General features: G+C 31.4%; 3 protein-coding genes across 12 annotated transcripts; all 3 read right to left on the reverse strand.

The window, feature by feature from the left end:
* Positions 1 to 9146: 9146 nt before the first annotated feature.
* Positions 9147 to 11468, reverse strand: LOC143045300 (uncharacterized). The gene is made up of 4 exons (XM_076217727.1): positions 11272 to 11468; positions 10774 to 10857; positions 10119 to 10382; positions 9147 to 9925 (listed from the first exon to the last, which is right to left on the reverse strand). The coding sequence occupies exons 1-4, from the start codon at positions 11429 to 11431 to the stop codon at positions 9552 to 9554; spliced, it is 882 nt and encodes a 293-aa protein (XP_076073842.1). The 5' UTR covers positions 11432 to 11468; the 3' UTR covers positions 9147 to 9551.
* A 13296-nt stretch (positions 11469 to 24764) lies between these two features.
* LOC143045303 (uncharacterized) lies at positions 24765 to 44575 on the reverse strand. 8 transcript variants are annotated; one of them, XM_076217729.1, is made up of 8 exons: positions 44507 to 44575; positions 35027 to 35178; positions 34135 to 34553; positions 31266 to 31434; positions 30777 to 30970; positions 29836 to 29860; positions 29432 to 29482; positions 24765 to 28954 (listed from the first exon to the last, which is right to left on the reverse strand). In XM_076217729.1, exon 8 carries the CDS (start codon positions 28614 to 28616, stop codon positions 25554 to 25556), a length of 3063 nt encoding a protein of 1020 aa, XP_076073844.1. In that variant the 5' UTR covers positions 28617 to 28954; positions 29432 to 29482; positions 29836 to 29860; positions 30777 to 30970; positions 31266 to 31434; positions 34135 to 34553; positions 35027 to 35178; positions 44507 to 44575; the 3' UTR covers positions 24765 to 25553. The 8 variants fall into 8 exon arrangements, with proteins under 8 accessions (XP_076073844.1, XP_076073845.1, XP_076073843.1 ...); XM_076217730.1 differs by having other exon boundaries at positions 35024 to 35178; XM_076217735.1 differs by having other exon boundaries at positions 26876 to 28954.
* Positions 44576 to 52955: 8380 nt separating this feature from the next.
* Positions 52956 to 116005, reverse strand: LOC143045304 (uncharacterized). Of its 3 annotated transcripts, none has more exons than XR_012968930.1 (8): positions 115929 to 116005; positions 67763 to 67905; positions 62156 to 62574; positions 61047 to 61215; positions 60475 to 60683; positions 57239 to 57266; positions 56468 to 56518; positions 52956 to 55550 (listed from the first exon to the last, which is right to left on the reverse strand). XR_012968930.1 is itself a non-coding variant. In XM_076217737.1 (5 exons), the coding sequence occupies exons 2-5, from the start codon at positions 67851 to 67853 to the stop codon at positions 60448 to 60450; spliced, it is 915 nt and encodes a 304-aa protein (XP_076073852.1). In that variant the 5' UTR covers positions 67854 to 67905; positions 115920 to 116002; the 3' UTR covers positions 60191 to 60447. The 3 variants fall into 3 exon arrangements, 1 of the variants encoding a protein (XP_076073852.1); XR_012968929.1 differs by having other exon boundaries at positions 115920 to 116002; XM_076217737.1 differs by lacking the exons at positions 52956 to 55550; positions 56468 to 56518; positions 57239 to 57266 and having other exon boundaries at positions 60191 to 60683; positions 115920 to 116002.
* Positions 116006 to 120621: the final 4616 nt, after the last annotated feature.

Consider the following 120621-nt stretch of genomic DNA (forward strand, 5'->3'; position numbering starts at 1 on the left):
GCCCCTTAATGTTTAATACAACAATGGCACTAAGGTTCATCCCTGTATTGTTAATTACCAATAAAACAAGGAGATTTCATTGGCAAACTTTTTATAAATCTGCATATTATTACGTGTTAGTTACAATTTTAATAGCTGACTACTAGCATGTATACATTGAAAAAGAAAACGTAGCTTTGACCGTCTTTTGTTTAGCTTTTTAGTTTTTTTTTAGAAAAGAAGTAATTCAAACAAATTATACATAAATTCATTGCAAAAGGATTAGAACAGCACATTTCAAGAGTGTTCAAATTGGAAAAATGAATGTTACTAAGGAAATGACAATCTTCAATCAATCACATGCATGGCGACAATTTGTTTATCAAGGGAACGAGTTCAATTTAACCACTATAAAGAACCCTTAGTTTATATAAACTTTAAAATCAGTAATTGTGATAATGTAACGCTAAACGGGTCTTTGTTCTGTGTATTTTGAACAGTCATTATTTTGGATATATGTATCTGGGATCTAATCCTTCTTGCCCGTTTACATAAGGAAAAAGCTATTAAATATTTCACCATAAAATGAAATTCAAAACAGTTTGGCTGTGGCCATTGATTGACACATTAAATTCATCCATTGACTGGGACAATGTAGGTGAACGGTTGTATATAACGACCATTGCTCACTGTGTACTTTTTAAAAGACACTTAAACTATGGGGTCACCAAAGGTTCTCAACACCTTAATAAAGTAATTCGAAAAAATTAATCAGAAATAACACGATGTTTTGACGTATATCAATTATATAAATCAAAACATAAAGGTTATTTCTGACTAATTTTTCGAATTATTTTATAATTAAAAGCGTTAAGAGACCTTGGTGAGTGACCCACAGTTTAAATGTCTATCATAGGTACGTCGTGAACAGTGGTCGTTACAGACAACGTTCACGTAAATTGTCCCAGTCAATGGATGAAATTAATGTGTCAATCAATGGCCACAGCCACACTGTTTTGAATTTCATTCTATATATATATATATATAAGCTCACTACCGTCTATATACTACTAACGAAGTCTGTTTAATGTTCACATGTTTAATCATATAAAAGTACATGTATATATGATATATTTAAAAGGTTCACAATTATAAATTCCAATACAAAACGTTACTTAGTTCCAACTCTATAAAACAACATGTTACTTCATTATAATCTATATCGCAACTTAATTGTTACTTCAAGCTACTACACCAATATAAGTGACCAATGCAAAAAGTTTCTTACAAAATCGTGCTATGAACCGTTGTCCTTAAATTAGAGTAAACCTTGCTTTGATAAACGTCCAAATGTTATTGCATTTCTACTGTGCAACTCATGTACCGTATAAACTGTCACATTTAATAATCAAGATGAAAGATCTAGATCATTCAACAGATTAAGTATACTTGACCATCAAATCTTTGATGAAGTTGACCACGCCACATCTATGTTAAATTTGTGAAGTGTATAATATTCACTCGCATATATATGTATATAATATGTATAGTTTCCATTTCTCGTTTCAGCATTTTTCAAACATTGGCTATACCTTTCATGTAACTATTTATGTGTTGCTTATGAATTTAATTGTAACACTTCTTAGTGACTGGATAGGTTAAACCAATGCCTTCCTAGAAAACTATGACACCAATGAACAACACCAGACTTTTTGCTGTTTTCCTGCTAATAATGTATGCATGCCTTCACTAGAAAAGGCATCAATTCTTTGGCTTTCCTGGTTGAAGGATTTGTTTTTACAACTCCAGTGTATACACAATTGTTATCATAGTATGTAGTTGGTTGACCGCTATGGAATAACCGTTTCACAGATGATATCGGATATGTTTTTTACGTCGTAACTACAATCCCCTTCTCTTTTTATGAATGTGACTTACCGAATAAAGCTAGTTACCGGGTTTGTAAAAACATGAGCAACCCGACGGTGCCACTGTTGGACATGTGGAGCAGTATCTGCTTACCCTTCTGGAGCACCTGAGATCATCTCCAGTTTTTGGTTAGGGTTCGTGTTGCTCGGACTTTCTTTGTTTTCTATGCTGTTTCTTGTGTACTTTAATTTGTATATTTCATGCCATGGTGTTGTCAGTTTATTTTCGATTTATGAGTTTGACTGTTCCTCTGGTATCTTTCGCCCCTCTTGAAGTCTATAACTTAGAGAATGATATAAAATGATAGTTTTGCAATTTAAAATATGAATACAATATAAGGCTGGTTAGAATGCGAACCATTCAGCTTGCTAAATATCTAATAAGTGCCACCAAATATGCAGACATTTAAGACTGGAGGCAAACCATACACAATTACACAAGCTTACTGAACACCAGCTTGGTATGACACTACTAGAATGTATGTAAGACTGCAATTAAATAAAACATAGATTGGTATACAAGCAATTAAAGCTTGTATGTATCCATGTAAGAAAAATAAGTTTTCACCGTACACCAGTGTTGTATGCAAGAATACCGGTACCGTGAACTGAAAATGTAAAATGTGCAAACTTTTATGTTCCAATGTTCATAGGATTATATGTTGGTATGCCGACAATCAAACCTATGAATTCCATTGTTTTACAATAGTTTATTGAAAAGCGGGTGGGTATACAGGAATAAACCCCTGAGTGTTGCAGTAAAGAATTAAGAGCTTTCTTTCAAATTCAAATGAAGTTGAAGGCTATACATAAGTAATTCCTTACATCCATGTAATTCGACCTTTGATGGAGATGCATTTCTTTCACAATCATACACATCTCCTTATTTTTAAGGGAGGTATGCAAACATTAGTAAATTAGAAATGTTACTACTCAGTGAATGCTTAGCATTCAGGCATACAGACTTGCCAATACAAACATGAATCCAGAATAAAATTTTAGAATCCATGCAGGCATACAAGTACCTAGCAGTAAAAAGCCAAAATAAATAACAATTTCGGTCTACATATCCCAGATTCGTATACAGGCATACATACCTTAACTATGCCAAAATAATTATATTGAAGGTTCTTAATACACCAGGTTTGTATGCAGGAATACAGATCTGACAAATACTTATATACGCAGAAAGTGAGAGTTTAACATACACCAGGTCGGTATGCTAGCATACCTGACAAATACTATAGTATATGCATCGAGTCAGAGTTTAACATACACCAGATCGGTATGCTGGCATACAGACCTGACAAATACTAGGATGTACATAGAGTGAGAGTTTAGCATTAACCAGGTCGGTATGCTAGCATACAGACCTGACAAATACTTGTATATGCATAGAGTGAGAGTTTAGCATTAACCAGGTCGGTATGCTAGCATACAGACCTGACAAATACTAGTATATGCATAGAGTGAGAGTTTAGCATTAACCAGGTCGGTATGCTAGCATACAGACCTGACAAATACTTGTATATGCATAGAGTGAGAGTTTAGCATTAACCAGGTCGGTATGCTAGCATACAGACTTGACAAATACTAGTATATGCATAGAGTGAGGTTTTAGCATACACCAGGTTGGTATGCAGGCATACAGACCTGACAAATACAAGTAAGAGAAAAAAGACTTAATTTAGCATACTTTTCATTGAAACATCTGAAATAAAGATGGGTATATGCTATGTTATGCATATATTTAAAAAATGACATAAAAGTATAACAAAAATGCAGAATGAGTATCTTTTTAAGGTTTATTTACTTGAACTATTTCCTTGGTGTTAAAATAGTTCATTCTAGCATCCTATGAAAAAGGTTTATGATAAAATAATGACATTTTGGATTCGCATTTACAAAGAAAGATCACAAATCTTGCCAAAAGATGACAAACAAATATTATTAATGCTATACAGTGACTTTTTAACGCGAAATATACCAATCATCCCAAATGGTGTAGCCTTTTCACACAAAAATGAGTTAAGTGGCATATGAGAATTTCTAATTTTAGATGAGAACGTGTTGTGTAGAAAGCTAAGACGCCTATTTCTTTCTTTTCGGGCTGGGACTCCAAACAGACAACATGCATGTAACGACATTGTAGATTTTCTTATTAAATAAAGAAAGTTGCCGGTCCGGTACATGCATAGATCTGTTAGAAAGCAATGTTTTAATTTTGATTAGATTCGGGAGAGCTTAATTTGAGGGTTGAGTATACACCAAGACGAGCATTATACTTTCAACTTATTTCATTTTGTAGATTGTGTACCTCCAATTTTTTAACTGAAAAAAAAAATGTTTTCATTGGGATCTCTCGAGCTGAAACCTACACTGTTCAGTTTAGCAGGGACATGACTCTGTTTTGATTTTTTGTCATTTTAGCACATGGCATCGTTAAAGACACTGACGGTATTGCTTGTCAAAGAAATGTCTACTAAGTTAGAGAATGCTGCATACGAATAGGGACTGCTCTATTCATTCACAGAAATTTTGCAATCTTTTACCCAAGAAAACACTCTTTTCTATTTAAAATAGATATTCTACGTTATAAGGTGTCGACGGTAAGTTTGTAATGGCATTTGTTTAACGTTAAAATGTTTAATAAGTTTTAAGACTTAAACAAGAGGTTGCCACATATGTAATATGATGGACACACCAACCTTTAAAGACAGGACCCTTCTGTGTTGCCCTATCCTTGAAAATCTTAAATATCTTCTCAATACCTTTTGCTCTCCGCTAAAATAACTGTTTAAATTTTGAAAACAGTTCTGCTTTAAAATTCATCAATTCTTCTTGTTATTCAAATAGATTAAAGGTTAATCTTTATCATATCCAGAGACACATATATCCCAGTCTTATCCGATTTCATCAATATACGATGGGGGAAAAAGATCTTGTCAAATATCTTTTTCAAATAAATAGATTCGTGTTTAACAAAACTATAAGCTGTGTGGGAAACGTCTATGCAGATATAAAATGATTGATATATTCAGTGTTGGTCTTTAACGCTACTTTTATCCTTTTTTTTTTTATCTATTTCATGGCGCCAAGCTTATTTTGTATGTAGAAAGCTAAAACGCCTATTTCTTTCTTTTCGGGCTAGGACTCCAAACAGACAACATGCATGTAACGACACTGTAGATTTTCTTATTAAATAAAGAAAGTTGCCGGTCCGGTACATGAATAGATCTGTTAGAAAGCAATGTTTCAATATTGATTAGATTCGGGAGAGCCTAATTTGAGGGTTTAGTATGTATACACCAAGACAAGCATCAGATTTTCAACTTTTGTTTCATTTTGTAGATAGTGTACCTCCAATTTTTTTACTGAAAAAAAATGTCTTCTCTGGGATTTCTCGAGCTGAAACCTACACTATTCAATTTAGCAGGGGCATTATTCTGTTTTTAAATTGTTGTCATTTTTTGCGCATGGCATCGTTAAAGACACTGACAGTATTGCTTGTCAAAGACATGTCTACTAAGTTAGAGAATGCTGCATACGAATAGGGACTGCTCTATTCATTCTCAGACATTTTGCAATCTTTTGCCCTAGAAAATTCCCCTTTCTATTTAAAATAGATATTCTACATTACAAGGTGTCGACGGTAAGTTTGTAATGGAACTTAAATAACTTTAAAAAGTTTAATATGTTTTAAGACTTAAACAAAAGGTTGCCACATATGTGATATGATGGACACACCAAACTTTAATGACAGTCCCCTTCTATGTTGCCCTATCCTTGCAAATCTTAAATATCTTCTCAAAAACCTTTTGCTTTCCGCTAAAATAGCTGTTTAAATTTTGGAAACAGTTCTGCTTTAAAATTCATCTCTTCTTCTTGTTATTCAACAAGATTAAAGGTAAAGCTTTATCATGTCCAGCGGATCATATATGACAGTATAATATCCGAATTCATCAGTATACGATGCGGGATAATTGCTATTGTCTTATTAAATTTCAAATAAATAGATTCGTGTTGAATAAAACTATTATCTGTGTTTGAAACGTCTAAGACATACAATGATTGATGTATTAATTGTTGGTCTTTAATTACACTTTTACCATTAGGTGCGATTTCATGGCGTCCATTTTTTTTTTGTGAGTAGAAAGCCGGAACGCTCGAAGAGAACCACTGACCTTCGGCAAGGAAACTGTCAATGCTATATATATAGTCAATTAAGATGGGAGTCGATCCAAGCTACCACGTGTAGGATTCGAACTCTGAAATAAGCAATACAGCAGTATTATTTTTTTTACTAATGAAAGAAATTTATTTCTCACTTTATCCAGTTTTCGTTTGATATATTGTTTTGTTTTCTAATATTCGTTTAAAAACGAATTGAAGAAAAAAAGGTAGCTGAGTGCATAGTTTCTTTAAACATATTCTTTTATGGTTGGGATGCTGTCTTGACATGCCTCTGAATATGAAGTTAATTGTTGGCAAGTTGTTTTATAGCCTCTTTTCATCCCGTATAAAATCCAAAATGAATGGAGTTTAGCGATTGAGAAAATTTATCTATATTTTCCAAATATTTTAATTTAAACATAAAAGTAGGTAATATTTAACCAATTACCTAAAGAGATTGAAAAACTTTGCATGGCATAGATTTTTAAAAATATATCGTTTTAACATTTTATATCAACAGTTATAATCAAATGGTGATTATTTTATTACATGATCCATAAAGCCTCGGTCACACCTTACGGGATAGCTTGAACTGACGGCTAACGGATAACCTTTTTTTCAATCCGTTCATGTCCGTTAGACGTCCGTTCTTATCCGTTAGACGTCCGTCCATATCCGTTGCATGTCCGTTAAGCGTACGTTTTATCCGTCGACGTCCGTTCTGAGCATGTTCAAAACTTTGAACGGACGTCCAACGGATAAAATGTCCGTTGGACGTCCGTTAGGCGTCCGTTTTGTACGGTACTCGTCCGTTTCGTTTCCGTTTTGTATCCGTTACGTGTCCGTTATACATCCGTTGGAGGTCTGGAAGATAAATTCACCAACGGACTTCTACCGGAGGTTTAAGGGATAAAATGGATGTTGAACGAATGAGAAACGGACTTCTACCGGACATATAACGGATAAAACGGATGATGAACGGATCTGAAACGAATAAATGAAAATTTCGCGTCAAAAATGCCAATTATTAGTATGTCAGATTTCTTAAGGTTCTGTCCGGTACGTTTCCGTTTCTCGTACGTTGCATATCCGATGTGTGTCCGTTACGCATTCGTTACACGTCCGTTTTATCCGGTCAGTACATCAACGGACTCCCAACGGATAACAATTTTGTCAACGGACAACTTTTATTTTCATCCGTTAGGCGTCCGTTCGTGCTATCAGGTAAGGTGTGGCCGAGGCTTAATTCCATGGAGGTTTATTTTATATTTTGTGTGTGTTTAATTTACCTTTATATTCTATTTTAAGCAACAACATCAAATGAATGCTTGATATCGGCTGGAATTACACAACACATGTTAGTCATAGAATCCCTCCTGAAAATTAGTCTTTGCATTTTTCATTAGATGTAGTTTACAAAAAAATGACCATGATTTGCTACATGGTTGAGGATACCAGTAATTTACTGCATAGTTATATTTAAAGATGTAATGGAATATGAAGTTCTGGCATCCTGATCCAATCTTATTTTTCGGCGATAGGTACTGTCAGTATATTCAATCAGTGAACCAGGACCCAAAGCTAACTGAGGCCTAGTGACGAATACTCCTTAATACAGGAATTTTGGACCAGCCGAGGTATAAAGCAACAATTATACTTTCCAAACCTATATTTTATTTCGATTAAAGAAATATTCCTTTAATAACACATTTAAATGAAAATATCCAATTGCAAGTATTCTATAAATGTTTAACTATTAATATACCTACCTCAGATTATATATAGTTATGTATATAGGTACATGTACAGTGTTTGTTATAGATACACACTGTCTTTATAATTTTATTCTAAGAAAGTTCTATTTAATTATCTTTCTTCTTCGAACGTAACAAACGTTGGAAAATTTCAGTCACAACCATTCTATTTTTAATTATAGGCTATTTATGTATATGGGTATACATAGGTATATTTAACGTTTTAAATAGTCCTTTATAAATAAACATACATAATATAGCTGTACATTATATCTACAAGAACACAATATTTTCAAACAAATTTTTATTTTTCAGCTTTATTATCACATGCTGGAACATGCCGACTTTCCTTTTATTTATATTTTTTCAACAGATATAACGAAAGGGTTTCCCTAGAGGAGACAGTAAATTTCTATCATAGAATACAAAACTTTATCATGACAACTGACACAGTTGCTTTTGTTACGATCGAATCCTTAGAAATCATGTTTCCGTTTTCAATCTTCAGTGGAATATGTAAGACTATCATTATAGATGATGGGTATTGAAAAAAAGGCGGAGCTGTTTACTTTTTTCTTCTCCAAAAGAATGAAATGACTTAGGATGATTGAAGTGAGTGCATATTGGGCGAGCAACCTAATAATACATAAAAGGTTAATGTGACAAAGAATTGGAATCCAGCATCCAAAATTGTGCAAACATACATCACTGACAAACAACACAATAAATAATAAAGCAAGCAACAAAGTTACCAACATCTAATATTTTGTTTATTTTGAGCATTTATTTGTATCACACGTAAAATTAATGTTACAATCAAAACAATTTATTTGAGTATTAATCTAGTACATTTCATACACTTTTAAGTTTCATGAACAATCACACTTTTGCCCTGTCATAAAGAAACAATGTGTTCTTATCCAGTTTTATATGAATAACACACTAACACAGTATCATATGAATAACCTACATTTACACAGTACCATAATAATAACCTGTACACGCATATAACACTTACACAGAATTATATAAAAATCACATACTCTCACAGTATCATTTAGATATCACATACTTACATATTATTATATACATAACACATACTCTCGCAGTATCATTTAGATAACACACACTCTCACAGTATCATTTAAATAACAAATTATCATATAATTAACATATACTTACACATTATTATATAAATAACACATATTTACACATTATCATAAAAATAACACATACTTACACATTATCATATAAATAACACATACTTACACATTATTATTATATAAATAACACATACTTACACAATATCACATAAATAACACATACTTACACATTATCACATAAATAACACTGTATGTACGTTCACAGTATAATGAATATAAATAAATAAATAAATGTATGTATTATTAATTTGTAAAATAAATAAATCTATGTAGATATACAATGAATATAGTTTTTCTTGATCACAGGTAATGCAATGATGAGATGACAACGAACATACACACAACCAGAAAAAAATACAAAATATGTATTTGCCATATACCAGTAAAATGCCACTTAGGGTCCCTATTATTTATGTTGCTTTGAAAAGAAACTTCAGGGAAAATAGATTGTTAAAAGATTGAAAAAAAATATATTTATGCCAATTACACATGCAGTTTGACATTTAATCTCATATTTCTACCTAATAGTATACTAGTTATATATTTACAGAGTGTTAGCAGACTTTATCTGTTTGTTCTTTAGCTATTGTCAATTCTGCTTTATTAATGTCAAATCCTAACGACCCTGTACAAGCGTTAACATTATCTGTAACATTAGCAGAATGTTTTGTTACATCTTGAATACCTTTGGTAAAGTGTTCGCTACTGTCTAAAATATTATAGTCCAATTGTTCACATTTTGTTTCGTTCTGAGCCTGGCTCACTGGTCCAATTGTGTGCGGACCTTGTATTGATTCTTCCAATGAAAGACTTGAAGGTAAAATATTATGGTCACCAAAGTTGTGTGAAGGAGACTTGTCGGCATCATCTGGATGTGCTAATATTGTGGAATCTGTGTAAGACGGTGATGACGGTTCATGCATATTCTCTGAAATATAACAAATAAGGGTACTTACTTATATATACATGTAAGAAAATGTGTCATATACAATAAGAAAGCGGGAGTATCTTAGAAATCAAGACATTTAAACACCTTGAAAATACTATAATGAACAGTCTTTTAATTGTTTGGTTTATAGAATTATATGTATAAATCAAATGTACAAAATATTTATAGTTACCTTGAGGTGGTGCTGTTGCTTGTTCGGTTGGATTTGGAATTTCCGGGGTAGATGGAGTTTCCTGATTTCCAGGTTCATTTTGGTTTAGTATCCCATAAGTGGCTTTAACGGGTTCTATACATATCTTAGTTTTCACAACCTCTAATGGCGTATAACTTTTGTTTCGCTTTCCTCTTTTTCTGTATAGTTTCCATACTTTCTTTACATACAAACACAGAACAAGTATCAAAGCAAGGATTGCTATGAAATAAGCACCTTCAACAGCTGTGAAAAAAAAAAATATTTCAAAAATAGTTGTCACACTAAATACTATAATAGATGATGCACTGGTCAGCTGACAAGGATCAAGGGTTTAAATTTTAAAGCGGGCTAAATACGCACATGAACTTCTATTTAATACGCAATGAATCATACGAATAAAAGATAATCTATAAATAAAAATATATTTTTAGATAAGTGAGAACGGAAAATTTTGAGCTTTAAATAAATTTAATCAATTAAGGTGTGACCGTATTAGATACGTGACACACACAAATAGGCAGTGTATATTAAAATACCAATTTAACAACTATCCACCTAAACTCAAAAATGTCATGCAGTTTTTTCCCAATAGAGTCTTACTAATAAAGCCATGTATAGGCCTACATATACTTACATGTTCCAGTATATGCGCTGTAGTTGTTCATTTGTAGATCACGTTGAACGTCACCGGGACTAGCTGAAGTCGTCGAGAATAATCCTAAAATAATAAACACTTATGAATAGTAAAGACAGTAACCTTCCAATTTATTTTGTAAATCTTAAATCGGAATGGACTTGGCGAAATATGTAAACATCACACCAGAAACGTGGAATGAACATATAGTAGCATTTAAACACATTTTAACTCTTCTTAAATACCCCCCCCCCCTTCCCCGCCAAAAAACCTCAAAAACAACAAAAAAAAAAACACCACCGTATAAATCACATACATGCAGTCATCGAGAATAAAACTCTGGGTTAAATAATAAATTGTTTTAAGAAGAACGCCATGCGTTAACCATTGTTAACGGACATACATTTTAAAATTTGGATAGGAATTTTAAGAGTAAAAAAAGTAATGATAGAAAAGATAACTTCTATTAAACTTTAATCTAGAAATTAAAAATCTTACTATTGCATTCTGCTATACACTGTGTTGGTATGGAATCAGAATTACAAATATCCGGTGAACAATAACCACATCTTTTGTCCTCTGTATCACAGTACTGAATTGGATATGTACAAATGTCAAATCCACAATTAAATTTAAAACCGTCTTCAGGAAGCTTCATGACTATCTTTACAGTTTACAACCTATTAATGAATTCGTCATATCGAGCGAAAATCTGAATTATATACCTCCACGTGTTTTTGCTATTTTTAGATAAGGGAATTCCCAAATACAATCCGATTTAAAAGTCATATGGATGAATGACTAGGGTCGATTTTAAGACCACCAGAGCTTTTATAATTAAATATGACAAATATCTTGTATTACGCAGTAATTAGACAATAAAAAGTGCATCCAAGAAAAATATTTTACTCACTTGCAAAACAATAGACATGTAAAGCAGGGATAAAACTTAAGGTTGCAGTCTTGTAATTGACTGCTCCATAGGATTACATGTTAAACAGCTGATCTTTGAAATTAAAAAAATAAAAAATACTACATAAAAAAAAAAATTTCATGTTCATATCATGTATGTACTAATCTGAAATTGTGATTTAATCGAAAAACTAGAGGCTCTAAAGAGCCTGTGTCGCTCACCTTGGTCTATGTGAATATTAAACAAAGGACACTGATGGATTCAAGACAAAATTGTGGTTTGGTGATGGTGATGTGTTTGTAGATCTTACTTTACTGAACATTCTTGCTGCTTACAATTATCTCTATCTATAATGAACTTGGCCCAGTAGTTACAGTGGAAAATGTTAGTAAAATTTTACAAATTTTGTGAAAATTGTTAAAAAATGACTATATAAAGGGCAACAACTCCTTAGGGGGTCAATTGACCATTTTTGTCATGTTGACTTCTTTTCAGGTCTTACTTTGCTGTACATTATTGCTGTTTACAGTTTATCTCTATCTATAATAATATTCAAGATAATAACCAAAAACAGCAAAATGTCCTTAAAATTACCAATTCAGGGGCAGCAACCCAACAACGGGTTGTCCAATTGATCTGTTAATTTCAGGGCAGCTAGATTTTGACCTGATTAACAATTTTACACCTGTCAGATTTGCTCTAAATGCTTTGGTTTTTGAGTTATAACCCAAAAAGTGCATTTTACCCCTATGTTCTATTTTAGCCGTGGCGACCATCTTGGTTAATAGACCGAGTCACCGGACACATTTTTTTAACAAGATACCCCAAAGATGATTGTGGCAAAGTTTGGATTAATTTGGCCCAGTAGTTTCAGAGAAGAAGATTTTTGTAAAAGAATACTAAGATTTACGAAACATGGTTAAAAATTGACTATAAAGGGCAATAACTCCTAAAGTGGTCAACTGACCATTTCGGTCATGTTGACTTATTTGTAAATCTTACTTTGCTGAACATTATTGCTGTTTACAGTTTATCTCTATCTATAATAATGTTCAAGATAATAACCAAAAACAGCAAAATTTCCTTACAATTACCAATTCAGGGGCAGCAACCCAACAACAGGTTGTCCGATTCATCTGAAAATTTCAGGGCAGAAAGATCTTGACCTGATTAACAATTTTAACCCATGTCAGATTTGCTCTTTATGCTTTGGTTTTTGAGTTATAAGCCAAAAACTGCATTTTACCCCTATGTTCTATTTTTAGACGTGGCGGCCATCTTGGTTAGTTGGCCGGGTCACCGGATACATTTTTTAACTAGATACCTCAATGATGATTGTGGCCAAGTTTAGTTTAATTTGGCCAAGTAGTTTCAGAGGAGAAGATTTCTGTAAAAGTTAACGACGCAGGACGACGACGGACGCAGGACGACGACGGACGCCGGACGCCGGACGCAAAGTGATGGGAAAAGCTCAGTTGGCCCTTTGGGCCAGGTGAGCTAAAAAGGGGGTCTTGCCACGAAGAATAAAAAGTTGCGTAACCCTGAATTCAAAACATTTTTTTTCTACTTTCTGTTTGCTGTTTTTACTAGGCCGCACCACTTCCAGTAAACATGATATCCTTCCACCTTCCTGGATTGATATCCCCCAAAAGATGCATGATTTTTTTTAAGTCTATATATATGTTTCAATTCAGCATAAAGCTATATTCAAACAGAAAAAATTGAGTGCAGAAAAAAAATCAGAAAAAAATGCACTATTTTGTTTCCCTTCATGTTTTGACATGCCCTGGAAACTGGAGTTGTTATACAAGACTGGTACCTTAATAGTTAACAATCTTATTGTCTTTTCCTCTTGAGAATTAGATCCATCCTAATCTATAACTTGCGACCAAAACAAAACTATGTTTAGCTTTAACATATAAAGATTTTAGTATACTTTGTCTACATCCACTTTTTTATAATATGAATTATAAACTGTTATTATTTATTATTTGGCTCTTTTCAGCGGTGTATTATGATGTCTTTAGCATAGAGTGAACATTATTATATTCCGGAAGATGAGACACGGAAACACTGAAACGGCGAAATAAAATAACTCGCGATGACGAGGGTAAAAGTTTGAAGAGGATAAGTAAAGTTTATTTTTAACCCCTTTAAAGGTTTTTTAAGTTATGTTTAGATATTATAAATACATGTTTAATTATCATGGTAGTGGACTAGCGGTTCCACGTGTTATTATTTTTTAAAGAGGATGACATTGAGGTATAAATCGTAGAATCGTCTAAATTTAAATCATGCATAAATTAGTCAAATTAGTTTTGGGTTAAAACCGATCTATAAATATTATAGATCTGCGGTCATTACAAGTGAAAAAAGTGCATTTTCATACCTACGATTTCCCTTCTTCGAATCATTTCAGTTGTTGATTTAGTACTGAAAATTTGACTGAATTATCTCTTAATAAATACGGTTTTATATGTTTAATTGGTGTTTAAGAAAGAGGTCAGGTGCTCTTATTCATTCATAAAATTATCGTTCATTCTTAAATTTATCGTAAAATCAAAATCACTACACACTGGTCACACAGGTTTTAAATACCTAGAGTCAAATGGTAACCTGTAATTTAAAAAGAAGCTAACCGACACCCCTTACTATAGTTTGTGATAACATTTTGTGGGGGAAATCGATGTTTGCTATATAACTGTTCATTTTAACGCACTTGATGACGATACCACTTTAATCAATATGAATGACATTTTTTGCAGTGTTTTAAGAAATAGTTTTACTTTAAAATCACGTATAATGGGTGAACTATCAAATGTTTTACCATGACGAATTTTCTGTATATAGTCAATAATTGTGTGAACTTTTGAAGACCAAACTTTTTATAGCCTTAAATACGCTAATGAAAGAGCTATTTGTTCTTATCATTATCAAATAACCCAAACTTTAGCCTGGTAAACTTGTTGTCTCCTTGTGAAATATAAAACATATTTAAAATGATTTCCTGTTAAAGTCTTTTATTGATATAAAGTTGAAACCTTCTTGCTTCCGATCACTAGACATCACTCCAATCCTGTCAGGTTTAATTCTTATATATGTGGATTAAAAATAAAAGTTCCCAAACATTAAAATGGCAGCAATTGCTTTTACAGCCTGTAAGGCTTTGATTTTTTTTTACAGAATAGTGTCCACCATGCACTTGCATTGCACTATAGTATTAGTAGAATAGAATGATATGATATATTGAAATAGATGAAAAATATATATGCATGCAACTTTAATATTAATATAATAAATAAAAACAAACCAGTGTATTCTCTGGGACTATTATTATATTAGTATAATAGTCCAAGGTATACTGATTTGTATCACTACAATATAATAGTTATTACGGTGAGGTTGAATTTCCTGTCATTTATTCATCATTCAAGCACGAACTTGTATCAGTAAAAAATATCTCTGTAAATTAACCTCAGTTTCAGGTATAGAGAAGTGATCTGTTTCTGTGACATGTGCTTATGATCATCAACAAGAACCTACGGTCATCCGATGTTCAGTACTTTAGTACTTTGATCGTATATGGAATACAGGACATATCGGCACACTACAAACTCGGGACATGTTAAACTCGGCAAAGTACAAACTCGGCCTATACAGACTCGGCACATTACCTATACATACTCGGAACATTTTAAATGAAGATATTTATGGAAATGGTTCATAAAAAGAAATTTTATATAATAATTACGATGAGAAAAAATAACAATATTTTTTTAACCATAGGTGAGAAATGGAACATATATTATAGGACAGAAAGTCATATGACAAAAAGTCACAAGTCAGTTCCGTGACATGAATAAGAAAACACTTAATGTAAAAAAATAATGTGTTTTACTTTTATAAATAAAGCAAATTTTTAGATAAATTTTACTTAATAGGATTTAAAATGTAAATTTTAAATCAGTTATCGGTAGTGCTTGCTCATACCACTGTCCGTCGTTATACTACTTCGTCAAGTAATAGTATTTGGTTTCTAGTTGGATTATCGATCTTTGCAAGGGATTGGTTTACCCACAATCCTCCTTTTGACGTCGACATTTAGGAAAAGCAGACGCATTTTTAGCCATAGATTTATCTTCTAAAACCCGACCACCCTCCTTTAAATTAGTAGAATGCAATTCCTAAGGAAGATACTGCTGTTTGGTTTTGTTTGTTTATTTCAGAATTGTATTGTCTACATCGATTAAACCATCACTCAATGTGGAAAGATGTGCAAAAGTTTTAATGACGAGACAGTCAGTCAAGAAAAAAGACGAATCCTGGACGAGGAGCACCTGAGATCACCCCTAGTTTTTGTAGGGGTTTCTGTTGCTTATTTTTTAGTTTTCAATGTTATGTCATGTGTACTATTGTTTCTATGTTTGTTTTTAATTTCTAGCCATGGCAGTTTATTTTCGATTTACGAGTTTGACTGTGAATGTGTTAAGGATGGAAAAAAGGTGGCCATTTCTACATGTCTCTCGTCTGATATAGTTGTTAGTTTCATATTTGTGATAAAGAAAGACTGTCTTCCAAGAACTGGTGGAGCCGGCCTTCCAAATCCTTAAAACGGCGTCGCTGATGCCTGAGAACCTGTTCCTCAGATACCAATCTTAGAGTGAGATCCACGATCTCAGCTTCTCTCATTAACTCTGGTATAAGGACATAAAAGCTTATTTTCGACTTTTCAGAATGTATGCGTGTGTGCCAACCTATAAACGAAAGTATCAAATATTAAAGCGGATTTACAAAGCAGTTCGTTAAACAATTTAAAAATATTAAAAGACTATGATAATATTGTTAGTTTCTTACCAGATATATATGAACTCTACGCAATAAATTTAAAAAGAGGCGGTATTTGACATTTTATTTGGTATGCATTTGTCACATGGAGTTCAGCAGCATTAACTCAAGCTGCTTTACTAACGGGATATCATAAAAATGTTATCAGGCTATCATTAAATACCGATGTTTTTAATTATCATGTCATTATTATACTGCAATATATAATCAACACCTGTTTCCTGATACTTCTCTAATTAAAAAGATAAAGGTAGCCATCCTATTTTGTTTTTATTGCAGTTAATTGGAGATAATCATAAAATCGTCATAATACCATCAATAAAATACATAATTTTAAAAATAGAGGAAACAATGATAAAATCATTGACAATGTTACATATTTATAGTTTATTAGATACGATGAAAAACGGCATGCAATTTTTAATGTTTGTTAACATTTTAATAGAAAAAGAAAAAGAAAAAAACTGAATTTCACCGTAAAAATATTAAATACAAACACAAATATTAATTTATTCATTATGCACATTTATATTCCTAGGGGTTGGAGGCATATATAAACTATACAATACAAATATATATGCAGAAATGATAACAAATTAAACATTATATATAAAGTAGTATATAACAGTATTATTCATGCAGTTTTTTTTGTCTCCTCTCCTTTAATAGTGCAAGTGACTTTTTAATGAACGGTACAGTAAGCTCCATAATATAAAATGAAGATAGAAGTGATTGTAATCTATCTTTTTCTAACAATTTCAAGCTCAATTTTACATAATGATTTTCTATTTTCAAAACTATTTTTAAAAGACATTTTTTTCTATTTCATAAATTGTCTTCTCTTGATTATAGTTTAAATCCTGTATTTATTTTTGTCTTAAGTATTTGTAGGGCTATATTTTCTATAAATTTGAGTAAACCATAAATATACCGTTTGTGCTAAGCCATTTATAAGTTTGTCATATATCTTATTAAGTATTAATTACAAATCAAATGAAAATAAGTCTTTATTGGCACAATAATAAATCTGATACAGTACCGAGTTTGTAATATGCCGAGTTTGCACTATGCCGAGTTGTCATGTCCCGAGTTTGTAATGTGCCGAGATGTCTTGCTTCGCTTATATGTCATTGGCATTAAAATGTTTTGATCTGAGCGTTCCTGATGAAGGTTAATCCAGAAAAGTGCTTTGGACGCACAATCGAAATAAAAATTAATTTCTCTTGTTAGTGTAAGTTAACATAACATTTTAAACAATTTATATTTTTTGCTCGTGTATTGTTGTGGATAGCGTATAAGCAACACTTTAATCATATATTTTGGTACCTGATCTACCAGCTAACTTTTATAATAGCTTTTAGACTTTGTGATATTTTGTCATCGATCACCGCTGGAGACACATTTATTGACAAAATAAGCATTATGTGCAGCAAAGCTGCTTTCCAAATATTAGCCGAATATTGTTTCTATGTTGATCCACAGGTCTTTTATTGTGTGTTTTTGTTTTACGACATATGGGTTCCAAGTAGGCAAATCAGGGGGGACACATGTTGTACTTGTAACATGTCTGGACTAAATGTCATTCGTTGTTGTTTGTCTGTGTACACTTTGGCTTTATTTTTCGGGAGAAGTTTGGTTTAGAATTTGCTGTTGTTTAGAGTTTATGGCGACTTCTTTTATCACTTTTTAAGCCTTACTCATATGCTTTTGTGGGATATTGCTTCTTGGTTTGAAAATAATACCAGGAGCAAGCTTTCAAATTATCTAATTTGGAAACACTATAGAACCGAGAAAATAACTGATGCAAAGTTTGGATATAAACTTAAAATGATACAAAAAAAACCAAATAATTTCGAACTCTAAGGACAATTATGGACTGTTTATGAAGAGCATGCAAAATAATATTACGTTATAATAGGAAAAGGCTCTATATGGGATTGAGCGCACTATATATTCTTTTGCGCGCCGAAAATTGAATCAAAATTTGTATGGCTCTTTACCTGTTTTTAGTTGTTAGCTTTCAACTGTTTTGATATGAGCGTTCCTGAAGAAAGGTTAATCCAGAAAAGCGCTACAAAAGCATACTCGAAATATGAATCAAATCTCTTGTTACTGTTAGTTTAAATGACATCGTAAACAATTCTTAGTTAAATATATGCTAACTGGCGCTAATGTAATACTTAAAATTAATGTTCAAGAATCTATTGATACTATGATTTTCTTTTTCAAAAGGAAAATAGTTGTTTGCTCATGAATTGTTGTGGATAGCGTAAAAACGACACGTGTATCATGATCTTTAACTTTTATGATAGCTTTCAGATATAAAAATATTTTGGCATCGATCACAACTGAAGAGATATTAATAGTCGAAATGCGCATTATGTGCAGCAAAACTGGTTTCCAAATATTAACCGAATATTGTTTCTATGTTGAACTTTGATCTACAGGTCTTTTTTTGCGTGTTTTACTTTTACGACATACAGTGGATATCACTTCTTACCTCTCATCAAATCTTTCAGAATCTTTCCGGAGAACTGTTCTAGGACAGTATGTATAGAACTGCCATCCTGACACCTTTTAGACAGTTCTAGCTAGAACAGTTATAACCTAGAACTGGTTTTGTCAGTTCTACCTTGATCTGATTTAGACAGTTCTACCTAAAACTGATCCTGACAGTTCTACCCTAGAACAGTTTTAGACAGTTCTACCTAGAACTGACCAAATCATTTGTCAGTTCCCAAACTAGAACAGTTCTACGATTATAACTTATTTTGTCAGTTTTACGACTAGAATTGATTAAGTCAGTTCTATCCATACAGTTTGAAGAACTCTTTGTCTCAAATATAAATAAGTCAAAAGAATATAATATATATGCTCTTCACAATCCTGACATGTTTGGTCAGTTCTACGGCTAGAACAGTTTTAGACAGTTCTGCTGACCGTTCTACGGTTAGAATTGATTTGGTCAGTTCTGCTGACAGTTCTACGACTAAATCGAATTTGGACAGTTCTAAACAGAACCGCTTTAGACAGTTTTATCCTAAAACTGATCCTGACACGTCAAACTTGTTTAACAAAATTTGTGCTCATACCAAGTCTGGACCATGTGTCATTCGTTGTTGTTTGACTTTGTACACTATGTCTGTTTATTTTAGAGAAATTGGGTTTCGAATTTGCTGTTGTATAGAATTTTTGCGAATTTTTGTTATCCCTTTTTAAACCTCACTCATATGCTTATTTGGGATGTTGCTCCTAAGTTAGGATATAATGTCAGGTGCAAGTTTGAAATCGTCTTAGTTTCGAATAGTGTAGAACCGAGGTGATCACTGATACAAACTTTGAATATTCACTTAAAATGATATTGATAAAACGATATTATCTAAACCTAACGACAATTCTGGACTGTCTATGAAGAGAATGTCAAGAAATATTTATTTCTAATATTGTGGTTACAGTAGGAAAAGGCACTATATATGAGATTTAGCGCACAATATTTTTTTTGTGCGCAAAGAATTATAACTTTTGCTCACACAATATTTATATTGAGCACACAATATATTTTTGAATAATTATTTGTGCACACTAATTTTATTTTGCATGTGTCCCTACAAGGCTCCATAATTGTTAGTCAGAATAATATGTATGTTATGTATGTATTTTATAACATATTTTGAGTGAAAGTATGAAACTTGTATTGTATATTGACATCTATTCCGTGGGACAAGTAACACATGAATAATCTATCCACTTCTTAAATAAATATAGACTGATCATACTTATACGTGTATACATTTGTTATGGAAATTACCTTAACTTGTATCTATTTTTAAATATTGAATTATATTTTGGATTTGTGTGAATAGGTGCACTGATAAAGAATAACAATTATCATTATTATAAGGGTTTGTATTCTTTAAATCGCCAGAGGGGCACTGAAATATGGTCCTGTGAAATTAGGAGTAAATTTCTGTTTTTAAATATGCATATAAATTGATAAATACGACTTTTAATTTATGGAAGAAATAACAATTTGACCAATACGAAAACAATAACGCTTGAATTAAAGTCGGCAATTAATTTGAAACAGAAAATATAATGAATTTTACGTTAGATTACCCGAAGTAATGGTCAAATAGAGATAGAACAATTCTAGTTATGTTGAACCGTTTTATGCATGACTGATTCCTTTTTAAATAGATATCATAGCCATTCTATCTAAAAGAGGGACTAAAGATACCAAAAGGGACAGTCAAACTCATAAATCTAAAACAAACTGACAACGCCATGGCTAAAAATGAAAAAGACAAACAGAAAAAAAATATTACACATGACACAACATAGAAAACTAAAGAATAAACAACACGAACCCCAGCTTATAATAGATCTTCAATATTAATAAACATTCTGAGAAACTTTACAACTCACCATAGACTAATCCTAGTTCAATATTTTTTTCATCTTCCAACCAATTACTTGTATCAAAAAACTAATATATGTTACAAATTATACTCAAAGATTATCATAGACTGATTTAGTATTCGCAAAAAAAAAAAGATTTGAATATGTAACTCATTCAATGAGAATTTCTTTGAATATGAAAGCAAACACAATAAATTTTAAATGAGCTAGTTGAAACTTCACGTCTTTCTTTCTTCCAGGTCTAGAAAAACTGAAGTAATGGTCAAACAGAAATAGAACAATTCTAGTGATGTTGAACCGTTTTATACAAGACTGATTCCTTATACAATAGATATCATAGCCATTTTATCTATGATTATATAGAATCTTCAAGATCAATAAACATTCCGAAAAATATTACAACTCACCCTCGACTAATCCCAGTTCAATGTTTTTTTCTTCAATTTTCCAACCAATACCTTGTATTAAAAAACTAATATTAGATACAAAATATACTCTCAAATTATCACAGGCTGATTTAGTATTTGCAAAAAAAGGATTTGAATATGTAAATCATTCAATGAGAATTTCTTTGAATATGAAAACAAACACAATAAATTTTAAACGAGCTAGTTGAAAACTTCACGTCTGTCTTTATTCTAGGTCCAGAAAAACTCGTATGTTAGAAAACTTACAGATACACAGTTTGTTGAATGAGTGTTATCAGTTTGAAAATTTCATATCGTCTTTTCTAGAAATGTTTATTTTTATCGTTCAAAGATAGTGATTAATTGATATTGACTTTCATAAATTTGAAAATAACCAGTTACTAAAAATAGAATATCAAACATATTCAATATAGTACATAAGTCTTTGCATATTAGATGTATTGTGTATTTGATATTGATAAAGATTCAATAACGCATCGTTTAAGTATCCTTAATATGCCGTATTTTACTGCAAAACCTTCAGAGATTATGTTTTCTCAAGTTTCTATAGCAAATACTTTTAAAAATGGAGAATCGATTGGTGACGTTTTAGATGATATTATGGAAGACCGACTTTCAGTGTCTAGTTTACCTAAAATTTCGGTAAAAGATATTGACGGCAAATTAGTTTCAGCCGACAATAGAAGACTATGGATTCTTAAACAGTTAGAAAAGTTGGGACATTTAACTACAGTGGAAGTCAAAAGAACAAAGAACATTTATAATAAAAAAAATGCGAGAACGCAAAATGTGAAAATTCGCGGTGGCTCTCCCGGAGGAAAATGGTTCTGTGTTTCAGATTCATTAACAGAATTAACAAAAGTAATGAAAATGTGTTTGATATAATTGTCATAAACATTAAAAGAGTACAATACTCATAATACTGTTCAAGCGATGCCATGTGGAAGGCGACAAGATAAAACTGATTATGGATAGCATTTTCGCTGGAAATACAAACAAGAGGCATGGGAAGTCTTTAAGCAACGAGATTTAAGGAGCATACACGTCTAACAATTCATTTATGCAAAGCAAACTGATATATGTTGATAAAGTTCAGTGTTACGGAACATATGTATTAAAACGAAGTAAGTCAACTTTAAGCGATTGTATCCTGGGAGAACACACGTTGTAGTTTTCGTTATCGTTAATTTGAAGAGAATGCTATTAATGTTTTAAAACGCTTCCGAAATGAATGTCTGAAAATGCGAAAAGCAGAGTTAATCAGCTTAAAATGTGAGCATGCGACGAATTCCTTCAAGGAAACCTGATGTGGAAATGCATTGTGGATCTGCAGTTAAGAGACAGGATCAACATTAGATTATTAGATTCACCAGTAAAAATTGTATATGTATAAATATGTTAGTTTTCAGAGAAATACGAAAATGAACAGTTTGTGAGATAACCAAAAAATGACTGAATATTAGGACTAATAATTATTTTCATGAAAGCTTTATATGATTGAATGAAAAACAGTGATCTTTCAATGTTTAAAAAAGGGACAGAAAGATAGAAAGATGTAAAAATATAAAATTCATAAGAACAGAAAAGTACAGATGATACATGTAAATAACACAAAATGGATTTGAAGAATAGAATTTTTTTTATCATGCAGCATTATATAAATTAAAATATTCAAAGAATTAAGATTTATTCAAGAGTTTTTTTCATGACCTCAAACACATTCAGGTTTACAAGTGGACCATATAATCATACAAACAGAAGATAATACAAAACGAGAAAGGACAAACAAAACACAAATACATAGTGTGATACAAACATTTAATTTGGTATTATTTCTTTACAAAAATTGATAATTCATTTTGCAGTTCTACTTTAATACTTTGATAAATAATATAACAATGGGATATATAATGAAGAAAAAAAAACATCAGCATTTTTACAGGCAAACAATGAAAACTCGTCACCTATTCCCTCGTTACATAAAGTACATATTCTATTTTCTCGCGGAATCCCTTCTCATCTCCAATTCTCAATAGGTTACTTCAAATTCGAACATCAATGTGCAGAAATTAAAATATATCTTTCCTTAGGAAATAATCGTAATAAGTATGGTTGAAGATATAGATATACAGTGGGAATCACAAAAGTATATACATTTAAAGTCTCATTACGAGGGGAACATTATCTTCGACAATAAACAAAATGTGTGTAAAAATAACACGACGAGTTGTCAAAGTTCATTCTAAATAAATCTGTTCATTTTGCTCTAATAAAAGAAGCTACGAAGAAACAACAGTACAAGAAAATTATATATCTGTATGTGTATAGGTGCATGTAAAGAAATGCAATGATCCATTCAATAATGTTAGAAAATGACTGGTGATGAATCACATTACAGGTAATGTTTCATGCATACAAATATTTTACAACTTCCTAATAAATTATCAATGTCCCTTGATTACCGGAGAAACCTTAAATTCGACAATGAACAAACTATAAAATATAGTAAAAAAAGTTGTCAAGTACTTTTAAGGATGTTCGCTACTCTGTTTAACAATAACAAGCTTTTTAAAAGACTATTATAAATTAAAAGTATATAAATAAAGAAAATGAAAAAGCAGAAAAAAGTGTGCTTGTTTTTTAGATATAAGCCGTTGAAAATTTGGCGGGAAATAATTCTCTCTAGATTTTTCTACACATAACATGGTACCTTCTTTGTTTAAAAGACTATGAAAAAATAACAAGGATTTCATAAGAGTTTGAAATATGGCTTTTTAAATAATATGTAATAAAAATATGAAAAAAAAGTAGGGGTTAGTGGGCAATTTTAATGTTAATACATGGATAAAACCAGAGGATTCCGAAAATCTGGCTGAAATTCAAAAAAGTAAAGGAGCAAACATCCTTAAACAGATTTTATTAAATAAAGGCAACAGTAGTATACCGCTGTTCAAAACTCATAAATCCATAGACAAAGAACAAAATCGGGATAACAAACTAAAACCGAGGGAAACGCATTAAATATAAGAGGAGAACAACGACATAACACTAAAATGTAACACACATAGACAAAATCCCACGAGAATAACAAATATAACATATATATATAACATCAAAACCAAATACATGAATTTGGGATAGACAAGTACCGTGACACGTCTTATCGCAATGTGAATTTACACTCAAAAATAAGAGAAAACAAACGACACAACGTTATAATGTAATACACACAGAAACGAACTATAATATAACAATGACCATATTCCTGACTTGGTACAGGGCATTTTTAACGGAAGAAGTGGTGGGTTGAACCTGGTTTGGTGGCATGCCAAACCTCGCACTTTTATGGCCATGTGAAATATAACATCAAAATGACAACACAGGACTACAATATAAATAAATTGGAGAACACAATTGACAAAGAATCACACGAACAACAGCCAATAAAAGGCAACAAGTTCAAAATTTTAATACGCCAGAAGTGTATTTTGTCCACACAAGATCTATGTGTGACGCACAGATACAAAAGTTACAAAAGAAAGAAGCTGCCAAGGATTACAACACATACACATTCAGTAGAAGAATATAACGACAAAAGGAAATTACGACAAAATGAACTTAATGAGATTTAATGTATTAAACTATTAGACTAACTTAATATTATCTAACTACTGATTAAACCTTACCGTAATGGCTCTTACCTACAAACTGTATACGTGCATAAATATTATTATTGACCTATAATGGTTTACTTTTATAAATTGTTATTTGGATGGAGAGTTGTCTCATTAGCACTCACACCACATCTATCTTCCTATATCAATAAACAATTTGAAACTTTCATTCCAGTTTGCAAGTGTAGTTTTATGTCTTCTTTCTTCCTCCCTAGAAATTGAAATATTCACGGCAGTTCTAAAACAAAACCAGTAATATGTGTGATATAGCATACATCTTTTGTTTGTAAATAGAACCTTTACAGCAATAGTCGTAGAGACCAATATATAAGTGGATATTTCAAAAAAGAATCGGAAAAAAATTTGCTCTGGCTCAATGAATGTTGACGTCACACGATAATACATGTATGTAAATGATAGTAGGATTTTAATAGATTCCTGTGTAGGTAGTTGATCCCCGTAAACAGAATTAGATAACATAAGCTTATGTGTATGACGTGTCTAATCAGGCCAATCAAACATGTCTACTCCCTTATCCTGCAATAATTCAATTATTTTGTCATGTTCGTTAATAGTTGCTATATCGAAAGGTGTGTGTTCATCACAGTTTGCTTTATTTAAATCGGCACCCTTTTCCAATAATATTTTTACAGTTTCATAATGACCTGCCTTGCAAGCTGCACATAGAGGTGTCCATCCAGATATATTCACTACGTTAACTAAAAAATTATCTTCGAGGAGTATCCAAACAATCTGATGATAACCACCTTTACATGCCACAAAAAGAGGCGTCTCAGCATCTATATTAACCTTTTTGACACTAGCATGTTTCTCAATTAATTTTTGAACTATTTCATCATGTCCACAGTCACATGCGACATGGAGAGGTGTGTTTTTCATAAAATTATAACAGTTAACATCTACATTCTCTTCTAGTAATAGCGAGACTATTTCAAGATCTCCACTGTAGCATGCGTTGTGAAGGGGATAATTTCCTTGGGCATCCGGTATATTTAAAACTGTTCCTCTCTTTAATAAAAACTGAAAAATAGAACTGTATCCACCTAAGCAGGCGAAGTGCATAGGAGTCTCTCCTTTTGAGTTAGCTATATTGATGACAGCTCCATTGTTAACTAACAGAATAACGGTGTCTTTATGTCCTTCACTGCATGCAGCAACCAAAGGGGTCCATCCAAAGGTATTATACTGATTTACATTTGCTCCGTTCCCTAACAACAGTTCAACGACTTCATTATAGCCGGCCGAGGCCGCAGCATACAACGCGTTCCAACCATAAACTGTCGTTTCATCTATATTCATCTCTTTGTTCATAAGGATTTTAGCAATTTCATAGAACCCCTTTTCACATGCTATATAAAAAGGTGTTTCATTATAGTTATTTGATTTGTTTATATCAGCATTATTCTTTACCAAAATCTTGACTATTTTTTCATATCGTCCAACGCTTGCAATATGCAAAGGAGTATTGCAATAACAATTACTTTTATTTAAGTCAGCCCCATTTTCTACTAAAAAATCCGATATTTCATCGTGTCCTTCGCGACAAGCAACAAACAATGCAGTTTCGCCAGAATCCGAAGCTACGTTTATAAAGGCCCCCTTTTCTATCAAAATTTTCACAGCTTGCAAATTACCTGCAATGGATGCCTCGTATAAAGATGTAAAGCCACAACCATAAGTACTATTAATATTTGCGCCATTGCATACTAATAAATTGACTAATTTCTCATTATGACACTTAACTGCAGCATGAAGAGGTGTCTGACCATCGCCCTTTAAAGAGTTTACTTCGGACTGTTTTGCTATCAGTAATTTTGCTATTTTGTAATCGCCTCTTAAACAAGCAGCATGCAAAGGAACATAATTATTTTCCGAATAATTAGCTTTGGCACCGTTTTCTAAAAGGATCTGCACAATATTCCTGTATCCCCGCAAACAAGACATATACAACGGTGATCCGTTAATTTTATTTGTTGCATTTATTGAAGCATTCTTGTTTATCAGTAGCTGGACGATAGACTCATATCCACCACAACACGCAACATTCAAAGACGTGTTTCCAGATTTTGTCGCATAGTTAATCGCTGCACCATGTTCTATCAGAAGCCGAACAATATTTTCATGTCCTCTCTGACATGCCGCTAATAATGGCGACTCTTCATTTTCAAGTGTTTTATTTACTAATGACCCCTCCCTGACAAGTATTTTTACTATCGACTCAAATCCACCACAACATGCAGCTACAAGGGGAGTATTTCCATACTTAGTGTCATAATTGACATCTGCGCCTTGCTCAATAAGTATGTTTACTAAACATGTGTGCCCAGCAGTGCATGCAGCAAATAAAGGTGTCACTCCAAGTTTTGTGGCTTTATTTATTTTTGCTCTTGCATTGATTAATAATCTGGTTACATTTTCATATCCTTCAAAACAAGCGACATATAAAGGTGTATCTCCGTATTTATCTGCTTTATTCAAGTTGGCGCCTTTTTTTGTCAACAAGGCAACCGTAGAACAATTTCCAGATCCACATGCAGCGGTCATTGGTGACAAACGTGTATCTTTTCCATTTATGTCAGCGCCCATTGTAAGAAAGTACAGAACAATCTCATCATAACCAAACGAACAGACTGTTATAAATGCATTGTTACCCTTTTCATCTCTTTTAATTATAATTTTCTTTATGGAATTTTTACTTATTCGTTTAAGGATTCTCAGAAACAATTCCCTGTAATTTTGGTACTTCATTTGAACGTTGTTTAAAGCGATATTCAGGCTGTCATGCTGAATATCTTTTTGGAATCTTTGAATATATTCCTCTTTATGTTTGCAACCGATAACAACGGTATATCTATTGTGACATGCTTGTGAAGATTGTAGTTGTGTACGCTCTATTAAAACATCAATATTTGCGTACTTTATTAACAATGAAATCATATCTTCACTTTTACCAAAATAGTAACAAAGAAAATCGAACATTTTGTCATGTATAATTTTATACATTTTACCTATTTTGATGACATAAGTGCCTACACAGAAATCTAATTTATCCTTGATTACGGATAGTGCTGTGCTGCGTTCAATTTTCAGACTTTTACATACATTCTCAAGTTTATTCTTTTCGTCTTCATTTGCTTCATTGAACAAAGCGTCATTGATAATACCATTAGAAATTACAAACATGAAAAGTAAACAGTACTTATAGGGATCGACCAACTTTAATTCATCCCACTCAGAACGGAAAATGTTATAGGGTTCATTTACGAATTCATGGCGGGTAATGTTTTCGTATTTTGAAAATAAAAAGCACAGCAAGGGCGAAAAAGCAAAACTTCCAAGAACGTCTTGTAGATTATTACAATCTTCGCTGTTCATATATTTCCCAGCGATGGCTAATTTTTCGCTTGGAGAGTGTTTGTATTTAGAGGACAGATCAAAGCTATAAGAAATAAATGGCTTTAAAGATCTTTGCACTTTTTCCTCATTAAATATTTCTAAGCGACACGATGCTAGTATTTTAATTTTACCCTTTTCTACCATCATCTTTAATTTATTTCTATTATTAATCCAGTTTTCAATATCAACGTCGCTTACTGCGTACTTCCCACAGATGTCATCAATGACAAAAATAGAACACTAATTTTTTTTGTAATGGTTTATAACTTCCTGCGGACTATGACAAGGAATTATATTCCGTCCTCCGATGTGACAAATTTGTAAGGCGATGTGGTGAATGATTGCAGATTTGCCCATGCCAGACGCTCCAATAACAACGACGAAATGTTCAGTTTCTAAATATTTCATAATGTCGTTTACGATATCAGTTACAAAGAACGTGCTATCATGTTCTTGCCACAAACTAACATCAAACTGGTGTGCATCTGGAGTAAAAGAAATATAGTACGAGCTTTAGTAGTGTTGTCATTTTAGTGATATATTTTTTTAACAGTTTCGATGACTGACTGTATAAGTGTTTTATCTATGAATAACATTTTACTTGACCGATGAGCAATACAGAAAAATATTTCGATTGATCAATTATCATAAGATAAACAACTTGAAGTTAAAATTTTATTTGTATGCAGTTTCATTAGATATTCTATGCAAGTTTAAGATAGTGTTAAAGATATAAGAAAATAAAAGAAAAGAAAAAATATTTGAAACCTAGAAAATGAAAACAAAGGATGTATAAATAACCGCGCACTAAGAGGTTCCTCGAAAAACACCTTTGAAGTTTATTAGCGTGTCCAGTTCAGCTAGATATATATAGATGAAAATATATGTGAAATAATCAAACAAGGATGTAGTTATGGTTTCTATGTTTTGATGAAATCAACACACACAGTATGGAAACTTACCATGACAAGAACATGGTGCATAAGCAGTTAATTTCTTGAGATCAGTTTCATCTGGAATGAATATAAAAATTCACTAATCAGGGTTAATTTTATTAACTTGATAATTTATGATTGTCGATATTTAATTTCACATAAAAGCAACCAACGTATACAGTTAGGTGGAGTAAATATTCAAGCAACCTTCGCAATGACAATGCCCGCCATTGTTTTCATTTACACATTTGACACTATTAGATATTTTCAGCGTGTTGACTTACTCTAAGATAAAAGTTAAAGGATCCCACACAGTAGTGTTTTTTTCTGATCTGTTATATTCTCGATATTTTGATGCGGAAACTGCCAAGAACCGAAACTGCTTTTAATTGACTTTTTATGTTCTGTAGACGAAAACTATCCATACATACCTGTACTGCAGCAATTAGAATCTATCTAAAAATAACAAGCCCAAAATTAAACAATATATCAGTAATAAGTTAAATGCAATGGAAAAAAAATATAGAAAAATTCTCATAGAAAATTGAAAAGTAAAAAGAAAACAATGGTTAACATGCCTACTAGCGTTAAATAATTTTTCTTTTCACATTAAATTATTAGAATACACTAGTATTAACTTATCAGGTTATTGAATCGTGCCATTAAAATCTTTCTACTGAGGAAAACAAACTACTGATTAAAAAATCGTGTGTCCTGTGTGCACCATATTGCACAAGAGAAAACGCAAACTACCAACAGGAATGGTTGCAAACAACAGAGAACCAACAAACTACAAAACAACAACAATTATAACTGAAAATGCATTTAGTTTGTTTTATATAATCCTGGCACGATTCCATTTAGGTCTCTAATCCAACATTTCATAGATTGGTTATATATATGCTCTTTTAATGCTTGTTTTATGAACTTTTTTGTTTGTATTTGGCATTAATGAAATTACTAAGTAAAATATATATATATATATATATATATCAGTCTAAAGATTTGCACAACGGTACTGATATAAGATGTTATAATACGAAAATGTTGTTATTAAATCGTGTTAACTGATATAAGATGTTATAATACGAAAATGTTGTTATTAAATCGTGTTAAACACGATTTAATAACAACATTTTCGTATTATAACATCTTATATCAGTACCGTTGTGCAAATCTTTAGACTGATATAATTTATTCCTTATCTGCATAGTATCGCCTATTTTAGACGATCCGGTACATAGTATATTTGTTGGTTGGTCTTTTTTATAGACTTTTATATATATATATAAAGCAAATTTACAGATCTAACATTGTTGGGTTGATGTTTAGACGAGTTGTATATATATATATATAACCGAAGTATACATACAGAGTTATTTTCCATTAAATATTTCCCGTTATTAGTCATTAGTTCGTCAATCTTTTTCTCTATCTTGATAAGTTCTTTCTGTAACTGAAGACATTTTAAAGTTGTTTCTTTGGACTCCTGATGTGTAGCGTTAGCGTTTTGAATCATGCCAACTAATTCCGCCCCAAGCACAGATATATTTATGAAACTCGTACCTAAAACAGAAGAAGGTTGTTTTATTCAACACAAATCAAAACGCTGATGTTGATGAGATATAATAATAAAGTATTTCATGGTTATGAAAAGTGCAAACATTGAGAAAATTATAAATTTGATCATTGTTGTCATATGAACAACTTCTCGTCAATTTATCTTGTCAATTTAAAAAAAAAAGCAAAACAAATAGATTTAAAACATTTGCAAGATCGTTTTCATGCTCAAATTAACAACAATTCAGCCGTTAATAGACATACACATACAAGTAATGATTGTTTGTATCAATACACTTACCATTTGTTTTCCAATCGTGTAAATCACCTAACACTCTGTTTTCTTCTGTTGCGTTTACATGCAAATTTTTTATGAACTTTTCTAACAGTTGGAATGAATCATTGAACCTTAAAGGAGTCCATTGCAAAACATTACAATGAGCCCAACAGTTCCTGATTTCTGTACGAATCTGAAATTTTTCGATAGGTCAATTTCACTTAATTAGTGAAAATAATCATCAAAGATATATAAAAATTTTAATAGTCATTAGAAAAAACATGTTTACACGGTTTTCGTATTTGAAAATACTATTAATGAGTTTCATGATTATTGAATTCGTTTAAAGGCGAAACCTGGTCTAGATATAACTTCATGTCTCTTATTGGTCCTGGACATGCAAGAAATATTTTTCACATGACGTTAAAAAAGAGGGATGAAAGATACCAGAGGGACAGTCAAACTCATAAATCGAAAATAAACTGACAACGCCATGGCTAAAAATGAAAAAGACAAACAGGCAAATAATAGTACACATGACACAACATAGAAATCTAAAGAATAAATAATACGAACCCCACCAAAAACTAGGGGTGATTTCAGGTGTTCCAGGAGGGTAAGCAGATCCTGCTCCATATGTGGAACCCGTCGTGTTGCTTATGTGATAACAAATCCGGTCTAACTCGGTAGATCACATTCAGATCTCTTATGTTGATATTTTTTTGTTTTAAATTAAACTCCTTCGATTAGAAAAATTCGGTATCAACGGGATGGTGAACGAGAATCTGCACCAAGACAGTAACCACTTTACCATATAAAATGAAGTGGAAGCTGATAGTGAACATTCGGCAGTGTGTTTCCCTTACTTCAAATATATGGTTTGCTCTGTGTTTAGATTTGCAAAGTATTATCTCTTATTTGTTTTGTATTTTCACTTCTAGATGTTTTAATCTATCTACATGGGCAGTATATGTCAAATTCATGTTCACCGATTTGACTCAAATTCTCATATCTGATAAATACTAATCTAAAGCGTATATCCAAATTGTTATGAACCGTAAATTAACAATAAGCGATGAATGGGCCCGATAATTTATATATCAGCTTTTCGTACATTTGTTTTAGTCTAGACGTCATCGACTAGTAATTTATTATCGAGATGAACACCGAAGACTGTAAACGGTCACACTACCAAATATAAACATAAACCTAACTATAAATAGATAACAACCTCGTGCAACCGGTCTTTACCAGGTCTGTTTGATTTCATGTTATAGTTAATCATCGTTTTTATTTGTAGAAGAATGATGTTTTGTGACATTTTCATTTTTAAGTGGCTGAACATGACTCATACATGCGTAATCAATCTCTATCTAATAGGTTAAATTGAAGGTTCTTTAAAGCTTAAGCCTCGGTCACACCTTACCGGATAGCTCGAACGGACGACTAACGGATAACTTTTTTTCAATCCGTTCATGTTCGTTAGACGTCCGTTCTTATCCGTTAGACGTCCGTCCATATCCGTTGCATGTCCGTTAAGCGTACGTTTTATCCGTCGACGTCCGTTCTGTCCGGTGGAAAATTTTGAGCATGTTCAAAACTTTGAACGGACGTCCAACGGATAAAATGTCCGTTGAACGTCTGTTAGGTGTCCGTTTCGTACGGTACTCATCCGTTTCGTTTCCGTTTTGTATCCGTTACGTGTCCGTTATACATCCGTTGGAGGTCTGGAAGATAAATTCACCAACGGACTTCTACCGAACGTTTAACGGATAAAACGGATGTTGAACGGATAAGAAACGGACTTCTACCGGACGTATAATGGATAAAACGGATGATGAACGGATCTGAAACGGATAAATGCCAATTGAAAATTTCGCATCAGAAATGCCAATTATTGGTTTATCAGATTTCTTAAGGTTCATGAATTCTTATTATTCATAATCGATCTTAGAGTATAGGCACGTATTCACAATCAAGCAGTTCTTATTCAGGCCAGACACTGCCCTTTGGCTGAATTTTGAAGAACTAACTAAAACCAGTTACACAGAAACATTTTGAATATTTATGCGATTTACATGTATTATTATTGTCGCCTTTGCTTTTTTCCGTATATCTTGTTCATCCGTTTTATCCGGTACGCTTCCGTTATGTGTCCGTTTTATGCGTTACTCGTCCGTTAGATGTACGTTCGACATCCGTTCTGTCCGGTACGTGTCCGTTTCTCGTACGTTGCATATCCAGTGTATGTCCGTTATGCATCCGTTACACGTCCATTTTATTCGGTCAGTACATCAACGGACTCCCAACGGATAACAATTTTATCAACGGACAACTTTTATTTTCATCCGTTAGGCGTCCGTTCGTGCTATCCGGTAAGGTGTGACCGAGGCTTTATTTTGACAAAAGTGTACTAAACTGGCTTTTAAAAGCTAATATTTTACGATTTCTCTTTTATTTAAGAATTGAATGCTTCTTTTTGTAACTTCATTTGGGTGTAAAAGCGTTGACCGAAGTGCATTTTGTATGAAGCGCGGAATTCATTCTAAAAATGTGCGCACGGTCAACGCTTTTACAACCTTATGAAGTTACAAAAAGAAGCATTCAATACTTATAATTACATTATTTAGCTATGATCATGAAAACACGAATTTTATAATTGTTTTATTTAGTTAACCTGTGCACTTTATTGTGGGACCACGTGTTATCATGAATGAAAAGTTTTATTGAGTAATGCAATTGCTTAAGGAATAACACTTGATGTGCAGTTAGCCAATCAGAATAAAGTATTATGGTGAAACATACATCTAATGTAATTATTAATAATTGAAGCAAAAACTTTATATTTTTTTTTTATATAATTTGTAGCTAATGCCCCATTACCAAACATTACCTCATTGGCATCCTTTTGAACAGCTAAATGAAACTGATCAATATTTATAACTATCGCTAGTAATGCTGAAGCATCGCATGTTTCATCAAATGCTACGTATTGAGCCATGTGAGTCTGTAGGAAAAGCTTGGATAGGTCAACAGGATTTTTAACATCATAGTCGTATTTCCACGTATGTCGACCATAGAGTTTTTTGTTATCATTGATTGGTTCGTAGTTGAGCATCGTATTTGTTGGTGGGTATTTTTTCAAATAATTTTGAAACTGTTGATTATCAATATGGTATTGTTTAACCAATGATTTATACATCTGGTCAACAATAGGAGTGATATACTTTCTCAATGCTGGACTCAAGACACTGTTCAAACAAATCCCTATAACTACCCATCTTTTGACATCGTCATCGAAGTCTAGTATACCTAAAACATATCAGTTAATTTTATGGAAGAGAATACACGATAAAAACAGGTTCAACCTCTAATCTCCTCATGATCAGATGAAATAAAAAGAAAATTGTGAAAGGTTTAAAACTAAAAAAAAAAAAGATAAACTCTATCTATTTATTGCTCCTATTGAAATCAATTTATTGTTTTGCCCGTATCTTCATTTCGAATTTTTTAAATATTTCATTGTTTCAAACAGCTATGTATTTTTCGTATGTTTATGTTCTTTGTACAGCAGTACCCTCAATTTCATAATTCTAAAGGCTCATTTTGTTTTAATAGATACCATTTTTTCTTTTATTTTCATAGCTATGTGTTATTATGTACTAGAATTATTAATTTTGCAATAAAAAATAAAAACAAGATGTATCTTATTCTAATCATGAAAATATATATAGTTTCCGACTCAAAGTTATGTTTTAGATGTATTAATATTTCATATATACAACTTTTGCTGCTGGAGGCTGATGCCTGGAGCTGTCCTTGTATGCATTGTGGCAATATTGGCTTCAGTGATGACATGAGGTTTTTTACTGCCATTTTTCTATGTCAGCTTTTACTCTTGTATGCTATCTTTGTTGATTTCATATCCTTATCCAGACTATACAATAGAAATGAATAGAACTGTAGAATGACTAAAAGGTTGAATTGCTCGCAAGGTGTGTTTGATTGTTTGTCAAAGCGTTGTAATTATGGTTGAAATATTTCTGCCCGTTACCTTAATTGCACAATGCATAGTTTCATATTATGTCTTGTAAAGATCATAACCTTGAAGAAGGCACCGTGTAATAAATATTCCTTCAAGCTGTACCATTTAAGAATTGATTATGGGGAAACAGTTCAAGTTAAAAAAACGGGATAAGAAATAGTTTGTGCAATTTGAATCAGATTTGAAATCATAAACTTCTTCTTAAATTAGAAAAAAAACATGGCAACCAATATTTCAAGGTTCATAGTAACAACGTGGCTTCCAAAAACAATGGATAAAATAAAATTTGATTAGTTTCATATGTTACCTTTTCTTACCTCAAACTTGGGGTTCCTTTAAACTGAATTTTACTAAGCGTATTGCTGTGTTCGATTATTCCACATTAACTGTCCCTAGTAAATAAGCTCTGCCTTTTGTTTGTCTAGTTTGTGTTTTTAATATTGGTTTATTTACATGGTTGAGACTTAAGTGAAACGTACATTTTTACTGAACTATTATACATATTAGTATAAAAGAGACTATCTGATGTCAGCCACCTGTTTCGGAATTTTCCCGCTGAGTTAAAGACCCTTTGATGGCATTAGGCTATTTTCTGCTCTTTGGTTGGGTCTTTGTCTCTTTCACGAATTCCCCGTTTCCAAAGATGATGTTATCACAATATGAAAATCAAGCGCAATCCCTCCCGTTCACAATGAGTGCATCTGTCACGAAGTAGAAGTCTCCTCATAATTAAGGTTCCAAATAGAATAAATGTTCTGAAATATTATTTCCACTGGAATTAATATAACAGTATATATATATATCGGAATAAATGGTAAAAAAATTGAGAATGCAAATTGGGGATGTGTCAAAGAGAAAACAACCCAACCAAAGAGCAGACAACCGCTGAAGGTTACCAATGGGTCTTAAATGCAGCGAGAAAGTCCTGTACCCGGAGGCGTGCTTCAGCTAGCCCCTAAACAAAAAATGTACCAGTTCAGTGATGATGGATGTCATACTAAACTCCAAAATATATAACAGAAACTAAAAATAAAAAATCATACAAGACTAACAAAGGCAAAAATGCGGCGGGGTTAAACATGTTTTTTGATATCTCAAACCACCCCTTATACCTCTAGCCAATGTAGAAAACAAAAATCACACAACAGAACACACAGTAAAATTCAGTTTAAAAGAAAAAAAAAAATTGATGTCATAATAGGTTAAAAAGAAACTAAACAATACGACAATGATACATAAAACAGGACTTCAAGCAGTTACTGCATGCCAGCTCCAGATCTCAATTAAACTGATTGAAAGATGATGTCTTCATGATATGAATACAAAGTACAATCCCCCGCCAGGGTTATATGCATGAAATAGTTTCCTGGATATACACATAGAACATATATAAATGTAGGATTTAGTAAGATTTTCCTTCGGGAAGAAATGAACACACTCATGAAAGTGAGGAGCTTGTTCCTAAAAAAAAACCCATACATAAGTTCATACATTACTAACCATTAATTGCTATTCCATTCCAGGAAATATACAGTTAATTTATTCAAGACTTCACATTTACATATTGTGCCATTAATTGTGCATATAAATGAATAAAGACTTCTCTAATGATAAATTCATTGAAATCATGAATGTTTAACCCAAATTTCGTTTTACGTCCTGTACCATGTCAGGAAAATGGCCATTGTATATTATAGCTCGTTTCTGTGTGTGTTACATTTAAATGTTGAATTTCCTTTGTGTCGTAGTTCTCCTCTTATATTTGAAGTGTTTCCCTCAGTTTTAGTTTGCAACTTGGATTTCGATTTATGAATTTCGAACAGCGGTACACCACTGTGCCTTTAGGTGGCACGGTAGTATTTGCATTCCAGAATTTAGGTTGCTCTTTTGTGTACCCTACTTAGGTAAATGTATCTAAACAGTGTGATTGGACAAAACATACAGTATCAACTGAACATACTTTCCCAAACTGAGGGGTGAATCAGGTGTAGAAAAATATGAAATAATTTTACATACAGATGAAAATGAATTTTTGAGAATTTTTTTAAATTTTGTATTCACTGCACTCTAAAAGACCTAAAATTACTGGTGGCCTTAGGTTTTTAAAAATAGCAAAAACAGTAGACGGTCATGATACATATTCAAATTCATTTCTGAATAGTAAAATGAAAGTACTTCAGTTAACTGTGAATGTAGAATTTTTTGCAGTGTTAGAAAGTGGTGAAAATTCTAAAAAGGCTATCATTATCCCTTATGGGCCAGAAATTAAAGTGATATAAGGCATGCTGTAAAATGTGGAATGGACTTTAATATCAGTGTTCATGATTTGGTGCTTAAACTGTTTCTTTCAGTCAGATTAACCATGAACAGAGTTGGCAATCCAATAATTCCTCCTGAATCACCATGTTTGACTTCTGTGTTGATTTGAAACATCATATATTTAGGTTTTGTTCACTCCTTAAGTAAAAATGGTAAGATGAAAAAAGTGAAAATCTGCCAGATGGGGTAAGGATGTAATATTTCATTTTTTTGGGTAAGAAATGAGTGCAGACTAGTATTCTTTATTGTAATATGTTCCAAAGTAAGAAGTCTATGCATCATAGGTGTCATGACTGGTTTCAAGTTTGTTATGTCTTGTTTAAGGTGGCACGGTAGTATTTGCATTCCAGAATTTAGGTTGCTCTTTTGTGTACCCTACTTAGGTAAATGTATCTAAACAGTGTGATTGGACACAAAATACAGTATCAACTGAACATACTTTCCCAAACTGAGGGATGAATCAGGTGTAGAAAAATATGAAATAATTTTACATACAGATGAAAATGAATTTTTGAGAATTTTTAAAAATTTTGTATTCACTGCACCCTAAAAGACCTAAAAGTACTGGTGGCCTTAGGTTTTTAAAAATAGCAAAAAAAGTAAACGTTCATGATACATATTCAAATTCATTTCTGAATAGTAAAATGAAAGTACTTCAGTTAACTGTGAATGTAGAATTTTTTGCAATGTTAGAAAGTGGTGAAAATTCTAAAAAGGCTATCATTATCCCGTATGGGCCAGGAAATACTACCGTGCCACATTTATTCATCATCTTGTTCTAATACATTATACAATAACGGATAAGAATTTCCATGAGAAATCATCAAATTTAAAAATTCAGTTGTCATAGGTTTAATTGCTCATTGTTTCTGTGTTTCTCTGACAGTATATATTTTGTCACTTTTAGCTATAGAATTCGTTTAATTATTTTCTTTTCTTAACGTTTATAAATAACTACTTCACTTTGTAAGGGTTATAAAAGACATTTGTGTATATTCAGAACACGGAAATGTTGATCTTTATAGTAAAGGGAATTTCCACAGCACATAAACCCACAATTGTTATTTAAAGTTTGATTACGTATATTGTATATCTATCGGTAAAAAATTTCAGTCGTCCTTAAATCTCACCTCATAAATTTCACAACCTTGATGAGTTTTTACTTTGAACAGTTTACATGCAGTTTTCAAAATGTAGAAAGACAAAAGCTAATGTTCTTTATGTAAAGTCGGAAATGCAGTTATTTTTATAGCAAAATATATTGTTTTTAATTTTTTTATTCAAAATATCCAATTTTATTAACATATTGACAGGACACAAAATGCAGGATCTTAACTAAAATGTCAAATTTATCTAAAAGGTCTTAAACGTATAATATTCATCATCGAACACAATCCTTTGTTTTTACAACATTTACTGCTTTCGGAGGTTAAGCATTACTCAACTAGAAAACCACACAAATCAGATCGTAATTCTTCTTTTTATTTATGCTTATATCTACAAACGCGACCTTTTTTAAACTCTTTTATTTTGGCCCATCGACGAAAACAAAACAACACGTTGACAAGATTTCTGTGTGTGTTACACTTTAACGTTGTGTTTCCGTTGTGTCGTTTGTTTTCTCTTATTTTGAGTGTGAATTCACATTACTATAAGACGTGTTACGGTACTTATCTATCCCAAATTCATGTATTTGGTTTTGATGTTATATTTGTTATTCTCATAGGATTTTGTCTAATGCTTAGTCCGTTTCTGTGTGTGTTACATTTTAATGTTGTGTCGTTGTTCTCCTCTTATATTTAATGCGTTTCCCTCAGTTTTAGTTTGTTTTTTGTCCATGAATTTATGAGTTTTGAACAGCGGTATACTACTGTTGCCTTTATTTATACCTGCAAAATGAGATAATAAGGAATTCTAATTGAAGTGATGGAAGCTAAAAAACCTGTCCATCCCGTTATAACAATTGCACTGATTGAATCATGATGTATGAATTCAATGATTTCTATGTAAACATTAAAAAGACAGTTTTGTTTTATAGTACTGTTGATGTAATCAGCATTGTTGTTTTGAAATGTTGTTTTGAAATGGAAAAAATACATCAAGGGAATATTACTCCATTAGTCGAAAGCAGAACAGCCAAGGCTTTTTCAAACAAATGAATATATATTTAACACCTCATAACAGATCTAAAGATTGAACAAGACGACACGCAAAAATAAACAGAATAGTAAACTGTCGCTTTTCTACCTTGTAGTTTCCGTCATGGTGTTATTTGAGGTATAAATAACGCCGAATAATAATGAAAAATGCAATAGACACTTTAGCTGTATTTGGCAAAACATAAAATTGAGAATTGAAATGGGGAATGTGTCAAAGAGACAACAACCCGACCATAGAAAAAACAGCAGCAGAAGGTCACCAACAGGTCTTCAATGTAGCGAGAATTCCCGCACCCGGAGGCGTCCTTGAGCTGGCCTCTAAACAAATATATACTAGTTCAGTGATAATTAACGCCATACTAAACTCCAAATTGTACACAAGAAACTAAAATTAAAATAATACAACACTAACAAAGGCCAGAGGCTCCTGACTTGGGACAGGGGCAAAAATGCGGCGGGGTTAAACATGTTTATGAGATCTCAACCACCCCCTATACCTCTAGCCAATGTAGAAAAGTAAACGCATAAAAATACGCACATTAAAATTCAGTTCAAGAGAAGTCCGAATTAAGGTTTTTCATTGCGCTTCAGTTTCGTAATTTTTTGACTCTCTTTAAAAATATTGTTTTTGATAAGACCGTCATCGTCATCAGAATTTTATTTTAAAACTATTGAACACATATTGATATTTTGGATGATTTTCGAAATCATTATTTTATAAATAACATATGACAATCTTAGATAACTGTTTCAATAGTAAAAGCTACTTCGAATAATTTCGATCTACCTGCTAGTATCTACAATCATATTGTATCATTTGCAATTTTCAATGACGACCTTTACAATTGAATACAAATAAAAGGAAGAATTTTGCAAGTACTAAAGTTGTTTATATTTAAGATTTCTATCGTGGGATTTTGAAAAGTAAGAAATAGCATGATTATTTCCTTGTCATAAAAGTTTATAATAACATTTCTTACTTTTTGGAAATTCATAACGTTTTCATATATGTTCAATTGAAATCATTCGAATTCAAGCTAAAAATTATAGGATATATCAATGTCCATTTTAAGTAATATGATGATTTTTTTCACAACGGATTCTCATTAAAATCAATAATATAATTAAATTTCATTTCAAATCAGATAGGCATTCATAGGACTAGATTTTCTGAAGTAGTTTACATGTCATTGTGAGGGTAGTGTTTAGTGATAAGTATAAAAAGTAAAATAACAAAAATACAGAACTCTACAGGAAATTTTAAAAGAGAAGTCCTTTAAAAATGGCAAATTCAAAAGCTTTTTACATATTAGATAGAAAGAAAACAACAGTCATATTCCTTACTTGGTATAGACACTTCCTCATGTAGACCAGGGTGGATTCAATCTGGTTTCATAGTTTACCTAAACCTCTCACTTGTATGACAGTCTCTTTGAATACTATTATTGACAATTATGTGTGAGCAAAACAAACGGATCTAGTATGTAAAAATGTCACAATTTTGAGTACAGCAATCAACATTGTAATATAATTTGAAAACAAATAAGAATTTAACAAAAAAGAAACACAATTTGGCATCTGACACTCTATTAATCTTTGTTACTCCATTCGCAAACCTGTGTTTTACTGCAAATAGCGCGAACATAAAAAGAATAGTATATGTTTTAACATATTCAACTTGAATTCTTGATACATTTCTTAGTTAGCTTTGAGAATAAGAAAGTTTATCCTAGTTGTTCCATATGAACTTAGCTATTGTTAGTAAAAAAGTTTAGGTTTTGTCTGCAGTAAGTTGTATTTTGCCTCTTTTTTCAATTATTATGAAAAAACAGATCCCTTTATATTTCCTCTCTGTCTCTCGGATGGAGCTATAATTTTATAGGTACAGTTATCTGTCTTTATATTTTGATTTAAGATATTATTTACATTAAGAATTCAAATATCTTTATAAATTTAATCTGCTATCTTTTATATGAACTGCATGAGTTTCTTGTGCACCTTAATTCACCGACTTTTTCACAAGTGCTGTTAAAGCAAGTAAGTTTTCTGTAAAACGTTTTGTTATTATAATAGTAATTTGCCTTTTGATCTTTTTTACTTCTTCAAAAGTCAAGATTGTACATACTTTTATGCATTGCCACCTGACAAGTGCGTTAGAGAGTTAGATATAGAAAGTATAGCAGTATACACTCTGTGTTGCTGAGTAATTGATTTTTTTCTCTCTCACACGCACAGACACTTTTTTCTACTATTTTTGTTACTTTTTAATCATTTTTCGCTTCAAAAAATATGTTTCATGACTAACTTGTTAAGCAATTAGCCTTCAAGACAAGCATAACTTTGCTCGTACCATATGAATATTTTATTTTTATCAAAATTAAAAAGAATGAAACACTATTTAGGTAACTTTTACGTATAAAGGAGACCATGTTTTTTTGCACAGACTTGGAGTGTACTATTTTTCTTTCATTTTGATAATTAAAAATGTTACTTCTTTATCCTATTGCTAACTTATTTGGTATTGTTTCATTGAATATACATAAACATGTACAAAAATAATGTTTCACTATATTTGATAAATAAAATGCCACAATATTAATTTTTTTTTTGGTTTACTTTACAAATTTGGCTTTCACCTTATACAATATGTTGTCTTATAAAGTATCAACAGTGTTAGAATTATCCAAATATGTTTCAAACAGTTCTCTTTAATGGCAATTTTCATAGCGTAAATAGTATGATACTAAACCCCTAACGGGAGAAGTTGTGCTTGATATTCATATGCTGAAGACATATTCTTTAAATCAGTTCAATTGAGGTCTGTAACTGGCATGTCAGTAACTGCTAGTAGTCTTTGTTTATTTATCTATCATTGTCATTTTGTTAAGTTTCTTTGGTTACCTATTCTTACATCGGACACGGATTTCTTTGTCCCAAGTAAAGATCAACTAGCTTTATTATGAGTTTTAATTTTTGTTTCTTTTATATAATTAGGAGTTAAGTATGACGTCCATTATCACTGAACTCGTCCGAGAACACAGTTGTTTTTAAGTGCATTTCTATAAGACAATAAATGAAAATTTAAAACTCTCATCTGCGCTTTCTGAATAATATTTTAACAGTCGGTTGTACTACTTTTGAGACAAATTATATCAAAATTGTAGAAAACTAATTCCGCTCTAACCCAAAAACTGGACAATTTTATGTTTAAGGGGTCTTGATTTTTTTTTGACAAATTCCGAAATGCTCATTTAAAACTTTTTCAGCTGGACCAAACCACTACGTTACTTTAAAATTCATGACCCAAATTATTTTACAGTGTAATTTTATCCTCCTGCTTTCTATTTGTGGCATAAAAGAGGAAAACATAAATTTAAAAGAGGTAAAAAAAAAAAAAAAAATGGCAAGTACACACTATCCACGCTAGGGACTATATTCGTAGACAACGAAAATCAAAGGACGATAACGGTTACCGGATTCCCGAACTAACTAATACACATTTTGTTTTGAACCAGCTGAAGTACACATCTTGGTGCGGGATTTTCTCGCGTTATTGAATACCCATTGGTGTATCTCTGCACTTTGATCGGGTTATTGTCTCTTCGACACATTCCCCATTTCCATTCTAAATTTTATTAGAAATCTAAAACAACTTTCCCCCAAGAGATGTAAAACCCTTTCAGTACCATATTGAATAAGATCTGTAAGTAACATCTATTATAAAAAAAAAACTACACAACTGATTTTCAAGGAATGAAGATGTACATAATATCATATTAAATCAAACATGTCAATTTTAGTTATAATTGTGTTTCTATTCCACACGAATTATAAAACAATAAAGTGATCTAAGTTAATCTCGATTTGGATATGTTTAGTAATGCAGGTATTAAGTATACCAATTCTGAAATAGCTTTTGACTAAATGTAAATAAATGATGTTCGCTAGAAAAAACTCATCATAGATACCAGGACTAAATTTTGTATATACACCAGACGCGCGTTTCGTCTACAAAAGACCCATCAGTGACACTCGATGAATAACAGAAACCACTGTAATCTCATTTGTAAAATAGTTTCCGTGATGACGTTCAAATTTCTTTTCCATATTTTGCATTGTTATTTTTTTTTATAGAAATAACATCTCTTTGGTATTATCTCCTCTAGTTTAGTATAGAACAAGTTTTGCAACTTATATTAATCCCTTTCCAATTTGCGGGTGCGAGTGCTGCCTTGTAGCGGCTTTAGGCTGCTTTATTTCGAAATCTACAAGGGTATATTTAACGTGCAAGAGATACGTCTCTCTCTTAACACGGATCAGCCATTTATCCGACGGCCATTTTATAGCCCTTCCGACGGACTATCATCGTTTCCTCAAGACCATACTCGCAAATGATGTCAAGGGAGAGCCGAAAATTCAGTCCCTAAAATTTTCATCCCGGACCGGGAATCGAACCAGGAACCTTTGTGTAAGTAGTCCGATGCACTAACCACTACACCACGGCTCTCACTATCTACGGTTATAATACTTAAACAGTTTAGACAGACACTCGTATAATTTCCGCAGAACATCTTAACATGAACATCGTTAGAAGTTTACCTTACTTATGTTAAGGTTTTAGAGAAACAATAACACTTTTGAAAGAGAATCGTATAAATAATATTCAGAAACTTTGCTATATCAAATATTTTATCAGAATCTTAATTAAAATACTATCTTAAAAACTTTTTTACGATACATACCAACAAGAACAAAAATGTCCATGACAATCTTCTAAATAGTTACACTCCAAATGAAAAGGAAGTTATAGGTAATTATTTAACAGAAGCTTAATATGTAATGTACTTAACAAGGAAGGTAGCATAAAAAACTCTTTATTCAACAAATATCTAAAAATAAAACAGACTAATCAAAAATTTAGTTCATAAATCAAAAGGTTAAGTTCGCGTCAATATGAAACGCACAAAAAAAAATGCACCTGTCATGTTGCTCCTGTGAGTACAAACCTAGTTGTGAGGTTAATTCGGTACTGTCACATTTGAGGTAAGGACGACATGGTTGTAGTTAAGACAATTGGAACATAATGCTTCGTCAGCATACCAGCATTCAATTTAAATGAACATTAAAAGGTGTAAGTTTAATAAATGACAAACGAGAAAGAAATATGTATTATAATGAATATCCAGGTTAAACCGTCTGACGTTATTCGTTGGAAAAAGTCTTTCTAAAAAAATTGAATTACTTTTACATGAAAAACCGGTATATTACTGTTGCCTATATTTAGTCTAAAAATAAATAGTTAATATACATTTTAAAAAAGATGTGTGTAAAGTTTAGAGGAAACGTAATAATGCATACTCATATGATATCCTAGCTATCGTAAGCGTCATATCATAACATTTTGATGTGTTAGTATTATAAATATTTTAATGAAAAATTGTAAACCTCCATAATTAATTGTGGCTATATAGACACATTCAGATGCTAACGAGCTAAACAAAACTATTAATATTTCATCAATTTCTTCAAATTTAAAGAAAGACAGACGGAAGATACAGAAAGTAAAGTCAAACCTCAAAGTGAAAAACGAAATGACAATTATAATACCATGGCATAAAACAAACAAACAAGGACAAAAAAACCAGCAGTCTACTAAACACAACAAAGAAAACGAAAGACTGAGCAATAACTATTCAAGAACCCCAACAGTATTCACAACTGTGAATCTGCTCAATCAATAATCCCGATTTATCATGCAATAATGAAATTTCGTTCAAAGCACTTGAAACAATTATCTAATGATGAAAACTTAATACAAAAACGCAAACTATACAATATATTGTGTTAACTGCTAAAAATTAACGAAACATGACGGTGATATTTTTAGTTCTCAACCAAGCCTCACTGATAAAGTAGAAATTTAATTCAAGGTGTAAAACTATGCATCAGTAGTATCATTAATTCGAAGTACATATTTCCCAGTTGATACGATATTCAAGGGCTAGTATTCCTAGCATATTTTTCTTGGCAGAGGGTTTTTGCTCACAAAGAAGCTGTAAAAACTAAGAGTTCCAAGTGGTGAAGTAAAAATCGACCCTTCGTAAATTTTGCAAACCACGAGTTGGATGCCCGTTATGATATATTTGCTTCACAGATGACGACAGATATGTTCCAATAATCGCCTGCTCTCCTAATGTGACGTATCAAATTTAACTAATCACCGTATTTGTATTTGCATCATAAACACGCCGGATGTTAAATGTGGAGTCGGGTCTTTTTATATCGTATTTGCAGCAGGAATTTAAACTTTATAACAAACTAGTTTCAATTGATTAAGGCTTTTGAAGTAAATCCTGCATAATTTCGTAAATGTTAACAAAAATGAATTTCTAAATGTTCTTTTATACAGATAGCCTAGATATGAATTACTTATTTAGTTTTCTAATTGGTTTCATAATAATCGATCGTAATAGTGTAGAGACTGGAGGTATTTAATATATTTCATTTTGAATAAATACATCTTTCTCAGTGTATAAACAAATCTTTTACATTGTATAAATGAAATAGGAATGAAAAATGTTTCACATTGTTTAAATACAATGGACTACAAAGGTTTCATTTAATAACAAAAGGAAAATATTTGCTCTCACGTAGACACCAAAAAGTACAAAAAATGGGTATTTCCCAAGGAATTCTAAATAATTTCTATTTTAATATACTGAAAAAAACTGAAGTCAACGAACACTTTTTGCATTCATATAATGTACGACATAAACAATTATAAAATCATTTGTTGAGTAAGCACCAATGAAAATCAGTTAAACAAAATCATACGCAAATATAGCACTAATAGAAAATGCATTTCAACAACAACCAGCCGCTCTCATTGAATTAAAGGCCATGTGGAGTAAACGTCAATAAACTGAAGCTCACCACGACAAACACACCAAACATATATTTAAATAAGTCAAAATCTTATCTTCTATAATGAAAAGGCCAAACAAAAAACAAGTCTCCTTACTTACCGCTAAACTTAAATCGTTGTGAATAAATTCAACACAGAAGACAAAATATCTGACACATATACTGATATTTCCACTAAGACAGCTTCCAAAAATGAGAACAAAATTCAGACACATGACACCTATACACTCTGGTAGTAAGCCTCTTTTGTGATTGATCAATCTTTCCACCTTTAATATCGAACATTGAAAATTAAAATCGCATATTTCAAATAAATCAATAGTTTGCTTGTTTGAATTGTTTTACATTGTCATATCGGGGCCTTTTATAGCAGACTATGCGGTATGGGTTTTGCTCTTTGTTGAAGGCCGTACGGTGACCTATAGTTGTTAATGTCTGTGTCATTTTGGTCTCTTGTGAGTCCAGTATTGGACGGTAATATCATCGCAAATACGAATATTTTACAAGATATGATATGGTAGAGTGGGGAATAAACCCAAACATTTAAAACATCTGAGGCACAAAAAAGGACTTGTGATGAGAAGAATTTCGATTATTTATAATATAGTTGTGCAATTGACAGTTTTAAAAAAGAAGGAATAAATGAATCGATACATTAAACATCAAAAGAAAAGAAAAAAACAAAAGTTAAGACGCAGAGCTCAAATTGTCTTTCCTCATCTAAGTTAAAGTAAATTGCGTCTTTGAGATGAAATCACCTCAGATTTAAGGCAAAGGAATCTAACAAAAACTGTCAAAAGTACAAGACAATCTAAAAATAGAATACTCATTTATTTTTATTTAGGCTTTTCTTTTTCTATTTTGTTTTAATTTAACACACCATTATTCTCTATTCTTTATATTTTCTATTTTTTTGTTTCTCTGTTTTATAATATTTCAGTCCAATTTTTTGAAGATTTGGCCCATTATTCTCTATTCTGATAATGTAAGACATTCTCTCTTCTTTAGGTCTTTTTATAGATTGTTTCCAGGTGGTGTGAACGGTCTACAATACCCCTGATGACTTAAAGAGCACAATACATTCCGCAATTATGTTTTTGTAATATTGTCACTACATGTATTTATATTCTTGTCTTTCATTTTTGCTTCTACACTTTGTCTACATGGTTTCTTTATGCTATTTTATTAGTTTTCGTCGACATAGTTTTCTGTTTTTATAGTGATTAAGATTATGAGACACTTTTGAGTGCTGTATCCTAATTTTGACATTTTTACCTGTTATGTCTTTTTTTTGCTCAATCGTGCACATTGTCAACATACTGAAATTCTATGTGACTGTCATAAAAGTGAGAAATGTTGCTGCTATAAATCTTGGTTTAATCCACCATTTTCTACAAAAAGAAATGCCTGTATCAGGAATATGACACTAGTGGGTAAACGTTTCCATCTGTTTGATGTGTTTTACCTTTTAATTTTTCCATTTGATAAAGGACTGTTTTTCTTGATATTCGGCATTTTTTTTGTTGAGTTTATTTTGAAAACATTTATATGACATTTATCATATTTCCCCCCTGAATACTTACCTTATCTTCTTTGTTACATATGGAACATAATATTCCATGTATTATTCGCTGATGGAAGTTTAAACATATCAAATGCCCGTGCTGTCAAAAGTGAATACATCTGACGAGTTTTTTGTAAAGATTTTAAGTCTTTTCTGTGTTCCATCTGTCGTATCGACCCTGTAACAGCTCTGTTTATGTTATATTCATAATTGGCATCCTCCTTTTTTATGTTTTTATTTAATAGAATATTGACGTTTCTACCATCTTCATATTTTAGTTGTATTGTTTTATTTTTATCAATTTAATATTTGAATTTAACAATATTATTTTCTTATTAAGGACAAAAAAGAATATTATTTAAAATTCTTAGTTTTATATATCATCTTATCTTTCTTACAATTTATTTTGTATACACCAATTATGCTTATCCAGTTATGACTGTGCATTTAAAAAAATGAATTACATTGAGACTTATTCAATATGAAATAAAACATTGTTCACCGAGAAATGATATATACTCAGAACGTAATGGAGAAATTGGTTTCGTGTATATAATCACGTCCATCCGTATTTCATTTTTCGTTTTGAGAGGTGAAAAAAAACCTACTAAAGAACAAACCGAAAGTACAATACACTTCCTTCGGTCATGTTTATATAATGATATTTCAACACTAAATTAAATGGACGCAGATATACATGAATTCAAAACACAACAAAATATGGGTTATATCATGTGCTTCGGAAAAATAAACACTTCTTGTTTCAAAATTAAAGTGGCACAAACATTTCTCGACAAACACTGGAAGGAATATCATTAACGACTACAGGAGAACAAAGTAGCAGCGAATGATAAATTGTAATTTTGGTATCCATACAGTGAGTAAATGAAGATTCCTTTCTCCTTCTAACGAACAAAACAAACCCAACCCACATACATCATGATTGTCCTTAATTTTTCCTTAAGTAAGTGTGGCCAAGTTAAAGTATATGTAGGTTTAGTGTCAATATATTATTTACTTCTTGATCGATGTATATAATTTGATTAAAACATCAAAACGATATTGTATGATGCTATGGCTGCATACAATGGTTTCTAGTAACATATTTAATTTAATAAAAGCATGTAGCAACTCTGTAAATAGAGTTAACAGGTGTTTGTGTTTCAATTTTAATCAAAAAAAATTGTGCATCTCTGTCTTTCAAATGTTTGAGCTTGAGAACGTTCATGACGAAGATTAGTCCAGTAACACACTTTAGACGCACGAGTTTTATGGGATGATTTTCATTCATTAACACACTGAGTCGTTATCACTGCTGTTAGTGTCATCAACTCAGACTTCAGAGCTTTGTAAAATAAACCTCCCCGTTAAAGGATAACATATAACGAAGAAAACAAATGTTCTAACCCCCTTCGACAAAGTTGACATTGAAGCTATTAAAGCAACAGTTCCAAATTGTAGAGTTGGAATCACCCCTTCGTAATTCTACGGACGCCATCACGAGTTGATTGACCGTTATGGAAAACCCGCCTAACAGGCGATAGCGGAAATGTTCCTAATGTCGTAACTACCATCCCGTCCCCTTTACACGAATTTATCCTACCAAATTATTACCAGGTACAAACTTACATTAGCAAAACGACCACTGCCATATGTTTTAATGTGAAAAACAGAAAGACAAAAGACGATTTGAAACGAAAATCAATATAGGTGAGTCCAATACATGTATATCTAAATATATTTTATACCAGGGCAGTTTTCAAAAATGGTTCACAAGCCCAACTTAAGAACACCGTACACATCCTATGTGTGTTTATTTCTTACTAACTGAACAAAATGTAAACGCCATAAAAATTTCGTGTGCCCAAAGCGCATCTATAGATTTGCTTTTGTCAAAAACGCTCTGACTCAAACATTCGAAGGTCATTGATGTAGAAAAAGGTAAAAATGTTAGGAGCCATTTGTATAAGGGGGATGTAAAAGGAAAAGCATAATTTGGCTAACTCAAAGTTCAAAAATAAGAGGCGAAAGATAACAAAAGGTCATTGAAAAATAATAACCCTCGAAAAACGAAGAAAAGACAAACAGTAGACAAAATATAACATAGAAAACCAAAAAACAGGGTTGATCTCAGGTGTTTCGGACGGGTAAGCAGTTCCTGGTCCATGTTGTGGCAACCTTCATTTTCTAATAATAATACCCACCCGAGTATGTCTTTTTCTGGAAGGTCACATTTGAGAAAAAGGGGATGGAGTTGTTGTTACAACAATCGGAAAATAACTGATGTCATTTGGGAAATAGATCTTAATTGTCAAACCAATTAGTGACAACGTTCGTAAAATCAAGCGAAGTGGTGAATTTAATTCTTGGTTTAATAGCTTCCTTTTGGCCAGAATCTCTTTACCAGAGAAAACACGATAGGAAATACAAGCCCTGAAATATCGTATCAACTGGAAGATACACACTTCGTATGCATCCGCTGCAGTAATGTTGCTACATTGAAATGGAAAGTTCACAATCAGATAGCTGAAATCATCTCTGATAATTTTGTTTTCAACCGACTCTCATTATCAATTGCTAGATGTAGGTCAAATACTGAGCAAATTTAAATGTATCTGCTGTATTCATTAACTTGAATTAAATAGGATAGATGCATTCAACATAGTCAACAAATTTGAATCATCTATATAGCGAACAGTGAACCTAAAGGATACTGCTAATTTTTCTTTATTCGTCCTAAGAACTTCCTGTATGTAGCCAGCCTCATGTGAACATTTATACAGTTGGTTCCCTGGGAATGTGATAAAACAGTTGACAGACTTTAATAATTCAATGTATAATAATGCGATCGTACTGTATTACATGTACACTACGAAATTACAATACCACAAACAATATTCTTTAAACGGATAGATATTTGAATGAATTTTAAATTATTAGTTCTTTTTAACTTTTTTCAGTTTTTTCTTTAATCGCTTTTCTTATAAAAGATAATATGTACACCAAATCAAATACGTTTAATATCACTAATTACAATACACGCAAGTGTTTATAGTAACTGCACATTTCATATTTCATGAAAAAGGGTCATACGGTTTAACGATTATTTAATTTATTTGAGTTATCTGAAAAGTCAGAAGTTGGTAGATTTATTTGCACTACAATATGTAAATTTTCTGAGTCATTTATAAATTCCTCAATGATATGTCATCAATGATACTCCATGAGTAAAATGGAATGTAAGTCTTTCACTTAGTAATTTCACCAATTAAGACTTAGCAGTTCCCACTCATATAAAACTCTCACAAATTTTCACCAAAGTCATCATCGGCATAAACTGTTAGTATTTTGATATTGGAATGATCCCTCTATTTAAGAGAACGCACTTTTATGTTCACAACGTAAACGTATCTTGAATATAGAGTCCTCTACGTATACAATGTACACGTACTAATATAAATGGCTGTACAAAACCTCATTTGCATTACATTTCCAAGTTGAATTATTGGTGGCAGATGATATGTTCAGGGGTAAAGCACAGTATCTTTGTTTATCTTGTTCTGCTTATTTCATATTGATGATCGCTATAACCGTTAATTGGAATCCATACTTTAATATTTCTTTCGCGCTCGTCTTGTTGATAACGGTCATTACTGTTTCAATTCGTTTCCCTAACTGTTGCTGTATCAGTACACTAGTTTGGTTGCCGGAAGGCTGCAAAAAACAAAAATAACCGCGTAATTCGATAATTTGTCTAGTTCAATCAAAAAGTGTTCAGTTAACTGGTGTTTACAACATTTTGAGCGCTTTTGTGTTCCATATTTAGCCGTCACAATATCTCTGCTGATCTTCTAGAACTTATATATATTCCACCGGTTCTATTGTTTTCATTACTGCTCTGTCTTCTTACTTGACATTTATTTGCTCTTATCTTGAAAGTGTACTCAAGTTATCACACTCGATATAAGATGACATTTATTTTTCAGGCCATTCACAAATGTCCGCTCCCTTGTCACAAAGTAATTCAGATATTTTCCTATGATCGTTTAATGTTGCTATATGTAAAGGTGTTTGTTCATCACAGTTAGCTTGATTAATATCGCAACCATTCTCTAATAATAGTTTTACTGTTTCGTAATGCCCTTTTTTACATGCTGCACAAAGAGGTGTCCACCCTTCGAAATTTAGCATGTTAACAAAAGATCCAGCATTGATGAGTTTTTGAACAATTGTATGGTAACCACCTTCAGATGCTACTAATAGAGCCGTTTCAGCATTGACATTAACCTTATTAACATCTGCATGTTTTTCTATTAGTTTTTCAACAATATCCGAGTGTCCACCAAAACATGCTAAATGCAGTGGTGTGTTTCTCATACTATTAATGCAGTTAAAATTAACATTTTCTTCTAGAATAAGCATAACTATTTCGGTGTGTCCATTTTTGCATGCGTTATGCAGAGGATAATTTCCTTTCGCATCAGCTGTGTTTATACTTGCTCCTTTATGTAATATAAGTGTAAAAATAGAATTATATCCACCACAGCAGGCAAGGTGCATAGCAGTCTCTCTACTCGCGTTAGCTATATTTATATCAGCTCCCTCGTTAAGTAACAGGATAACGGTGTCTATATGTCCTTGACTACATGCAGCTATCAAAGGGGTACAACCGGAAGTATTGCACTGATTAACATTCGCTCCGTTCTCTAACAACAGTTTCACTATTTCTTTATGACCGGATGAGGCGGCCGCATATAAAGCACTCCATCCATAACGTGTTACTTCATTAGCATTAGTTTCATTGGTCAGTAGTGTTTTAACAATTGAATAGTATCCTTCTTTGCATGCCATGTAAAATGGCGATTCTTTATTCTTATTGAGAGGATTGATTTCAACTTCATTTTTTACTAACATGTAGACTATCTGTTCATACTGCCCGGCGCATGCAATATGCAAAGGAGTATCCCCATTCCAGTTACTTTTATTAATATCAGCCCCCCTTTCTACTAGAAATTTTGATATTTCAAAATGTCCCTTACGACAAGCACCAAACAATGCAGTTTCGCCCGAATGTGAAGCAACGTTTAAAACTGCTCCGTTTTCTACTAAAATTAACACAACTTGTAATTGTTTTGCGATGGATGCCTCGTACAAAGGTGTAAATCCACAACCGTAAGTTGCATTTATATTTGCGCCTTCACATATTAATAAATCCACCAATTTCTCACTATAACGTGTACTTTTAACTGCAGCATGAAGAGGTGTCTGACCGTCACCTTTTGGATAGTTTATCTCCGATTTATTTTCTATCAGCAACTTTGCTATTTCATAATCTCCTATATTACAAGCAGCGTGCAAAGGTGTATAGTCATTTTCAGAATCATTAACTTTGGCCCCGTTTTCTAACAGCAACTTCACAATATTCTTGTATCCTCTCTGACAAGATACGTACAACGGCGTTATGTTGTTTCCTTTTCCTGCATTAACATAATTAATCTTTGCACCATGTTCGATGAGTAGCCGCGCAATACTCGTATATCCTCTCAGACATGACGCAAATAATGGCGACCCTTCATTCTCAAATGTTTTATTCACCGATGCTCTCTTATTGACAAGGGTTCTAACTATAGATTCAAATCCACCACAACACGCAGCAAACAAAGGAGTATTACCAGACTTAGTGCTTTTATTCACATTTGCGCCATGCGACACTAGCATTGTGACTATACTTTCGTCTCCACCGTTACATGACGCAAACAAAGGGGATGCTCCTGATTTTAAAGTTTTGTTTATATTCGCTCCTTTTTTAATTAATAATTCGATTACATTTTCAAGACCTCTACAACAAGCTACATATAAGGGTGTTTCCCCGCATTTATCTGGTTGATTTAAGTGGGCGCCATTTTCAATCAACAAAACAACGGTAGAATAATGTCCAGAGCCACATGCAGCTGTCATTGGAGACAAACGTGTATCTTTAATATTAATTTCGGCTCCATCGGAAATAAAAAACTTAACTATTTCATCATAACCGTTTGAGCATGCTATGATGAAAGCATTGTTACTGTTTTCATCTTTTTTATTTATCATTAGCTTTAATGATGATTCCTCACTTAAAGTTTTTAAAATATTTAAAAATTGTTCCCTGCAAACTTTGTACTTCATTTGTTCGATATTTAAAGCCTTATGAAGTCCATGATGCATATCTTTTTTAAATCTTTGAACATATTCCATTTCATATTGACTTTCAACTACAACGGTATTCCTGATGCGACATGGATATAAGGTGTTAAAAGATTGTAATTGAGTTCGCTCACATAAGACTTCAATATTTGCGTACTTTATGACAGTTGAAGTCATCTTTTTACCGAAATAGCAACATAGAAAGTCGAACATTTTATCATGTATAACTTTATACATTTTACCTATTTTGATGAAGTAAGTGCCTACACAAAAGTCTAGTTTTTTCCTGATTAGATACAACGGCGTGCTGCGATCAATGTTAAAATTTTCAAAAACATTCTGAAGTTTCGTTCTTTCATTTTCATTTGTTTCATTGAATAATGATTCATTTATAGTACCATTATAAATTACAAACATAAACAGTAGACAGTACTTATGAGGATCAACGACTTTTAACTCATCCCATTCTGAACTAAAAATATTAAATGGCTCATTCAAGAACTCATGAACGGTAAATTGTTCGTACTTTGAGAATAAAAAACACAGTAAAGGGGAAAAGGTGTCACTTCCCAGAATTTCTTCTAATTTCTCACAGTATTCAGTCTTCAAATATTTCCCAGCTATGGCTAATTTTTCTTTCAGAGAAAGTTTATATTTAGTTGAAAGATCAAAGCTACAAGATAGAAATGTCCCTAAAGATCGTTGTACCTTTTCTTCATTATATATATCTAAGCGACATGATGCTATTATTTTAATGTTGTTTTTTCCTAGCATCATCTTTAATTTATTTTTATTATTAATCCAATTCTCAATATCAACGTCGCTCACTGCGTATTTCCCACAGATGTCATCAATGACGAAAATAAGAAACTCAAATTCTTTGTAATGACTAATTATTTCGTATGGACTATGACATGGTATTACAGTCCATCCTTCTATTAGGCAAATTTGTAAAGCAATATGGTGTATTATTGCTGATTTTCCCATGCCCGATGCTCCGATCACAATAGCAAAATGTTCCTTTTCTAAATATTTGATTAAATCGTTAATGATAGCAGTTTCAACGAACTTTCTATCATGTTCTTGCCACGTATTCACTTCAAGCTGGTGTGCATCTGGAGTAAAAAAAATTTTTGTTAGTGTCTTTGATAATTCTTATTGATATAACTTTAATATATAATAATTCTGTATCAAAGGAAACGAGGTATTTGTACAACTGCTTATAAAGTTCTATGTTCAAAGGCCGATATATCGATGTTCTGCCAAAGAGGTTAGTAACTTTTACTTGAATGCTAGTATGATATATGTGTCACTTTGACCAGATGGAGACAAATCAAACTATTCCTCGTTCATCTTTAAGGATGCCACAATGATATGAATGTTTCATATAGAAATTTGACGCAACTGAATATATATTTATATATTTACAAAAGATTCATACCAAGTAAACTCATTATTAAAATTTTCAGATGCGCATTTCGTCTACAAAAGACTCATCAGTGACGCTCGTATCGAAACAGCTAAAAAAAATAAAACAGCCAAATAAGCTATAAAGCTGAAGAGCATTGAGAATCATTTCCTAAAAGTCTTGCTAAATCAACTAAGGTTATCCTTTCCTGAGTTAGAAACGCCTTAGTATATCAAAAAGTTGAAGGGGACATTCAAACTATAAGTAGAAAATAAACAGCCGTGACTAAAAAAGAAAAAAAAAAAAAAAACCAGGCAAACAACAGTACACAAAATATAATAAAGAAAAATAACGGCTGCCGAAAACTAACTCCATCAAAGACTGGGAGTTATCTCAGGTGCTCCGTAAGGGTGAGCAGTTCATGTTCCACATGCGATAAATTATATTCTATGTAGTAAATACACGCAATAAAGAATAAAATAACCAACAGTTTGATGTGTTTTAACTAATTATGTAATTTAAGATTAATTTTATTCTATATATTACTAGGTCGAACCCGTGTCTTATTCGAAAAAGATAATCAACTTTGTATAATAAGTAACGATTTTTATTACGTAAACCTACCATAGCACATACGGTTTGGAATGTAAGTTTTGTTCTTTACTTCGGTTATATCTGGAATGTAAATAATTACATAAATAAGACTTTGTTATCTACTCATTTTCATGACTTTTAATATTTGAATTCACTTGAAAAATTTGTATATATTATTATTGACGTTCATACATGTCTTAATCTCGAAAGTGATTCCTACAAACTTTCATCTGTTCACTTGGCAGTCTTCCGTTATTTATACAAAATGGAAAAACAAACACGATAAACAAAAATGGGGAAAAAAGAATCATTTAATTATTATAATAACAATTTTATAAGACGACATTGGAATTACGAATTGTATAACAGCTTTTCATTTGTTTTCCCATCCATTGCTGTAATGAGAAACACGTGTTGTCATGAATGTTGAATTTTATTTGGAATGTCTCGCAACAGTTGTCTACAAATCAAAATTACTATTATAACACAGATGTAAGGTAGACAAAGTTATTAATACATTAAGTGTATAATCTGCTTTGATTTGATATGAATACCAATGAGACACTTTTCTGCTAAATTGTTAACTGTTTCTGGTCATCGTACGACCGTCAGAAATGTAAATACCCTAGTTATGTTCATTCTGATTTATAAATTTATTGATATTTTTTTACTTAATGAATGCAAGCTACTTAGCTTTTTAACAAATTAAATCGTTTCATAATACAAATCAGTATCGCTTTATTCATAAGTTTTATTCAGCGTTCTATTTCAATTGAGGAGACAAACGATATAAATACGAACCTGTATTAATACTACAATCTGATAATCTCTGGAAAAAATACAATGAACATACATATACTGTAGATAAAGTGTTCATTATTTACTATCAATTCCAAGTTTATTATTAACGACGATCACATATTATATAGAGATTATAGTATTATATGTCTGTTCACAGTATACAGAAAAACGCAAAAGAAAATAATTGAAATTGATGAAAAAAATAAAAAAGAATAACGGATTTTGAAAAAAGGGAGAGGGCTAGAATAATCATCCTGTCCCCAATTACTTTTGGATACCTTTCCTTAAATTCTCCAGTCATAAATTTCGATTAACAAAATTCATTCTACAACAGTTAATATACCTTCAACCACGCTATGAATGACATGATTTCTAGTATTATACCTATTTATTAAAAGTTTAACTCCTTCTATCTGACTGCTGTCGATACTTTTATTTTTAGCATTTCACAAGTCATGTCTTCTTTGACTGTCCATGACTTTTTAACACCAAAATCCTGGGATGTGTTTAAGTTGATTTTAGTCTCTGATGCATGATCTTTTTTAACTAAATAATTGTTTGTTGAGTACGCTCAAATCTTATTTCGTGTTAATTTGAACTGTTTATTCAATTTGGATTTTTGTTATGAACTGCTTACTATTTTTATATACCTCATCTTACTATTTTTTATATTTTTAGCTGTGATAAGTGTTTGGCATTGCGATAAATTTTGACTTCTGGTTTCGTACTATGAACAATAGAATTATTCATTTTGTAATATATATTTCCGTACTACATTTTATACCTTACCTCAAAATTATCATCATTAACCTATGAACCTTATTTTCTCTGGTTGTATTTTGTCTAAAGCTATGGTTGTCTTTCTGATATTGTTTGACATCGAACTCACTTGTTTTCTTGAATTTGTATTTACATTGTGTCATAGATATTTTTTTTTGTTTAGTTTATGTTCACTTTATTTTTTTAATGTCTTTAAATGAGTTAAGCCATTTCAATCTATATTATATACTTTGTACATCAATGTTGTGATGTTGCACTATTGTTTCAGGCTGGGTGAAAGTTGGCCAATCAGAAAGCTTAAACCCGCTGGGTTTTTTGCCACTGACAGGAATCTGATTATCAGCGATTGTCGATAGTTGATGTTGTTCATTAGTGTTTCTCGTTTTTTTGTCAAGTGTAGACCGTTGGTTTTCTTGTTTGAACTGTTTTACATTAGTCATTTTTGGGCTCTTTATAGCTTAGGGTTTGATGTGAGCCAAAGGGTTGTTAAAGGCCGTACTTTGACCTATAATGATTTACTCTTACAGATTGTGACTTAAATTGAGAGTTGTCTTCTTTGATAAGTTCTAGATTAAAATAATAACATGTTTTTAGAACAAATAGACAAAAAAACGTTATGGACCACTTTGATTCGAATTAATATCGATATTTATGTTCACCAAGGACAACAGGTACAAACACAGAGCACAAGCAACTTGCAGGCTGATTTGTTATTAATGTCAACAATTTCCGACAGAAAGTCTTAAATTTTAGCTCTCAAATTTACAGGAATCACAATTTATCACCAGAAAAGATATTTTCTTTCACTTTCAATGATTTTCTAACACCATTTGTTTATCATCATGATGAGATTTAGCAGATGCAAACTGTCTGAAAAATAAACTGTTTTGTTACGTTCTCATTTTTGTTTGTGTTAAATTTGTACGTTTTCCTAAGCTGTTAGAAGTGCTAGATATAGCTGATTGTGGTAAGCGTTTTTACTTTACATTAACCAAAACTTTAAAAGAAAGGATTTTTGGGTGAATAAATAATAATTAATGAATTTTATGTTTATGCCAGATGTTATTCTAATGACACCAAATGAATTGCAAAAATATGTAATAATTTAGGTGAAGATAACAACTAAACCCAGCTTTTTAAAGTTTTTACTGAGTTAACACAAGTTGTCAATGATCAGACTAAAAAATATTCAACCACTTGCCCTTATCAAGTTTGGCCAAATGTATGAGATAATACAACTAGTAGATAAAAATATCTTAAAGGTATGTTTGACTTTTTATACAAGAGAAACTAGTATCTATAAACTTGCATTTACTTATTGTGCTCTGATTAAATAACATACTATTTATGGACCTAAACATTGTTATTTTTATACTGTTATGTTGCCAAATATATGAGATAGTAACACAAGTCTATTGATTGCAAATGTCTTCATTAAAACCTCTTTTTTAAACTTAACAAGCTATGTTTCACTTTTTATACCAGAAGAACTGGTATCTACAAACATTCATTTACTTATTGTGCACTGATTTATATTTCATTCATTTTCTCACATTGTTTGCATCGACAAGCTAAAACAAATGTAAATATCCAGTTTTAGCGGTTAAGCTAGTGAAATAGGATTTTCATTGGCGTAAATCTTTTGAAGACAACCACATTCTTTATGTACCTATCACGAGGTGATTGGTATGGTAATCAGTGGTTACAGTGTGCTTTTGTCTGTCCTTTTGTTATTCGTTAATTGTTTTCTCCTAAAGCAAATTTAAATTGTTTAAAATTGTGTTACATGTATGTTATGCATTTTTATTTTAGATGACTATACGGTATTGAGTATGCTCAACGTTGGACTTAAATGGAGAGGAGATAATTGGTCGTCATATCATATAGCTTTACCTGTTATATTTTTGTATTCAAAATGACAAGTTTTCCAAACATTTGATACTTGGTTTGTTAAAGAAGTGGCGAAAAATACAAGAGGGAAATTCAAACTCGCAGATAAAAAATAAACTGACAAGGCAATGGCTAAAAAAGAAAAAGAAAAAGACAAACAAACAAAAAATAGTTCACAAGACACAACCCGTCGTGTGGCTAATGTTATTACTAACCGGTAATTTTTTTTTTTTTAATTTTCTTTCCAGTTCAGGAATAACTACATTACATTTACAAATGTAGCTAGCTTATTATTCTGTTTAGAATCAATCATTTAAACTGTTTAGCAATGCAACTCTATTTTTTCATTGCATTTTGAAAAATAAAATGATTTGGAAAGATATTTTATAATTTTCGTTGTTGTGTTGAGCTAAAATGTCACAATTTTACGTGTTTTGCAAAGAAATGATTGGTTTATCTATTGGTGTTGACCATTACATGCTTTTGTAAACGAATTTGCTTGGGTTGTCTAATGTTCATTTAGAACCCCAACATAATCCCTAAAGAAAAGAGAAATTAAAACATACAGTTCCTATTTCGTTTAACCATTTTCCTGTATTAGTTTTAAACTCCTCAAATTTTGTCTCTATCTTGATGAGTTGTTTCTGCAGCTGGTGAAAATTTGAATCTGTTTCTATGGTGTCTTCTTGAGTACATTTAGTCAAGGCTTGTGTAGCGGTTTGAATTTCGCCAACTAGTTCCGCACCAAGCATGGATATATTAATAAAATTCATACCTTGACAATTTAAGAAATAAAATGAAAAGACTTAAAACAAAACAATAATAATTAAAATAATTATGAAGTTTCAGAATTTTTAACAATATTGTTTTTTCTTTTTTCTTTGTTATGGTCTAAGTTGTCGTCCCTATTACATTTTCAACAACTTTATCACATTTAAAAAATCCATAATCAATGAATTTTACATACAAAGTATTTTATGATACTTATATAGAAAAAGCTTTTAGGAAAACTCACACATCGACATACATATTGTAACCGTTAACTGAGCTTTACATTTTATAAATATAAAATATATACAAGCATGTCAAATATTTAGAATTATCACCACTAGTCTTCCAATTTTTAATTGTCTCTTACCGTCTGTTTTCCATTTGTGTATGTCACCTAAAATTCTGTTTTCTTCCGTGGCATTGACACCCATCTTTTTGATAAAGCTTTCCAAAAGCTGGAAGGATGCCGCAAATTTTGTGGGAGTCCATTGCAAAAAATTACAATGAGCCCAACAGTTCCTAACTGAAGTACGAACCTGAAATTGTATCAAATACATAAAAATTTCTATTGAGTGGTTTATTATCGTTTGGAATGTAGAATATCTTATGTTTTTACTGTCATACATATTTATCGATAATAAAGATATGGATGTCAAGTTTTTATGTAGACAACAAGAGTAGGGACAACACACGATACGATAATTTTGTTTTTATCGACCGGTTTTCATAAAATATCAATAAAATAAACAAATTCATCAAAGTTTAGTTTAAACATATTTATTTATAGTGGACAGTTTTGCAACTTATATTAATCCCTTTTCACTTTGCGGGTACGAGTGCTGCCTTGTAGCGGCATTAGCCTGCTCTTTTTCGAAATCAACAACAGTGTCTTTAACGTGCAAGAGATATGGCTATATCTTAACACGGATCAGCCATTTATCATTCCCTTCCGACTGACTATCATCGTTTCCTCAAGACCATACTTGCAAATGGTGTCAAGGGAGAGATACTATAATAGAAATTTTGTATTTGCGCCAGTCTTCAAAGACTCATCAGTGTATAATTTTTTTAAGTTAAAACTATTCATATTGATTCACTTCATCTGTTTTTTTCTTTTTTTTCATAATAATAGCCGAAAAGTAGGTAAAAATTGATGAAAAATGGGAAAATCATCAGGACCATAGCAAAAAAAAAAAAAAAAAAAAATAAGTGCACCACAATATGATTTTTACTTCACCAATAATTTCTTTACAATCATATAAACCCAAAAATCAGGTTAAGAAAACAAGTTTAATTCTAGAATTTTTTTACCCCTCAGATGTGTACATGTTTAACTGAAAATACATAATTTGTAGAAATGCCCATCCGCTGCAGTTGCAGCAGTATTTCATTTTACTACTGATTTTTTTACTAGGCAAAATGCTAACATTTTCTTGATATGTTCTTTTACCTTTGCTTTTATTAGAAAAATATTACCTCATTTGCATCTTCCTGTACGACCAATGGAAACTGATCAATATTAATAATAATCGCAAGTAATGCTGACGAATCGCATGTGGAATCGAATGCTATGTACTGGGCCATATGCGTTGGTAGGAAAAGCTTCGATAAGTCAAAAGGATTTTTAACACAACGGTCGTATTTCCACGTTTGTCCACCATAAAGAGTTTTGTTGTTGTTGATTGCTTCGTAGTTCAGTTTCGTTTTTGTTGGTAGATATGTTCTAAGATAGTTGTGAGACGTTTGTGTATTGATGTGATCAGATGCAACTAATGAAGTATACATCTTGGTTACAATTCGACAGACAAATATTCTTAAAGCTGGAGTCAAGACGTTGTGAAGACCAAGTCCTATAACTACCCATCTCTTAACATCGTCATCAAGGTCTAGGGTACCTTTTAATATAGATTGTTTATTTTAGAAAAGAAGTAAGAAAAACTAGATAATAGGAAAAAATGTTCTTTCGATATCAATATTTCCCATTTTATAATTTCAAAATATAAGGGTCCTACTGGTATTTTAGTTTTGTTTTGCCTAATTCACGTATTCTGTAATTTAGCCTTTCGATTGTAAACTGCAAATGATAATGCAATGCTTAATTTATTTCATTAAAAGTGATCTTTCACAAAATAAAAGTAAAGTTTTTGTTAATGTCACTTATGCACTGTGTCTAAACCACACTGGCAAAATTTGTTCGGACTCGATGGTATCTAACATCCGGCACAATGACGGAACATCAATAGACAGAAGAAAGATAGGTTTCTCCTTATTTTCTTATTTTTTTTATGATATCGAAGAATATATATACATATACAACTATTTTCTATTGTGATATGCAATATTTTCTACAACCGTTCTATATTAATGGAGAAATAAGTAAAATTGCACGTCAAAATGACAAATTGAGTGAACCTTGCCTCGAAATTGTTTAATTTCTCGTTAAATTGTTCACATTGTACGGAAAGAAAGGTACGGGAAGATAGATGCTGACTCGGAGATTGCAAAACTTGTCATTATGAACATCTCAATACTTGTATTTCTGTGTATGGAACGAAAGAAATGGGCCATGTCAAATTAAAGTACACCGGTTTTGTCATTGTTGTTTACTACACAATCACCCGGTTTCGTCTATATATATCACCCGGTTTTTTCAATTTGTTTAAAACCAACAATTTATGAAAAGCAACGTTAAAACGGATCTGATCATAGTCTCTCGAAAAAATTTGAATATATATTTATTGTAAAGTAAACTTGGCTTGTTTAAAGTTATTTTAAACGGACACTTTTGGACATAGGTAATTATAGTAATACAGATTTTCCTAATGAAAGGCGTATCCATTATTTCACTGATCTTCAAACTAATTTTAAATGAATATGAATACTCAATAGCAAACACTGATATCTAATTATTTTATAACATTATGGTATTTTTTTATATAGGTTTTGAGATACATCACAATATGTGACCCCCCCTTTTTTTTTTTTACAAAAAACCTAAATAACGCTTAATAAACAAAATTTTAAACATCACCAAATAGTATGCAGAAGTTAAGATTTATAGTACTAAGAAGTAAACACACTCCTTACTTACAAAGACCTGTAACTCAAAAAGATTTAATTTGATTTTCACGAAAAGGTTTACAGATCGTTTGACCATTATAAGAAATAACTTTGTAAAGTTTCATGAAAATTAGATAAGCTGTTCTCAAGTTACGGTGCGACATGTTTACGCTGGACAGAAGGATAGACGGATAGATAGACGGACAGACGGACAGAATGACTGATACTGGATTGAGGAACGGACGGATGGAAGGAAGGACAGACGGACGGCCGAATGTATATAAACGTGTAAAAACGCAAATAAATGAAAAAAAACTCTTAATTAAAAAGGTCAATAAGTTTTATAACGATATCGGCCAATTCGATTTATTTGTATATCTTGACTTCCTAAATCATTTTTGCTATATGACTTTCATATGTTTGAAAATAATATATAGACATTGATAAAAAGAACTTCAAATTCGTCATTTAAGGGCAATGCAATAACTCCTTTAAGAACTTATGTGAGAATTTTATAGTAAATGGACAAATGGTAGAGCTCAACATTTTGAAGATAATCATCTGGCCCTTTCGAATTTTCTACGTCTACGGCTGTTTTTAAATAATTGACATCATGCACTTGCATGTCCCCCTATGTTTATTTCTAGCCATGACGGCCATCTTGGTTGACAAGCGGGGTCACAGTAAACTTTTTAGAACTAGATACCCTAATTATAATAAAAAAGACATATGATTTTAGATAAGGTTTGTTAAATGCAGCCTTGTAATTTTAGATATGAAAATTTATGTAAAAAATTGTATTAAAAGATAATGAACGACGGTCGACCGGTGTCAACAGATGAAAAAAAAATACTTTAACAACCAAAAATTCCAAACAAAATTACACCGTTAAAACAAATAAGACATATTATTCATACTTAGGTGTACTTAGGTGTACGCACTGAAATGTCACAAATGCTAACATGATCGCAACTCAATTTATTTTAAAGGTCTGTAAAAGTTAAAAAAAAAAATGGTCACAGAAACTTAACCGATTGTTTATGGAACCATTTAAGTCGAGGTCTAATGAATCCAGCCAGACGGACATGAACATATTCTAATCATTAAAACCAACAAAACAAAACCCTTAACATTTACCAATTAATGAAGGAAATTAGTTTACGGTCACTTGAATCGTCATGTGGCCAAAGGAAAAATAATATAGAAATGAGGTCAAGGGCAAGAACAATGGACATATGGCAAATAGGAAAAAAATTCGTTAGATCTGTGTTCCATACTTGTATATGTTGCAGTCAAACCTTCTAACTTTTGTCATATGCAGCTTCATACGAATAGTTCGAAACGCTATGAATTCGAATCACTTGGTCTCGCTTGTTTAATAATATCAATGAGAATGTTAATAATAAACATAATCAAACTCACATAATCCGATTTCACGGGTGTCCCTGTTTTCTTATTTCTTACAATATTTAAATTCGGTATACACTTTATAAGATAAGTGGCGAATCTAGAAGACGCATAGGTTGCACGCCCCCGACCCCACCTTTGATTGCCAAAACTATATTGATTCATTTATTAAACGATTTTTTAAAGCAAATAGTAGTGGAAAGATTGTTTCACTCGCTACGCTCGGCGGTATGTGAAGGTTGTTCGAATTACGTCCACTTTGAAATAAACTGAATCCGGTGTCAAAATATATTGACCAACGTCAGTGTACGATCATCATAACACAATGGCGACAGTACAGACCCGTTTTTTTATAGTTAGGTTAACCATGGAAGTAATAATTAAGTATTACTTCCATGGGTTAAAAAATATTTATTATAAAATTGAATTTTGTCGATGACCTGAGACTATAATACTAATTTATACATAGTAGTATAGTTACTATATAGTTATCAAAGGTACCAGGATTATAATTTATAGTACGCCAGACGCGCGTTTCGTCTACATAAGACTCATCAGTGACGCTCATATCAAAATATTTGTAAAGCCAAACAAGTACAAAGTTGAAGAGCATTTAGGATCCAAAATTCCAAAAAGTTGTGCCAAATACATCTAAGGCAATCTATGCCTGGGATAAGAAAATCCTTAGTTTTTCGAAAAATTTAAAGTTTTGTAAACAGGAAATTTATAAAAATGACCACATTATTGATATTCATGTCAACACCGAAGTGTTGACTACTGGGCTGGTGATACCCTCGGGGACGAAACGTCCACCAGCAGTGGCATCGACCCAGTGGTGAAAATAGTTATCAAAGGTACCAGGATTATAATTTATAGTACGCCAGACGCGCGTTTCGTCTACATAAGACTCATCAGTGACGCTCATATCAAAATATTTGTAAAGCCAAACAAGTACAAAGTTGAAGAGCATTGAGGATCCAAAATTCCCAAAAGTTGTGCCAAATACATCTAAGGTTATATACAATTAATGATAAAAAAAATTAATGCATGGTAGTTGTAATCCTTTTCTTCCTATAAACATTCATTTTCTATGTCGATTATACATGCATATACATTTGTCTTATTATCAACGTCCATACTTAAGATGATTTATTTTTAACGATCATAGAAAAGATTACCTACGTATAATGATTAGATTACTTATGATGGTGCCCATTCTATTGTGCGAGAAAATCACATATCAATTGTGTGTTTCGATTTTCAAGTTTAAACATATTTTCCATATTTCATATAGAAAACGCATATTTGAGAGCTTTAACATCAATTTGCGTTATAACCTTCATTTCTATCTATTTTGCTGTTAAAAAAAATTAAATGCAAAGTAAAATTAAAATTATTTGTGTTCTATAAGAGTAGGAATTCAAGTGTTTGCTTATTATCTATTTGAATTTGAGACTGATCATATAAATAATAAGCCGTTGACCTGTGAAAGAACTTGTTTTCCAACGACCCACAAAACTCCTTTTTAATACTGAAGTTAAATTATCAATTATAATGTAATGCGATTATGATTTTTTTTTATTTGACCTAACCGGGTTATGCATTGTAAAATCTATGACAAAACAGGGTGGTAAACATTGTGAAAAACCGGCCAGTTCCATTTTGACATGACCCATTTCTTTCGTTCCATACTCAGAAATACAAGTATTGAGATGTTTATTATGACAAGTTTTGAAATCTCCGTGTCAGTATCTATCTTCCCGTACTTTTCTTTCCGTACAATGTGAACAATTTAAAGAGAAATTAAACAATTTCGAAGCAAGGTTCACTCAATTCGTCATTTGACGTGCATTTTTACTATTTCTCCGTTAATATAGAACGGTTGTAGAAAATATTGCATACCACAATAGAAAATAGTTGTATATGTATATATATTCTTTGATATCATAAAAAAAGAAAATAAGGTGAAGGTTATCTTTCTTCTGTCTATTGATGTTCCGTCATTGTGCCGGATGTTAGATACCATCGAGTCCGAAAATATTTTGCCGGTGTGGTTTAGACACAGTGATATGGACCGATTCTATATATACATATTCAAAGTTTGTTGAGATATTATACTTGTTTTTAATATGAGGCAGGCATTATCCGTAAATGGGGACGAAGTCTGTATGAATTATTTTTTTATAACTTAAATATTTGTTAAAAAAAAGAAACGGAAATACCGTAACGTTTCCGATTTTGGTTCTGTTGTTAGGGATTTTAGTTGTGACGTTATTTAAATTATGACGTCATATGCAATGTTAACAAAGAAACGCTATCATCAGGTAACGTTTTTTCATATCAAGGAATTATTAAAAATGAAATTGGTATTGCGCGTTCCTTCCTATTTTATACTAGACTGATAAATATATATTTTACTCAAAATTTCATACAAACGAGACCGGAAAAAGGAAGTACATTGTACATTTCTGCGCAGGTCCGGGATTTCAAAACACGACAAAAAAAAATTTGAACGATTTTGAGTTCATTAGTACAATGAAAAATTCGGGAAATTTTCCTGAATTTTTTTTTTTATTGAATTTTCTACTGTTATTGGGGACTTCGTCCCCATATTACCTGTGCTACTGGATACTGATGCCTGGATCTGTCCTTGTAGGTCTTGTGGCAATCTTGATTGCAGTGATGAAATGATGCTATGTAGTGCCATCTCTGTTGATCTCAGCTTCTATGCTTTTGATTAGATTTCTTTTTTACTTGAACTATAAATGTAATAGAATGACATTTCTCTTTTTAGTAAACAGTTAAACAAAATTAACACGTATGATACTAATTGTTTGACAAAAAAATGATTTTTTATAGTACAGTCTCCGCTTATTTAGGGAAAGTCTATCATAATCTGTACTGATGATACTGAAAATTCTACGCTTTCTTTGTTACTGTTACTCATTAAACAATCTACATTGTATTCTTAGTAGACATGATACATAAATGTTTCTCTAATTCTTGCGCGATTTATTCCTTTCCTGACCTGATAATTTTTATTCAATCAACGTGTGCTTCGTTTGGTCTCAGTTCTTCATTGGTCAAAATTCATTGACGATGTTAAATTTGTTGGTTTTCCTTTATATTTCATATCGTGACGTCATGAAAAAAGGCGGCAATGCCTTATGACGTTACATAAAAAAAAAACACATATTCTTGCAGATCAATCGAAAAAAAATATTTGAGTTTGTCTGCATCGGTGAAAAATTATTAAGAAACAGATTCCACCTTCAAATTTCGTCTTGAATGGATAAATATTATATTTACATTTGACAGTCGAGAGTTTACAGTTGAGACATTTAGATAAGGGTAGTCTCAAAAGCATTAATATAATCATTGACTACTCTCCACACCAATAACTGTTTTGTTATTGCTTCCAATAAATATATAAGTACATATGAGCGAAGTATTTCCATCTTCTAACATGATAATTTGTTGATTAATTAGATGGGCAAAAACTTTGGATAACACATGTTACATCAAAAAGTAAAATCATAAAAATACTGAACTCCGAGGTAAACTCAAAAACGTTAAGTCTCTAATCAAATGGCAAAAATCATAATACTCAAACACAACAAATTGCATGTTCTTTATATGAATAGGTTGTTTTGTACTAGTAAGGTAGGTAAACTGATTGGGTGATTGGTCGAAATTTAGCAGACTATCATAATACTCGTGGAATTCCGCATTCATTACTCGTTTGATTAGATGGGTGCGTTTGTTAGATTGAATAATTTATTGATTGATCGAAAAATTAATAATGTTTAAGTTTTTTTAATAGACACATGTTCCATAATGATTGTTTGATTCATTAATTGCTAATATGACTTTAATTGACAAATATTTAACGAACGTTATGGAAAATGTTTAATGCCCTTGTTCAATTTAAAAGCCAGGCCGCAAACTAATGCCTCGATTAAAAAAAAGGTTTGGGTTCCAAGCGAAAAAAGAAAGTAGGACGTCAATATCCTACATGAACACGTTTTCAGGCTAGTACAAGATGTTTACTAATATATTCCATAACAAATATAACCATAATGATGGTGGACAAAGTCATTTTATAAAAATATTGTACAAGATGTCCACATAGTATTTTTTAGGCAAGATTCTTTTGGAACACTCCTTCATGCCTTTTAAAAATTTATGTTATTGTTTATTCCGATCCTATTGTTCTTTATAGTTTGCCCTAGTTTGGTTCTTTTTCTGGTACATGAAAGCTTTTGAAGAAATTGTCTGTTGACAACTTAATACTCCTTGAACGACAATGGAGTATGTGTATTCATCTTGGTTATTAATTGCACAACGGTACGGAAAGGGTAGGGTATAAGAATCCTCAATTTATTTAAAAAAGAAAATATGCAAGACATTGGACACAATTACTGTGAAGTAATCAATTTGATCAAAGGAATGTTGAGTACTATTTGTCAGATTAGGATTAAGGCAGACTATTGGATATTCAGATAATGTCTGGTTTAAAAGAATTTATATTTTAAATCTTTATTAAGCTACATGGATTTTATGAGATTTAATAAGGTCAAAGGGCGAACATTGTCAATATTGAAGTATTATTTCCATTCATTCAAGCTTATTTCAGATCAGTAATATTATGCAATTTGGTGTTTTACTAAAACCGTTACTCAATAATAAATTCCACCTCTCAAATTTGTGTTTGAATTTAAATTTCAAATTGCCATCTTTTTTATTATTAAATTTTAGTACGAGAAAACTGAACTGAGATTAGATTGTAGGACCAACAATTATGATAAACAAATATACAATTATATGCATTTGTTCTATAGTACAACTTTTACGTTCACATGTTCCCAATAAACAGATATTCAACATAAACGTTTTCACTAGTCTAGATTTGTAATTCGTCCACAACTCAATCAAATAATAATTTATGTGCACATTAAAACTTGTTTATTACTTCACCTTAGTTTATATATATACCCTGGGAGTTTGTAACGACTTGCAGAATGCCCTTCCTTTATTGTAAAACCAATTTAAACGTGCTAACAATCACATACAATCCATGACGTAAAATTTAAGTCATCAAATAAAATATGAAATGGCAAATTAATAACCATATATGTCAGTACTAACATTGTAGAATTCGGTAAAATAATACCACGAGGTTTACTTTGTAAATATACGCAATACCGACAGGAAATATATCGACAAAAATATAAAATTATTCGAAAACTTTAGCCGTAAGTTTTTGTTATTGTTGCATTTTTCAATTAAAAGAATTAACCGAAACAACTAAATAAAAATCTCCAAAATATTTCAATTAAAAGAAGCTACTGCTGATAGTTTATTAATTGTCTTACCTGTAAATCTGCACGTGCACCAATAGCAATACACATAACTACCGTAACACCTGTCGATATAATACACATGCTCCTTCTACTGGTATTAAAACTGATTTCTAACAAGATCAATTCTAACAGTGATGTACGAGTATTTATACTGAAGTAGGCTATTCTAATACATTAATCTTTAAGGTCATTTCATTTATCTTATTGGTATAAATACGACAGAGGATGATTTGCCCATATTCGTAAATATGTAACCATTCTTTTGTTAACTCACTAATAACTTTATTATTGCGTGACGCTGGTTTTTTAGGTTATGGCAAAATGAACTCTATTTGATAAAAAAAATATTTAGAATGTATCCACTCTAGCAGGTAATGTTGTCGCTTGTTAAAGGTGATTTAATGAAAGTAAACACGAAAAATAGTATTTATGTAAACTAAATAAGCTTGCTTCAATTCAGATTATGAATGAAATTTTATTTGTTTACTATGCTCGCTTCATAACATATGCGTAAATTAAATTTGGCATAATAATTCATTTAATTCGCATTACATGTTTCCATTGGGGTCTAACAAGTCATGTTGAAAGAAGATAAATCCATCAACTGTACTATTATTGTTAGAAAATATTTTTGTCTCTTCACTATTTCCCTAATATAGTATAAATAATATAGAGAGATCGACAAGGCCACCCATTAACATGTCATCGGATAACTAAAATAAACATTACTGCTACTTTTTCTCAACCTTGTCCGAATTTTATTAGAAATTCAATGACCGTTTATACACATTTTATTTATTTACAGATATCAAAGGTTAATTTTAGTAAAAGTATCAAAGGTATAAACAAATTATTTATTATACAATGCAGAAGTAGTAAAGGGTCGCAATTAATACCATGTCAAATTATTAAACCCGTGGTCATTAATTGAAATGAATAAAAAAACAAAGCACAAAAACGAGATTCGGTGGCAAATGCAAATTAACCAACAACCATTAAACATATTATACTTTGAGAAGCAAATGTACGGTTTTCATCGATAGGGATGCCTGTTTTACAGATCAGCTTTAATGTTATTGCACACAATAAATTTCTCCTTGTCCAACACAATACCGATAGCATCTTAACAGAGAGAGATAAAAAATAAAATATAAATGAATATTAAAAAAAAACGAAAATAAAATCGGGAAGAAGAATGAGTAATGCCCTACAATTAACTTCAGATCAGTGCATTATTTCATAACTTATTCAGAAGAGTATACTACACGTTAAACAATAAGTAATCACTCTTTTAATATAAGCTAAAATAAAAATCGGAGATCTTCACCGACCTTGCAAGAGGTATTTCAAAAATTCAAAAGTTTTGTAAACAGTTTATTTATGAATATGACCATATCAATGATAATTCATGTCACCAGTAGTCTCGTTACACCAGAGTTATCGTTCTTACTGCGAACTATAACGTCTGGTTGCGATTGTTGAAGTTGATGTAAATATTCAATTATTCATGAGCCTCTTGTTGGATTCCCAACAAATTTTTCTTATTACGGGATTGGATGATATTATTATAAACACACCCATCTTTATTTATATCAACATGGCGGAAGACCTCTTTAACCATGCCTTAAACGCTGCATTAAGAAAAAGAAATATAACGTATAATCTTAAAACATTACAAAAAGAATGCATACAATCAGTTTTAGAACATAAAGATGTTTTTGGTATGTTGCCAACTGGCTACGGCAAAAGCCTTATTTACACTGTCCTACCGGATTTATTTTTTATACACCAGCAGCTTTCAATTGTCAGCAATATCACACCTGTACTTGAGCGTGATACTTCTATTATAATTGTAATTTCACCTCTCGTTAGTTTAATGAAGGACCAAGAAATCGCTTTCAACACTATGGGTATCGACTGTGCCTATCTTGGTGACATGGACGATAAAGGTAAATACATGTATGCCCTCCTTCCCCAAACTCGCCCCCCCTAAAAAAAACCCACACCAACCAATAAATAAATCTTTGTTTACAGCAGAGACATATATACAGTATATATGTCTCTGTTTACAGTAAGCTATACAAATTAAATTATTCACTTATGGTATCTTACTTGGGTCAATCACAAAAGCAGTACAAAGTGTTAAAGTACATGAATACAAGTCTTTTGTTATAAACAACATTAAAAATACAATGTGCATGCAAGCAGTATAAGATAAACATTATAGATTTCATAATCTATCTCTGTTTGACTTGAGGTTACAGCAATATTAGAAGAAATTATATTTAGATAAACAAAAATATGTTGCTGCTTTTATGTATGTTCATTAACGATTCTATTCTAAAAGAATTGCAGGACTGAAAGTAAAAGATTGTTTCATATCATTCATATTTTGCAAATTAACTTCCAATTTGAAATTTAAAATGGGTCTTAGATTTTTTTTTATAAATTTCACTCAGAGTTTTGAATACAAGCTATAAACCATGCAATGACCATGTTAAATAATTCAGATGAGTAAACCAATGGACACATTTAAATGTGTGTACACAACAATTTTGAAATACATTTTACACCATTAAGCAACATGCACTAGATTACAGGCTTCTGTTTTGTGGGACAGGTACATATATATTAAAATAAAATTATAAGTACGTCTGAACAAGTGACAACTCTAAAAAAAAACTCTAAGTAAAAATTATATATATATAATATAAGACTATATAATTACTCTAAATAACAGCCCAACCATGTTAGATCTGTACACTTGCTTTTGTTTATGTATACATATATAAAGTCTGTGATGGATTCTATAAAAAACTATAACACATATTATAATGTATATGTACAATATAAATAAGAAGATGCGGTATGAGTGCCAATGAGACAACTCTCCATCCAAGTAACAATGTATAAAAAATTAAACAGTTATAGGTCAAAGTACGGCCTTCAACACGGAGCAAAAGCTCACACCGAACAGTAAGCTATAAAGGGCCCCATAATAACCAGTGTAACACAATTCAAACAGAAAAACCAACGGTCTAATCTATTTACAAAACGAGAAACGAGAAACATATATGAAATATACTAACAAAAGACAACCACTGAACAACAGGTTCCTGACTTAGGACAGGTGCATATAATATATGCAGTGGGTTTAAACGTTTTACCTGGCGCCAACCTTCACCCTAGACCTGATACAGCAGAACAACATTACAACAATAAAAGACGCACTATAAAATATTAATTGAAATGGCTTAACTCTATCAAAAATATTCATATGAATAAAAAAAAAATACAAACACGAGAACAACACATCTCGTGACAAAGCACAAATACAACAATAAAAACCATGTGTCCATACAATAACGACGTTGGAGTAATAATAAAAAAGGGGGGGGGTCATGAAGTAATTGTCTTTACAAAATGGCTGTCGAAAAATCACAACATAGTTTAAGAAATATGTATTATGACAATGCATGTATATAAAAAAATACTTATAGTTATATATAAATACAAAAACTTTCAAAATAACAAAAGAAAATGATTAGTTTGTTTTCCAACATGTAATTTTGATGGTCTCAAAGAATCGTTTACCTCTATTTTATGTCTTGTTCAATGTTGTGTGTGGACCTAAAAACACAAAATGAAATTTAATTAAAAATGCTTTAACTGACTTCAGATTGACTGTGTTAAAGAGTTAAAAATATTTAATAAACAATTGAATTGGTTATACTACACAATACAAGACAGACAATCAAACTGAAATGTGGAAAAACAAACAACATTTTCTTGTTTTGTCATTTTGAAAGTTTTTGTATTACAAAGATTATTCATATATATACAAGTATTTCTACATGTATTCTAATCAGCACAACGATTTAAGATTATGTGCAAATTTGGGCAATCAATTATATATAAATTCATTTGTTTTTTTGTAACCTTTTCAGTGAAACTTAAAAACATAGAGAATGGTCTGGTACCAATATTATTAATGAGTCCAGAGAGTCTATTTAGTGGTAAATGGAGAAATTTGTTGACAAATAAAGTATATCAGTGTCATTTATCAGCAATTGTAATAGATGAAGCTCACTGTGTTGAAGAATGGTGTGTTATTAGATTAGTTCAATAATGGAATAATGTTATTAAAACATCACTCTTGCATTAAGAAAATATCACTTTTTAGTTATATACTTATAGTCTTCATTCCTGATTTTCAAAGAAGCAGTGTAGGATATTTTAAAAATTAAATACACAAAAAACAGTTTAAAAACCATACACTGCTGCTTTCAAAACTATTTTTGTGTATTTGATTTCTAATATATAATTCTGTGCAACTCAAGAAACTTTTTTGTATATATATACATTGTATATATATGTGTGTGCGTTGTGTAATTAAAGAGACCATTGTCACCAAAATATGTTACAATGGGTGATTCTTTCTCTTAGGGACATAATAATAAAATAAAAGCTGTTTGTCATAGGATTTTATTTTGAAATTTGAGGGTGAAATTGCTATAAGAATTTTTAGTCAATCTCTTAGACATAGATATATACATAAATTAAATAATGTTTGAAGAATATGCAGCACCCTGCCTTTATTTTAGGCCAGTAAACAGGATGAAGACTTAAGTTTTTCTCACTTTTCATTTGAAAATTATGATACATTTGATGGGATATTAATTTGGTTATTTAATATATAAGATATTAAATTAATCAATTAAAATGTGCTTGTTCTATCAGCTACAATCCCAACAATTGTCACACTTTTTTTAATGAAATAGGGAAACTTTCACAATATTTCAGGACTGTTCCATTAAATCATACTTGTAACACAGGGAAGACACATCAAAGTTTCATACATTGATACGTGTTCAACTTACATTTAAAATGGAAAAGAAATCCAAGTCTATCATATTGTTACCCTTTTTGAAAGTGTTTTTCCTGGTATCAAGTCTGTTTTAATGGAAAGCTCTAAGATAATTTAAATGCTATAAAAAAATCATCACTTAATCAATTCACTATCACCAATGCTTTCCACTCACTCACCTGCAATTAAGAAAGAAGGACCATGTCATAGTTCAGAAAAAGACAAGACAAAGACAAAATACATGTATATGTATTGAAGTCTCCAAACAATGATGATGATACAAGCATCTATTTTGGATTTGACAAATGTAAGTAGATCTATACTATAAAATATATATCAAGATATTCTCCATACTTATTTTAAAAAGGCAAGTAAAAAAAAGTTATCAGAAAGTAAATGTACAGCTAAAAGATGAAGAAAAACTGTTGTATGCAAAAACAAATAAAATAATAATAAAGTTGAAAGGAATTTTAGGTTTGCACTCTATCCGTCTGTCAATCTGTCTGTGTGGCAAATCAGCTTTCCAAACTTTTTTTGTCATGCTTGAAGATATTAGTTTGATATTTAGTATATAGTATAACCATGACAACTTACAGATCAAGTTATAATTTGGTTCGGTCTGATGATTTTTTGCAGAGTTATTGTCCTTGGACTTAAAATTCATGTAAGAAATAAATTTTCAACTGTTTTTTTTTGTATAATTTAAATTTATGTGGCGTCACCTTTTAAAATAATCCATTATCACATTTCTTTCCAACTCTGATAGTGTCCACACCTGCATTACATGTTACAGGTTTTACTGAACCTCTTTCAAGCTGTTATTAGTCCCCTACCAATGAAGTTGAAGGGGGCTTTATGTTTGCACTCTGTCCGTCAGTCCGTCCGTCTGTCTGTCAGTCCGGCAAATCAGCTTTCCAAACTTTTTATGCCCCACCTACGATAGTAGAGGGGCATTATGTTTTCTGGTCTGTGCGTTTGTCTGTCTGTCCTGTGTCAGATTAAAGTTTTTGGTGAAGGTAGTTTTTGATGAAGTTGCCAAACAACTTGAAACTTAATACACATGTTCCTAATGATATGATCTTTTTAATTTAAATGCCAAATTAGAGTTTCGACCCCAATTTTGTGGTCCACTGAACATAGAACATGATAGTGCTAGTGGGGCATCTATGTACTATGGACACATTCTTGTTTTAACATGCTTGAAGATATTGGTTTGATAGTTGGTATATAGTATAACCATGACAAGTTACAGATCAAGTTCTAATTTTGTTCTGGTCGCATAATTTTTTTCAGAGTTAAGGCCCTTGGAAAATTCACATAATCTGTTTAACAAAAAATGTTTTTCATCATGCTTGAAGATATTGAAATTCATATTTGCCACATTCTTTAAACATGACAAGTTATAGATCAAGTTAGAATTTTTTCTGGTCTGAGATTTTTTTTGCAGAGTTATGGTCCTTGGACATAGAAAATTCATGCAAGAAATAGATTTTCTACTCCTAACAATTATTAACAGTTGTAATGTTGTAGATGTCCTGAAGATGTCCATGATGAAGGATATTTCTTGGTATTTTTTTTCAAGGGAGATAATTGAAATTACTTTGTTTAAAGATGACAATATGTGGCATTAGGTCTTGTAACTCCTCTTAATGACTTTAGCAATATTAATAAAACTTAATTGTACTCAATTCCAGTACATGACCAGAGAATGTGCATAAAGGAAGATATAATTGGTCTGAAATATTTAAAAGGAGATGCTTAACTTACTTATATAGATGTAGTTATTATTTTTTTCACACATGAACACAGAGATATTTCTAATCAGTATCTATTTAAAATATTCTTTCATTGTGAATATAGCAATATCTAAATGTTTATGTATTTCTTCTATTAAAAGTCATTAATAGTAATAACACATTCATTCTGTGTCAGAAACTATGCTGTGTTAAATATTTAATCACAATCCAAATTCACAGCGCTTCTCCAAAACCGCTTGTCAGATTTACTTAGGGTTTCATAAAATGTTAGACTTATATGTCTAGGGGAGCCATCAATCTTTCGTTTGTGCATTGGGGTATATTTAGAGGTATTTTTAGTGGCCAAAAGAACAGAGGGGTTTACTATAGAACCCTATGGGATTTTATTTTTTTTTAATTTTTCAAATGACTATAACTTAAAAACAGGAAGTGATGAAGACACGCGGTGTGCAGTAATGATCACAGGACAATAAAACAAAGCAAATACAATATAAGGTGAGTCACTAGGGGTCAACCCCATCCCCTTCAATTTGAGAATGTTCTAATATCTTGTAAACGGTCCAGATCCCCACCCTTAAATCATATATATTCTTGTTTGGGACAATAAAACAAATCAAATGAAATATAGGGGGAGTCCCTCGGGGTTACCACCACCCCCTCCTGTTTGATAACTTGTAAACGTTCGAGATCACCACCCCTTAACCATATATATTCTTGTATGGATCAATAAAACAAATCAAATGAAATAAAGGGGGAGTCCCCGTGGGGTCACCATTACCCCATTCTGTTTGAGAACTTTTAACATGTTTAAATGGTAAAGATACCCACCCCTAAACCATATATATATTCTTGTATAGGACAATAAAACAAATCAAATGAAATATAAGGAGTCTCTGGGGTCACACCATTCCCCCCCCCCACACACACTTTTTTGAAGTCTAGATCCCCACAAAACTCATCACAAAATACAATCATTTCAAATTTTCATTGTCATCAAATCCTTTATATGCGTGAGATCGGACAGTTATAATGGGAAAAATTATAGGAGTAGTACCACAGGGTTTATAATTACAGGGGCTTTGTTTTGGGAGACTTTGTAACAGCATCCTGTTATAATTATATATTTTCCATTATAGGATGGGGTATCCTTAGTGAGTTGACTCACAGTTTTATGCAATACTCACATAATGCATAATACTGTCCACACTCATCAGTGTCCACTACATTGTTTAAGTATTTATTTATTCTGTCTGTATCCTCATACAGTTAAATTTCGTACCTTCATACCCAGAAAGCAGTCCTTAATTTAATAAAGAACACTGATCATATTTGCACATTCTTACTTTTTTGCAGGTTTATAAACAGGGATTGGGTTATGTATATGCATGTTTAAGAAGATTCTAACCAGCTACTCATGCATTATATGATTAGCTTGTGTTATAAATTAAAATCACATGCTATTTGTATGATCATTTGAGTTGCTAAATTAATCAACTAAGGATCATGATACAACATTGACAGCAAAAATTACAGTATTCTTCTTCTTCTGGTTAAGAACAGTCCTCCCAGGAGATTATTATTGTACATTGAATATTTATATATTCAATGTAAGGAAAACATTGTGTAGAACGTGCATATTTATACAGTGCAGTTGTGCTTAATTTAAATCTGGCTAAAAAGCACTTAGCCATCTTACATATCTGGACACCCTGCACTCCTGGTTTGAATGACACTAAGGTGGTGCAGGTAACTAGGGACGCTGGTAGTCCATTCCAACTAATTATGGTTTGTATTTTCTAGTACATTATAGGATGTTGAACAAGGTAAAGTATCCATTTCTGATAGTTGCATGCTTTTATATTGAATCACAATATCACACAATTTAAATGCACTATTTACCAATACATCAATAGATCTCCATCTGTTCATTGGACACAAATTATAAAACAACTGCTAATTTTCGTTAACTTATTGTAACATTTATTTTAAGACATCTTTGCACCATATGCTGACTTACAGAAATGTTGTACAGTTATATAGTTTAATCATCGCAAGTATTTGATTGTTATTTATTTTATTCCTTTCCACCAAGCATGTAACATTTACATATAAGGGCAACTGGTTGACATAAAAATCATAAAAACATATACAAATGATGTATGCTGGAAAAGGGATCTGTAACATTCTAAGAACATATTCAGTTTTCTGAAGTAGATTGAGAAACCAGGGTTTATATTCCTTTGGAATTATCATTGCATTAAAAGAATTTGGTTATGATATTTTATGTTGGTCATTCAATCAATGAATATTTTAAAACTTAGATTACATCACAAGTTTATACTTTTAAAAGGATGAATTTTTATAAAATTCAACTTCAATAAATAAAATTTTGTCATCAGAAAGATATAACTACAACCTGTATTTTAGGCAAAAGAATTTAATTTGGCTTTGTTTTAAGATTTTACAAATCTGTTGCAATAAGAATAACAAAGAGTGGTTCATTGATTTTGTTCTCTGATTTTTTCATTAATGACTTATTGTTGCCTTTTATTTAAGAGACTAAATTATACCAATTATTTATTCTCTTTAGGGGTAACAAGTTTCGCACAGACTATTATAGAATTGGAGAGTTGAGGAGTTTAGTACCAAAAGCTGTTATATTAGCATTGACCGCTACATCGACATATTCATCAAGAAAGACAATAGCTCATATACTTGGGATGAATGAATATAAACTGGTAATGGGAAGTTGTGATAGGAGTAATATAAACTATTTTGCCCAAAAGGTATCATTTAGATTACATGACAGTTTTCATTGGGTAGTTTCCAGTCTTCGGGACAATTGTGAGCAATCACCAAAAACAATTATATATTGTAGAAACATAAAATCATGTTCACAAATATATTTATATTTTTTATCTGAACTAAGTGAAGCAGCATACATAGGCACCCCATGTGCAAAAAATTTTCTATTTGCCATGTTCCACCGGTTCATTCCCTCTATTCCCACTTTTTATAAATCTGGTAAGAAAAGGTAAAATTTCATGTGGGAATAGAAGGAAAACTTGTGCAAACAAAGGATTATACTGTACAAACATTTTTTAATCAACTGTTAATTGACCAGTGTTTTTTTTTATTAGAACAGGTAATAAGTTATTTTTGCATCTGTATGAATTCTGTTTTTTTTTTTAAACAAAATAAATAATGAAGTAAAGTTAACAGTTTTCACCCATTATTTTATATCTTTGATTATTGGTCCAAGTAATTATATTTTAAATTATACTTTTATTCCACATCTTAAGCCAACAGAAATCACCAAAAGCATTAAATTATCGTTAATTTAAATTTACTTTGGAGTTTGAGAAATATTTATTTTGGATGACCGGCAGGAATTTGGAACTTTGAACATGAAATCTCCAATAGAAACTGGAAGATGGCAAAACATAGAAAGAGAAAACAGAAAATGTGTATTGTGTTATTCAGATGCCATTGGTGATGAATACCATTACATTTTTAATTGTTCAGCTTTCGATAATTGTAGAAAACAATGTATTGCATTTTACAATAGAAATAGAACAAACACATTGAAAATTTATGACTTAATGAATTCCCCAAAATGTACAGAACTGAACGAACTTTGTAAACTTATTAAGGAGATCAATAACAAATTGAACTTTTCTGGGTGAACAATTGTGAATGCCTCTATCTACTTTCGTACATTATATATTTATGTAATTGTATTGAAATATGTAAAATTATCTCTATACCTTTCTGTTATTTGGTTTGTGAGAATAAAGATTTATATATATATAAGATTATACTTGGTTATAATATTATTTATATGATGATTAATTAGTAAAGCAGACAATTTTTTAAAGTTACAAATTCAAAAATTATTAAAAATAAATCTGACTCCAATCTATTTATCATAATTTTTCTTTATTTTGAAGTACACATTCAAAAGTTTAAAAATAAATCTAACTCCAATCTATTTATCATAATTTTTCTCTATTTTTAAGTATTTATTTGATGAAAAAAGAAACATATTACAAATAAACAAGGTATTATACCTAAACAGTGTACCAAATATGTTATGCTTTAAAAATAATACAGGTAAATCTTAGGTGAAATTCTAATTAACCCTGATTGTTATTAAAAACAAATTATTTATCAAAACATCTATTGTTATTTGCAAGTGGGAATAGAAGGAATAGTATTTTTAAAAAGTGGGAATAGGAGGAAGACACCGTTCCACCATTCCACACCAGACAAAAATAAAAAAAATATTATTGAAAATATGAGAAAAAACAGTATTACACGTGTTGTTATTGCAACAACAGCTTTTGGGATGGGAGTAGATATCCCAGATGTTCGATTTGTTATTCATTGGGGTGCATCCCGTAGCATACAAGGATTTATGCAAGAAAGTGGGAGAGCAGGAAGAGATGGTATTACATCAACATCTGTATGTTATTATCATCCTGTTGATACAGCAAAAAATAGTGCAGATGAACAAATGATCAACTACTGTAAAACAAGTGCATGTAGGAGAAATATTCTGGTTCAACATTTTTCTCCAGATATACCTCAATCTAACACCTCACATCCATGTTGTGATAACTGTATAAAGGAGTGTTCATGTTGTGATTGTTTAATGTTAAACAAAGATTTTATAACAGACAAAGAAGATAACATGCTTTGCGAAATTGATGGTATTAAACCTTATAGGCAAGTCTCTAGTGATCAAAGAAATGCAATTCAAATAGATTTAGAGAAAATGGTCGCTGAATTAGCCAAAGAACATGATCACCTTTCTGTTTTGAGTGTAGACATTTTAACCCATTTTAGCAAACAGATGATATCTGATATTGTAAACAACATTCATTACATTGTTGAAATTTCAGATCTGATGGATAACTTTGTTTATGAAAGAAGAATAGCTGATATGATCATGAATATTATAGACACCCAGTTAGATTGAAACTTAACTTGCATTAGCAAGAGATGTGGTAGTATTGCCAATGATACAATTATTTAGCAGAGACTGATTTACAAACAAAAGCCTTATTGTTACAATGTTGCTAATGAAACACCTATCCATCAGTTCAAATGAACTTGTTATTTACTTTGAAACTATTGACCAGTTGTGATTAGACAATTTTGTAAAATTATTAAAGGAGTAGGTCTGGTAAGAGCCAATTTTGGCCTCCAATTTCAGGTTCATCTAACGAAATATTTTGGACACTTTGTAAACACTTAAGTGTCTATTTCAATTGATTAGATTAATTTTTGTGAAAGATTTAAACAGATTTAGTCATTAAAAATGCTCTGATTCAAGCTTAAATAAGAAAAACATATCAAATATGCCAAAAAATGTCACTTTTCAGATGGTTTTTGTCAAAAATGAAAGTGGCCGCATCTGTGTTCATCGTCAACCTTTATATATATGTTATGTATAATCATCAAATTCAACTTACATTTCAGTATTATGAATGAACACGAATGTGACCACTTTTATTTAAGAAGGAAACCATCTTAAATTTAACTAAAATGTTAAAATACATATATGTAGTGAAGATTTCAGTAATTTAGCATAACTTTAAATTTTGCTAATACCTGATATATGTACATTGTATTGTCAAAAACAGCCTATATTTATGTATCAGAAGCATTCTACTTTCCAATGAATAGCTAAAAGATTACAATTTCACAATTTTGTAAAACTGCTATATTTTGGAGCAAAAAACGGGTCTTACTGAACCTACTCCTTTATTCACATCTTTCATATTATTAAAAAGCACAAACCGAGGTCTAATAATATTTGTTATCATTTCAGTTAATTCTGTTGGGTTGTACTCTTGAATATAAAATAATAGAATTTTGTATGATTGCCTATGCATTAGTTCAAATGAAGTGAGTGTAAGCAATTATAGGTCAACATATAGCCTTCAAACATGAGAAAAACATATACCATATGTAGCTATAAAAGGTCACTTTTCTTGAATTTACCTTGCTTTCCACAGGAGAACCATCATACAAAATCATCACCCAAGTTGGCACTATATAGAGGGTGTGGAGCAAGAGGGTGAAATTTGGTTGATGGTTATTAATGGTACCACTAAACTTGATGCTAGGGGATGTCTTGACCTTGTTGTAGGGTATGATTCATTCATTGTTATCTGTCTAATTTATTAAAAAAATATTTTTTTAAAAAGTGATCATCTGATGGGATACTCAAGTAAAGGCTCCTGACTAGGGACAGGCAAATATCAAATGTGGAAGGGTTAAACATGGTTAAGCGCTCTACCCTCCCCTAACCTGGAACTGTGGTGTAACAGTACAGAATAAGGACATAAAAACAAGCTTTGATAATTACGGCGTTATTTTTTCATCTTAAATGCCAAAAGTGAAAATTTTATTTGAATGTTTTATAGATGTTTCTTGTTTTGTTAATAAATTAGAGTGTTGGTTTTCCCGTTTGAATGTGTTTCACTGGTCATTTTGGGGCTCTTTATAGCTTCCTGTTCTGTGTGAGCCACATCTCCTTGTTGGAGGGCATACTTTGACCTATAATTGTTTAACTTTAAATACTTTTTGACTAGGATGGAGATTTGTCTGATTGGCACTCATACCACCTCTTCTTATTTATATATGTATAATGATAAAAACTTGTAACATAAGTGTAATAAAAATTTGCCTTTATATATTGCTATCACGTTGTCGTCGTAGACATTTTAGTTTCCGGACAATAACTTTACTTTAAAACAAGGAATTATTTGAATCTAGAATAATTTTCAATTCTGGAAAATTGAACAAAAATTATGATGAAAACTAAACCAACTAAATAGGGTTAGCCATACGTGCATGGCTAAGGGTGGTAGGTTAGTTCATACCGAAATAATAGTGAAAGTAAAATTAGCATTAGCCATGCATGCATGGCTAACCCTATTTAGTTGGATTACTTTTCTTCATATATTTTTATCAATTTTCCAGAATTCAAAATTATTCCTAATGCAAATAATTCCTTGTTTTAAGTGGTTGGATCTCTATGAAACTTCAACAAAAGGTTCAATACCCAAAAATGAAGGTTGGGATTGGTTTTGGGGGTGATGGTTCCACTCGTTTAGGGAAAAGGGGCCAAAACGAGCATTTTTCTGGTTTCTGCACAATATCTTGTGAATAACTTCTTTTTTGATTGCTCCAAAATTGTACCACAAGGTTAAATACCACAAGTAGAAGGTTTGGATTGATTTTGGGGGTAATTGCCAAAACCGTTCAGGAAAGAGGGGCAAAAAAGGGTCAAAAAGAAACATTTTTCTAGTTTTCAGACAATAACTTGTGTGAAAGTGTATGGATATCTTTTAAATTGTACCACATTATACAAAATAAAATTTCTTTGAATAAAAAAAAATTTTGGGGTGTAAATTTTTTTTTTGGTGATGGGGGGTGGGCCATTTTTATTTTTTCAAATTATAGGTTTTTCTCAAAACTCATTTTGTATATAACAGTTTGACTAAGTATTGAGTAAAACTACAATTGAAAATAAATTCAAATTATTTAACCAATTTCAAGTTTTTGACTACATTTATTTTTTGTAAAATATTTAATTAAAATCCAAATTCAGACCTGCATCAAGCTTGAATATTGTGTCCATTTTTGACCTTACTGTTCAGCATTGGACATCTGCAGACATATCTAGCTGCACTAGGCAAGGCACATTTTTAGCCAATGGTATTTAGATAAGAAATACTTTACAGCAGGACAAGGGAGAATTTAACTTCAATGTTCTTATAGGCATAGCTAAAAAGCAAGGAAGGTTTTCATAATTTAATTGAAGCATACTCCTAATAATTATTAGGTATCTGATTGAATGTTATGATTTTTATAAGTTATAATAACAAAATAGTTTCTGACAATAGAAATAGTATAATTGTGATTATAATAACAGATCTATTACAGATAAATACAATGTAAATGTTTGAAATACAAATTAAACTAATTGAAAACTTAGAATTGTTTTTTACTGCTCAATCAAAAAATTAACTGAATTAATGAGTATAATAACTTTGCCATGTCACTGAGAGATGACTAATGCGTTATTTTTTCATCTTAAATGCCAAAAGTGAAAAAGTTGAATACGGACATTTTGTTTGGGTAACTTTTTTCAAACAACAAGTGGTATAACAAGTATAAATCAAAAACATCAAAGTAACAAAGAATGACAAAATTAGGTTTATCATAAAAACTAAAAATTAAATACTACATCAAAAACTATATTTACTGATCATGCCAAAATAATCAAAGATGAAAAAAAAACACATTTATGAAGTGAATTATTTATAAAATGAGTATTATTTCAATGAAAGACAATTCTTTGCTTTTAATTTTTATAATTAACTCAATTTGGACAATGTATTTTTTTATTGATATGTACATGTTAAGTTTATTTTTTTGTTCTTATTCATTTTAGAATTTTTTTAACATCAGAATGATTCTGTATTGTAAATAGACATCTGTAATAAAATAATGAAAGGAAGAAAGATCCACCCACTACTCATTGACTATTTTTTAGCTCATCTTTCATTCTTTCTTTTTTTCACTTGACCCATTTAAGACCATTTTTCACATTTAATTTTCCATTTTCCTTAACTTGTAAATATCTGTCAAACAACTTAAACAATAACAAGTCAACTTGAACTGAATGTTTGTAAGTGTATCTAGTATACATTTTATAATTTAAGTCTAACTCATATAAAAAAAGACAGATGTTGCTTAATAGAATATAGGTATAAAAACATTTTTCTACTTCATGTATCTTAAAAACTAAATCACATAGAGCAAACCAGGTTGTGAAGTAAAATGATCTACAGGTAAAGTTCTTCATGAAAATGAGAAGTAAAACTGATACCTAGCACAACATACATAAATATATACCAAAAATAAAGTATGGATTATTATCCAATATAAGCTTCAGATAAAATAACATTTTTAAAGCATCATATAAAATTTTAAAAAGTTATTTCCAGTACAACATGAGTGTGGTGGAGGTGCACTTCCAAAAATTCTAGGTTACTTTACTTATAAAATTATTTTTACAAAAACAACATAAAAAGATAATAATCTCCAAATGTATTGTTCATAGCCTTCTTTACAAATTGAATCCAACATGATTGTTTTAGTTAGATTATCATGTACTATTATGAATAACTGTCAATTGTTTGTTAAAAGTGCTATAGTATTTAACGTATTTAATGTACAAGAACAATACTTTTATTTGTGTAATTAAATGTTATTAATGTTATTTTATGTACACAGTGAAATCTGTCTAAACAGAACCTAGTACAATGTATAAACAAAAAAAATGTCTTCACAAAACATGTTTTTAAGTTCAGTTATTTCAAATATTATGCAATTTGAACATGAATAAACCAATTATATTTCAAAACTGAACAAAAACTGGTCCCTACAAAGTTATGTTTAGACAGATTTCACTGTACTAGTATAGCTACTAAAGTATACTGTATTTTCTTTTATAAATCCACACTTTCAAATAACTAAAAAACATAAAACATCATATAAAATTTCAAAAAGTAATTTCAAGTACAACCTTTAAATAATCAACATGTTAGTAATTGCCATTAATTGTATGTAATGCTTCGATTCATTTTGATGGTCTTCTGTCATATTACGCACTTTGATGTGGAAATCTAAGTTGTCTAAATTAAACCTATATGCAGGATTTAAATCACTGGTGTTTGTTTGCGATTTGGTTTCATTTGGTTTTGAATAGCCATGATCTGTATCGACAGTTGTAGAAGAAACAGTGCCAGGTCTTGAATATGAATGATCCATGCTAGAATCATTACAAAGGTTTTTATTGATGGAAGATCTTATATTGTCCTCAACATTTTTTTTTAGTTCAAGCATACACTTTTCGGTTTTCACTTTGAGCTTATGCAAATCTCTATTGACAGTACTGTATGAATTGCAAATACCAAGCTTTGAAAGCAGAAAGTATCCCTTCTTTTGCAGTTGGTTGTTGTACAGGGATATGCCAACAGATCTTTGTAATGAATTCAAAAAAACATTGCGGGTATGAAATAAAATGGAAGCAGCTGTTACTACTCTGATGTCATTAGTAACACCTCTCCCATTCATCCCTGCAGAACTTAAAATAGACCAAAACAGAGGATTGTCCCTTTGCAATTCATCAGACATACTCTTAAAGTTCAGTTTATCTATATCCTCTATTTGTTCTGTGAAGCATGTTTTTTCTTTTTTTGCACAATTTGAGCATATCTTTTTAATTACATTACATATACCAGTAATGGTCTGTTTTCTGATGTCTTCAGATTGGTGGTTTAACAAAGATTTTACGGCCAAAAAAACACTGCCATTTGCAATGTGGTGAATTGTTTTAGACAATTTTCTTTTATTGTTAACTGATCTGTACTGTACCATTTCATATCTGTAATTTTCACCTGTTAGGTTCTTCTTTGAAGATTTATCAAGAGAAGGACATGGTTCAAATGTTTGACATGATTTTTCTATTGTAGAAGGTGCTTGACAAGATTTTCCAACATCATGTGCAAATTCTGTTTGACAATACTGGTTGACATTGAGATTTATTTTGCAGTGTGGAGTCTTTTCTGGTATTAATTCCTGTTTGTTTGTTTCAAAACCTATAATAATATATACTATGCATTATAACCAGCTGAATAAAAAGGTGGAAATATTTGATTTCAGTAAATTGAAAAGATCATTGATTAGATTTATATCCCAAGAAGATAAATATGTTTTTCAACCTAGTTTTATGACCGTTCTTGTAAATAAGTCAACCTGCTCTGGTTCACATTTTTCCAAAAAATAATATATAAAGCGTACTTACTTGATCAGTAAAGATTTATATTAATATCTCGCAATTCATATTACATAAAAGATTACTGCTCATAACTTGTATTCCATTTCTTGTCCATGTAATATCCATTTGTAATGTGCTTCTTGATCAAAAGTTGCTGATATTTGACTCATTCAAAATAATGTCTGCACTGCAAACTTATATTTAAAAATAACAGTTTGACAGATGCATAACTATTTAAGAATGGCCAGTATTAAAAGCTTTGTGAACATGCAGTGCTTGAACTGAAAAGAAACTAGAGTGGTCATTAAGAAATGATATGCATTGCTATATTTAGTAAACAATATCTCATATATAGGGATTTTGATACAGTGTCCATAGGCTAATTAAAGCTAACAACTTGGCCCATTATTTATACAAAAATTAGCAGAGTGAAATGAAACATGTAATCTATCTTTAAACCTTCATATTAGGCAAAGATAAAAAAATAACTTCAATATCTTAAGAAATTTTGAAAAACTTCATATTAACATATTTGTTTTCTCAAGTGCACAAATACATGTCCAAAACCCGTTATTTTAGCATAAATCAGCACAGCAGAAAAACTATTATTTTATAGTATAACTATTATTTTAATTAAATTTTACAACTCAAAAGCCGGTTATTTTGGCCAAGATCAGCAGAATGGAAACGTTAACTTTATCTGTAAGTTTTATAAGTGGACCTGAATAAACAAAAAAATCAAGTACTGTAAATATCTTTAGTTGTTTAAAAAAGTGAGCATATTTGGTTTTGATGGAATGACAGAATAGCACTGTAAATTACTCACTGCCCATATTCAAACTCTGTCAGAGTGTTTTAGTTGTTAGGATTGTATACAAGTTTAATAAAATTTGAAACAAGTGTGGACACAGATCAGCATGGATAGTATCCAGCATTCTGAGAGTATTGCATGGCAATACATAGTCCCCTACCAGTAAAAATTCATTTTTCCCGAAAACAAAATTTGAACTTGATGTGTAAATTGTCATGTTAAAACTATTAATACCAAATATCAAATCAATATAACGGTAGTCAGGCATGACCAACAAAGAGTGCAGAAAATTGGTTAATAATGTGATTTTTCTAGGTCTAAGGATCATATAACGCTGCAAAATATCATCAAATCAGAACAAAATTTAAACTGGATCTGTAACTTGTAATGGTAAAACTATAAACAAAATATCAATCAAACTCTTTAAGTATGACAAAAAAAATAGTGAAAAATTTATTTCTTGCATGATTTTTTTAAGTCCCAAGGACCATAATTTGCAAAAAAATCATCAGACCGGAACAAAATTCTAACTTGATCTATAACTTGTCATGGTTAAACAATATGGCAAATATGAGGTCAATATCTTCAAGTGTGACAAAAAAAAGTGTCGAAAACAGATTACTTATGTGATTTTTCTAAGTCCAAGGGCCATAACTCTGCAAAAAATCCCCAGACCGGAACAAAATTAGAACTTGATCTGTAACTTATCATGGTTATACTATATACCAAATATCAAACCACTAACTTCAAGCATGACAAAAAAAGTGTGTAAAGCTGATTTGCCGGACTGAAGGATTGACAGACGGACTGACTGACGGACAGAGTGCAAACCTAAAGTCCCCTTCAACTTCGTTGGTAGGGGACTACTTAGGACAGACCGAAGGATGGACAGATAACAAGGGTAACACTTAAATGTACCCTTTGCCTTGCTGCAGGGACATAAAAAGACACAATTATGAAGTAGAATGCTTACTCATTGCCCATTAAAAGGATATTTGTTGTATCATAACAGTTTGATATGAATTAAATGTACTACAAATGTATTTATTCAGTTACAACTTCTGATTTTTAAAGTGATTATTGAACTGAAAAAATGTTTTTTTCTTGCACTAGTTTGTATAATAAAAGTTGTTTTATATGCATTGTAGTTTTCCCCCTTTTAAAAAACATGCTAAAATTTACACCAACACTTAAAATACAAAGTAAATTCATTTGTTAACATTTCCAATTTTGATTATTTATAAGAGAATCTTCTTAGATGTTTTCTTAAAAAAGATTTGTAATTTAGAGAGTTAAGTTGCTTGAAATTTTAATGCCTAATTTCAGGATAGCAAAATCCAGTTTAGGCAGTTATAATTTTTAAATGATGACATGCAAAATAGAATACAGAATAGAAAATGGGTATGTCAAAGAGACGACATTCCAATCAACGGACACATAACAGCCAAAACCCTAATGATAATAACATCCAAGGCAACATCAAAATTCATGTAAATGCTTTCTTATGATTATTAATAACAGTTTTATTTCCCTGAGCAAACATTAACCATTGCACATTCATTTAGTATCTGCATGCATTAATTAAAAATGGATATATATTTGTCGAATTGCAATGTGAAAAACTGAGGGGTATATACATGTATAATTGTCAATTCGTTCTGATGAACCTTAACATTTTTAGATACATGTACATGTATGTAAAAGTGAAAAACAAGCTGATTCCTTTTTTCATAAATGTGAATAATTTATCATAAATTAACTTAATTTTGGTTAAATCGAAACTATTATTACTGGTATATAATTCTGATGATGTTGTACAAAAATATGAGGTTTGTAATGATATTGACATTAAGACGTTTATTGAAATTCAAATAACCATAATAAAAAATTGATGTTGCCTTTATATAAACAGTTAGTAAAATATTCATGCAATAACTTTTTTTTCTTTTACCTCTAACATCATGTTGCAAAGCTGATTTGTGTCTTTTCCCAGATGGTTGTTGTAAGGAACATAAGCGCTGTCTTGGTACATTTTCTTGCAGCTGCTGTGATTTGGATTCTATTTTTTCTGTCAAATCGTCTGCTTTTGCATATAGATTTAGAGCTTTTTCAATTGACCTGAATATTAAAGAAATTTCATATTTATAATTATGGGTAGCCAAATGAACAGACAAATGACAGACTAAGTTATCAGTATAAATAATGTATGTATTAAAAGTTTTAAATAATTTATATATATATTATGAGACTATTTAATGTTTGAATAATAGCCAATGATAAATCTTACGAGGCGATAGATCATATAAATATGATGCAGTACACTACCAAATATAAAATGCAAGTCTATAAATGTACAACATCACCAAAAAATGTGCTTAGCCAAGCGCAGCTGGATACGACCGCAGAGGTCCAATCCTGAACAGTTTGGGCAATTAGGACAATATTCAAGCTTGATACAGGTCTGAATTTTGATTTTAATTAAATATTTGGCACATAATAGTTTTCTGTCACAGAATAAATGTAGTCAAAGAACTTGAAATTGGTTAAATGATATGAATTTATTTTCAATTTCATGCTGTTGCGCAATACACTGTGCTGTAGTGCAATACACTGCGCTGTTGTGCAATACTTAGTAAATCTGTTTTTAGACTATAGACAAAGAAATAGCAAAATAAATTTCGTAAATCTTGAAGAAAAAAAAATGTGCCCCCCCCCAAAAAGATTTATTTTTACCCCCCCAAAAAAAAAATTGATAAGAAATTGTATTTTTGTAAAATGTGGTACAATTTCAGAGATATCCATACACTTTAACACAAGTTATAGTCGTTAACTAGAAAAATGCTTGTTTTTGTCCCCTAATTCCTAAACGGTTGGGACCATTACCCCCAAAAACAATCCCAACCTTCCTTTTGTGGTATTGAACCTTTTGCTTAAGTTTCATAGAGATCCATACACTTAAACTAAAGTTATTGTCTGGAAACCAATGTGTCTACGGACGACGACAACGACGACGACGACAACGACGTGATAGCAATATATGAACGCAAATTTTTTCGGTCGTATAAAAAACAATTTGGTGATGTTGTATGTACATTTTTAGACTTATATTATGGAACTATATAGTTATTTTGTGTACACTGTACATGTATCATATACATTTGATTGTTAGATGTGAATGCATATCAGCATGATCAGTGTGTTTTAGGGAGGCAACAATTTGTAGTCATAGCGCTAAGCTGTGCATACCATTACCAATAATTTGCTATTATGGTGTTTTACAAATTAAAAAAGTGTACTGTGAGTCATTAGCCTAATTTCTCCACAAAAATAAACTTAATTGTCATGTACTGTTTTCAACATATCATACATTTTTGTGGTGTTTTAAAAATATGACTGAGACTCTTTAATTTAATATTGAAAAAGGAAATTCCAAGTTACATTTAATAATGAAAAATGGTCATTTGAGTATCCCTTATCCACTTCAAATACACATGCTGACTTCATTATTATTATGACATGTTCATGAAGTGTTTGAAGAATGGAGTTGAAAACTGTAAAAGGAGTTAATTATACAAATTTTTAACCCTCTTTCTGCAAAAATATAAATTTTCAAATCTAATAAATAAAAAGTTCTTCAAACATTTCCAAATAGCATGTGTAAAGGTGTAATATTTTCCTTTGATAATTCAGAGATATTGGTAAAAAACTGTATGAGAAGATTTCATAAAGTTTGAGATATTGTGTGTTTTTAAAAATTAATAAGTTTCACATTCACCTAAAAATTAGTTTAAAAATGAGGGGCCAGATTGGGGGGGGGGGGCTCATCACGATTCACAAGTTGATTTTTTTGTCAATCATGATTCACAGAAAATAAATTTCCATGATCACGGATCACGAAAAAAATATAATAAGGGAAAAAATCTGTAGAAAAACGGGTAACGATAGTGAAAATACACCAATCACGAAGAACGAAAATAATCCATCAGGCCCCTCAATAATATTGGAACTATAACAGGTATAGAATTTCAACATGTGCTTTTCAAAATAATTTTGACCACTTGAAATGCTATTTCAAAGTTTGTGCTTCTGTCTTAAACTGTGATTAGAAGATAATCAGGTTTTTAATGTGTTGGTAAATTTATTAAAAAGAATATGAGTTAATAATGTAATAATTGTATTTTAACTGTATTTAAATTGTATGTATCTACATACATGATATATATATGTATCTATGCAAATAAATATTCTTTTTCCTTATTAATGTATGCTCTGTATGATCCTTGTGTGCCCCTAATTGAAAATAAAATATGTTGTGTTCTTTTCAAGATACAACTCTCCTTCCAAGTCACATTGTATTAATAGTTCACAACTATAGGTAAAATATGGCCTTCAACAAGGAGCCTTAGCCAGTCAGGGGAACACAACTTGACAATTAAAACCTATTTTGTTGTTCTCTCGTGAGTAAATTCCCATTGATCAGCATTAAACAGTACCAAATATATATTTAATTTGTTTTCATAGCTTTTAAATTTTCATTTGCTTCTTAGTTGCTTTAGTCATGATTGTGGTTATTGTTTTTTGGATTGCTTTGCATAGTGCTATTCTATTCATTTTGTGTGTGCTTATATGCTATTCTTAAATATGTATGCTTTGTTTGCCTTGCACGTATATCATATTCATTCTATGTCTGTATGTATGTATGTCTGTTCTATGTTTGTGTTTTGTTTTATATATTCGGTGAAAAGCTCACAAGAGCTTATCATAGGCGGATTTGGTGGTGGGCTCGGGGGGCCCTGGCCCCCCCTTGCGTGGGAAAAATTTGGTTGATTATATAGGGAATCACTGAAGCATGACTGGAGCGGGCCCCCCCTTAGGTCAGTCAGCGGGCCCCCCTTTATGAAAAGTTCTGGATCCGCCACTGCTTATGTTTTTGTATGTTGTAAACCATGCCGAATGAAATTAAAGTTTTCTTATCTTATCTTATATAAAAATTAAAAGGCTGGGGCGATCTGTGACGAATGAGCGTTTGGGTACCCTGAAGTTACAGCTAAAACTCCACCTATAATCACAGGAATCAGAAATTCTATCAATTTGGGGGTCTGTAAAAGTTGAACTACACTATCACAGGAGAGCTTCTCTCGTACATACCATTTACATTGATGACAAACGTAACTGCCAAAGTTCTCTTTGCACTGTAGATTAGTTTCATAAAATTTACAACAGTTTTCGAATGCGGAACCAACAGAGCCACTTTTAGATAATATGAGATACTTTCTTGAACCAACTGTTGAACAAGAAACACATAGAGATGTGTTTGGCACAACTGAGTGAGAAATGTATAAACTTGAGATAGACTCAGCTGATTTGGATGCCACGTCCATTGATAGTCCATTTCCTCTGTTCGGTTTTATCTAGTGTTAACATGAATAGAAGATAAATCTTGAAACTTTCCGAAAAATTAAAACTAGCTCATTTGCATATTTTGTCACGCCCCAACTTAACAATTATTCAATGCAATTGAATCCAGACTCTACATATAGGATATGGAGCGTCTGGATGATCGAGACTATGTCACCAGCAGTGGCATCGATTCAGTGGTTGTAAATAAACTCATCATAGATAGCATTTTATTCAAAAGCAAAACCTTATTAAGAGATTTTCACTGTGTAAAAGAACATAGGTCTTTAGCCTGATTTCGGTTTCAAAAGACAACCAAGTATATTGTATACTTTTAGCAGATAAGAGTTATAGATGAGAGGCTACATTTATCGTTTAAAGCCAAAATTTCTTAATTGTCTGTCTCTTAAAATAATTTAGTGCCCTTGTAACAAGTTGACGTCTTGATTCGTTTGAAAACGGCTTTCTGTGGAAAAATGTCTACTCAAGTTAACACCCGTTTTTGTTCTCTTCTAGGGCAGTAGTGTTTTGACATTAGACACGAAATAATTTGTTCTGATAATTGCATTGACATATGTCACTTGGTTTTGACTAATCATCTTCAAGTCATGTGATGACTTTGTTCATTAGATAGAAGGATACGAGGAACAAACTGTAAAATGATGATAACTCTTTTTTTAAATACAGTCCCTGTAACGTAAAAGTTAACACTTTTTTCGTTCGGGAATCGTACGTACAGCGTTCGGTAATCGTTCGTATAGAGTTCGGTCATCTTTCGTACATCATTCGTATATCGTCCGTACAACGTTCGGTCAGCGTTCGTTCATCGTTCGTTCATCGTATGGTAAATATCACCGTTGAGGGTTTTGTTATAACGTATGGTTCATGGTATCGTTAATCGTTTTATTTGTCGTATGGTTTATGGTATGGTTTAGCGTTTAGCGTTTAGCGTTTCGTTTATCGTATGGTATGTGCTATCGTTTAGCGTTTCGTCAATCGTATGGTATCTCGTTTTGTTCAGCGTTTGATATACACGTATGTTTTGGTTTTATTTTATAAAGTTATTTCAATTATTATAGTTTTGAGTTAAAATGATTTAATATAAAGAGATGCGGGATAAAAAAAAAAACAATTATTAGTTTGAATTGGATTAAATCTCTAACTAATATCATTATGGAATATATATAAAACGAATAGGAAACGTTTCTTCCATCACATTTTGACATGAATAACATGAGACCAAATACCGTGATATAAGTCAGACTCTCTATGTCTCTCTCTCTCTCCTCCGCCAAACATTTCTCTGATCCAAATATTTCCTTGACACAATAAATTATAAAGAATGTTCTATAAATGAGGCTTTATATGAAGTACATGTTTTATATTTAAATGTATTAAAAAAAAATACAACACATCCATGGTATTTGTTCTCCTCAATGTCAGAGTCTGATATAAACCGAAAACTGTCAGAGATATATAAAAATTCGTTAAAGATATCTATGGAACCAGTGTCGTTTGTGATTCCTGCTGTTGGTGTTAACACTGGTTTTTTTTTACTGTAAAAAGTGCTTAAGTCCATGTATGAGTAAAATACAGAATTTAAAAATAACTCTACCTTTTTTATATTTCTTTATTTTCGAGGTAAGCTTCTGGCCAAGTTTCACTTATTCTGTCGCAAATCATTTACCTTAAATAACCAATCAATTGTATTCTAAAAGAAATTGATTTGTTCTTTGTACGCATACATGAAATATTTCTTACTGGACGTTATGTTTGCAATCGATGATAAAATACAAATCTACAGTATTTATATGAAAGAGACTAAATAATATATTTTTCTATTATTATTCTACACATATTGGAAGGATCGAAATAATCAGTTCTACAAATGGATGTTATTTAAAGACTTCAAATTTTTCAATTATCACATGCATCTATGAAATTTTTTATCGACGCACCAAACTTTTCCCTTTCATCGTGCATAGCTCATTTTCCGATTCACTTAAGGTTTCTAACGATCTTCTTACTTGTTCATTACATTCTAAAATTAAAATCCTACACAAATTTCAAAAACTTTTATTCTCCGGCTAGACTGCGTAAAAGATGAATACTGTTTTGTTTGTGTACTCACCATGTTTTGAAGGCCGATATCCAGTTTCGCTAAAAAAGAATTATTTGAGCCACAACTTAATTACGCCAATTCTTTTTTGCATCACTTTATTGTAAAAACTGCAGCATTTATTTGTGCCAATAAAACAATCATTTAATTGTGCAAATATTATAGACTTGTTTTCAAATGTTTGACTGTTCTTAGTGCACTGACGAGGTCCTTTCCGGTATTTACAGGTACAGATACCGCAAGGGCCTCCTTAGTGCACTTAGAACAAAATAGTGCACTAGGACCTGATGGAAAGATAAAATTGACACAAAAAACATGGCATACGGAAGGAGAAGTACATAATTTCAAATTTTAGTAATTTTAGTTATTTAACAGTTGAAGTCAGTATTTTAATGTTACATGTACGTGTAAATAGGTTAATCGTTTCGAGGTAAATATGACACAATTAATAAAATTGAGAATGGAAATGGGAATGTGTCAAGTTCCATTTATTGGCGCAATTCATATTATAAAAAAGAAGAGATGAGCGCGATTCAAACCTTTACAATATGACAAATTACACCTAACCGTTTTGACAAACCAGTAAATTCTTCGCCCGGTGATATACACCTGACAGTAATCTTCATTCAGTAACTTTACAATACCCAGCCATGTCATTTCCGTATATTGTGCATGTAGATATCACGTGTGATACATGTATATACACCATAAATACCCATTCAAGTGATTTTTATTTTTAGAAGAACACCATATCGGGTACATAAATTTACAATTGAAAAAATGTATTAATAAGTTCAAATGTTGTTTTATTAAATGCACCTTGGTATGTATTTGTAAACTTATGTTAATTCGTTATTTCATGTATCTTTTTTTTTTGTTGTTGCTTCAATTACTTTTTTTTTTATCTTATTGAATTATTCGTAAATCGAAAAACGCACAAATCTGAATAGAATCATATGGCATTGAATGATTTCTCTAATTCAAAACTAGTTATACATGTACATGTAGATGCCTCTTAAGTTTTATTTTTCTCGTTGGGTTGCTTGTTCATTAATTGACGTTTACGCTATATTCTTTTGTTCGGTATTTGTGAAAAAACCGCTCATCTATCGATTTCACAAGAAATATAATACTCGTAAGTCATATAAAAAAGAAGATGTGGTATGATTGCCAATGAGACAACTATCCACAAAAGACCAAAATGACACAGACATTAACATTATGAACATTGAAGTTTAACTTGCTATCAATTTTTCGTATACGCACAAACATAAAATAAAATGAAACACTTTAAAGCGGTTCAAATTATGCAGTGCATTTTGAAAATATAGTTTTGAAAAACCGGTTATTTTTGTTCCATACTTTGTCTGTCCCTTTTCTTAAAAATTAGGACTAGTGTCACTGGTTAACATAGAACTAGTCAACCATGAATAGTCCCAAACAACAAATTTTTGATTGGTTTGTCACACTTGCTTATATTATCAATATTACGTATTGTTTTCGGCTGAGACTACTACATGTACATTGTATAACAGTTATAGTAGTCTCAGTTTTCGGCAATATTGAAACAATATCCTTAAGAATTTTAATTGCTTCAGTCATTTAATATATATATATATAAATATATTTATTATTTCATGATTAATATTTTTAGATTGATAACATAATTGCATCATTTTTTTAAGCATTTATTTATTCATATGACATTTTTAATATTTATTTAACGTGCATAACGATTTGATAACTGTTTAAACACTTGACGCCGTATTAATATTATATATGAACATTTCGGAAAATTATGGTGGATATTTAATCATCGGCTCTCATGAAGTTTTCTTGTAGGTTAAAAGAAGGGGGACAATGTACCTCTTAGTAGTAAAACTTTAAGATTGGTATTCTTTAAATTGTATAACTTTCTTATTCTGGCGTTCTCCTCAATTTTTAAATTATATTGAGAATCACGTTTTAATGCCAGATCTTTTATCATTTGTTAAATCAAAGACTTGTAGTACATGTATTTTATTTTCCGAGATAAATTATTCACAATGATAAAGAAATAAGGGATGATTTAGAAATTGGCATGTTGTATATACACCTATCTATAATTGGTGAACACTATATAATATAATTGCGATGTTCCGCTTCATTCTTAAACAATGACCTATTTAGAGCTAATATTATAGATGATCCTTCTTGCCATCGTGGGTCCGATATTGAGGATGTCTACCATTACTTCTTCGTTTGCCCAAAATACACATTATGTAGAAAGACCTTATTCCATAACCTTAACTGGCTATCTGAAAACTTTGTTTTAGATACAAAACTATTAATTTGCGGACAATTGGAACTTTCGAACGAACAAAATATTCAAATTTTCAAACATGTTCAAAATTTCATAAAAAGGTCAAACAGATTTCTTATGCCTTGATAGAGCGTTATTATTACTGACACTGAACGTCATCATTGCCATCAATTCACAAGTCATCGTCACAGAATTATACGACTGTTCAAACTTTCTTTTTCTCTTTTTACTTTCTATCCTCTTTGTTCACTTATGAAAGCTAGTATTATATTGTATAAATTGTTTGTTTTATATGCATGTCCATTATATTATACTATTATTGTAACTTTATATTGTATTATGGAGAAGACTTCATAAGTATGAGTCTAATCCATTTTGCTTTAATTCAGCAAATAAAATATGTTTAAACTAAACTATATAATGTTACCCACTAGCTGTCCTTATGTGTTTTTGTTGTTTAATTGCTGTCTCGTTGTCGTTAAACCCACTATGATCTCCTACAGTTTCAATATATATTTCCCTTGCTCAGAGGAAAGTGATAGAATAGGTTTGTATATACATTTTAGCGTTTCACTTTTCAATTTTATTTTAAACTATTAATTTTGAAGACGTGTGTTATGTAAACGAAGTCTAAATGGTCACCAACTTACCAGTTTATTGTTTCCCTATTTGGCACACACCTAAATATAAATCTCATTGTAAATACAATTTAATTGGTCGCAGTAAGTTCTATTGATCACAAAACAAATCCACGTTTTTTTTTAAATATGATAATATTTATTATTTTTACTTTGAAACAAGGAAATAATACTTTAAATTACATTGTGCAAAATATGACGTAAATTCTTCCTGCGAATTAGAAACTCTTTTCTTCATAAAAATGTTTGAGATAGTTTACACTGGACATAAAACAACTTACAATCAATCAACTAAAATATATCTAAGGGATTATTATTAATTTATGCATGTACATGTATATATACAAAAAAAATGCCGTATACCATATACATATATTGTGGGTTAATTATTTTAAGCATAAAGTTCATAAATCGATCTCTGAAACAAATTATATATAATTATATAGAATAAAGTCAAAGTAAAGATTAAACTTATGCATGGCGGAAAAGAAACATATGAAAACGATAGATGCAATGGGCATGCAGGGCATGCAGCCTTGCAAATGATATTCTAAAAAAAATATATATTTACTTTATTAAACTTAGGACTTTAATTTAAGTATTGTTGATGGGATGTTGAAGTTTCCAGAACATGGAAAATACACAAGAAAATTTATCAGTAAACTACTCTATCAAAATGTGTTTGGTGTCCATTTTACAATATATTTGTTTAAGAATTTAGTGTTTTCTTATTCCTTCTGACATCTGTGTCCATGGATCTTAACAAGAAATTGGGAAGACATTATGTTTATCTGTTTACCTTTAATTTAAAAAAATAATTTTTCAACAGAATATTTTATATATAAAATTATTTAATTTTTGTTTGTCTTTGCGAAAACAAAATGGCCCTAAAGCTAAATGTCATCGTCAGCATGTATAATGGAAGGCGATAAACACTTTAGAATATACACCGCCTGCTGGATCTTTTTACCTGGGCCCAGATCTTGTTACGTAACAAGTACTGGATATGGTATATTCAGTCGAATATACACGATATCTCTGGACTGGGTTATTTAAGGTATTTTGATCTCATAATGTAACATGTAAATTTATTTGTGCTTTATGTAAAAAAAAAATGCATTTGACCATTTTATTTTCAAAACTTCTTTAAAATGAGTTGACTTTCAGCATTTATTTATTTTCAAAACCGGGTACAAATCACTGATTTCCAATTTTAGACCAATCTCATTATTATCAGTAGTAGGAAAATATTTGAAAAAAAAAATGTATTTAAAAACGTATTTAATCACTTAATTAGTTATATTTCAAATATACAAAATGCGTTTCTGTTTCAAGTTCATATTTGCCTTTTGAGAATACTAATGCCAGAGTTCCACAAGGCTCTGTATTAGGTTCCCTACTATTCCTTATTCATGTATATGACATAGCTGGTAATTTGATAAGTCTAACTCGATTGTGTGCTGATGAAAAATCCCTTTCTTATTCAAGTACTAGTCCTAACATATTAGCGAATGTCTTAAATAGCGATTTAGAACAAATTTTAGTATGGTCTAAGGATTGGTTTATTGTTTTTAATCGGAACAAGACTATTACTATGCTATTCTCTTGTAATATTTCTCCAGATGATAATAAAATAGAACTTCAAATCAAGTAGTAGAATTGTCTCCTGTCATAAACATTTAAATATTACTTTTGATTTCAATGGTAAATTCTATACAATATAGAAAACGTTTCAAAGTGTGAAAGCACAAGATTAAATTTAAAAAAAAAAATTGAAATATGTATTGACTAGGAATTATCTTATTCACATAAACTTAACACTTATAAGACCAATTATGTAATATGCACGTGAGTTATGGGATGACTGTACTCAACAAGATTACAACAATCTGGAACATGTCGTTCAGTTGGAAGCAGGAAGATTAGTTACTAGGTTGCCTGTGTTCGCTAGTCCAGAAGTTATATATATTTTCAGTGGTACAGGCAGACATTTGCTAGTGGACAGAAGAAAATCCAAAAAACTGAATACGTTCTATTCTTCACATAAAGTGGGACTGCCTCTACGATTTAATGTCATTTTTTTCAGTTATAGATAGAATATCAGAAAATCCTTTTTTTTCATCTGTTACTATCGAATGAAAAAGCCTAAACTCTGACATATGTACGTCCAGAAATATGAATATATTTATCTAACTTGACACAGACACAATTGCACGTCAATCTTTATTATTAAGGACAGTTGATTGGATAAAAGTGATGGATTGCCACGCCTATATTAAAACTGAGATCCTATGAACAGACTTCAGATAGCTCCCAGTATTCGAATTTGATAAACAAAAATATATTTATATCTTGCATTGTTTCAATATTAAAAGTATTGGGTAACGTAGTTGAATTTTAGATTAAATTTGGGAAGTCGTGGATACATGTATCCCCATTTGTTAGGTTATTCAACACGAAGAAATAAAAAAAAAAATATCAGCTGGTTTTAAGAGTTGCAAATATTAACAAATTAAATTTATGATACAGAATTATTTTTTTATTTGTGTTCCTCAACAGTGTTTGCTAAATATTTTTTTTCCTCGAATCCCGAAAAGTGAAGAGGTTTTAATACGTGTAAATCCCGAATTCACACAAACGACGCACAGGCACTTGTCTCAATAAAAAAAATCCTATATACCTTAATATTAAGGTATATAGGAAAACAAAATTTGAGACAAGTGCCTGTGAATCGACGTTCATAAATGGTCTGTTCAAGAGTTTAATTTCACTTTTCAAAATATTTCAGACACGTAAATAATATAGGTTATTCGTAAGATTTTTATATTAAAATTTTCGATAACATTTATTTATTTTTGTTCGCAGTACCATTCTCATTTATGTTTAAAGTGACTTATATACCCAAAGGGTCGGGTGTTCTAATTATTGTTTTTATATCTCACTGTATAATACAATATTTTGTGAAAAAAACACATGTCACTGTAATAAATAATTTACCTACTTACTTACTTGCTTACATTTTACTTACTAGTGCTAGCTTCACAAAGAAAATATCCACTGACATGCATAGTATCTAATGCCATGGGTCACACATGGACTGTCTTATTTTATAGGGATGCCCATATGGCACATCAAAGATAAGATTGATTTAACCATTGTACTTTAGAATTGCAACAAATCTTAAATTCACTTGAATACATTAACCTGTTATCTTGTCAACTTTACAGCTAATTTCCCAATGCTTGTAGAGTAACACTTTGATAGGCTTGCTTGCTCTGTTTGTATAAACATGGATTCAAGCTTTGTAAATAACATTGACAACTTCAAACAATATAGAGGTATATTTTCATCTGTATATATTATATTTAAATTTGATTGGTTATCCCAATTACAATTGTAAAATATACAAACTAAGCAAGCAAGCTAACTAAAGTCTCGCTTTACATGCATTAGGAAATTAGCTGTAAAGCCAACAAACAGATAACCGCTATATCCTGAGAAGAGACCACGATAAAATTTGAAAGTTAAACAAATCTTAGTTTTCACGGGAACGAATATTTTGTTAAAACGTTATTTAAGAAATAAGACGACAAGGTTGAAAATAGTTCTAGACGTCTTATAGCAAGAAAGTCTCCTCACTCAGCTTGTGGTTATGTGTTGGTGGTGGATAGAGTCACACCGACTTACAATTGACTATTTATCTGCGGTTACAATTAAAGCTCGTTGTCGAAATCAACACTAGGGAAATACCATTAAACTTTTACAGGGTAAGGGTGGGGGAGTTGTGGCCAGGATGAAATATGTTGTCAGACAAACTTGTTCGTGCATGTGACTTCATATTTGAAAAGAGATAAGAAATGTCTTAATTGATAAGTTCTGCATTATATTCAAAACATCCATTGAAAGAATATCGTATAATTATAAATAATTGTCCGCTGTTGGAAGTTTAGTTTAGCCATTTTTCGTGCTTGTCATAAGGCGATATTTCAGGGGTTTCGATTGTTAAACTCGTTAAATCAAATAACGAACATATTCCATCTCAACCTGAGAAAGATTGGCTCATTTACATCAATTGTATTAATGATTGTCGTTTATAAGATGTTGTACTTTCAATGCTATTTATAAACGCCGAGTAAAATTTTAAATGTTTGGTATACAAAATTTAAATTGTTCATCTTAAAAAATATTCAGAAGACAATAGGACATATCGAAGAATCTTTGAGTTCTGCCGAAAATTATAGTGTTTTTCTATCTTTCCACAAAGTATATAAAAGTACCAAGCGTTTTTCTCAACTTTGACACCTTTTTTCTGTAACAGATCCTGGCAGAATTTTTCAACGGCAATTTTCAAAGCGCTTAGACTATTACAGTGCACCGTTACGATTCAAATACGATGTAATCATTGATATAGGCAAACCTTGCAGCTGACTAACTATTGACAAAAACATGCTACATTTGAGAAAAATGGCTGTAAAGATTTTACATATATCTGCCGTCGCCATATTGGGATAGTCGTAATTCAAGTTACGGTTATCAGTTTAATACCAGTGCAGTTGAGTAATATGGTGCCGTTATTCAAATGCAAATTTAAACATTATCAATATTAAACCCAATCCCGCAAGCAGCTGTGGTCATCTTGGTGAGGATAGTATTCACTCTTTTGTAAGTGCCTTTTTATCAACGGAGCAAGAGAAATATTGTTTTCAAAATTAGAAAGATCTACTATATCCATTTTGCTTTTATTGGCTGACGACGGTGACCTTTCATTTCAGCAAAACAAAGACATTTTTGAGTCTGTACAATCATAATCAGAAATACACTAAGATTTAGAACATTCAATTAAAATTTGTAATTCCTACTTCTCAACTCTTCACTCTAGTTCAGTTATATATATTACTCTTATACGTTTTATTTTTGAAACAAGGCTATATTTTGTCAAAAGACAAGCACAATAACCCCAAAGGAAATTGCGAGAAGTGGTTTCGTATTTCGTTTTCGTTAAAGAAAAAAAAATTACTAATAGTTTATGTAAAATAACGACTCTTGTACGGTGTCGCGTTTATATCTTTTGAATGCATTGGTGCAATTTGATGCAAACAATAATGACCATGACATGTCAGGTTTGCGAGATCAGACAGTAACCTAACAACTAAACAATTGAAAACCTAGAGATCAATATTTAGCATTCGCCAGCAATGAGCAATTTTCATAAATAAAACATGATTTAGGTGAATACTTTTCGAGTAAAGAAACAGAGACTACTGTCCATATATTTGTAACACTTATTAACCCCAGATGCTTGATGGGTACAAATCAGTATTCAGGAATTACCACTTTGCATTACACCACATTACAACAGAAATTAGAAAATACATGTAGGGAATCGAAGTATTTCTAAGACATTGTTATTTTCCTGTTGTACATGTATGTAGCTTTTTTTTCCTGGCAAACACGGTTTTATAAATCCTGACCATTGCACCGACCATTGAAAAACAATCGATCTGTTTAAAATAAGAAATGAAAATAATTGTTTTTTTACGGCAAATAAGAAAAATGACCGTTTGATTTGAAATTGTTTAAAATTATTTAGAATACATGTAGATTGAAATAGATGAAAATATTGTATTTTAATGTGAAAAGGCTAGACTTTAATTTGTGTCGTAGGGATGTGAGTGAGTGGTTTTGTTTACAATTATTTCCCATTATTTCCCTAGTGAAAATCTGCAATAGTTATTGTATCATCATGTTGTTTGATTTTCACATTATAACAAAACTAAGAATATGACGGATGAATTTATAGTTAGTTGTTTAATGTCCAGTGGCAACTATTAGATGTATCATTAGGAGGGCATTTACATAACATTAGGTGTATGTTTCATTATATGTTATCATACTATAAATATGTAGTTTTATGGCAATAAAGATTTGAATTGAATTATAATACGTTATTCTGATTGGCTACACTGCAATTTTGCGTTATTCCTTACTCAATTTCATTACACAATAAAATGTATCATTCAAGATGACACGAGGTCCCACAATAGAGTGCACAGGTAAATTTAAAAAAAACTTGATAAAAATCGTATTTTCATAATCCTAGCTAAAAATGTATTTATATTATAAGTATTGAATGCTTCTTTTTGTAACTTCATAGGGTTGTAAAAGCGTTGACCGTGTGCACATTTTTAGAATGAAGCGCTTTCGCGCTTCTTACAAAATGTACTTCGGTCAACGCTTTTACACCCCAATGAAGTTACAAAAAAAGCATTCAGTACTTAAAATAAATATGAACAAGGACATCCTGTGTTATGCAAAGATGTGTATTTCGGCACAAGCGATGACCTATAGACCGTGTGTATCATATGTATATTTAGTGTGGGTTGCTCCGAATTAAGAAGGTATAAATACAGGAAAATAAAGAAAAAAAATACAAAATTAGATTAGAGTATAACGGGCAAAATAAAGAACAGAGGAACATGGTATAAGAAAATTCAAGAATAGAGGGACATGGTCTAGTTTTTTGTCGGACAATTGTTGATGATTGTTTAAAGTAAAGTGCATTTATAGGTAAAAATAATACACAATCGTTTGTACATTGGTAGGGAATTATGTTTGGAGTTGATGAGGCACATAATGAGTAATTGTTTTTGTTTGAAATTTCTCGAATATTTGGTTTTTTTTCCGTCTGATATTAAAATGAATAATCAAATCTATAATAAAAAAATAAATTGTTTAATTACGACATATAGATAAAACTTCTATTCAGTCGTTTTTAAAATACATGCTATAAAAGAGAATACATAAAAAATATTTAACAATCTTTTTGAACAAAAAGTCAACCTAAAGACCCCGAATATATTTTTGTAAGAACATTATATTAATTCCGACTTCAATCTAAAATAACTTGAATTGTTCATTTGGAAAAAAAGGGTGATACCTTAGGCTATTTTCAAAAAAATGTTGAGTGATCCGAATTTTACGCATATTATCACCTATATAAAAAGATTTAACAGAACACAATTCATGTTTTATATTTTAAAAAAAACCAACATATACGCTTAACGAAACTATGCACGCCAAGAAACGATGTACGCTAAACGATACGATATACGCTAAACGAAACGATGTACGCTAAACGAAACGATGTACGCTAAACGATACGGTATACGCTAAATGAAACGATTTACGCAAAACCATAAGATATACGATAAAAGGGCGCTTATGTTATCGTTTATGGAATGGTTTATGGTACATGGTTTCGTTCGTACATCGTTCGTTCAGCGTCCGTACAACGCTCGGTCAGCGTTTCGTTTGCATTCGTACACCGTTCGGTAAGCGTACGTACATCGTTCGGGCATCGTCCGTACATGGTTCGGGCATCGTTCGTATTGTTAACTTTTACGTTACACGGACTGTATCAGATCATCAGCAACTACCATAGCCATAAGTTAGAAAACCAAGGATATATAAGTACCAAACTTATAAGAATGCCACACTACAAATAGTCGATATACTAAGTATAAAATAGTTGCCATGGTGATGTATATTGCTAACCATATATTATTCAGACCCGTTTGTGAACATTCGGAGGAACTGCAAAAACGTTCATTTTTCATTTTGAAGTTGACAAACAAGGGTATTGATGCTATAAATATAAGTAATATTCTTTACCATAAAAGAGTAAACAGAAACATTCCTTCTTACTTTAAGGATCATCCTTCTCCCATAGTATCGTATTCCTACAACAACCCTGTTGCATTTTAAATGTTTAATCACAAAAAAGGGTTTCAGAATCAACAAATGGAAGTTTTTACCGACCTTGACTGGCTATACAGCCCTCGCACGGTCGGCTCGGTGCCCGAAGGCGATTGTTGAGCGTTTAAATAATGTGTGCCTTCGGTCAGGAACAGATGATGGACGCCATTTTGGAGGTCGTCATCTTGGTTTTGTGAGTTCTTTTTGGTTTGTTGACTATTTTGATGTTATTTCTTCACAACGGCTGCTTTCATGGCCAGTTTGGTCAGCTTGGCAGCCCGCTAACCTCGATGATGGAGTACTAGTAGATGAGTCTTGGACGTAGTTTTAAAGATCACAGGAAGCATTATCAGGAACAAAGCCGTGAGGCAGTGAAATGAAGGACAATCATCTAACACCTAGGATACAGCCTTCAGACGTTAATCGGCATAACACTCCCCCATCTACAATAGGTTTTGGAGTGCATGTTAACGCGGGAATACGCCAACTACTACGTTTACTGTACAGCGTTGGATTGGTTTCTGTCATCTAAAGTAGTAAGTCGTTGATCATCTAACTGTAAACCCTCATCGAAGATAGCGGGTAAAGGAGAGCTGGCGCAGCACGTCCGTTCAGTTGTAATGACTGAGACGTGAATGAATGATGATTCATAATCTAAATATTGATGACCTCAATGCTAAACCACCTGATTGTGCCTATTCACATTCCCGTTTCGTGTATAATCCTGCTGGCCATGTAATTTCTGGAGACCTAAACATAGTCAATAACTACAACTTTTGTCCAAGGGTGCGAAATACAGAGAGCCACATCCAATCAATTGGAAGCAGAACTTCAAACTACTAATGGATTCTGTTAAGGGTTATGCAAAAGACTGCGCAAAAAGAGAAAAGGTTGAGGTTGACACTCTTTCGGAGTGGGTAAAATCAGTGAGGTCATAGATTCAGATAAGAGTAAGTAAGCTTAAAGGGTCAATGAGCACCAAAGCTCCTTCCATCTTTAAAGACCCTCAGGTCATAGAGGAGTTGTCTTGCCTCCATGACATATATGTTGTCGTTCTAGCTGACAAAGCCTCAAACAATATTGATTTTGTTTGCAAGAAACACTACATTGACTGCCTGATTAAGGAATTCGGGATAAATAACACACTTGGAAATCCTACATATACACTAAGTACGCTTACGAAGCAAGAGATCCTGGAAAACCACAAATCGGTTCTAATCTCCTTTGGTGTTAAGCCTCATTTTTTAGTATTGGTATTGTCTTCTGATAAAGTCATGCTGATTATAAAATGCACAGTTTTCTCTGCTTTCAAAAACTTTCTGTTTGAACCCGTCGACGTGAAACTGATCAATTATTAGTAATGTTAATTATTTGGAGAACGATAGGGTAATGGAATGGAGAAATGCTTAAATTTAGAAGTGTAAACCCTGTGCTTATGACCCGTGTATATAGGAAATCCTAAATACACCGTTTGGTGGTGCACCTGTTAGCTTGGAACGTACAGATAAGGTAATCATTGAGGTAACAGGTGAATATACTATTGGTATCGGTATTGGATTTTACCCGGAACTTGTTAATTGTTGGCAATATTAATTATGTGGAAAACAAAGGGTCTGGAATGTTGTAAATTTTAATCAACACCATTGTCCTATATTAGCTATATATAAAGTTCAATTCTTTGATGTGTCGTTTTCACCCCATAACGACTAACACATTGGACCTCGTTACTTTAGTATTGAAATAAACTAGCCTTCGGTGAGGTTATTGTTACTATTTAGATAAAATAACGAGAGTTGATATCAAGCAATATCCCATTCTCACAAGTTGTTAAACTTTTTCTAACTGTGTTGTATTAGAAAAAAACACCCAAACAACCGTTAATAAAGTCTTTTGCACATTCTAAAATAACGTCATATATTCTTTTCCGGTGTCAAACTTAAACATCAGACATTTTAAGACCTTCTGTACGCTTCAAAATGTAATAAAATTTGGCAAAAAGAAGACTGTCCGGTGAAAAGTGTTATTGTTTTGTATATAATGGAAGAAATCACATATGTACGTTGTCATAGACGAATTATACATCGTCGTAACCTTTGAAAGGCATCGATGACCTAACCAATAGCCAGTAGAAATTTTGTAATACAGTATAATGATGCTATATTAGACAATCAGATTAACGCTGTTTTTTTGCAGACTTCTTGTTGTATGATACGGGAAAAAACTATTCATGCAAGAAAAAAGATAATAGGCGACAACCACAAGAGATATGTATTAAAATCATAGCATTCATAGGTATAAACAATTATTACATTGGTTGCAATGAATTACATTGATTTCCCAGTCAAATAAAAACCGATAATTTCACATGTGAAATAAACGTGGTCATTTCACTCTCTGACGTCATACAACAATAGGCGTTGTCAAGACGTCGATAACGTCGGATCAAAACATGCGTAGGAAAAACATATAGTTTCTTACATTTTCTACATTAATTTCATAAAAAAGAGCCATTTCCCAATGTAATAAAAAGAATAACTAATCAAAGAATTCAAATATCGAAAAATATTCAACTCGTGACCGAACAACACTGATAATTAACTCATGGCATGATGCGCTACGCGCATTCGTAAATTAACGTGTTGTTCGGTCACTCGTTGAATATTTTTCTCTATTTGAATTCTTCGATTAGTTATTCTATAAATATTTAACACCCTTTCCTTTTCTTATTCCAAACAAATACGTGAGTCTTATTGTAATTTCTCAATTATCTTATTAGTGGTTGCTCAAAGGATAGTATAATAATATATGTTACATTTATAATTCCATAGATACAATCAAATTATGATAAAAATTTTTGAAAATATGGGTAAACAAAAACTAGAACGCGAGTCGATGAAACTGAGCCATTCGAATCCAACTTAAACCGTTCGTGAACTGAAATGAAAGATTTTGATGAGAAGTTCCTACTATAACAGTGATACGCACCGTGGAATACCTGCTAACTTACTTTGATGATTTATATAAGGATGCGGTATTTATCAAAAGGGTGTAGGAAAATGTCTTTTCTCAAACGTTAGAGCAATTCATAACAGTTGTCATAGTTAATTTTCATACTGTCGTGTTTTCTCTATCCGTTCCAATATTTGTATGACTTATGTCAACACATTGAATAATTTCATTTTTCATACATTATTAACATATGATATTTCTTGTTTGAGATGTGACTGCACTAAACAATCACCATTATAGTAAAAACAAGGAAGTGTAGATTATTTTTAGATTAGGGTATTTCAAAAGTGCATAAACCCGAAGATGTTATTTAAAGCTTGATTACGTCTATGATATATTTATCAATGAAAATTTCCATTCATCTTCACACTTTAGATGAACAACATTTGCTATCGTGTTTTATAATTTCAGTTTACAAAGATTGTCTTAAACTCCAGTTTAGGTTGTGACCTATAACAAAATTATACTCAAAAGTCAGCACAAATGAACTTAAAAGAATGAACAGATGGAAAACAATCAAATATATATGAAACGCACTTTATAAAAAATAGTTTTTATGTAATCTTTTTTGACAAGAAATTCGAACCAATATTTAATAGTATTTTTTATGACTACAAAAGAACATTTATTGGTGAAAATTTAATTGGTGTTTTTAGTTTATCAAAGGAAAATTGCATAGATAAGAAACCAGTGATGTAAATATTCAAGAGCAAATTTCCCGATGTAAGATGAATAAGACAACTAATTTAAATTGAGAAAAAACAAAATGATTTTTTATATATTTTAAAAAGTACTTAAAAAATATAAACATAAGGAGACTATAAGCATTCTGGAAAACCCTAGTTTACGTTGTTTAAACTGTTTTAAATAAAACTTAAAAATTAGTACAAATGAACATAAAAAGATTTATGTAGACCATATTGTTAATCATCCGCCCGCACTATACAAAGTCACACATTAGGGAAATTAACTAATCAAAGATCCTAGAAATTATATTTATAGTTTAATAAACATCTATTGATTGGTATCACATCAGCAAGTTCTGTCATCAGAATTTTTTTTCAATAGGAAATAAAAAACTGTACATTTTTATATCGATGTAAATATTAGAAAAAAAATCTTATAGCTGATGAGTAATGGCTTACATTTACAAAATATACTGTATCAGGCAGCGATATATAAGACGCACAACAAAAATAAGGACTTCTCTACCATATTTAGGTCTTTCCACTTCTCTGTGGAAAGACCTATTGGTTTACTTCGATTATTTTATCTTCTTCCACCACATTTGTTCTTACAATGTTTTGTGGTTTTGCAAGATGTCGCTTAGATTTTATGCATATGATATCAAACAGTTATTCTGATTTTGAAACTGACCGTAAAATTTAAAGACAAATTTATTTCAACAATTTGCTCGTTATATCCTCATTATCTTTAGACAAATTTACCGAAGCTGTCCGGAGTATTCATAAGAGAGTTTTCGCCCCTTTAATATTTTATATATAAAAATGTAAATGTAACTGATAAACCATAAGTGATAGAACCCTACTGTCTTTTGATTTGAGGCCCTTGATCCAAAACAAGGATAACTAGGTTAAGGTCAAATGTCAAAATCATGTCCGAAATTTAGATTTTGGCTTATTTTAACTTCTTTTCAGAAACCGTTTTACATGTATAAGATATCGACAAATAATTTAAACTACATTTTTAGCTTCGACATGTCATAACAAATACATTTTGGTTGAAGGGATGTATAGACATTAAAGGGGAGTTTTATGGAAATAAAAGATATTTTTTTCTATTCTATTCTATTCTATTCTATTTATTCTATTCTATATTTAGAATTACGCGTATAGTAATACATCTCATTAATCATACAAATAAAGACCTAGTGTCTTTTGGTTTGATGTACTGTGTTTATAAACTTGAAATTGAGGTAAAGGTTATAGATACAGTTGATGTTCTATATTTCGACCTTTGCTTTAAATTCATATTTATATATCATAAAGCCATAGGACTTTGAGCAATATATCCAACCGTTACAAGCCATATGACCTAGAAAATCAAACAGGAAGTGACGTATTGTAAACCAGAAGTGCCTATTATTTTTGAAACTAATATCATTTAAAAATGTATACAATAATTTAGCTTTGAAACCAGTGTCAAATTAACTATTAAACAATATCGAAAATCCCATTGCTCTGACCAGAAGTAGGATATTATCTTCCTTATTTCAAATAAAATTGTATAGAAACCATATATTTTTGGAATCAGCAAACAATGAACTATCATTTGGCACTTGAACTGACACAACCGAATTTTAATATTTTTATATCCAAATATATCAACCCACCATTTTTTCCTTTAAAAATGTCCTGTACCAAGTCAGGAATATGGCCATTGTTATATTATAGTTCGTTTCTGTGTTTGTTACATTTTAACGTTGCGTTGTTTGTTTTCTCTTATTTTTGAGTATAAATTCACATTGCGATAAGACGTGTCACGGTTCTTGTCTATCCCAAATTCATGTATTTGGTTTTGATGTTATATTTGTTATTCTCGTTGGATTTTGTCTGATGCTTGGTCCGATTCTGTGTGTGTAATATTGTAATGCTGTGTCGTTGTTCTCCTCTTATATTTAATGCGTTTCCCTCAGTTTTAGTTTGTTACCCCGATTTTGTATTTTGTCCATGGATTTATGAGTTTGAACACGGTATACTACTGTTGCCTTTATATATCGTTAGGGGTTGCAAAAACCATAAATGTTCTCTGAATAATTGGCTTTTAATTGTTTATGTTTTATTGCATTTAGCATAAAATCAAACAATCATGTTTCTTGATATTTCACCAAACTTATCAGGAGCCTGTAATTCAGTGGCTGTCGTTTGTTGATGTGTTACAATATTGTTTTTCGTTCATTGTTTTGTACATAAATTAGGCCGTTAGTTCTCTCGTTTGAGTTGTTTTACATTTGTCATTTATGGCATTTCATAGCTGAAATGAAATTATCTTCATTATTTTCACTTGATTCTTACTCAATAATGACTGTTGTAGTTGGACATACAATCAGGGTTAATTGTCAATGAATTCATATGTCAATGTGAGTTGATTCAGACGTTGTGGACTCTAATTGATATCTGAAACTAATACTGTTGCATCAGTGTTTCGTTAGGAAACCATTAAAATATTAAACGTGATGTTTCCAAATTTTATAGGCCTTTTTTTCTAAAGCCGCTTACAAGACGATCGAATAAACTAATTTTGAAATCACCTGTTTCAATCCAAATTTTACTATTGTTATTGTACAAAAAAACAGAGATAAATTTTCCATGATAGCATTTGTCAATTGTAATATGATTCAAATACTTGTTTTCATTTGGTATTTTTATCGTTTTTTGTCATGTCGTTGTATCGACTTATGAGTGTATATTTCCTTTTTGTATACTCTGCATCTCAATTCCAGCGTTTAAGATTATTTTAATAATACTTTACATATTTTTTTTCTTTTTTTATCTAAATATAAACCCTTTATACAGATATGTGTGTGTTGGTATGTTATGTGTTATTACGAAATAAACTGCAAATCATTTGTATACTTAACCTTTCCCATTCTATTAATAGATTATAAAAATATTAGATTTGGTATGTCTGAATCTAAAAACCATTAACAAATGAAATCGTGGACAATGTTATGTCGATTGTTTGTAAAAATTCAACGGAAAAAATGTTTGCAGAATTCGGGTGAAAATATGTTTTTCATGTTTATACCACTTTAGCATTGTTTTATCTACCATTCTTAGATTTACTACTGTTATTAAGATTTCATCAACTTTAACCTATTTAATTATAATAGTTTCAGGTTTTTTTTTAACGAAAACACTAAGCAGAAAGGATATGACAGTTTCTCCGAATTTTTATATTATATTCTTGCTTTTATTCGATGTTTTTCCAAGCAAGTTTAATGGATACTAAATAAACTCATTCTAGATACCAGTATTGTAATATTATATGTGCGTCAGACGCGGGTTTCGACTATAAAAGACTCATTAGTGACGCTTTAATAATAATAAAAAAAAAATCAAATAAAGTACGAAGTAGAAAAACATTGAGGATAAAAAAATTCTAAAGGTTTTGCCAAATACAGCAATAAAAACATTTCATTATACAAACTGGAATAAACGGACTTTTGTATATAAAACAGCAAATCAACGAGAAAAAAACCTGTAGATCACAAACCTTGTATTGACTGTATGAAATTTATGAATTGTTGTTTTAATCTTTTATACTTTGAGTTCAAGACGTATTACACTTTTACAGTCAAATTCTTACACTTGATATCTCGCGGGAATAATAAAACATTTTTCAAAGTTTAAACAAAACTTAACTTTTATACTTACGGATGTATGAAAATAAAAATAACACAAAGTTATTAATGATACAAATATTAATGCAATAAGGAAGAATCAAACATGGAAATCTGTCAATTGGTACTTTCTACAGAAATTTAAAAAAAATATGATTTCTAGTGAGAAAACTATCCACCAAAACAACCATAGTTAGATCTTTATTTCTATCAACAATATTTTTTGTAGTAAACATTTTGCTTTAAACATGGTCAAAACGAATGTCCTGTTTATTAAATATATTAGTGTTGTGTATAGATCTATTTCCAAATTGTGTACAATCATTTTCCATTTTATGATTATTTCAGATTTTTTAACTCTAGTTATAACCTAAAATGATATGGTGGACAATTTTTTATCATTGAAATTAGTGTGCCACAGTAATTCATTTTTTCGAAGAGATTTTTATGAAGTTAATGCATACGACTTTCTTGAAAACTAGTTGAAACTTGTAGTACACTAAAAGCGTATGCCTCCACTATCACTCTTGTAATGAAAATAAAACAACAAACACAAATCATGTTAATGCACTGGATGAATGAGAGAGTATCACAAGCCCTGAAGTCAGGACTTCTGTGTTGATATGGATTATCATTAATATGGTAATAATCATAGATTGAATGCTTACAAAACTTTAATATTTTCGAAATACTAAGGCTTTTCTACCTCACAGATTTTATGAAGTTTTGGTCCACGAATGCTCTTCACCTTTTTACTTTATTTGGCCTTGTTACTTCGTTTGATTCGAACGCAGCAGATAAGTTGTTTGTAGACGAAACGCGTTTCATATCATAGCATTCAAATATATATGGTTTATGGATCGGGATCGAACAATATTGAAAAATTTTAAAGACTAAATACATAATGAAAAAGGGCAGGACTCATGGCGACAAACATCTATATGTACTATAAAAGTATTGTCTGGATAATAAGGAATAAATATTCTAGGGATAATATAAGTACATCTTACATGGTATTTTTTCATTATACCTTCAGAATAATAAAGTTTACTCAGACTGTTTTAATTTATAGAGTTTTCATAAATATATGGATATTCAAAAACGTTTTATTTCAAAGATAAAGGATAAGCACTTACCCCCATCAGTTTATATTGCATTTGTTTTTTCTACTTTCAATTTATCTAAATAGGCTTCTTATTATTTATTTTCATAACCGAGTATTTATAACATGTAACATTACACTATATACATACGGCTTGTCTGTCTTTACAGCTTGAATGATCTTTTAAATCTAATTCATTTATTAAACTTAAGATGAAAAACATTAACAAAAATCAGGTTGGCTTAAAACAAAAGTCGGTTGATGATAACATACAGTATAATAAAGATTACACCATTCTTACACAAACATAGTCTTATAGAATTACATACCAGGATCTAAAAGTTACTTTTTATAGAAGCAAATAGGTTTCAAACCTTTAAACTTCTAAACAATATTTAATTTTCTAAATAAGAAAACTACAATACTTACGAATAAAACGAAAATATCCATGACAACCTATTCAACAAATAAACTACAATACGGAAGTGTTTCACAGGTACTATGCAGACCTTATATCCAACGAACTAAACAAGGAAGTGCACACTAACACACACTTTTGGGACAAATATCTTTGTTGTGCCTACATCAAAATACATTAGGGTAAATTAATCAAAACAAAGGTGGAATATATCACAGACAACCTCAGAATATACATATTTTGAGTTTCAAGACTAATAATAATTGCCTTTTTTATTTTTAAGAAACACTTTTCTTCCTTTTGTTTTTGTTTTTCAATATCATTAGAAGCGCCCGTTTCAACAAAAATCAGATGTACATGTAAATTTTGCTAATTTTGGAAATCAGAACGGAATTGTCCTTTCAAAAACTAAATATACAAATTTAAACAAATATTATGTCTACAGTAAGAGTGACTATCCTATCATCAATAAAAAAGGGGGAGGCATTTATCCACATACGTAAGGGATGGTGTCAATCAGAATTGAACACCAAAACATTCCAAAGATCTGGTACAGCACACGCAATTACATACCCACCTGTTGCAATAATATAAACGTTAACATGTCTTTGGAATATGAGTTTCGATCGTTCCCTTGTTATGTTCCTAATCGTTTAATTATCCAATAGGAATAGTACCATTATTTGAACTAACGATTTGCAACACAACAGAGTGCAACATGTGAAGCAATAGATGTTGACGTTATCTGAATATGTCATTTTTTCCTTGTGTTTAGTTTAGTTTGTGTTATTGAATATTTGGAGGGTGATTAACAAATTATACCCATAATTTAAAAAAATAAATAGAAACACTTTTATAAATTTTATGAGTCCAAAGAGCTTTTCTGGATTGACCTTAGCTTTTTTTTATAATTAAAACTTACAAAAGGACAATATAAGACAGGTTGATTATAAAATTATGTTGTGCCAAAGTACTTAAAACAGGGCTTAAGGATATCATCGGGAACTGAGAATAGCGATATTTACTTATTTTTCAACCCTCACAAAATTGCATTGTTTGGTACTATCAAATCTATAATAAGAACTCCATCAAGATGTACACTAAACATATAGGAAGTCCTTTTTTAAAACAAAATACGACAATGTATATTCAAAAGAAAATTAACAAGAAATGTCAAGGAAAGGGAGGAATACAGTATATAAGATAAGGTAATAGTTTACCGATGATGAAATCTATAGATAGGTCAAACTTTTAATCGTAATTGGTTGCTTTTGTGAATGACTATATCAATAAATTGAAAGTGTGATTATTTAGTTGTAAATGATTATTTGTTTGAGTCCAGAATATTCTACAAATTACCATCACCATTACTAATTTGAAGAATATTCTGATTTATTTCAATTTGGTTTCAAAATTATTAATCTTTAGATTGAATATCGGCGATTGATATCAGTTACATGATATACATTATATCTTCAACCTTGTTTGACTAGACATGTTACGAAAAGGTATATTCTCGTCGCTGAGGTTGACAAATTACACTTTAAATTTGGGGACAGTGTCAAAACATTGATTATAGATAAAAATTAACTCATGTGCGTCTTGGTGAATTCAAATCACATTTACGTAACATCCTAATATTATGACATTTGCTTTTGTGATATTGTTGACTATCAAACGACTTGAAAGTTGGACGCGTGTAATAGTGGATGGGATAGAAAAAGGGGGGCTGAGAGTTATACAAGTTCATTCGATTCTAGATGGATTATATATACATAGTAAGCCAGTTAGATAATAATTTTATTGTTGTATTACAGTTCCTGAAAAAGTTTAATGTATGGCTTTATTAATCCCACACAACGCTCTATTGTCTGATTGATTTCTTCTCTCGGGTGTCTCCGTAAGCTTCCATTGACTCTGAAAGTTTTGAAGCGCCTTATATCGTGTTCGACATATACCCGCCACTCTTATATACGCAAATTCATTTTGTTTTACATTTTCATCTTTCTGCTCGTCGTTTAGCTCTTAGTTGATGCCTTTTTCAAATCTAATCCTAGCCCCCTCCCTCTCCCTAAAAAAACCAACTGGTTAGTACACATCTATAAAAACGCCATAATAATTATTTTAGGAAACCCCTAGCATTGTTAGATTATATAGAGGAAAGACCCATCGGCCATCGGTGTTAATTTTCCTATTGTCATTTTCTTATGAAACGGTTGGCGAATTTCAACCAAACTTTCCAGGAATTTGTAAAATACAAAATATCTGCATAAGGTGGTGTTAAGGTGTAAATGCAAAGTCATTATGTAATGCTTTTGAAACTCTGCGGGAATGTTCAACTGATGAGTAGTGAGTCATATTTTACACAAACCTCTTATCGTTCTAAACAGGCATTAAATAGTTGCCACTGAACGTTATGCAACCAATAATCAATCAATCACAAACACCTTATAAAGAAAATACAAATTGAGCTGAAACTGTTTAAATTAAGACAAAGTTGGAAGAAAATAAAGGAAGAAAAGTCATGCCCTCGAAGCTATGTGACCGGGAGTATAAATTTTCTAAACTAGAATGCAACATGATTCGAGTTGAAATTGTATAAAACTCATGTCTATGTGTTTTAAAACAGACCCCGTCAGATAAACATTTAGGTGGCAAACAACTGGATCAAAATACATAAACTTCTTTGTGTGCTTTTCATACCTAATTCATATATAAAAATGACCGTTACATATATTCACGAGAAGGTATTTGTAAAGCAGTTTATAATACTTAAGATTATTTGCAACTTCTATCAATTTTGCAAGGGCTCGCCCGAAATATTTACACACGCATGTACCCCGTGTCTCCGTTGCATTTACATTAGAGTTTCTTAAAAATATCATGGAATTTATTAATATCTATTTCTTTTATTTCTTATGGTAAAAATGTTTCTGAATATTCGTTCCATACGGCGGAATTGCCTTCAAAAGTATCAATGCAGTTTTTAAAGAATATTCAATGTATACACAGGTTATCTCTTTTGAATTTCGACACAGTCCCCACATTTAAAGTGTAATTTGTCAACCTCAGCGTCGTGAATATACCTTTTCGTAACATGTCTACTAGAGAATAAGTGTACAATTTGATTCGAATACAATTAAACAGTTAAGTTTTTATGTAATGATTTAAATACAGGTAAGTATAAGAGATATGAAGTAATGTGGGAGTTTCCGAACGTATTTTGATGAGGTACCATTGTTAGCTGTTCGTCACAGGACTGTTTCAATAGTACACTGAGTTCTTTGAGCATTATTTTATACATATAAGTTTTGTTTACAACAATTCAAGATAAGAAAATCCAAAAAAAGTGCTTATGCGATATCAATCCACGAACATAAATAAAAATAGCCAGACAGGCTAGGCTATGAACATGAACAAACTCACATCAAATAAAATGTGTGTCATACCACAATAAAAGTTATACCTAACGACATAGAAATAAAAATAGCAATATTTTTATGATGATAAACGATCATCAAAAGTATGCAAGTATCAAAACTACTGTTGGATTTGTGATGATTGCTATTATTATGAGAAATATGGTTTATAAAATATTTAACCAGTTTTCTGTAAATGAAAGCATACATTTCAATGACCCTTACAATATCAACCTGCCAATTTTTGCCTCATTTGAATTGCAAGCAAAGGTCGTCGGTTTTCTCATATTAAAATTGCCCTTAACAATATAGCACAGAATGCTAAAAATTGTGTTTAAGACAACCAATCAATTAATCAATCAAACAATCTCCCCTATATTAGTTCATTTCATTAAACTCATTCTGTTTGTGGTACCTTACGTATTATCTATGAGATTTTAAGATAAGTTGAATTATGCTGTCCTTAACAAGCATCTCAGCATAACGCCATTTGGGAACACAAAAAAAATTATAAAATTGATAAATATATTAGTTTTGTATGGCGTATATATAGCGATAAATTTGAAGGAACAAAAGTATACCAATATTCAAATCACAAAATTTGATGCGACTGGCATATATGTGAGAGGTTTAGTTAGCTAAAGAACTAGTTTAATCTAATAGTGTATACATAATAAAATTTCAGTATCACGTCCAGACGGACAATTGTTTTCAATTCGTTTGATGTGTTTCAGATATTGATTTGTCCATTTGTTTAGAGACTCTATTTTATTTGTTCGGAATTTTTATGATTTTACTTTTTCTTCTTCTCATTCATTCTTTTAGAAGATAAAATTCAAGGTAGAAAAAACCCAGACAAAAACTCAAAGTTTATCACACGAGCTCCTTAAGCGAGACCAGTTGCGTCGATTAGACAAAGGTCTCCTAAATGTATTAACCGCGATGCAAATCCCCTTTAGTCAAACTACTTAGTTCGGAGTATGACACAAAAGGTAAACTTACAGATCATACAAATCATTCAGTTTCAAGAAATTATTCTCACTTTGTTGGAGCAGTGTTGATTCCATGAATTACTCTCACAAATGACTGGACAAGGGGTAACATACTGGCGAGAAACCGGCTGTAACTTACCCCTTGTCCAGTCATTTGTGAGAGGAATCGGAAGTCGCGAGTTGGAAAGATAAAATAATAAAGTTTCTGGTTTGCTGTCGATTTTTGTCAATAATTCTAGAAAAATATGTGACACACAAGTTAATGGTTTTAATTTATGTTAGATACGAGCACTTGTATATAC

This window comes from Mytilus galloprovincialis, chromosome 9, assembly GCF_965363235.1.
Source record: "Mytilus galloprovincialis chromosome 9, xbMytGall1.hap1.1, whole genome shotgun sequence".
Lineage (NCBI taxonomy): Eukaryota > Metazoa > Mollusca > Bivalvia > Mytilida > Mytilidae > Mytilus > Mytilus galloprovincialis.

Bases quoted from the DNA above. Each gene is read 5' to 3' on its own strand.
- LOC143045300 (XM_076217727.1), bottom strand. From the start codon at position 11,431: ATGAAGCTTCCTGAAGACGGTTTTAAATTTAATTGTGGATTTGACATT. The intron at 10,383-10,773 runs GTAAGTATATGT...TTTTTTTCACAG, and splicing joins CAGCGCATATACTGGAACAT to CTGTTGAAGGTGCTTATTTC. The intron at 9,926-10,118 runs GTAACTATAAAT...GTTATATTTCAG, and splicing joins AGCAACAGCACCACCTCAAG to AGAATATGCATGAACCGTCA.
- LOC143045303 (XM_076217729.1), bottom strand. From the start codon at position 28,616: ATGATGGTAGAAAAGGGTAAAATTAAAATACTAGCATCGTGTCGCTTA.
- LOC143045304 (XM_076217737.1), bottom strand. From the start codon at position 67,853: ATGGCACTACATAGCATCATTTCATCACTGCAATCAAGATTGCCACAA. The intron at 61,216-62,155 runs GTAATATTTTTC...ATACAATTTCAG, and splicing joins TACAGGAAGATGCAAATGAG to GTTCGTACTTCAGTTAGGAA. The intron at 60,684-61,046 runs GTAAGAGACAAT...TAAATTGTCAAG, and splicing joins ACACAAATGGAAAACAGACG to GTATGAATTTTATTAATATA.